This window comes from Buteo buteo, chromosome 5 (genome assembly GCF_964188355.1).
Source record: "Buteo buteo chromosome 5, bButBut1.hap1.1, whole genome shotgun sequence".
Taxonomy (NCBI): domain Eukaryota; kingdom Metazoa; phylum Chordata; class Aves; order Accipitriformes; family Accipitridae; genus Buteo; species Buteo buteo.
In genome coordinates, this window is record NC_134175.1 from 1,238,224 (window position 1) to 1,375,023 (window position 136,800).

Here is a 136,800-nt window from a genome sequence, read left to right on the forward strand (position 1 = left end):
GTTTAACTGGGAGACTTTATCCTTTTGAGAAAAAATGTCTTACTTGAATATTCCCATAGGTACATTCTTGCCACTTATTTCTGCGATTTAAATTGTTGCTCATGTTTTTTAAGGCCAGGATGAACGGACAAGCATTTTATCAGCTAAGTTGGATTGAGGAGCACAGGTAATATCCTCAAACCACTGAGACTTGTGGTATGGCTCTGCAATGAGCAAGAACATTAAAGGCTGCTATAAAGAAACAAGCTCCTGTGCCCTCAGCCGGACAGAATTATAAAAATCCCCACAGCGTCCTCAAAGCACTGAATTAACAGAAGAGAGAGCTGTAGTTTAATGTGATGGATAGAGCCCCTGGGCTCCATTGCAGCGGACGCTGCTGTCCCTCCTCCGGTGCAGACCGTCAGGGCATGCAGTACCTACAATTTCTCAAAACGGGCAAGCGTACTACCTCACCTCCCCCAGTAAAATAAGTGAAAATAATTACATACTTAAATCTAGGTGTCGGGCTGCTTTGCTACACAGAAATACATCTGCGATTGTCAGAGTCCTTGAAGTTAAAGAGGGATTTGAGTTACTGACATAATTTGTTCCCTGAGGGCTACGGAAACGAACAGAGAGGCACATCTGAATAATAACTCCACGACGGCACATCTTGTAACAGGAGCAAGCATTGCTCCAGAAGGCAGGCACGATGGGAAGCCAAAGATCTGAAACGTTTATAACCTACACAGCGATCAGGCAGGATTTGTTTGGGTTTTTTCCCCAGGCAGCAGCCCATCAGGGAGATCTGGAGGCAAGCTCTTCTGTTTTCACTTCGCTCAAGCTTATTTTAACGTAACGCTGCCTGTGGGCCAAGTCAGGGTCTGGGCCTTGCGGCAGGCCGAGGCGGCCTCCCCGCCCAGGCCCCGTCTCCCCCCACACCCAGCGGGGACGAGGCTTCCCTCCGCCCGATATTTCGGCCCGCAGGGGCCACCAGCTCACCCGGCACCCGGGGAGGACAGGTGCACAGCAAGGCCCGGCTGCCCCTGAGGCGAGAAGCTCCACAAGATGGCGAGCGCGGGCTCCGGCGCCCTCCCCAAGATGGCGGCGGGCGGTCCGGCGGCCGGAACGCGGGGCCGGGGCCGCTCGGAGAGTCGCGGCCCGGAGCTCCCAGGGCGGCGACAGCGGCGGCGGCGGCCTCCCGGGCGCTGTGCGAAGGGGTCTGTGGCGGCCGGGCGCCCGGCAACCGCCTCTGCTCAACCCGCGGGGGAAGCGCAGCCGGCAGCCCGCCGCCAGGAGCCGGGCGGCCCCCGGACGCCGAGCCTGGTAGGAGGGGACGGGGCCGGGCAGTTACAGTGTGAGGGGGGGTGCAGCCGGGCATCGCCGTGAGGGAACTACCTGGAGAATTTAAGTAAATTCTTCGCCTTTCCTGCCTTCTTGCCACTTTGTTAGGGGCCTGCGTGCAGACACACGGTGCAGGGGCAGATCTGTGTGCCGCAGGGCCAGCTTTCGGATTGCTGGCTGTTGGAAGGCCGGTGGTAGGCTGCTGGCCCGTGCGGCAAGCGGCGGGACGGTTTGCTGGCCCGGCTGATAGTCCGTTCTGCTACATTAATTGCCATCTACGGCATCCCTAAGAAAATAGGAGAATGGTGATTGGCCACGTACGGTGCTAGTTTATGCTTTCAGAGGTAGCTTTCCACTGGTGATGGACTGTACGTTGTGGTTTAGTGTAAGCTATCTGCTCCACTTTCCTCCTTCTCATGTGCACATTCTACTAATTATTTTTCTTAGTGATGCAGCTTTGGATCACGGTGCCGCTCGCTCGATGGAGCCCTTCGGTTCCACATCCAGCCTTGAACTAAAGAGATATGGTGATTTTATTTTTCTTTATTTCAAGTGAGATTTAGGATCCTATCTTTTTTTTTTCTAACAGTGTTCTTCACATAAAGCAGCTGGTGGACAACCCTCAAAGAGGCTCAAAAGTGAAAAAAACAGTCTAGTAAAATCAGAACTAGAAGGACTTACATGTGCAAGTGGAAACCTTGCTGCACTGGGGGAAGCGCCTAAAACATCTGATGGGGATCGACTTTCAGAAGATCCAGGAGACCGCAATATAATTCAACAGAAAAAGGGTGAAAGCATTCCGGAGGCTGACGAAGAGAAACAGGAAAAGGAGCATAATGTTTCTCTCGGGCCACATGCAGTGAAGTCAAGCAGTGCTCCATCAAAAATGGACAGTGATGGAAACCTGCACGACCACGTCTGCAGTGAAGAGGAAAGCAGCTGTGAGAGTGTACTGTCAGATGGGTCCAGCTTGGAGGATGCAGATGTCCCGAAGAAGCCGATACAGTTAGAGGGTAGTGCTTTCTTGGATGAAGACAGCAACCAGCCAATGCCAGTGGACCGGTTCTTTGGAGATGTCGAGTTTATCCAGGTAAGATGATGACAGTCTGTTCACTCTACAGATTCAGTTCTGTTCCACTTCAGTCTTTCATCTTCAGACAAAAGAAGGCTAGCCTCAAAATTGTAGGCAAGCATGACCAGTATCGGTAGACATCTGGAGTCATATATCCCTGTCCCCTAGATAGAATTATTTGTCTGAGATGCCTTGGCAATTAATTTCAGATGCGAAATCTTTCTTGTTTAGATTTTATTATTCCAATTCCATAAGATAGATATTTTTACTCATAGTGTTATTCTGTCAAAATAGTTTTTCACTGGTCATTGGTTCTAAATTGTGATTATTGTGATTCTTTTGAATGGAAGCTGCTTTCTGGCCACCTCTGCTTTTCGATCAGGGGCCAGAGCTTGAAAGTTGAATCCCAGGTCTGCCTCTAATACTGCATAACTTTGGGCAAGCGATGCCTTCATGTTTTAGGTGTTTCATGAGAATTGGTATTTAGCAGGGGTCATGGTTGGTATTTAGTGGGAGTAGTGAGGCTTTGTTTGTGGAGCACTTCACCCTCTGAATACTTCTCGAGCCTGCAGAAGGAGTGCCAGCCCTTGCTTTGACCATGAGCTATGACTGGTTCAGGCAAGCTCCCCTGAAAGCTCCTCAGCTTTAGCTATTGGTTTATGCCACTGCTTCCAAGTGAAGAGGTGTGTGTTGGTGCCTCATGTATCAGATGTGGAGTATGTGAACTGTTGGAGAGGTAGGAGGTCTGCCATTTGCCGCAACAGACCTTCCTGAATGATTTTATCCTTTTCTTAAAGGATCTCCCAGCAGTTGCGCTCCCAAGCACAACGATGAGCAGGCGAGAATTCAGGAAGCTACATTTCATTGCAAAGGAAGATGAGGAGGAGGAGGAAGAGGATGTTGTCTAACAACAAACTGTAAACAAATGAAACCTTTTTTTCTTTTCTTTGCAACCACGTAATGATGGCTGGCTGTGCCACTAACATAAGGTGTCTGTGTTTGCCTATTCTCAGAGACAGAACTGGTAGAGTTTGTTTTTCTGAAATTGGCAGATACAGAATTCTCCCACGGTTATCTGGGGCAAAGACTGACTGAATTTTCAGTGATTTGGAATTAAACTGTAATTTATCATTTTGCCACTAATTTAGGAAAAACCAGGGAAAATAGAAGTTCTTATTGCTTTTTTATAAATTTGAGCCGATATCTAGGGTGAACGTTTGGTCTCACTCCTTTTTTAAAAATAGCCAAGAAAACCATGTTAGAACAAGGTTCTTTTTCTTTTAATTCTGCGATGTCTAACATTGCGGCATCCAGTTAGTAATGCAGCCAGTTGACTACCCAGTAGAAAGAGGCACACCGGCCTCTGCTGTGTAAGTTGTATGACATTGTTGACATCTAAACCAGAACCAATTAAACCTCTAAAATGCAGTTCCGCTAGCAAAACTAAATGCATGGATATCAACGTGAGTTCAGTGGTGTTAATCTCTGGAAGTTAAGTACGTTTTTATTGCACATCAGTTCTCTGAACAACCACCACGTGAAGCTGACTGCTTCCCTCTTCCACCAGACCAGCCGTAAGCATTGCCTTTTCTAATAGTTGTGTAATGCAGCTCGTGCAGTATTTTCAGTTGACTTCCAAGGGTTACAAATAGGAATTTCGTAAACAAATATACTGGTGGTGACAAAGGAGGAATAAAATCTTTCAGTGGCAGACTTGGTAGACAAACCAGTATTGATTGCTAGGGATATCGGTTAGTCCACTGAATTTGTTATTTTGGCCTGCAGTTTTATACAACAGTGAGCAAGCTCAGATGATTTCAGGAACTGTTAACTCGCCCAACGTTTATGATAATACTCCTTTGAAAGTGTGATTATGCAATAAGCTTCCAGATCTTTATTGTTATAAATAGTTTCTTCTACATTTCTAAAAATATAGAGAAAATGTTATCAGCAGATGGTTTAAATAAATATTAATTTCTACAGCTATAGCCTGTTAAACATTCAAAAGTTGTAAGCCAAACAAATTGTATATGCATGACATGTTAATTTATTCACATTTCCACTCCAGCTGATGCATTGTTTCTGTCAACGATATTTCTTGGCTCCTTTTCCCTCTAATTCTGTAACACAGAAAAATCTAATTTTTTAATAGCATATTCATGGTTTTCAGCACAACTCCATCTTGAAGTAGCTCTCCCAGCTTTCCTTAAATGCCATATTTGCTGCCATCTCTTTATAGCAAATATGTCTTCACACGCAGACACTCACTTCGGTTTCAGCACTGTGTAAAATGGTGATTTTCAGTTTGTAGGAATTGTGCCATACAGACGACATTGTGTTTGTCATCAGAATCATAGCTGTGATACCTTCCCCAATCTCAACACAGTGTAGTGTGCATTTCCATCTTAGTTACCGATGGCGTATATTCAGTAAGGCAATCTGGAAGGATTAATTCAATGCATTGGTATTAGAAATCCTGTACTTAAAATGCCCCCAGCTTACTTTTTGTGTTGAAATGTTTGGGAGGGGGATTGAGTTTGTTGTTTAAAGTAAAACAATACTCTCTGTAGCAAAGCTCCTGCATTTCCAAGACCTAGTTATGGCTCACACAGCAATACTATCATCTTGTGTGGACTAGCTGGATTTGCCCAGGTAAGAAGAGGACCAGTGACATGGGGGACAACGGAGGTCTTCCCTAGAGATGAGTGATGATCTTTACATAGCGGTAAATAACTAGTGCTCCACTCATAAACACGTTTCCCTGCGCTCAGTCTTTCTAGTCTGTATTGGCCGTGCTATACTACACCTGATTAATCACTCCTGCACATCTGCCTCCACATACACACACAGAAGAATGGTAGTAATTTTTTTATTTAAAAAAAATTCACATCGTTTACACTGACAGCCCTTAAAAGTTCAGATGCTATCAGCTGGTGTTTAAAAAAAAATCAAGTAAAAATTGATCTATTTGTATTTTATCTGAGGTAGGAGGTGTTTTACAAAAGCAATATTCTCTTAAAGCAGCAGGTAAACATGATTATACAGTAAAATTGCTTGTATTGCTCCAAGCAAACTCAAGCTAAAAAGGTAGAAACTGAAAGGAGAGGGAAATCAATGGGAAAGATGACAAAGAACAAAGGTGGTAAAAGCAAAGATATGCCATGGCCTTGATCTTCCTTCTAGGAGATGTACATCTAAAGCAACAGCAAATGGCATGGTCGTGGATGAGTGCAGGTATTTTGGTACAGAAGAGCCAGCAGCTCTGTCACTGAATCGCCCTTTGGGTCTATGCTTGTCAGAGCAAGAAAGAGATTGTAGGGCATAATCAGTGTCACCCTCTGGCCTCATTTTTATACTCTGACTCACAGTTTTATTTTATTGCGCTTAACACAGTGCGATCTAAGGAAGGCTTGTAGTAAGTGAGAAGGCGGGAGAGTAGAATTAGGCATGATATGAATGTATGTGTTGTGAGATTGCAGTTGAATTACTTAGCAAGTCTCTTTTGCCAGGGACTCCTAAATAAGTTTTTGTTTAAGAAACTAGAGCTATTTAAAAATGATAGCATGTGACATGATTTTGTAAAAAAGCAAGTCCCTTCCAGAGATAGCACTATGAAATCTTGTGGTTTTGCTTCCTTTTCCTGTAAATTTTAGTTTTGTCACAGCTGAGATTGTGGTTGGTTTTCTTATGGCAAGCAATGTGTACAAGTTTTAAATTATCCACGGTAAACAGCAGCTGATAGAAGTATTCCCAGTTTACTTCTCTTCCATCTCGTGTTTTGACAGCTTCTGCCAGTTCTGGGACAACAGCACGTTTCTTCTCTATTCTTCAGTACACAAAAGAGAAAACAATATTGCCATCAAAAGTTTTTTCATAATAATCAAGTCTCCATCTTCCTTTTAGAGCCAGGCGGAATTTGAATTCTTTTACCATAACTAGGTTTATGATTTATTTTTTTTCCTGAGGAAATTAGTTTAGCAAATCCTGTTTGCTTCACAAGTGTACAATGCCTGAAAATGGGTCTGAGGGGTTTTGCCAGAGTTTTTTATCCTGTGCCAGTGGCTTTTTAGCCTTCAGAAAGGATAACGTGGTGAGGAAGGGTATGTTTTCATACAAAGAAAATCTGAACAGAAGCAAAGCAGCTAATGAGAGATGGCATTATAATCTGTCATCAGGATTTTATGTTATCAGAAACAGCTGCAGCATCCAAGCCTCTAGTCACATCCAATGCACTAGTCACAGCAGAGGTAACTGCACAGTGGCGGCGGGGGGGGGGGGGGGGGGGGCGGTGTAAAGACTTAATGGCTCTACCTTTCCTGCCTAAGATGAAGGGCATGAAACAGGTAAGCTTGGATTAATACTTTGTACATACATGTGATCGAGATTCCAGGTACTGAAGAGGATTCTGCTTTCCCTGTTACCGTAGGGGTTGATAGAATGCTTACATGGGCAGTCATCTCTGTCGAAAGGTCCCTGTAAAACAAGACGGCTACAATGAAAGGCGTACTGCTCGTCACCCCAGCGCTGTCCTTCCACTTGCTATAATGAACCAAAGATAGGTCACATGCTATGACAACATCACGCCGCTAAGCTTGATACTGCACTATGCGAGCATCCAAGTACCTGTTTCCTTCCTCTAATGTCATTGCAAGTCATGCCACTGCTTGTTGGAACCAAGGCTCTCTGCTTCAGAAAGGGCTGAACTTACCTGACAAGAGAACCATCCCTCTGCAGTGCACAGGCGGACTGCCTCCTCCTCTCTTCTGTCAAAGTAGCATCCGTTGTATTTCACAGATCTCAGTTTATCTGACATCAGGTCAATTATCCTCTTATACGCATCTCTTGCTGTAGGATGAACATTGGAAATAAAACTACTAACCTAGGGGCGGGGGAAAAACAAAACCCAGTCACTCCTTGGTGCCTGTAGCAGCCTGAGGCTCTGTTCTACAATGAGTATATTGCCCTGTAAAAGTGTTTTATATATATGTGGTCACAGAATTACTTTTACTAGCAGCTTGAAATTAAGTTACTTCAACAGAAACTGTTACCTCTTTCATGTAGCTTCGCATTCTGCTTTCACAACTGTATCGCATGTAGCTTGATTTGTTCTTAAAACGAGACTCTAGACCTAAAGGGAGTTAGATTATGTTGTAACTTAGTACTTCCAGTGCTGTGCTTCTGCCTAGCTGGGTGTTTATCCCTCCTTTTCCCAAACTCAGCGTGCACAGATTTTTTTCTTTCCCGATTTTATTTTACTGGTTCAAGACTACCCTGCTCTTAGTGCTCTAAAGGACCGCTCAGAGCATCTGCTGTGAGAGCAGTAGCTGATATTATAGTTGTTAAATGTTTCTCATTAATGCGTGCACACAGAGCACTAAGAGGCTGTGAAAAGAAAACTGAATTGTTGAGGAAGACCTGCAACAATGACTCGGGAATGGGAGAGGGAACTTGCAAAGAAAGTCTAGTTAGCTGGCTGATAGGTGCAAATTATCAATATACTATTAGCAAATCGTTAAAAGATTGTAAATGCAGACCTATATTGACAGGGAAAAGATGTATTCCAGAGCAATCCTGGGTGAAGCAATAGGGAACATTGGGGTTTTTTTACCATTTTCTGACAGTAAATATGCATCTCTTTTAGAGAAGCACAAAAACTCATGCTGATGTTGGTGGTAACTAATCCCTGGACTGGGTACCAAATCGCACCAGCCAGAAGGAGTCCCGAATTTTTGAACTACTTTTCTTTCCGAACAGTAAAACTGACAGGAGCAACTCCTTCGAGCAGCGTGAGCCCTGGTGCCCCTAAGCAGCTCCCTGCGGGCGACGGACGTACCTTCGAACCATTTCTTGTCGTCCTCCTTGTCCTCGGCCAGGCTGTTTTCGTTCAGGTTGTGGATCAGATCTGCCAGCAGCCTCTGCCTCCGAGGAGCCTGCTCGTCGGTGAGCAGCTGCCGCGCCGCCTCCACGACGGCATCTCTCTGGTTGTAGAAGGCGGCCAGGAACCCCTCGATGTCGCTGGCACCTGCGGCTTGCGCCGGGGAGACGGCACCGGCTCAGGGGCCGCGGCCGGGCCCGGGCGCTCCCCGCCGCCGCCGGTTGTCACCCCCCCACCCCGGACCCCCGACCCCCGCCGGACTCACAGCCCCGCCAGGTCTCTCCGGGGCCCAGCAGCACCAGCTCCGTCTGCGGCGGCAAGGCGCGGAAGTAGCTCTCGGTCACCTCCGTCCCGTCTTCGTAGAGGCAGAGGCGGCTGCCTGGCAAGGGAAGCTGCCCCCCGGGCGGGTGAGAGGCGGGGCTGACCCTAACCCCGGCCCCGCGCCTCGGACACCGGCCCGCACCTGCAGCAACCGGCAACCCTTCCGCAACAACCCGCGCAGGCTCCCGGCCGCCACCCCGAACTTCTGCGGGCTGCCGCACCCGCGCAGCCGGAAAGCCCGCAGCGGTTCCGCCATGCTCCCGCCCGCTCTCCCGCCGCCGCTGCCGCCGCTACCCGGGCGCGCATGCGCCGCCGCCGGGCGGCTCGGGCGGGCGCGCGTGCGCGGCGGCGGGCGCGGCGTTGCCATGAGACCCGGCGATGGGGCCGCAGTCAGGCAAGTGGGGGCCGGGCCCGGGCCCGGGCGCTTCTCCCTCTCCGCTCTGCCTTTCCTCTCCGGCCCTGGCGAGCCTTCCCCCCCCCCGGGCCGCCGCCGTGCGCTAGGCCGCCGCTTAGGGCGGTTTTGTCCCCCTCCGCGAGCCGGCGCCGTGACCCCTGCGGGGCCTGCGGGTTGCCGCCTCGGCCTGCCGCCTCGGCCTGCCGCCGCCTCCTGTGGTGAAGCGGCCGTGGGGGGGCGGGGGGGTGAAGGAGAGAGGGAGCTGAAATTAATGCCGTGATATCTCTACGGCACGGGGTGGGGGGTAGCGGTGGTCCTTGGCCCTTGTCGTGTCCGTGGTCTCCTGCCTTCTGCTGCCGCCCCTGTCAGCAGCCCAGGTGTGTGCGTAGCTGTGAAACGGCGCTAGCTAGCTAGCTTTTGGCTAAACTGACCCCGTTCTTTATTCTTTGCTTCTTCCCTTTGGCTCAAGCGGACAGAGGATGGTACAGGCCGCTCCCGTGCGCGTTTTGGAACGCAAGCGGTTTCAGGTTCCATCTCGGATTAGCAGATTTAATTGAGTTTATTAGCAATCTGCTATACGAGTTAGCTAAACCCTCGTTTCACTAAGTACTAATAAAATACTCAGGTGCAGTTTATGGCGCCAACATTAATTAAAGATAATCTAGATTTGTAGTCATCATCTACTGACTTGGTGGAGCACAGGATTTAATTCTTTGGCTGTAGTGTTTTAATGTTCTTTTATTGTCCTTCCAGGGATTAGTTTAAGCTTGAAACACCATTGCTTTGACTAGCTCGCTTCTGCAGGATGCCACAGAAGATCGGTTTTGTAGTTGTTAGCTCATCAGGACACGAAGATGGCTTCAGTGCAAAAGAGCTGATGGTTCATGCACCGACCGTGAATGGATGGCGATCACCCAGGTACTGGAAGCGGGAGGTGTGGAGTCCTGAAGCACTGAGTTTAAAATGAGTGGGAGGTGTACCTTGCATGGTCAGCGTAGTTTACAGCATCCCAGACCAAACTGATTATAAAACCAGAAAACTTACTTTAGTCCTGTGGAATCCTTATCCTGGGGGAAAAAAAGCACCTTGGTTACCACCTAAAGGCATCGCGTTGCATTTAAATAAAGTCTTTAAAAGGAAAAAAGGGAGCCGTTTTTGTTCTTGTCAGTCTTCTTGGAGTTTGCAGCCACTTTGGCTTAGTGTTAAAAATCCGGTCTTCTCACCACATCTTCTAGACATTTATGGGGTACTTTAACATATGCATGCATGCGATAAGGTGAAGAGTGTTTCTACTCTACTCTTTGGTTTGTTTTTACAATATCTGTAATGCTGACTTCAACTATAATAACTTTGGAAAGTTTCATAATTAAATGTTACTTGAGTTGGAAGTGAAGTCATCTTTAAAAAGGTGATTCAGAAATTGTGTATGTTTTCAGACTCTGTCAGTATCCACAGGAAATTGTTCTGCAGTTGGTGGAGAGGTGTCGAATACGAAAACTGCAGTTGCTTGCTCACCAGTACATGATTTCAAGCAAAATTGAGTTCTACATCAGTGAAAGCTTGCCTGAATACTTTGCACCTTATCAGTCAGAGAGATTTCACAGACTAGGGTAAGACAAAAAGCTCTAAATGGTTTTATTACTTTAATCAGAAAGGCTTCAGGAGGAAAGAATATTCATTATGCTTTGCATGCAATATTAATACACTGTGCTGTAAGCAGTAAAGAGATTCCGTACTCAGATCTGTAACAAAGCTGAAGATGTAGGTGTAAGAAGCATGATGTAGGTGAACAGTCTTGTCAGATGACAGCACACATTGTTTCAGTTATGAGAGCGCTTTAAACCATATCAAAGTACTAACCTGAGGAGCAGAAATACAGCTGTGTATTTGTACATTTCCTCTGCTAACTTGTTATATTTTCCTTCTCAGTTATGTCCCTCTCTCGGACAATGAAAAGACTGATTTCAAAGCACGAGAGTTAAAATCTGTGTATATGGATGCAGTTGGCCAGTACCTGAAGCTGATTTTCCATAAAAATTATGTCAATAAATACAACTTATACGGTCAGGTAAGTTGAGTTAAGAGTCCATACTTGGTAAGCTAGATGGCATTTCAGTAGTACAGAATGGGCATAGAAATCCACTCCCTTGGTTTGTAGAAGCTGATAATGTTGTTTGAAAGCTCCTGGGTTTATTTTTGGTTTCTTTTAAAATGGAAAATACAAATAAGAGGTTGTAAGTGACTTGGAATCATGACCAAGTGCATGCAACTTATCCAGAACAAACAAGTCAAGTGCATGTTCCATTACTGCCTTCCATTCTGAGTTTTAGACTGCACAGCAGGCTCTGTGCTGAAGACAAAATACTTTCTCTGAGAACAGCTTTGCAGTTGCTACAAAGCCACTCTTAGTCTTTAGGATCTGATGTGGCATTAAGTGGAGGTGTTGTGTAGCCATCCTGATACAGAAAAAAGCAAATATCTGCCTCAGTTCTGCAGTGACTCTTCTCACTTCCATTCCAGAGCAGTGCAGGAAGGGAACAACTGATGACTGTACACTGTGGTCTATAGATTTGGTAATAATTTTTTAATGAAGCATGAAGTACATTTAGCACTTAGTGCTTTTCTTTGCTTCCGTACCACCCTGGAGACCACAGGTCCTACTTTTTTTTGTTCAAATTTTTTCGGTTCAGTTTTCATAAGATATGGAAATGTAATAACCTTATGCATTTACATTTTCCTTAAATCTATCCCAGGTTGCCCTAGTAGCTATAAACATTATTGGAGATCCAGCAGACTACAGCAATGACAGCAATAATACTGTAAGTGCAAAGCATCCCTGTCTTTTTAATGTTGCTACACATGCTCGGTTACAGGGTTCTTGGGGTAATGGAATGCATCTTTCTTCTGCTAGTTTCTTGCTGTAGCAGAGCTGCCATGTATTGATTTATTTTTTTTTTGTTGTTATCTTGAAGCAAGAAAGTTCTCAAAAATTGAGCCTAATATGTGGATACAAAAAATAAAACACAATCAATTGGAACATTTCCGTTTTCAGCCTCTCCAAGATCTCTTGTTTCAATATGCCCCAAAACATAAGTGTTATAAGTAGTGTAGCTTATGTTGATTGTGGCAAGTCACAATTTCTGTCCTGAACACATACTTGATGTTGAATGTGCGTTAAGATTTTTTTCTTCCCCCCCTTACAAAGCCTTCCAGAGAGAAGCTGATAGACCACTACTTAGGAATTAAATCAGATGACCCTGCCTTAGATGGAACTTACCTTGGGTAAGGATGGTTTTTTGCGTATACCCTGGCAAAATGTCTACTCAGTCTAAAGTAGTTCTCGGTCTCTACATTTTGTTAGTTCCCTGCTAGTGAAAAGAGATGACATATGCTCAGACTGGTTTTTTTTGGATTAACTGAAAGGTTATTTTATCCATTTTATATCTTCAGGAAGCCTGACTCCATTTCACCTCTGGATGATTTGGCTTTTGACATGTACCAGGATCCAGAAGTTGCTCAGATAATACGTAGACTGGATGAGAAGAAGCGTGAAGCTGTCCATCATGAACGCTATGATTATGCCAAGAAGCTCAAACAAGCTATCGCAGACTTGCAAAAGGTATTGTTGAAAGACTGTTTATCTCTTAAGCCGAACAGTGTTCCCGTGGTCCATCGGGGACCCTAGTGTTCATGTGGAATCATAATGATTTCCAGTATATTTTCAAAACAGTAATTTTAAAATCAGATAGCTTGATTTAGTAGCTTGGCTGGAAATACTGAAATGTATACATATATATGGTAATGTGATTCCAAGCTAGCCTGTTATACCACCTTCTAGGTAGGGGAACGACTTGGTCGATATGAGGTAGAGAAGCGCTATGCTGTAGAGAAAGAGGATTATGATCTCGCTAAAAAGAAGAAACAGCAAATGGAGGCATACCGCCTGAAGGTGTATGAGCAACTGGAGCTCCACGACCTTCTGGATGCAGAGCTGATGGTGGGTACTGTTATTCCTAATTCAGGAGGCTTTATCCTGTGGGTGTTGTAAATAGAAATGGCAGAGCAACCAAAATAAATTCAGGGAAGAAGAGTTGTTACACAGATACTTTATGACAATTACGTAAGGATTTTAAGTTTTCTATTTGGATTGTGGATTTCCCTAACCAAAGGCTTGCATGTGTCATTTTATGAACATGCTTAGTTCTCCATAGATAACATTACATTAAACTGTTAAGGTCTCAAGCAAATGACATTAGAATCCTGAATGTTTTGCATAATTGCAAGGCTACCCACTGTAGATTCATAAGGTACTTTCTCGTATTTTGAACTGGTATAACAGTCTTATGCTGGCATCATGGCTAACCATAGAGAATTAATGTGATAAAATATAGTTTTATATTGTTCTCAGAATGGGAAGCTTTAAAATCTCTCCACACACGCATCTGCACAAAATTATTTTCCGATTGTTTCATAAAGCTGCATCCAGTGGTAATGATTACATGTCTGTGAGTGAGGTCTGATATTTACTTGAAAGCAGCAGAACCTTGTTGACTGTCAGAGTTGTAGCTGTGCTAACTGATTTTAGTACATTGTTAGCCTTGCTTTACAAAATCTCCTTCCTTTTCTCAGATTCAAAAACCACCTGAATTGCCTTTGGAGTCTATGATTTATACTGACAATCCTCAGCGCACAAAAGCTACAAATTCATCTCCTTGTGAGCACACAAAACTGCAAAAAGGAGAGCCATGGAGAGCAGAGCCTTTGCTGGAAGAGAAGTCAGCAGATCCCTCGTCTGCTGAGCCTGTTCCTCCCCATCAGTCCCCTCCTCCTCCTCAGACTCATCCTGCAACCGCCAGGGAAGTGTTTCCCAAAGAAAATGTGAGCAGCGTACCTCTGTTACTGCAGAAACCTGTCAGAGCAAATGATCTTGTATTCAACATTCCAAAACAACAAGGTCTTTTGTGGTTATTCTTGTGGCTTATATAGTATCTGAAATTGACTGTGTTGCTGAGCAGTGCCCATCTAATAATTGGCATTGGTCTTTCTCTTTCCTGAATTTCTTTGGAAGCCTTTACAAATGTTCATTGAGTCTGGGGCAAAAGGGGATTATACCTGGTTTCCAAATAGATGAATGGAAGCAAATAGACATTAAATGACTAATCAAGGGTCATACAGCCAATATAGCGGTAGCTGAATTCTGCTTGCTCCTTTAATGGCTTAATAAATCTCCTTCTCAGAGATCATGTTGGATTAATCTAGAGCAGCAAGGGAATTTGTTGGAATGTGGTTGTAGGGTAAGAGTCTTGGTGTCATGTCTAAAGAGAGGAAGAAAATCATAGTATCTAGTTGACCTGATCTTTAGGTTTTGCTGCTTCAGCTTTTGGCAAAGCTAAGGAAGACTTGTGTTGACTCTAGTAGCAGTAGTATTCGCTCTTAACAGGATGTTGACTTAAAATAATTTAACAAATAAGGCTTCATGACTTGCTGGCTTCCTGTCAACAGGTGATTTCTTCTGTAGATGCGTGCACTTCCACAAAAGGCATTTTGTGTGTGTTTTATTGTATTCTATAAACAAGAAATAAGTTTTATTCACAGGCACTGATTCCATTTTTTCATGATGTTATTATGGGAACTTCAACATCTGTACTTAAATGTAAAGCAATACTGCTTTGATGGGGGGAAAAAAATGCATTGAGGTGAATCCAAGTAGTGATGAAACAACTCCATATCTAAGTCATTTCTAGAATAGCCAATTTTGTCTTCTCTGTTAGGTTGAATTTTTACCTTATGATGAGAGACCTCTTCCAGCTATCTGCAAACAGCCTGATGAAGCAATTGCATACCTTGAGCCGGAGACGGCCGAAGGGGCTATCGATGATACTCGAAGAAGTGGCATTACTGGGGAACCAGAACTGTTAACTGAGAAGGCACTGAGGGAGGCCAGCCCTGCTATTGAAGTTTTTGGAGAAGCTTTGGTAAAAAACAACAAAATAAACACATAGATTATTGTGGTCTGTGTTGAGTTGATTTTATATGTGCTCTGTCAACAAAGATTTACTGATACGGTTTTTACATGTTCAGAGCTGTTACTTGAAAATCTGAGATTAGAATTTCACCTTGGATATGTGGGTGCCTGTTTTCAACACTTATATGATGCTATAGCTTTTATGATTGATTACTTGGTGAGCTATTAAGCAGATAGTATCTGGTAGACTGCTTTAGGGTATGGACCCTACCAGAATATCCATAACTTGCCACTGTCGTTTGCAGGGAGAGAAATCGTTGCTGTGCGCAAAATGGTTCCTTGACCCTGACCTGTTAATCCATTTTATTCATCGTTTTTCAAAAGTATGTGCTTTTAATAAAAGCCAAATTCCTGTAGGAAACACCTGGGGATTTCATGCTGAAGTTCATATGTTCTTTTGAGGCTGTTTCTATATATAGATATTGAAAGATCAGTGTTGACCTTTTAAGAGATAAACTTGTTCTGTGTTCAGGTTTCAGGAGCATATTCCAAAACTTGGTCGTATCGAGAAGACGCATTACTGTCTGTGTATAAGAAGCTGATGGAAATGTCAGTAAAGACTCCAAAGGACGATTTAAAGAACATGCTGAGGGCTGCCATTTTTCTTGTAAGGAGAGCCATCAAAGACATAGTGTCTTCAGTAAGTTGTGATGTGTTTGATAAGAAATGCTCCAGTGAAGAACTGACAGCAAAAATTGTAAAACTGTGTGGTTAAGGCACTTTAAATAATTTAAATGGTTTCTGAAACTACTGTTGAGTAAGTTAAAAAAAAAAAAACAAACAAAAAATGAAACAAAAACAACTGAAATGTCAGCTTTTAGTTAGGATCAAGGACTGAGCAAAGTCTGGCATTCAGCAGCATGGAAAATACTGTCCTGGGCTGAGTAATGAGCTTGAGAAACAACTGCTGATGCAGTAAATGTGTACTGTGGTTGAGCCTTTTTTTTTGGGGGGGGGGGGGGGTAAAGTTGAAATACATCAATGAAGTAACTTTTAGTTTCCAACTTGAGAGACTACAGGAGACTTAGGCTTCAAATAAGCCTTAAACAAGAAGAAAAGAAAAAAACCAAGAGCTGTGTTACTCTTTATAAAACAAATTCTGAAGCCTTTCACCTAAACCCTAGCGACATGTTTTCTGAAAGAGAGGTATCTGAATGAAGTAGCTTCCATTAAGAGTGTTACCATAATTCTAGATTCCTGTTGCTGCTGTTCTTCAGAACTACAGAAAAGATTTTAGCACATTGTCTGAAAACAGGGATCTGTGTGGTATTTTTGTTTGGTGTTTACTTTTTCTTTTTAACTTAGGTTTTTCAAACTTCCCTGAAACTCTTAAAAATGATCATTACCCAATATATACCAAAACATCAACTAGGAAAACTAGAAACTTCTCATTGTGTAGAAAAAACGCTTCCAAGTTTGCTTTCTAGAACAGGAGACTCTTCATCCCGTCTTCGCCTTGTGGCTTCTAACTTCATTCAGGTAGGTGTTTTTCTTCAAATTACGGTTTGACTGCATTAAGAATGTCACAGAGCTTACAGGTGGATAACATCTAATCAGACTTGACTTCAAGACCAGAGTTTGGTGCTGTAAAGGATTATGCCTTACATGGAAGGCAAAGTGGGAGCACCAACTTAGTATCTTTGCAGTGTTTTTTCTAGCCATGTATTGTCACCTTTGTTGTGGGGGACAGTGTGGGGAGATACCTGCTGCTGCACATGCAAGAAGGGTACGACTCTTGCATTCTTCTTAGTTGCAAGTGATCTACAGAGATGAGAGCAAGAAAGTACAACATACTGCTCAGGCTGTGTTGCAGTTTGATTGCATTTTTGACAGTCAACTTTTGAAAGTCAACTTAGCATAAAAAAGATGCCCATTTTAAAAGACACAGTCCATCCTTTGCTCAATTGTTGACAAAGAGCCACTGTGAACAGCTGCTAGAGGATTACAGGCTCTGTTTTCCAGTAGAATTTAGAAGAAAGAACAGTAGTTCTGTGTGAAAATCTGTTAATTCAGTCCTGGGAGTGGAGTGGAGTGAGTCACTGGCTCTGGGTTATTTATCCTTGCTTGCATCCACACATGGAGGGAAAAGACTTCTCTTTTGCTGTAGACGTAACTAAAATTTTAACAGGGTTAATTGTGTAAAGTGGTCTGGTGTGTCACTGGAACCCCAAAGGTGACAGGTTACTTTATTACTACTGCTTGGCTTGTTTAGAATAGATTTTGTAATTGAATGAGAACAGAAATGAGAAAATGGTTACAGATATATTTTTGTAGACAGGACATGGCCTGGAGAGAAGGAAAATGTGTTTGTTTTGTATCGCTGCTAATAGATGATACCCTGACTGAATAAGCAGTTCTCTAGGGAAGGTGCCACATATCTCTAGAAATAAGTATGTCCAAAACAGACCAGCCAACCTGGTGACAACTGCATCTGGTCCTCAGGAAGAGGGACTGCAGGACACCATCATCTGCTTGAGTGTCTGTCAGCTGACAGGAACTGGGAGGAGGGGTGCTTTGGGTTATTAAACATTCTGCTACCTGCAAAGAAATAAAACATTGAGCTTTGAATAACAGCAGAATTTAGCCCTTTGCGAAATAGAATGAGAAGTTGTACGATGGCATGTGTTTTCTGAAGCACTCTTGAAATCCATCTTGATGCAATGTCAAGACTTTGCATCCTTTGTGACACTTCTCATCTACCTTCTCCTCAGATAGTTTGGTGTAAGATGGCGTTCTTGAAATTCTTCTTACAGCCCAGTTCTATAACTCTTGCTCATCTGAGCATGACTAAGATTTTATTGAGTTCTCAGTAGCTTTCTCTCTGATGCCAAAAGCAAGACCAAACATCTGCGTAATCCTCTTTTTAAAACCTTTGCAAGTAACTTCTGGCTGCTAAAGTAAGAAATAAGCAGCTACTTCTTATGGAAGGCTTATTTTGTTTTACTTAACTTGTTATAAGTAACTTAGAATAACTCTACTTTGCGAAGACAGTTAATTTTCCTCATTTAGCATTCCTCCATGCACACTGACTCTCTGTATGTTTATAGGAAATGGCACTGTGTAGTGAAGTTAAATCTCTTCAGATTGTTCCAGTTCATTTGGTTCAACCATTAAAACCAAACTCCCCAACACATCTGGCGATGAGTCAAGTGGAATTAGTGGCGTGCCTCTTGAAAGACATGGGAACTCAAAACTCTGGGTTTACCATCAGCAATGTCATGAAGGTAGGAGTCTGAGTTTACAGCACATGAAGTATTTTCTGTTGCTGTTTTATTGGGGCTTATCTGTCTGCTTTGGAGTGCTTGGTGAATTACTGAAGAGAATTTGAGCCTCTTGGAGGTGACAACACACAACCATGTGAGGAGGCAAGATGCCAGTATGGGGAAAAAAGAATCGCTGGGTCAAAAAGTGTTTGGAAAAACCTTTCTGTATGAAGATTTCTCCCACTGCAGTGAAATAATTGTCTTAGACTAATAAGTCCTTAAAAAGAATGTGGGAAAAGAGAGGCTTTTTTTTTTTTTCCTCTTTTTTTTCTTTTCAGTTTGCAACGGGAGCTTTGGAACACAGAGTTTATGAAGTTCGTGATGTAGCATTGCGGATTATCTTTGATATGTACAGGCAGCACAAGGCTGCTATACTGGAATATCTTCCTCCAGATGATGCAAGCATTCGCAAGACTGTTCTCTATAAAACACTCTTTGATGGATTTACTAAAATAGATGGTAAACTTTCTGAAGCTGAAATTAGGGTATGTAATAAGATTGCAGAACACATGTAGCTACTTTAAACATTTCATTCAACTGAGCAATATACTGATTTCATAGTTATATTAGACATTGAATGACATGCATAGCAGAGTATCTTAAGGTGTGTTGTTAACATTATTTAGTGTAACAAGCTGGTGTTCAGTTTATTACATGTACTTAATCTTATGAATAAAGCCTACAAAGAATACAGAGATGGTACTTTTGAAATAATACACAATCATTTTGGAAAATACACATATACTATTTTATGCTGACTAGCCTTGGAAACAGTAAGCACAGGGGAAATGCTATGTGTTTCTTTCAGGCTAGTACAGAGGACGCTGGGGCAAGGGAGGTGTTCCTGTAACACACCAGTCATTTAACCAAGCAGGATGTTTCTTGTACTGCATTGACCATTTGTTCTATGCTGATGTGTTTTCCAATCTCTCCTATGTGACAGATGGTTCAAAAACTTGTAATTGAAAGAGTATTTCTTGGCAGGCACAGAGAAAGGCAGCAACAGAAGAAGCAGAGAAACAGAAGAAGGAAGAAATAAAAGTTCTGCAAGGTCAGCTGGCAGCTCTAAAGGAGATAGAAGCAGAAGTTCAAGCTGGAAAGGTTAGGGTGGTTTGGTTTTCATTTTTTTTTTTTTTTTTTAATCCTTTTCTCCTCAGATATTGCAGGCTTAGATAATTAACGTTACTGTTGTCTCATTATAAACAAAAAAAAAAAAAAGAAAGGCTCCATGACGTACTCCTCTTCAGCAGTCCAACTTAAAAACTGTGTGTTGTTTTCCCTAACATAGTATAAAATTTGGATTCTAACAGCTTTGTCTATTGTATGGTAAATTCAAGAGTCTTTCTACAAGTCTGAGTGTTTCTATACCAGCTAGAGTATAGGAATTGTACCGAGTGCATCAAGGCCCTCCAGAAGCATGCTGTACTGCACATCCATTAAGTTTTATATCTGAACCTTAGAAAGGTAGTCAGCTACCCCAATGCCAGGAAGTAGGACTGTTTTGCCCCCCTCAGAAGATTGCTGCCTTAATACCTGAGAGATCTGCTGTGGGACCAGAAGCACAAACATTGTAATGCACTGGCTCTGCTTCTAAGCTTTTAATTCCAGAGGAAAATCAGAATATAATCTGTTCTTTTTCTCCCTGGCAAGCATCACAGTCATTAAGCAAATTTCTGACTTAAATTTCTTTATTCAATAGGAGAAAGAATCTGATTTTCAGAAGCCAAAGAATCAAGGTAGGTAGTTTCAAATAGTATTAAGAAATGTAGAGATATTTCAGGATGTCTTTGAAATACTGTGGATGCTTAATAGATTATTGAATTATCTCAGTTAAAAGCATGCCAGAGTGCTTCAGATTGGCTGAGTCTCAACCTGCCATAGAGGTAACCATTAAGTTCACGAAAGAAAATTTACCATCAGCTAACGAGTTAATTTCTAATAAGAAATTAGTATGGCTTGGTTTGAAGCCATTTTGGGTTTCTTCTCAACCTGAGGCAGAACAGCTACTACATGTAAAAATAATCAGTGAAATATTTTACTGTTGTGGACCCCTAAAGAAATAGGTTCCCAGCTGCCTGCAGGTATCTTGTCTTGCAGTGCTTGTTTACCAGTATGGCAATGTTATGATTCTATTAGATTTTATTTTTTTTTTGCTGTTAAGATCCAGAGAAGCAGTATTTCTAGGCATGCACAAAAACTAATGAAAATGTGATCTTGGTTTTAATAGTTCTCTTTTTACAGGTTACCAGGTAAATGAAAGCCTACAGCCTGCAGCAGCAGAGATTCCAGATGATCATGCCTCTGTTGCAAATTACTTGGATAAGTAAGTTAGATGAGCAGCTTCTAATCACCTTAAGCACTTAGTATATAACCTGCAAGCTCATAATGTTAATAACATTTTTCCAGTAGATCAAAGCTAATACCTTCAGCGTTGAAACAATGAAAAAGTAAATCTCTTCTAACAGACTTGGAGTTATCGCTAGGCAATCCTAGATGTTGATTTCTTAAGTTCTTGGATAGCATGACCTTGAACTTGTTTTCTGAGTAGTTGTTTGTGGGACAAGAAATTGCCACAGTTTAACATTCAACTGCCAGTATAAAATAAGGCAAAGGTATATGGTAGTTTTCATGTGAATTGTAGCATAAAGGCATAGAGAAAGCATTTGAAAATTCTGGAGCCATGAAAGCCAGTTTCAGTGAGCTGTTCTCAGTGCTTTTGTAAAATTATGTCTTTCTATAGGAACAAATGCTTTATAGTTGTATTCCCCATAAATTATATAATAGTATCTGTTCATGTCCTAACCTAAAGGCCAGCATTATATGGGGAAAATGAGGTATACCAAGATGTTAGCTATTTTTCAGAATAGTTTCTAACAGAAGAAACAGGGTTCATTCATTTCACTCTGTGATGTTACCGATGTTTGTATTTTTTTTCCTAGCTTATGTATTTTTTGTGGTGAAAGGGACGAATCCTTCACAGAGGAAGGATTGGATCTCCATTACTGGAAACACTGCCCTATGTTAACCAGATGTGAGCACTGCAAACAGGTTAGGCATAAACTTTCTAGAGCTACTACAAGACATTAACCATTGTTATTCTGGTTTTAAGGTGCAATAAGATACTTAGCACTAAGGTAGATGAATTCTGAACACAGCTGTGTGATCTTGGGTAGTGCTTCTCTAAAAGAGCAGCATTATAAATTGTATTAATAACTGGACTAAAATTTCATTTTCCCTTTGTCATTTTGGAAAGTGAGATTTAACTTCCAAAAATTGCAGTTTTTAAAATACTATCCTTATTTACTCAGTGCAGTACAAATCTACAAATCTTTTTGGGTGCCTCTTGCTCTGTTGCAGGTGGTGGAAATAGCAAGCCTGACAGAGCACTTGTTGACTGATTGTGATAAAAAGGACAGCTTTGGGAAATGTCAACGATGCAGTGAGGCCCTTCCAAAAGTTGAGTTGCCCAAACATATTAAGAGCAAGACTTGCAATTGTGAGTAGTTTCAAACAGGAAGGTTGAACTTCAAAGGTCAAGTCAGTCAGACTTTCAAATACTGCAAATCTTTGGCAAGTCAGACCACTTCTGTTTAGGTACTGCACGGTGGATTTAGAAATCTAATTTAATAGAATAAATGCCTGAGTTTCCCAGTGCTTGAAATGCTTCGCTTTTATGAAGGTATGGGGGGAGGATGAGTGAGGAGAACAGAAAGCCTCTACCACATCCTTGCGGATTAAGCCCTATCACTCCTTTTGATCTTGTTTCAATGTAGATGATTAAACACGGGACTTCTTTGACAGCAGTCAATGGTAATAGGGTAGGAGCTGGTTTAGCCATAGGGGAGTTTTATGCTCTTTGTTATGCAGCTTCTCCTTTTGTATTTGAAATTAGCCTGTCTTTGCCATTCTTACGTTATTTTTCTAATCGTTTCAGCTGCCAAACCAGAAAATGTGGCAAACCATTGCCCATTGTGCCATCACAACTTTTCCCCAGGAGAGGAGGTAAGACTGCCTTCCAGACTGATCTGCTGTTGTTTATGTCAGTGGGAGTGAATTCCTGTCCTCTTCTAACACTGGCTTATACCTGCCAACTTAAGAACTTGCCTGGATTATTGCTGGGGTCTATAATGGCTACCTCATGCTCTGGGGACCATAGTTGAACCTGGGTCTTTCACCCTTAGAGGTGTATATGGGAACCACAGGGCTACAGGCTATTCAATGTTGGTCTTTCTCCTCCTGCAGAGGCAGCTATACACCTTACAGCTTTCCAAATTCCCAACTACTACAAGATTCTGTGAGTTCACTTGTCAGCCCTAGTGTTTGGAGTGACATTATGCAGCTTAAAATACTGCAACAGGACTGAGCGCATCCAACAGGGCATTCAGGATTAAGACTATGTTGATTTTGGTATAAGAAAAAATTGACATGAAGAAAGTAAGCAAGAACTGCTATAATTGCCAAGAGAGTTGAGGTGGCCTCTCTCTAATTTCTGCATGCTATTCCCTGTAACTGCCTAATGCTGTGAAATCTCTGACACGCCAGCTCCAATTGCTTTCTGCAATTGAAAATATGTATTGGTATTATATAAAAAGCAATTTGTCCAGAAAAGACTTAATATATCTGTTTGAGTCTTTTATATGAATCATCTAACACTACATTATGATCATATTTAAGTAGTTCTGTGTATGTTTTAGTTTTTGGAAAAAGGCTATCCAGGGAGCAGCTAACAGCACTATGCTGAGTATTAGATCCAGTTAAACGTCATTGGCTGATACGTAATCTATGTTACTTTCTTCCTTTCAATGGGACCATTGAGTAGTGCTTCTGTTCTCAACAACAAGTTTTTTCCAAATTTTTGCTTTGCCCAGCGTGAGGAGCTCAGAAAATACTGTAACCAAGTCTGAAGCGTTTGTTGAGAATGTATGTCTTGTTTGGATTTGTTTGGGTTTTGGTTGTTTCTTTTGTTTTTTTTTTTCTTCTGCCCAAATTATTCTTGTAAGTAAGAGGCTTCACATAGCCCTAGTTTGAAGAAGCTGTCATGTTCCTGTAATAGCAGTTCCTACTCCTTCGGGTTGCTGAATGCTTTAACTATTACCATAACCTTGTAGTTACGCCCATACCTTTTCGGTTTAAAATATGTGTAGAAGAAAAGATTTCCATGTTATTTGTGTATTGTTCTTTCCTGATATGAACTCAGCTGTTAGTTAAGAAAATTTTAAAAACAAAATGAATGTCACTTTTTTTTAATTTCGAGGATCTGTCTGTTTTTTTTTATTGTGATGTACCTTTTAAGTTATATTAAAAAATTGATATATTAATTTCTATTTCACTTAGTAAGTCATAAGGTGCTCATGCTTTTATGAGTAAGCAGATTTAAATGCTGCTGCCATAAAGACTGTATACAACCCTCATTTTCTCCATGTTTTAAAAAGTATATGTGCATACATAGTGACTAGATAAGAGATCGGCTAATTTTGCTGGTATTGTAATATCACTTCTTTTTAATTGACTTTAGGCCTGGAAGTCTCACCTAATGGGCAAAGATGGCTGTAAAATGAATCAACGGAGGTTATCCACAATAAATAAAACTCTTCTGTTGCAGCCTGGTAAGATATTATTTTATGATAATAATAATTATGCTTTTTACTGTGTTGCCTTTGCTTAAGAAAAGTATTTCATCCTCGAGAGCAAGCTGGCTCTTAATTAGTTGTTCAACACTTTTTTTGCATTTGTGTAACCTAACTGGTATTTCTCATGCTGGTATAGGCTACAGTATACTTAGGGAGCAAATTCTCAAGATCATTCAATAACAATAATTTCAAAATGAGGGCATTAGCTCAGTGGATTGGGGAAGCTGGCATATTTGATAATTTGATCAGTTCAGGGGTTTTCTCCGGCATAATAGTACGACCATGAATAGAACAATCAGCAGTGATACTAAACAGTTAACATTCTGGAAAGCTCCTGAACGCTGACACAGAGAACCGGGAGCCTGATTTAGCTTTTAATGTCCAATCAGAGGATGCTAATCTAATCGTAATTACAAGATGAATTGAATAGTTAGTGCTGTGTACTGCTTTTCCTTTTCAATTCAGACCCAGGAGCTAGGCAGAATTTATGATTGTGCAGCTTCTTCATCAACAAAGAGAAACTGATGCTGATGTCAGGTGTTGGGGTTTTTTTTAACAGTTGTCTTTACGAAGCACATGCAAAATCCTTTTATTTCCCGAACACAGAAGTTAAACAAGCGGTTTTCACTGCCTGCAGCACCAAAACTCTTTTGGCCAGTAGGATCCAAAACCTGTCCTCCTTCAGACTTTTTTCAGAGTTCTTTAGTCCACTGCATATTCAGGTTGTTGCTAGAGTTAACCTCCTCTGCCTGATACTTGGCTTTGCTCATATCTGCGTTTCACAACTACTGCAAGTTGTGAACTGTTGAATTGTCTCTTTTCGCTGTCACCAGTGAAATGCGGTTAAACTTGACAGTTTCAAGTCTTGAACTGGACCTACAATCATGTCTGTCTATCCGTCTTCAGCTTTGCTGTTTCTACTTGCTAATGAGAATGCTAGTTAGTTTACTGCTGCTTAGAATTTGGAGACATAGAAGGAACTTAAATCCTTCCTGGACAGAGCTAAAGCTCCAGAGCAATTTCCTAGACATAGGAAAGGAAACCTGACCATTTAGTCCTACCACTCCTGGTATGAGACAGACCTCACCCTGGATGCCTGCCAACTTTTAGTTGCTAGTATCAGTCATTCGGATTTAATATATCTTGAGAATCAAAATGGGGAGTTAAGATTCAAGTCTGGGACTAGATGTGCTCGCAATAATGATCTGTATTTTCTCTTCACAGGCAAAATAGGTGGCCACTATTTAAGGAAGCCAGGTCCTTCAGGAGCAAAAGCTCGACCTCCCTCTATAGGAAGCAAGATCCCAACCCCAAGAGGGGGCCCAAATAAAAGCACTGGCAAAACATACTCAAAGCGATGACAGGACAAGTATTTCTCCCTTTGTCTTAATAACTGGGCATGTAGTTGTTAATAGTTATTTAAAAATTGTGGGCAACTCATATAATCTTATTTGTTTGACTACATAGGACTGTTTACCAGCCTTGAGCAGTACTTGCCCAGTCTGGTAACTTTTGCATTAGCTGTCTGTGCAGCACTGTACTTTTCCTCCTAGAAATGCTCATGTCAGAAATACGCAAAATGTTCTGGGACAGACCTAGCCTGCCACGTTCCCTGTATGGCACAAGGAAGGCCATGCATTGGTCTTTGGTTCCTCATGTTAAAAAAACTCCCCAATGAGTATGGAGTTAACACGGCCACACTGTGTGGCTGCTGTCACAGTCAGCACAGAGGCTGTGCCCAGAGGTTATGCGATTCCTCTGGGACCGTGGTTCTAACAGGCTGGCTTTGAGATCCAGTAAGGAATTTCCTTAAGGTCCAAAAGCCACAGTCATTTCTGTTTTGGCTTTCTTTGGGGGAAGAGCAAGAAACTGACCAAGCAGAAATTGTACTAGATTTTCAGGACAGAGCTGAAAAGCATTTGTTCTTTTGATCTAAGAGTGACACTTGTTTGCAATTACACGTTCTGAAAGCTTGGCAAGTAATACCTGTATTAGCTGACTACCACCTGATCACTTCAGTGTAATAATGGCAGAATATATTGCTAATAGTTTTCTGCCAAAATCGACTTTATAACATGCTGGAAGTAATAGTGTCAATAATTTTTGTTTGTCTTGCCGTCAGACACTTGTGGTAGACAAATGGGTCGCAAGTTTAATTGCGTGCACTGGTTGGCTAGGAGATAAGCTGCCTGTGTGTATTTCTGCATTACATCAGTGCATTTACAGAGAATTCATCATCATTAAACTTGAGGAAACACCACTGAAAATAGGGATATACAATGAGCAAAACAGGCTTGTTGCAGTCACGCAGGTTCCTTTTGATGTGATGATGATGTTGATATCTTAGCGATGCCATTGTTCATCTGCTATGATGTGCAGCTGGCATAAGGTGAAATGAAAAATGCATGCACGTGTAGAAGGAAATACATGTCAGACTATACGAAATGTGTACCTCGGTTATCTGAAAGACGTGTATGATCCTATATAGATAAACTCTCGAACCATATGTGGTTCAAGAATTCCATAAGGCAAAATTCTTCCTCGTGTGTTTGCTAGAAGGAATAAAAAAAAAAAAAGGAGAAATTGCAATGTAGACAAGGAAAGCTATGGGGTTTGTTTTTTCCACTGCAAATCCTATAGTGTGGATTTATTTGCTTCACTTAGGGCATGTTTACAAGTAGGGCCAGGAATTGGAAAGCTTTTTCAGGCGTCCACTCCTCGGGTATAATGAAGTAAGTCAAAGAATCATGCCGTTCTTCGGTGATTAGTTTAGCCACTGCCAGGATCTAGTGTATTTTGATAGGAAGAAAGACAATATTAGTGTGTTTACAACAGCTGCCTTTTTCTTCCGTGTATTTGTCGTGATAAATTTTGTCAGTTAAAATGGGGCAAATTTATAGCCATTGTAAAAGCTTACAAGTCCATTTATTTGTGCTAGGCGGTAAAACTCTTGGTTCTTTCATTGGAAATGGAAACCGTTCTTTTTTTTTAAAACTGACTGGTATCCTTGAACACCTCGTAAGTCAGCTGAAAGCTCTAGTTGACCCTGCAAGGAAAGGAATTGGATCAGGGCCATTATAAAATGTTTCCACTCATTTTTAAAATGCTTAGAAACATTACTTTGACAGATAACTTTGCTTTCTTTTCTAATACTGGTTGGTGTCTGTAATTTTACAAGTTCAAGCATGTTAATAATGTCAAGTGAAATAGATGTCTCTTCCTTGGGTCTGCCGAGCCTCTAGGAGTAACACAAGCCATGCATGGTGGGAAGTGGTTTCACTGTGGAAGCCTGGCCTTTACATATATTTCAGGTTTAGAGTTTTAAAGGCAGCAGAGCAGTACCCAAAGTGCTACTCAACGCCAAGAATTAGCACCAAATAAAAAAGCTAAAGGGCTGGTTGGATATTGCCATATGACATGCCATTACGTAGGAAGTAACAAGAAATAGCTGTTCCGCGCTGCCTCTCTCGCTGTGCGCTAAGTGCCTTATTAGTCCACTTGACAAGAGGATTGAGCTAAACCGCAAGAGTCCCACTTGGTACATAATAAGAGTGTGTATTGATGGAGCTACTGTAAAAATTAAAGTTATGCTTTAAAATCTCACAGTTAATTCTGAAATTTATCACCAAGAAATGGTCCCTTAAAGAAAAGAAAAAAATCTTTGTGGGGCCCTGAAAAGCTTGAATTAATAAATTTAGACCTTTTTTCCTGCTTTTGTGTACTTTCTCGCAGCTCGCTTCTAAATCCAGCTCTGAGTTTGATTAAAATAAACATCCATAGACTACCGCATGTGACTGTTTAATAGCTTCAAAGAGAACAAATTCTACTGAGACACAATGTGTGAAGCTTTGTACCTAAAGCAACAATCCTAACACTTCTACTTGTAACACTTGGGCAAATGCTTTCCAGGACAGCATTAATCGGTCTCACATCTATGTCCACCACAGGTACAAGAATGAGTGATCACAGTAATAGAAGTTTTGGGGGTTGGGGTTTTTTGCTACCACTGAGTGAATCTGTGGTATTGTTTTGTATATACATATTTTATAATATGCGGTTTTTATAGTTGGCGTGCAGCCTATCTACAAGCTTATGAATTTTACAGGTAGATCAGTGCACTTGTATTTTGAAAGTCTTTATATAAATTGTTTCTTTAACTCTTCCAAATATATATAACAATAAATATACATACATTAGGAATATATATGTATTAACAAATATGTATGTATTTTTATTTCTACTTCAGTGACACAGGTTCCTACTTGAGCACCTGATCCCTTATGCAAGCAAAATAACCAGTGATTTTGCTCAGAGATTAGCACGTGCAATGGACCGCAGGCTCATGAGCTGCTGCCTAGAGCATTTTTTCCTTTTGGACATAAAACTGTGAGCTTTCCGTTGTGCAAGTTTAATGAAAAAACCCCATCTGCAAAGGTCCTCCATGTGTTCTGGATTGGCCACTATAGTATGTATACTGAATTGGTAAATACAGCTCTCCGTTACTCCTCAGCCATGGCTTTTTAACCCAGTCAAGCAAAGCGTAATTAAAATAATCTGTTAAATCCTGCATGTAGCAGGATGTGTGCTTTCTATGTTATAATATTATGGGACAACCTTTTTAAACTTCTTATTTAAAAAAAAAGAGGGGGGGGGAAGTAGTTAAATAAAAAAACAAACCAAAAAACCAAAACCAAGACCCCACAAACGTTACGAGTTTTAGTGAGGGTCATATTTCCCAGTGCTGACCGATCGGAATAGCCGAAAAGTTGGGAGCTATGGGAAGACACTTTTACAGACGTTCTCTTTGTAGGCATTTTCCCTTGGGTAGCACTTGCGTGTCACATTTGTGTATGAGGATGTTTTCCTGCTGTGCGCTCAGGCCGCCTGTCTCCCCCTATGGTTGTTGGGGCTCCAGAGCGAGTACCATAACTGCTTTTCTCTTTGCTCCATTGTAGAGCACAGTAATTATGCCTTTGGGACCTGTGCAATAACTCTGCAGCTTTTTCACTGCAAGAAGTTGTCATGTAGGAGATTCCTGCCTCTTCCCTGTCCTTGCTACCCAGCTTACTCACCTAAGGAGCAGAAATTAGGTATGCGCGAGGGAAGCGCATTTCAGAGCCTTTGTCAAACAGCTTTTAAAAGCCAAATGCATAGGCTTGGGCGCACCACGTTGCGTCTTAGGGCTTTGTAATTTTTTTTTTTTTTTTTTTTCAAATCCAGAGTTGCTCTTTAGCAACATTTAAAAGAAACCATTTCAACATTTGAGAGTGCATAACATTCACTGAGAATCCTGGGCACTTTTGGACTAAAAAAATGCACTTCTAAAGTGAGATATAAAGATAGTAACTACTCAATGGTAGGAACTGGAAACAGAAGTGATCAAACACAGATTATTTTTTTTAGGATGTGAGAGGACCTTCTCCGAGCACAGTAGTACCACCACTGTAATTTTTAAAGGATGATTTCACTGGGCTGCTTCCTTGCACTTAATAAACAACCTGTGTTTTCTGCAGTGGCAAAATAAACAGTGGTGTGAAAAACACAGTGAAGTTTGTTCCTGTGCCATGAAGTCTCGAGCAAAATATTCCAGAGCAAAAACGTTGCACGGGTGCAGGTCCGGCTAACGGAAAGGAGTTCTCCAGACTGTTGGACTGGAGAACTTACATCGGCAATGACGGTGCATCGTTATTAAAGAAAGAACGGACCGTGGTCCCCATCTCATGGGCTTTTTTCCGTATGCCCTCTTTCTCCGTGCTGTACCCGAACGTCAGCCACGGTGTTTTCATCATCCACCTAAGCTGCAGCGAGGACTCAAGAGCAGGCAGCGTCCCTGCGTGCAGCGACTCGTCTCGAGCGACGGCGTGAAGTTCCGCTGCCCCAAGAGAGCGATGCCCACCGATGACGCCCTGGCCAAGCAGATAAGGTATTTAAATCCTATAGGTTTTATCGCCGTCGTTCCACGTACGTCGGACGCGTGAGTTCTTTTTGTTGCGCTTGGTTAATAGATCTGTTTAGTTGGGACGGTAGCTCTGCGTTTTCACGCCGTCGCAACAGCGACCGGGGTGAAAGCGCGGCCGCGGAGCCCGCTCCCGCCGCCGATCGCGGCCTTTGCCGTTTAGGCGATCGCTGGCCGCACCGACGGGCAGAGCGCGGCCCGGGCCCGGAGGGAGAGCGGCGGCGGGGGGGGGGGGGGCCGCGTTGCGGGCTCCCGGCCCCGCCGGTGCCGGCCGGGCGCCTTCCGGGCGCCGAGTCCCCTCCCCGGGCAGGGCGGGCCTTGCCGGGGAGGAGGAGGAGGAGCGCGGCGCCATGGCGGCCGCCTGGCCGGAGCTGGAGGCGGCGGCTCGGGAGCGCCGGCGGGAGCTGGCGCTGGCCGGGCCGGCGGTGGCCGAGCGTGTGGCGGCGGGCGGCGGGCGGCTGCCGGCGGCGGTGCTGGCGCTGCCGCTGCTGCGGTCGCTGGAGCTGAGCGGGTGCCCGGCGCTGCGGGAGCTGGGCCCGGGGCTGGCCGCCGCCCTGCCCGCCCTCCACACGCTGGTGCTGCGCGGCAACGCGCTGGGCCCCGCCGGGCTGGGCGAGGGGCTGGGCGGGCCGCTGCCGGCCCTCCGCCTCCTCGACCTCTCCGGCAACGGGCTGGAGGCGCTGCCCGCAGCGCTGGGCGGAGCGGCGGGCGCCGAGCCGGCGGCGGAGCCGGCCTTCCCGCAGCTGCGCAGCCTCAACCTGAGCGGGAACCGGTTGCGGGAGCTGGGCCCGGGGCTGGCCGGCGCCGCGCCGCAGCTCCAGGCGCTGCTGCTCACCGGCAACCGGCTGCGGGTGCTGCCCGGCGGGCTGCTGCCCCCCGCCGGGGCCGTCCCCGGCGAGCCGTTCCCGCTCCTCAGCCGCCTGGAGGCGGCCGACAACGAGGTGGCGGAGCTGGGCGCCGACATCGCCGCCCTGCCGGCCCTCAAGGTGGGAGCGGACCCGCGGCCACCCCCCGCCCCGCCGCCGCCGGCCCGGGTCCCCACCGCCGACCGCCCTGTCTCTGTCTCTTCCAGAGCCTGGATGTGGCCAACAACCGGCTGCAGGAGCTGCCCGCCGCGCTGGCCGACTGCCCCCGGCTGAAGGAGGCCAACTTCAGGGGCAACCAGCTGAAGGATAAGCGGCTGGAGAAGATGGTCAACGGCTGCCAGACGAAGGCCATCCTGGAGTATCTGCGGGCCGGGGGCCGTGGGAAGGGGAAGGCCGAGAGCACCAGAGAGGAGGCCAGGAAGAAGAAGAGGGAGAAGCAGCAGCAGAAGAAGGACGGCGGGGACGGGGAGCAGGACGAGCTGGAGGAGGCGAGCAAGCTCATGGTGAAGGTTCTGCACGTCTCCGAAAACCCGGCGCCCTTGATTGTCAAAGCGAGCCCGGGCGTCAAAGACGTTCGACCCTTCATTGTGTGCTGCGTGCTGAAAGGAGCGAACTTAAAGCCAGGAAACGCTCTGAAGAGGTTCCTGTCCATGCAGGTAACTGCTGCGGTCTCGCGTTACTCGTTTGCAACGGGAACATTGCTAGCAGATTTGGAAGTAGGCTGTTCTAGACTCCTTCCAGCAGATAAGTTTCTGAAACTTAGGGTGAGCTCTTCACCTGGCAGGTGGTGAGGGTTTGGCAGGAGGGCCGTGCAGCATGGCCTCTGCCGGTGGCATGGCGTGCTGCCTAGTCAGTCCGTAATAAGCAAAACTGCTTTTCCTGCAGAACCTAGTAGGAGCTCAGCTATTACCATGAGAGGGCGATGAACGCACATGCATTTGCGTTGCCTCTATAACAATAGATTGTTAGTGTTGCGGAACCTGTCAAGAGCTAATAATAAACCTGCATCCGTGTTAGAAGCACCCTGGTTTGGCTCCAGGTTCCCTAATCTGTGCTAAAAGTGTCTTGCACGTCCAACTTTCTAAGGAAGGTATCGTAACCACAGACCTTCACCTGGTATACTGTTGGCCTGCCCATTAGATGGCAGGTGTTAGCTTCTTTAGGATAACGGGACTCATGTATTTGTGGTTGTTTTCTGATTTAAAACTATCTCCCAGCTGAGAAATGCGTCATGTGCTGTGCTTCGCTATCTTTACGTTTGGATTGTACTTCAGATGAAATAATTTCACAGGTGAAGAGACGGGCTCCGTTTAATGCAGAAGGGTTACTCAACCAGCTGATAATGCTACACACATTAAATACATAAGAATCACAGGAGGAATAAATCATGTTGATGTTTTGGATATATTTTGATGGCATTCTTTGTTTTAGACTAAACTGCACGAAGACATCTGTGAAAAGCGGACAGCGGCCACGATTGCCACCCATGACTTGCAGCTGATCAAAGGTCCTCTGAGATACGATGTTCAGCCTCCTGATGAATTGAAGGTAAGGCCAGTGGCATTGGTGGGCCTTTCCACTTTTTTCCTTTTGTTTTCTCGAACTGTACAGAATGGAAAGAATTCTTTTCTTGCCCCGTAGATCCTAGAAAACTATTAGAAGCTGTACTAATTTTCTTGCTGTCCTGCTGTAACAAAGCCTGCTTGAACAAGCCGCACAAAGCTACCTAGTATTACTCCAGGACCAGTTAAGAGCATATCTGCCCGAGGACTTAAAGTAATCAGGGAAAGCAGATGTAGACCTTTTTTTTTTTTCTTGTAAAAACATTCTGATCTTGCTTAATGTGTGCCCCTCCTTAGGGTGACTGAGGTGTCAGTGTTTCACTGTTGATCCTTTCTCCTGTGTTGTAGTGTTACCACCTTAATGTTCCCTGGAGGTCCCTATATGTTAGGATGTGCCTGGAGTGTCATGCAGCAAAGCAGGTGCTCATTTGTGTGAGTGCGCCTCGAATGGCAGCAGCCTTCAATGTAACCTAACTGAAATCGATTCAGGCTCTGCTGATTTACCCAGTCTGGGGTTATTTATGTTGCTGCTTTCAGAGAAGGTGGGGGGGGGAAGCTTGCAGTGCGTCTGTGTGATAAGCTCTTAGATGGAACTTGTAACTTCAATCCAGAATATAAAAATTCTATTTCAAATTCGTCATCCTTATTTACTGAGGCCTATTTCAGTGTGTCTGTTAACATCCTGCCTCCAGGACCCATCTCACTGGAGGACCGAACAGTCAGGATACTCTCTTTGGTGCTGACCCAAAGCTTTTGTTGCATTCTGGTCTCTTGACACCTTGTGTTTGTAACTGTTCTGTGCGTGTGGCCTGGTCCTCAGGAATGAATTCTTTGTTTTCCTGATGGCTTACAGAACCTTTTGTGCATGGCTTCTTTTACGAGACAGCAGGTTTTCACGTTATTCAGTAAGTAATGACAGTGAAGGAACTGGCTAAGATGACTGTCCACGCCTGGTTTAGTACAAGCGAATGAGCCTGTTTTTCAAGTGGGTGTTGTAGCTCACACGAAGGCTTAAAACTTAGTGTGATCATAGTAGTCAATGTTAAATAGCAAGCGTATTTCCATACTGAAAAAGGCATTAGGAACGATGGCATACAGAAGCATGGTTTTAATTATTGCCTTACTTACAGGAGAGTTTTAATAACCCCAGTGTCTGAGTCGCCCTTAAATTCAAATGTTTGTTTTCGTGTATGGTGTAGATAACGCCCCTGGGTCGAAAGGAGATCAAGGCAAAGGATCTTCTCCGTCAGCTGCAGTTAGAAGCTGAGGAGCAGAGGAAACAGAAGAAGCGTCAGAATGTTTCTGGATTGCACAAGTCAGTATGCTGATCTTTTGTGCTTGTCTTCATGTGAATTTTGGTAACTCACGCTCATATGGAAAAACAGCACTGAAGAAAACATGCTGGAAGGTATTATGAAGCATGTTCTGTAATGGTGATGGGGCTAACAAACCCAGCATGAGCTTTTAGGAGCCGAGATGAAAAACACTGAGCTGAATTTGTGCATACAGAGTAACCTGGAGTGAAACGAGGACAGTGAGTGCCTTCCGTTATTTCTAGCTGTGTCGAGTAAATTCTTGTCATATGAATTATTCTTAGAGGTGACAAATACGTTTAGAATAGCAAATAGAAGGGAAACACAGAGGAATGAAGTGTATGCCATGCACATTCAGTAAACTAAGCAAATCGGAGGTGTGGTAGATGTGCATGTAGTAACAGATGTGAACTACAAAGCGGAGCGTGGCACTGCCCTATTCTGTTTACTGCTCGTGCAGAGATCATCATCCGTATCCATCACTTGTACAGCTTGGGGAAATTTGCCAAGTACATGATGGGAGAACTGTATATCACCATGGTAAGTAAGAGGGAAAACTAATTAAGCTGTCTGGAAGAATCGGACAGTGGACTCTGATGGTCCTGTTTGAGTACTGGATCTCTGAAAGCACTACAGGCATGTCTGTCTGCTTTGACAGCGAGGATATTAAAATGTGAGTTCCTTTATGGTTCTAGCCCATCACTTCCTGCAGCTGGTGGCTTTCCTCAGCTGTATCACTATGATGCAGTTTTGCTGAATTTTAGTGCTCTGACTTCTGTTTCTGCTACGTGGTAGATCAGGAACACACTAGTTTGTTTTTGTCACTACTTTCTGCCATTGTGTCCAGCTGCTGTTTCAGTTGCTCACTTTTCGCTGCTTTGTTTTTCTTGGCAGGTATCTCCAGTTATTGGATGGCAAAGATAACTACCCATGTCTTGTGGATGCTGAAGGCAGCGTGATTTCTTTCCCACCGATAACCAATAGTGAGAAAACAAAGGTACTCTCCGTTAATGGAAATACATTAATCGAAATTAAACAGTGTTTCCTTCCACTGAGAGATACTTAACTCCAGATTCAGAGACATGCACAGTTCTATGAAACTTGTGATTGTATTCAAAATACAAATCTTCAAAGCCTGAATCTTGTCTGCTAGACTTTCAGATTGAGATGGATCTCGGAGTTACATCTTTAACTTTGTAAATCTGTCAAGCTTTGGCAAGCTGTTCCAAAGGCACCAGTCTGCCTTTGCAGAGACGGCTTTATTGAAGGGCAAGAATATGGTTTTTGACTTGTGAAGAAAGGCAGTACTTTGCCTCTGGTGGAATTGAATGAAAGCCTTTCATTCAGTTTGTGTATTGAAATGTTGCCAAGTGACTGTGGGTGACTATGGTCTGATGCCTTACTTGCTTTACCTGTGAAATTCTTACAGATTAGAAAAGACACCCGTGATCTATTTCTGGAAGTGACAAGCGATACCAGTTTACAGATATGCAAAGATGTCATGGACACACTAATTCTGGTAAGTAGTTTGGGAAAATAATCCCATCTGTTCTTGGTGTGCTCCTTGACAAAATATTTAATTGCTCACATGTATTGAGAAGACTACAGAAGTTGATTCTTATTTTAGTAGTAGTAGTAGTATTCCCTCCCCTTCGCTTACTCTTCCATTCTTGCTGTATCGCAAAAGGTGTTTGTATTCTTGTATCCTGACTAACTGGCAGACCTCAAAACTCACCAGGGTAAATAACGTGTTACCACAATTGGAAATTTATGGTTTGACTTTGAACCCCTTCACCTTGTTAGTGATCTTATGGCTTCCATTGCTGCCAATAAATTCTTTTAGGGAGATTTCTCACCTCAGCCTGCCTGACAATTAGCTTGCTTGGTCCTATCATTATTACAGAATTATCTTTCAGATACTGTATTAGCAGCAGGACAGTCTCATTAAATGCCATTCAACATGCTTTCTTTTAACTAAAGCTTTCTTACTGGAAAAGATAGAACTTGGTATATGGCAAGTACAGGATAGTATGCTGTTAGATATTTTGCAAGATAAACGTTTTTTTTTTTTCTTGTCCAGTTAACATAACCATTAGAACACTTTGGTGAAAGCTAAGTGATTTGTGTAGTTGACACAAGGTAGTAGCAGAGACAATTTCAAATGCAGCAAAAGCAAGCTTGTCGGTGGTGATCCTACAGGAGGCTCTTGTTGCTTAGAATCCAGTGCTTTGACAAAGCCCGAGTTCTGTGTTAAATGTAAAAAATGAAACTGTTCAGAGAAGTGGGCCCTCCTGGAGAGCACAGCAGTGATAACATCAAAAGCCCTTTCAGTTTCCTGAAAGATTCTAACCCACTGAAGAACCTTTTCATGCAGATACTCCTCCAGAGGCGGGCCAGATCCGCACCTTGGAAGCAACTTGGAGTTGCTGTGAGGCCTTAGCCACAGAATTAATCTTGTTTTCTGTATTTTGCTTTTAACAGAAAATTGCAGAACTGAACAGATTTACCTTGGAAAATAAGGAAGACTCGGGCTCAGATAATGAATCTGATGCTTTTTGCGGACCAGTGAATTTGAACCCTGGCCAAAACATACAGCCGGTGAATTTTCCATTGGTGTTGGAGCAGGTTCGAGTGGTGGACACAGATGGAAACTTGAAAGTACTTTACCCTTCAAAAACTGACCTAACCACAGTTTCCTCTCTTCTGACTGTAATACGTTAGCAGCTATCAAAGCTAAGGAAATGATTCAATTTTCTTTTTTGTTTCCCCCCTCCCCGTATTCAACAGTGCAACTTGTAGGCAGTGAGGTGGTTTGTTTTTTTAAAGAAAAGATGCAGTGCATCCTGCCTGGGTATGTGAAAACTTTAAAGTTTGATCAAGCTACAGCAAGGAGTATTGCCTTCTTTCAGCCTTAACAGAAAGTCACCAGTATTCCAACTAGGTAGAGAAAACAGCAACTTCACATGTGAACTTAAAGGCAGAGAAGGTACTAGAGGTCAGGCTGCATTAACTTTTAGAGAAAATCATTATGACATCATAGTGTTTATAAAATAAGTGCAGTCGTATTTTTCTGCAAGATCACCATTTCTTCCTGGTGTGTTTCGGCTGGATTATAATTTTGGCAGCTAAACTGGGAAATCCAGTAGGTGACAGCATTGAAACAAAGTCATGTGCTATATACCGATACTGAAGACAGAATGCAAAACTACTTTGCTAACATTCTGCCTAATTTTATTTTTGTATCTAGAGTAACTGTGAAAATTTAATTGCTGTCAGAGCTTGAGGAATCAGTTTTAAAGTGATGGTTTCTGTGTTCAGACATTAACATGGCTTTTGTTTTTAACTGAAGTCAGTCCAATTGACTGCAGGGGTCTGTGTGTCCCAGTGCATTTTAAAGCTATCATCCACCTTTGGAAATACCAGTTGTAGCGACCTTGTTGTGTACCTGCTGAGTTACTGTTGATCGAGCACTGAATTTATTCTTGCTTGTGAAGTTCTGTTCCGTTCAGAGGGCTAATGCTGCCTTACATTGACACTATGGAAGCTCCCCATCTCCCCAGAATACAAGCGCTCTTGCCCAAAGTGACCCTCCTGGAGCTTTCTGTCACAATCCCACATGAAGAGTGTTGGGGATACCTTCCAAAATACAGGTAGTTTGAGTGGTTCTGATTTTTGCAGTCTGTGGGTGGTTTTCACATCCAGGCTACTACCTGTATGAATGCAACCATGTCCATAAGTTAGGGTGACTGACAGATTGAACTTTTTCTGTTAAAAATGATACAGAGCTCTAACTGAACTTCTAGATACTGTGTCAAATACATCCACCTGTTGGGACTTGCATATTGAATGGAAAAATAAAACAGTTCTTGTAGTCATATGTCACTGTCACTTGTTTTGGCATTGGTGAATTTTCCAGTCGTGTAACTATACAAGCTTGCCAAAGCAGCTATTGTATACTTCAAAAAACGGTAACTAACCGCTTTCTAGCTACTTGTGGTCGTGCAGTCCTTAGTGTAGTGCTTCAGGCTTCCCTGTGAAGTCGAATGTTTCTACAGACCACTGATTTACAGTGAATTGTGCTCTGAGTCGGTTGAAAAAATTGAATTAGATACTCCTGCAGAACTTGATTTAGTAAAATGAGTTTAATTTCTTAGTAAGTCACCATCTCAAAACCAAGGAACGGGAGCCTGAAGTTGGTGACGTATTCTGACTTGGCTGTTAGGGCTGCTTTTCAGGTGTTAAAAGATGCTACCCTGCAGGACTCTTTCTCCTTCCCTTAGCACTGGTAGGCGATGGAAGTAGACGTGTTGATGCTGTAGAGCGACAGGACCTTGATGTCTTTCTGTTTCAGCATCTGATGGAACTCCATCCATTTGTTAATTATTTTATAAAAATGAGGGATGTGTAAAGAGGTGGGAAAGCATTAGGTGGAGAGCAGTACTGCAAAGTGTACCCTTATCTCATCAGTCCGTTCTAGCTGGCTGCTAGAAGCAGAGTTCAAAAGAGGCACGTACCTGCATTGCCTCTAGCACTCTTGTCTGTGACCTCAGCCTCAGGAGGCTTGCTGCTCACCATACTGAATGTAGCCTGAATTACTTCGCTTCGGTATCTTTCATTCAAACTTTTGATAAAAGAGGAAAGTAGGTGTGTTTAGGCTTTATATACAATTCTTTGGCATTTGCGTGGATTTACAGAGACTACACTGTCTGACTGAGGCAAAGTACTAGTGAATGATGAAACAGAAGGTCTGTTTATGGGAAATTATGGGCTGTTTGACTGGGCTTCACTGCAAGGACTGTGATAATGATGTGTTTCGGGGTGGGCCGAGTCCCTTACCCAGGTATCGGGCTCTGTGCTTGCTACCAGGCATGTATGCCTGCAGGAAATGGCTTTAAGGTGATAACCTGTTACTTTGAGTCCAGAAGGATATTAGAAATATGGTGATGTAACTGTTCTGAACTTGAGTTTCTCAAGGGCTTCTGGTATTTGCAGCCTGTTTGCTTTGTAAGTGACATGAGCCACATGCTAAAAAGCCGGAATGCATTTCCTGCTCCTCTGGCCCTGTGGCCACAAAGGGAGGCCAGGCTTTGAGAGCAAAGGACTGTAGTTCTCTGGTGCATCTCCCACTGTGCTTCTGCCCAAGAATGTCTAAGCTTTCAGATTCTCTGCTTGAAATGGTTGAAGTGTTTCCCAAGAGGGAGGCAGGAGTCTGAAGTGAAGGAGGCTACACTTACCCAGCTGGTGATGCATTTGAGTGCCACTCTAGTTTGCAGCTTGCTGTGCTGCAGTGTCTTAGCTTGGCTCTGGATTGCCTGTTGGGCCCGTTGCTGCTTGTGGATGTGGTATGGGCTGGTCAGAACCTCTGCCTGTAGCTGGCTGACCATACCCTGTAACTCACTGATCAGCTTGTTCTGCTCAGCTGGTTTGGATTCTTGTTCTGTAACAACCTGAGGAGATAGGTAAATCAAGCCATTATTGTGAGGAAGGAGGCGAGCAGGCTTGGCCACATCTTCCCAGTACCTGGTCCAAACACTTCTTGTATTTCCTGGGCAGAGTCTACAGACTAACAACCTTGCCAGTACTAGTAACTGTTATTACTTGGTGTTTTCTCTGAAACTACTGAATTGGGTAGGGTTTTTTTATGCGGCAAACTCCCCCAAGCCTAAAGCAAGCACCACTCTGCAGCTAATACAAGAATTTTCTATAGGGGCTTTGCACCAAGTTTACCTCTTGAAGACTGCAGTTCTCTATTGTCACCACCATTTCTTCGTGTTTCCATCCTTCTCTCAGACTGCAAAACTTAAGAGAACATAGTTTACGCTTCAGTTCTGCAGTGCACAGGTGCACCTCCTGTCTATGCGGAAAGCCCAAATTCCCCGCCGCCAGCTCTCCTAACAGCGATGGCCACCCTGCTCGCAGGGCAGTACCTTGGTAGACATAGCTTGTAGCTGATTTTCTGGCTGAGTTTCTTTTGGAGCACTTCCTTTTCAGATTTGGTTCTCCACAGCTGGGATTCTTGGATCTCCAGTTGCCTTTGCAAGGAAGAGAGGGCGCCTGTGAAGTAGGAGTACTACTGTAAGCAAACTGAATCCCTGGAAAAAGCTTCGTGCCTCCTCTTTTCAGGTAAGCGTAAGCAGAGCTGCTGTAGTAACCGTCTGAGTGTAGACCATGGGTGGAGTTAATGCTCCAGCCACAGCAACGCTGGCTGATAATGCGTTTTGTAGTTAATTTGCTGTGACACTTATTAAACTAACTAACCTCGCTGTGTGAGGACTGGTAGAGCCAGCAGCACAAGGACAGGTTTGCCAGCGTGCTGAAACACTGCGGGATGCCCCGGGGAGACTTCTTGGGGCTCTCCCTGCTGTTTTTTTTCTCATGCACTCCGCTTCTAAGGGGAGCGAGAAAGCGGTTTCTGTGCGCTTCCGAACATTTTTGTCTAGGTAAAAGGAGCGGGGCGGCAAGAAGGGATAACGGCCCCTTTTCTGGACGCTTTCCCCCGGTACCGGTGACCGGGCTGTAGCGCGGTTCCTGGCGCGGCTCTCGGTCGGACCTTCCGGGGTCTCGCTGAGCTCTGCCACCCGCGCCAGCTTCCACGGGGGACGCTTCTCCCGTGCCCCGTCCCTCCATCCCCGCGCTGGGCAGAGGGGCGAGGGCTCTCCCGTAGACGAGGTGGGGGGGATCGCGGCTGCGGGGGGGGCTGAAGAAAGTTCTCCCCGCTGCCCGGGAAGGCCGTTCGTCCCCCCTCCCGGCGTCGGGCACGGAGCGGGGCCTGTACCCCGCCATAGCTGCCTGCTACCCCCGCCGTAGCGGCCCGCTGCTAGGCAACGGCGGGGGGGCGGGGCGGGGGGCGCGCCTTCCGGTTCCGGTTCCGGTCGGGGTCGGCCGCCGCCATGGGTCGGAAGAAGAAGACGCTGCACGACTACGCGGCCGAGTTCTCGGAGCTGTCGGTGAAGCGGCACCTCCTGGAACGGGGCGGCGGGGAGGAGGAGGAGGCGGTGGTGGAGACGCTGTACTGCACCTCCTGCCAGCTGCCCATGCGGGTCCGCCGCGACCGCATCCTCGAGCACCTCTCCTCCGGCCGCCACTACCGCAACCGCCGCCTGCTCCGCCAGCACGGCCTGCGCGCCCCGCTGCTCCTGTGAGTGCCCGGCCCCCGCTGTCGGGACCGGCTCTGGGAAGCGGCCGGCCTCCGTCCCTCGCTCGGCGAGGGAGAGCCGGAGCCCCGGGCCCAAACCCTCCTCTGTCTCGCCCAGCTCTGCAGGTCCAGACGTCGGCGCCGGCCTCCCCCTGCAGCTCGACGCGCCCTCCCTGCTCTCCCAGCCGTCCTTCGTCCTCGCCACCGCCGCAGGCTCGGTCCCCTCTTCGCCCTCCTACCCTGAACCGCTGGCTGCCCACCGACCCGTCATCGCTGCTGCCCCCAGGGAAGACCCGACGCCTTCCACCTCGACCAGCCGCCCCCCGGCTCTCGCTGCCTTCCACCTGAAGATCGCCCCTGCCCCCTCGAAGCAGGCCGGCCAGCGAGGGGCTGCAGCCGAGGCCTCCGATGGCCCGGTGCCCATCTTGCAGCCCGGCAGCAGCGTCGGTCTCGCCCTCTTCGGCGTAGGGCTGGTTAACAAAGCTTTCTTCCAAAGCCTGATGGAGGAAAACGGCTGCTGCTTGCTTTATGTCGTGGAGGATCAGCTGGAGGAGGTGGAACGCGCCTTCGGTGCTGAGTTCCTGGCTGGCACCAGGGTGCTGCGGCAGCGGGACGCCGATGTTGCACTCAACGACCAGCGGTACCGTCCGCCACGGACTCCCGCACGCGCTTCTTCCCTGTCGCTGGGCTCAGGGCGCGTGTCTGGCGTCTCCTCTCTGGAAAATGCCACTGTGCCGTAGCGGACCCAGACCGTGCTTGTCTGACCCCACACAGGGGAGCAGAGGGAGACCCAGGGGCTGTTACAGGCTAAGCCTTATGTAGCATGTCATCTACCTGTAGGTGCTTCAGAAGTCTTCGAGAAGCTTAGCTTGACTGGCGTGCCCAGAACTGAGGGAAACTCGCAGTTTAGTTGCAGGCGGTTTTCTTAAGAAATACAGAAAACCCCCTTGTTTTCCTCCTTTCCCATAGAGCAATAAACGACAGGCTTTCCTGCTGCCTGCCAGTTTTTCTGCCGCGGAGCAGCTGGCTGACTTTGCTGGCTCTTTTGAAACTGTCTGAGATAAGCGAGGATTGCTGTAAGTAGGAAAGGTTGTGGCGTCTTGCTTTACAAGTAACATCTAGCGATGTGGTTACAGTCAGTTCTCAAATTGGTATTTTAAATCTCATTGCAAAAGTGAAAGGTGGAGCTTTTAAGGAAGGTGGATTTAATGCGAGAAGCTAAAGCATGGTAATAAGCTAAGATGTACCCATCGCTTGTTTGGCGGCTCTACCCCATAAAGACTTTTGATTTCACTGCATGTGTTAACTCTCAGCATTTAACCCGTTTTCAAAGGACACCTTTAAAAGACTTTATCCTTTAAGATGCAGGAAAAGCAATGCAATTCCACTGTGCCACTTGTAATTTTAACCTACATATGTCCAGCCGTATTTCATCCTCGCAAGCAGGTACCGAGTTCCTTTTATAATGTAACTTGCTCTTCCAGAGCAATGGGGTTTGATGTCTTTTTTTAACTCGTCCTCAAAAAGTTTAAGGCAGCTATCAGAAAAAAAACTGTAACTGAAAGGAGCTTTTGAGCGTTGTTCATACTAGTAAAAACCTTGTCTTCACTGAAGGTCTTTCTTTTGACTTCTGCAGAGTCTCTGGAGCCATTATTTGTTCACCCCCTGAAGAAGCCTCTGAGATTGTAATAGACGCTTTACGAGCGGGTAAGAGGAACAGCTGCAAATTCAGCTTTTATCTGTAGTCAGTAGCACACGTTGAGGCAGACCTTGTATGCTTGCTGAATGCTTTAAATGCAAATGCTTTCTTGTTTCAGCAGTGTCCCTTGAGTTGTGCAGACTATCTAATTGCATAATGAAAGAAAAATTAGTCTGCTGGTGACACCGATGTTAATGGCTTAACACCAGCAGAGTTTGTACTGTGCTGGTGCCAGTATGGCCATGCAGAGTGTCTAGTCCTAGAAATACTACTAGGACTCAAAGGAGAGCTGTCTATCAAAACAGTCATGCTTCTTGGGGTCTGTAACCAGCTAGTAAAGCCACAGCTGGAGGCCAAAAGGGAGTTGGTAGCATCAACAAATAAAAAGCCATGCTTCAGTTTCATCAAATGTACCTTCTAGAATGTAATGACATGTATATTTATTGCAAGATAAAAATATTTTGTGAAGACCGTGTCTTGCCTTCAATCCTGTGTCCTGTACCATTTTGCACAGGAAAAGGTGTGTTTTGTGAGAGGCTGCCCAGTTTTGACAGGCAGACGGCAGAAGCTTGTTTCGATGAAGCTGACAGATGTGGAAGACCACTGGTGTGTGGATTCTACAAGTAAGACCAGCATTTTTCTTCGAATTTATCCTTGAAAAGAAGTGTGTAAAAGTACTTAAAGTAGCATTGATTCCTCACGCTTTCCTGAATTTGTCCTCAAATAAACTTAGTTTCACTGCTGCTTGTTAACATTGTTCAGCTGGGAGTTAATTGGATTGGATTAATTCTTCATGTTTAATGGAGATAAAATCTAGCTGTCATGAGGTGAAAATAAATGTTCGCTTGAATGGATGCTAGTGGAACTCAAACGGTGAAGCTTTCAAAATGGGAAAGCTCTGGGGTTTGTTTTTGTTTTTTTTTTTTTAGAATGGCCCAAGGCAGTTGGGGTCTGCATCTCTGCAGTCCTTTCGAGGTTTTGCAAATGCCACAGCTAGTTGGAGCTTCAGAGAAGGAAATATTCTGACAGTGCTGTGCCGTTCTCTGAGGCAGTTTCTTGGTCTGTGGTTTTAGGACGTTTTTTGCTCATGGTTTTTTGCTCACATACAACCACCAAGTCAGGCAGATCTGTAATTTTATTAAGTGTGCAGCTACCAAGATTCGCTTTTCATTGCTCTGTTGTAAAGCGTTTAGTTTGCAACCCTGTTCAGTCTAGTAACGTCCTGTGACGTGCTCGTGGTTTAGGCTTCCGTACGGAACTTCTGCCCATACGTATTGCACTTTTTCTGGATCTGATGGTATCTATCCTTTTTTCCCTGTTTGACAGCTTTGTTGCAGTAAACTAGGAATAACATTGGAAGAAGGCAGAGAATTAGCTGTGTTCTTTAAAATAGCAGCGGAAAAGGCTGCTCTTTGAATATATTTTCATGGTACTGAAAACTCTTCCTTTTTTGTGACTTTTCACTGATTTCCTAATTATATTCTATACTTAGTAGATGATGTTGGTTCTGTGAAACGTAAGTACATGCGTTAGCAAATACTAGTGAAAGCATGGAATAACTCTTCAACAAAAGAATAATTGACCTTTTGAAGTTCCTTTTAGAGCACCATCTCTAGGGACACATTGAGCCCATCCACTACTTAACTTTCCACTCAAACTGAATTTCCAAACGCTGGGGTCTGCCTAGAGCTGTCATTTACCTCTGACTTCTTTCTAATGCCTTTGGAAGGGATGGTGCTTGAGGATTATTAATCTTGAGGGTTGCAAACTACGTGGCTGTGAAAATTCCGCTTGATGTTAGAATTACTGGCCAATCTGACGAGAATAGATTTATTAATCTTTATGAAGTGATATTTCCACTTGGGACCTTACATCTGGACCCTTACGATTAAATAATTGAAATGGAAGGAAAGTAGATTAATTTTCATTTGCTTCCGCTCTGTTCAACTTGCGGGGACTTGGGGAGCTCAGCTAAAAGCAAGAATGCTGCTTTAAACTTGTGCTCAGCATTTAACACGGGACGCCAAGTGGATGTGGGCTGTTAGTAAACACATGTGATCATTTTGTGCTCCTCTGCTGAGAAGAGTTAATTTCATTGCAAATAAAACTTACTTGGACACATATGTATGTATTTCATATACACTAGTAAGTAATTACACAAAATATCTGCCCTAACGTTTGCCTTTTCCTTTTGAGTGCTATATGTACAGGTCTGATCCCAGCCACAAGGTTGAACCTCAGCTGAGGTTTTGGTCAACACTCAACTGAATATAAACTTGTAGGCAGGGCTCTAAGAACTGTAGGTCATTTACTGGACCTTTAAATGCTTTTAGCCCCCATGGTTTTAATTTTTTCATTAAAGTTGTTAGTTTAAGTCCTCACAAGTGCAGATATTAGACTCGTTTGCAAGAAGCAAAATTCATACATACTAAGTGGCTGAACTTAGAAAGCTGCGTCTAACCCCATCTGTCCGCACGCTCGCCGCTGCCTGCCAGCGAGTCAGCCTCATGCAGTGCAGCGGTAACAGTGGCCCGGGTCACCTCCTCCTTTTCCAAATCCTGTACCGCATTCCTTGTTTCTCTTTGAAGGCGCTTTGACCCAGCGCTGCAGTTCTTGTACAAGAAAGTCCGTGACAGCCAGGCGCTGGGGAGGATCCACCGGATATCGACAATTAGCAGCATATATCCAGCAGCATCTCTGAGCTTCCTAAAAACATCAGGTACTGAGCAGCTTTCTTCTGAAAAGTTTGTTCGCAAAGGACTGGAAATGTATCTTGCCCCGTGTTCTGGTGGAAAGTCCCCTATGTTTGTGTAACTTTAAGACGCATGGGTTTTCTTTTGAGGAGCGTTTTTGTTACCCATCTTTGGTTTTGTTGCTTTTTTTGGTTTGCTTTTAGTATTAGTTTCTTCGATGTAGGGGGCTTTTTGTATCGATCTTGGTGCCGTTCAGAAACGTGTGTTGACTGTGGGTTTTAAATGTGGAGACCTTAATGCCCAGTTTTGCTTCTTCCAGGTGGAATTTTTTATAATGCTGCTGTGCATGATATAGATATTATCAGTTTGTTGTTGGGAGAGAGTGCACCAGATACAATATTTTCTCTGGGACATGCATTCTGTGCAGGTAAGAATAAATCTTTTGATAGTTTATTGTGTACCTCTGGACTTTAGTACTAAAACTGGGAAGAGAGTGTATGAGAGCACGGTAGCCATGACATACGTGTTCCATCATGGAACAGTTGAAAAAATAGCCTAGTGAAATACAAGGCAAGTTTCTCAAGCAGTTGTCATAGGGTATTTAGTGATGATTTCTGAATTCTGTCAATTCCCTGCTGATGTGAAGCGGTTTCTGTGGAGGTGTTGCTGAACTCCACTCTGTATGTGCTTACAAGAACGTCAACGCAGTCTTATTCAGTTCTTTGCTTTCTGTGATTTCTCTGGTGCTTTCCTGTGGATCTCAGCACAGTTAAAGATGAGAATTTACTCTGGATTGTGTCAAGCTGACGGGCACGCTCTGGGTTACCAGACTAATTTAAACTAACCATAAAACTGGAAGCTGCCATTTTTTAAATGGGAATGCAAAGTTTTAATTAAGGTAATTGCAGCTGCTGCCAACCTTGACTGGCTGTTGTTAGCAGGTTTAGGATGCAATGTTATAATCTATGGTAAAGCATTGAAATGCAACAAACAAAATGCCCCAGGGAGGATTTTGTACCATCCGCCTCGTTCTAGCTACATGCTGGAAGTTGCCTGATCTTGGTTGTAATAAGCTGCAAAGGAAAATGTGTTTGAAAGTAGAAGTGGAAGCCGCCTTTAGGGAGAGCCACAGGCTGGGAAGGTGGAGTTCAGGCCCAGGGGCTGTGTGTTTCTGCAGAGCTTGTTGTTCTCCATCAGAAGGGCCGATAAAGGTAAACCAGCTGGTGTACGTTGCAGAAAGTGCTTTGCTGTCGCCGTTGCTTCCTGTTTGAAGGTATTGTAGAGCCAGTGTTGCCTCGTAAAGGAAGAAGAGCACTTTGTAGTCATAGTACTTGCTGGTTTGCTGTTCCTGGTGTGAGCGAGTGCCTTTTTTGTCACTCAGATATGGCCTACTTGAAGGATGCAGACACTGTAGCGGTCAGCATGAAATTTCGTAGCGGAGCAATTGTTACTTTGGACGTCAGTCAGCACTGCACTAAAAGCTGTGATCAGAGACTAGAGGTGCGTTCTTACTTTTAAGTCAAGTCTGTCGTGACACCGCAGGCCAGCATGAGTTTTACCCTGTACGCATTCACATGGGGTAATACACGTTGTGCCCCGTGCACATCCCTGCAAGCACGTTTCACAAAACACCTCTGTACCTCGGCAGCAGTGGATTGCTTGCATTTGTTTAATCTACAATCCACTTTCTCTTTTGTTACCTGAATTTTGCCTCTGTTTACATGTATTCTGTTGGGGTTATAAGCTGCATGCAGTTGTAGTAGAGCAGGAATTGGTGTCAGCTCTCCTGAGGCAGAAATGTCGCACAGTTCATTTGTTGTCTTTCCAGGGTGTTTTTAGGTGTATAGCAAGCCAAGAGTTAAGGATATTAAAGGGGAAGAAAAGAGTAAACTCAGAGGCAAATTGTCTGTAAATTCCGAAGGTCATGATTTATAACAGATGCATGGGCTGGATTTGGGGAGTGGTATCTGTTAAAGACTTAAAAAAGGAGTGTCGCGGTTTAACCCCAGCCAGCAACTAAGCACCACGCAGCCGCTCACTCGCTTCCTCCCCACCCAGTGGGATGGGGGAGAGAATCGGGGGGAAAAAAACCTGAAACTAGTGGGTTGAGATAAGAACAGTTTAACAGAACAGAAAGAAAGAAAATAATAATGATGATAAATAATAAATAAATAAATAATAAAATGATAATAATAATTAAAAAAGGATTGAAATATACAAAACAAGTGATGCACAATGCAGTTGCTCACCACTTGCCAACCGATGCCCAATTAGTTCCCGAGCAGCGATCCCCCCCCCCAGTTTATATAGTGGGTGTGATGTCACATGGTATGGAATACCCCTTTGGCCAGTTTGGGTCAGGTGCCCTGGCTGTGTCCTCTCCAAACTACTTGTGCCCCTCCAGCCTTCTGCTGGCTGGGCATGAGAAGCTGAAAAATCCTTGACTTGGTATAAACACTACTCAGCAACAACTGAAAACATCAGTGTGTTATCAACATTTTTCTCATCCTAAATCCAAAACATAACACTATACCAGCTACTAGAAAGAAAATTAACCAGGACAAGGAGCTTTGCTCAGGTGAAAAGAAAAAAAAATAAAGGAGGTATCACATAAGCAGAAGCCACTGTCCTATAACATGTGCCTGGTATTTTCTGTCGTGTCTGATCCGTCCAAGAGGGTATGTCAGTTGTAACTCCTAATTTTAGAAGCTACATTTTTTTCTTGGTTGTACAAACCAGGGCTTCGATAGGCTAGCCAGGTGTTCAAGAGCAAAAGCACGATAACTTAAAAACTTTGTTTTCTTTCCTGTTTGCTGCCTTCCCTGCAGGTTCACGGTTCTCAAGGAACGTTGCGGGTAGATAATCAGAATCCCCTGGGGATTACGGAGCACGGGACTTCGGTATCCATATATTCACAGACCCAAGCTGATCGCTACAGAGATGCACACAGGGAGCTCTTCCGACACTTTCTGAGAACCCTGAAAGGTAGGACGAAGCTTCCATTGATGGCTAGTGTTGCTTTGGATTTGTTTTCAGCGAAAACTTCCCTTGGAAGCTGTTCCAATAGCAACTGCAATTTAGTGTTTGTGTCTGAAACCCCAAAAAGAAACGAGTAGGTGTGAAAACTCGGCGTGAGATTCATCATGGTTAAGTTTAAGCCAGTGTTGCGTCAGTGATGAGCAAGCTCCCTGTAAGCAAACATGGGGTTTCATGGGCTGGTCTGCCACCCTGACAAGCACTGGTGTTCTCAGCGGATGCGTGTTGAGCACGACAGTGCATGCAGCTCGGTAAAAACACGCGTGGAGTGGGTCAGCCTCCGAAGGAGCTGATAGCTCAGTGGACATGCAAACAACTAACCTTGTTTCAGTAAATGAAAGTGAACAGCGCAGCTTCGTTGGGGGATGTGCTGCTTTTCTCACTTTCGAGTCAGTGAGATGGGTGATGGATGGAGTGTTGATCTGAAACTGTGTTCTGAGAAGAAATGAAAATGGGGAGGGAAAATTGCGTTGGACCGTACTGTCATTTGTGAAGAAAGCAGCCATTTCTAACAGCAAGGACACCCTCGTCTAGAGTCCTGGCTGCCCAGAAGGAATAAAAATATTTCTGTTCTGCTGGCTGCATTGACAAAAATACAGGATTTTAGTCACAGGACAGGAAGGAGAAGGGGCTGAAACTCTCTTTCCAAAATCTGAGGCCCCAGCTCCAGGAGCTGAAGAGGGATGCTGTGGTGGGCGGCAATGTGCCAAAAGGCAGAGCAGGTGATAACATGGGTTTCATCCAGCGCTTCGTTCCTGTCCCTGCAGGCAAGGAACCCCCCGTGATAACCAAAGAGCAGTTTCTCTGGACGATTCAGGTCGCTGCAGCTGCTGAACAGTCCTGGAGAAATGGATCCGCTGTTGACTTGCGCAGCGAAGCAATAGATTCGTCTGTAATCAAGACTGAGATAATGTGACACAGGCTGCTGTGTTCCGAGGTGAAGGATAACCGTTAAGCTGTGCTACAGTGAGGTCTTTCCACCTAGTGATGTCTCTGCTGTAACCTTAAAATAAGACTTGTAGTTTCCCCTGGGAATGCCCAGAAGACAGAGGCACTTTTGAACGAGAAGCACTTGGTGCTGAGGCTGCAGGTGTTTCTTAGCATGTCAGCCAAAGCCCTCGAGAAATTCTGGGTGGTTTCATCCAGATGGCTTTTCCTTCTGGAGAGCTCTGCTGGCTACTGAGGTCTGTTTTCCTGGGAGAAGACTGACACTCCTCGGGCTGTGGTAAGGTGGCGTAGACCACCACCAGCCGTGATGGGAACAGTGCGAGCGAGTGGCTTTCCCGACAGCTTCACAAGCAAGACGACGTAATGCTCCAGAAAAATAGGGGAGCATCTGTCTGGTCCATGCTCATTTCCCTTCAGTATATGCAGGAATGTGACTTCTGTGCTGAACTCACCTCTGAGCCTCCTATTTATTGTTTCGGTGGTTGTTTTTACTGGGTTTTCTAAAAAAGAAGTTATGATCTAATTTTCTTGGGGGGTGGAGAGAAAAGATGAAAAAGCAGAGAGGGAGACTTCTGACCGTCCTGTTGTTACACAGACGAGAGGCTTCGTAGTAAGGCCATAAATTAAGGCTGTTCTGTAGAGGAGCAACGCACTTGGGCATTTCAGTAATAAACACTGCATTATTAAAGGGTTTCTCAGAACGCAGTCTGTGAATTTGCACAGCAGCCCTGTACGACGACTGTTACTGGGACATGCAGCTGCTGGGCAGGTTGTTCAGCACCGGGGCTGAGCGTTGTCTGGATTACTCGCTGCAGCAGCCGGGTAGCTGTCTGGAGGCCGGTGTTTTCCTTGCTTAAGTGCAAGTGTTGTATGTTAACATTTTAGTAGCAAAATTGAACTAATAATCACATTCTTTGAGTGTAGGAAGGGCATCTAATTGCGTATTTTAGAGGTGGGGTTGTTTTTGTTTTTTTACAGTCCAGCAGATTTGGATCACACACCACAGAAAAAGATAGTGCCTTCAACAACAGGCAAGCCTCCTTTTAAACCAGGTTCTTTGTACCTTTTTATTCTTGTGTTCAGTTTATTGCAGATGTATGGATTTGACTATTCTTGTCTGTTTCTCACACACCAGTTTTCAAGATCTTTTGAAAGCTTTTTTTATTGTATTAAAATAACGTTCTTGCCGTGAGTGTAAGTTTTTATAAATGACACTTCTTGCAAGATTCTTTAGTTCAATCAATTTCCAATTCCTATATATGGAATATATGTTACTAAAACTAGAAATAGCACTGACATTTATAACTAAAGACAATTCTCTCGTGGAAATTGGTTTTAGTGGTGTAATTTTTCAAACTCAGAAAAGCTATGTCTTAATGATAAAGATTGCTATCAATTTCATTCTCTAGTTTCTAGTCATCTATTGTAAAAAAAAAAAAAAGTTTTACCTATAAAGAAGTAGGCATTTGCCTCTCTGTAATCACTATGGCAATTTATTAATAGCAAGCGGGTTTCGTTGTGTTTTGGTAGGTTTCAAGGCTGGCTCCGTGCAGGCGTGACTTCTGCGGGATGTACGCTTCCTTCAGTGGAGCATTGGGACCAGAAAGCAGCACCGAGCTCTTTCAGGGCAGGGTAGGGCCGCTTGTGTACGGGGAGCAGACTGCTCTCGCATGCTCCCCGCAAATGGTAACCCCAGTTGTGGAGGAAAGCTTTCTGATCCCTCAGGCCGGCTGTCCTGATGTCTGTAAGGAGCAAAGGGCCTGTTAATGGCACTCGTGCTTTGGCAGCCGCTGCTGCTTCTGCGCAGAGCTGCGTCTCTTTGTAGCTTCGTGGTTGCTTGATGAAGCAAAGGAACTTCAGGCCCTTTGAGGCCTTACGCTTTAAGGCTTACGCTGGTATAGGAGGACGCTTTCTGTACATTGCAAGCAAGACTTTGGTTGCCAGATGTTGTAATTCCCACATGTGCTTTTATTGTCTTACAAAAAAAAAAAAAAAAGGAAGAGAAACCACAGCTATAAAAATAACACATTTTCCAAAGATAACATTACAAAAAATACCATTCATACCATGGTTGGAGTGTATCAGTTAATACTGCTGGAAGAAGCCTTAGTGAACATTGAAAACATGAATGATTGTTTCAAAACCTTTAAAGCATTAAAGTGCTTTAAGTCGCCGTTATCTTAGGCCACAGGTTCACATTTCAGCAACGCCAAAGGAGTCGGGTTCCTAATCGGGGTAGTGTAGAGGGGTGTAATGGCCTCCAGGACGGTACCCTCACACCCGCGGCTCACCCCGGGTGGCAGAGCAGAGCAGAGCCCGGCATGGGGGGGAGAGGAGGCCGCCTCCTGCGTGCCGAAGGCTTGGAGCTGCGGCTGGACACCAAGACAGAGGACCTGGGCTCCCGGGCTGCTGGTGTGGCATGTACAGGGTTCACACTCATTTTCCCTGTGATCTTCCCTTCGAGTGGGGACAGACCCTGGCCTGCAAGGAGGAGAAGGCGCAGCTCTGAGGGGAGCCCTGAACGTCGTAGGTAGGAGTCAAGCTCGCTCTTCTTTTGCTCTACTGGTCAGAGGGTCCAGGGGTTTGCGAAGGGTCTCCTAGCTCCGTCCTTCTGGAGGTCTCCATCGCAGAGGCTACGCAGGGAGGAGATGCAGCAGCGGGAACATGCCGGGCAGCGTCGCTTCTGCATGGATCCCTTGGGCTGCCCAAAATCTCGAGCACCCCAAGGTTGAGGGGGCAGATGAAGCAGCTCCCTGCCTCCCGCCCCCCCTCCTTCCATACAGCGGCAGCCTCTGTGCCATGCCTCTCCGAGACCTGTTGTGGGATGTCGCCTTTCAAAACGTGTAGTCGCTAGTAGGGGAGGGACAGAGGGAGGGAACATGCTTGTTTGCGTCCTTGCTTTCTGCTGAGGTTTTTTTCCAGCCTGAAGCAACAGACAAATTAAGCCTGGAAAAAAGGACCAGAAACAGAAAACAAAACTGGAAAGACCTCATATGGTCACCTAGTCCATCTCCTTGCTCCAAAGTCAGACCAAATTTACACCGCCCACGTTCATGCTCTCTGGGTCTAACCTGTCTGCAAAACTCCCCTGATGGAGCAGGGAGGGATTATCCAGACCTCTGACTTCCCAGGAGAATTCACTGGCTTGCCTCCTCCTCTGCAACTGTGTGAAAGATATTCAGAGGAGAAAAAAAGCTGAGTTTTGAATAGGTGAGGCTGGAGACATGATTTTCTGCATGTTTACGTGCTAGAACGTGAAATTAATTTACTTGACACTATAGTGTCTCAGGCGTAAGTATCAATTTTTATAGCTTACATGAAAATAAATCTTTTTTTCTCCTTACAGCACAATGAGTATACTGTATATACATTTGCTTCTGTTTATATACACAAATATTTAAGTACATGAACACATAGGGAACTGACAAACAGGTTCTTTTCTGCTCTGCAAAGAACTGGAGGACAAGGGGTACTTTTTGGCAGTCCGTCAGGAAAGCGGATTGTGGTTTTTTGCATCAGTCACGGGCAGGTATCTGTACGGAAACTGGAACAGGTAAGGGCTAAGTCCTTTTTACAGTGATAAAGACCTGTCAGGCTTGGACACCATGGAGAATACGGGGGGTAGGGAAGCTAGTAACGAAGGCTGGTCTCACGAAGAGAAAAACGTGCCGTCTTTACGCCACATCTGTTGGATGCGGGGATCCTCCAGTTTAACACGAAACGGCGTAAAGCACCGGCAGGTGCCTCCCCTGCTGCGGGCAGGCAGAAAATCCGCGCTCTGTTCGGCGAGCTGCCTCAGCCGCCCTCCTCTTCCCCTCTGCCGAAGCCACCGCGGTTTCCTCTCTGGAGCAGGAGCTTCCCGCGTGCCTCGGGGCCGTGCGTTCACACACGGCTGGCAGGTCCCCTCTGGACAACAAAATTACACTTTTCCAGACACCCAAGGCTGCAAATATTTGTCACGGGGGGTGGGGCTTTCATTCCCCGCCCTGGGTCTCTTGTCTGCGGCCCTCTCGGAGACCCTCAGTTGATCTCTCCCTCTGTGAATTCTTCCTTTATGGACTGTTTGCGAGATTTGCAGTCCGGGAGGTCGAACCCAAAGTCTGCCCACTCGTCGGCCCCGCCGCGGTTGGGGATGGTGATGGTGTGGCGCACGCGAAAGTGCACGGCCTCCATCACGCGCTGCCGCTGCAGCTCGCCCGAGCTGCCGATGGAGATGGTGGAAGCGTTGCTGCTGGAGCGGATGAGCTGCTGCGCCCCGTAGTCGTGGCTCTGTTTGAGCTCCTGCAAACCTCTCCAGATGATCATCCTGTACTGCTCCGGGATCTTCAGTGCTCCGAGATCCTGGAAGAACAACACCGCTGAGGCATAGCCGGTGGAGACACGACTGTACCGGTGGGAGCGAGCCCTGGGCTTTGGGGGGGGGCGGGGGGCACGTGGGCATGATGCCCGAGCACCCAGCGGTGGCAGGGCTGGACCTCCCCAGGGTCATGACGCCAAGCCCACGGGTGCATCCCCCACGGGCAATTTCTCATTTGTAACCAACAGCCAGTTGACCACTCAAACACAGCTTTGCAGGTTTGAAAAATTTTTTTTTTTTTTGGGGGGGGCGGGTGGGTTCACATCAAACTGATGTGAAACTGGGAGGGAAGGGACCTTTCCCCTTTGGGTCGCAGGGGCATCGTGCAAAGCGTCCTGCTGTCTGTCCACCTGGGAGAGGAGCCGTCAGCCAGGCTGGCTTCTCCTCCGGTCCTGGCCCAGGAGGCTGGAGCAGCGTTTGTCCCCGGGGGCCAGCATCATGTGCTAACGCGCCGACACGGGCGATAGCAGGCTGTTACGACGCTATGGGCTGTGGTGGTAAAGCCAAACGAGGTCAAAAACCTCAGGGCTGGGGGGGGCTGCACCAGAAGGAACACCGTCGTAGCGGAGAGCTGCCAGAGGGCCACGTTAATGCCAAACACAGAGACTCACGTGTTAACTAGAGAAGACAGCGAGTATGCAATTAGTAATTACAAATGCCGACTCGGACACACAGCTCAGCGATCTGATATGAGTTTTGGCCATACCGAAGGTTTCCTTTGACAGCTTACAGATGGCCACGGAGTTAGTTCAGAAAAATGGTCCAAAACCAGGCTAAGGTTACACAACTGGCCCCAGCTACCAATGAAAAATCATCCTGTCTCCAACAGCTGCGTCACCAAAGCGTGGTCGCGTGTTTTGTCGAGCTGCCGGGTGGACGACAGCTACTACAAACTGCCTGGGGGCAAAACGGGATCGGGGCGGGAGCTTTGGCTCGGCCAAAACACCAACTCTGGGATTTACAGGGCTTCCTATGGCTCAAAGCGTTTAGGATTTTTTAATTTTTTTTTTCTCTCCCTTTTTCTCGTTACCCTGACAGGCTGGAGGAGCCCCTGCTTCGGTGCCACCCTCGCTATCGTCACCAAGAGACTGCTCTTTAACTGAGAACGGCAGCGGCGGAGGGCTGACGCTCTGTGCAACCTCAGGTACTTCCAGCATCCCCTACACTGTCTTTCAGGCCAGCTTTTGCCTGACCTGGGCTGTTTCCTGCCAGGGTTCCCTTAATACAAATGCCCCCGGGCTTGACTCCTTTATTTCAGCCTCTTTTGTCTTAAAGATTCACAGGGGAAGACATAAGATCAGGTTTAAAACTCGCTGAACCGCGGTGGAGGTGTTCCCGCTGGCTCTGTGGGTTTTGGGTTACTTTGCTGAGCACCTCAGCTGTTTTTTCTGTGTTTGCTAGGTGGAAAATCTACCTGCGGCCCGCTCTGGGGATCTTTTTAGCTCTTTTGTTTCCGACAGTCTGGAAGAACTGACTGAGGCTATCGTGGTTGCTACCGATGACTGAGCTACGGCTAAATTGGAAGGACCAGAGAGGATGTGTAAATGGAAGGCATAAATCCTGGGGAGCATATATTCTGTGTGACAGGTGGGTGCACAGTTTTCCCTTTCCGTTTAAAACGGTTTTGTCCTTGCTTTTCAGATCAACAGCTGACAGAAACAAGTGGTAAGAACAGATCTTCCCAAAGCATTTACCTCTATGGATAGGTTCTGCAGGTGGTAAATATTCTGTAACCCTTGTGAGGTGAAATAGTCGATGCAGTTTGGACACCCCAATCCTGTTAAAAAACTGCAGAAAAAATTTGGAAAATACAGTGCCATTAACTTCTCACGAATAAAAGCTGTGCTCGCAAGCATCGCTGTAGTGGCAAACCGTGTTTCAGGCCACCGAAAAGGCTGCGGTGGGGGGTCCTGCTGCCTCCGGCCTCGGCAAAGCCCCCGCAGCCCAGAGGACCGTGGCAGGCACGAGGGTGGGCGAGAGCTCGTGCCGGGGGGCTCCGACTGCTCCGTCAGCCTTTCTGCCTGTGGCCGTCGCCCTCCCGAGCATGACCGCCGTTGCCACTAATGACAAAGTGAAGCACTTTGGGACTATGCTCGTTCCTAAGACTATGGGTTTTGGTGTTTTGGTTTTTTTTCCTCCTGATCGTCAGAGGTTTCAGCTCGGTAACTTTCTGGGAATAACCCACGGGAGCTCGAGCTGCCCCGGGAGGGAGACAGGGAGCATGCTTCGGTCTGGGCAGTGGTCTCCGCAATGTGCAGGCTGGTGGTGCCGGGGGTGTTTTGCACATCGCGCTGGGCTGCAGCTATGCACCTCTAGCGAGGCTGCACGTACAGCCTCCCTGACGTCGGTAGGGTCTCTGTTGAAACGCCTGCGGTCTTTTTGAAGACTGAAATGTTAAGAAGTGGCTGCAGACCTGTTAATGCGTTCCTGATGGAAATAAGCCACGTGGACCCGTTTTGGGGCATTGCTGGTGAGGAAGGGGAAGGGGGCAGTTCGCAAAGCTACGTGCCGGTTTGACATGCAGGAAAAGACTCTCGCTGGGATGCATTTAACTGCTAATTAGGCAGGGATGGATTACCCAGGTAGAGGTATATGAGGGCAATAGAGGCTTCTAACTGGTGGGTAGCTGGGCTTCGGGTTCTGAGATGGGAGGAATGGCCTATGTGATTTCGTGAGCAGTGATTTCTCAGTTGGGGCCAGTGGCCAGTTGACCAGTTGCTAGACAGATCTGAAGGTTAGAGTGAGGGACAACAGCGAGAAACGTCAGAGGACAAGACAGACAGGGCATCGGACGCCTTCCCTACCTGACAAGGCTGGGATCGGGGTTGTAGGGCGGAGGGGGGGTGCAGTGTGATCCGGAGACCATGGACTGGGACGAGTGGCCCCCATTCATTTCTCCGTTGGGTTGCATGGGGTGACTGTTTAGCATTCCGGGTCCTAGGCGGCGGCCATGCCAACGCAACAAACAGATCCGTTAGACGTCACCCCGACCCCGATAACCACCCGCTCCCTCGGCGGGGAGCCCACGGTCTGACGGGCAGGGAGCGCTCGGCACCCGGCGAGGCGAGGACCTTACCCATCGGCCCCAGGCTGGGCGTGGAGCCGGAGCTGTGCTGCGCTGGCTGCCCTACCAGCTGGTTGACGGAGGGCAGCTTGTTGAGTCCTCCGCCGTGAACTTTGTTCATGGGTGAAAGGACGGGACCGTAGGAGGAAGGCGTCTGCAGCTGACTCCTGCTCGGGGAAACCAAGCGGACGGTCAGCCTGCAGCGGGTGGGATGGAGATGCCCCCGCTCCGTCCCACCAGAATTCCCTGCGGAGGCTTCGGGCAGCCGCACCGACGCGGGCTGCGGCACGGAGAAGCCGCTGCACGCCCGTTGCGGCTCTGTAGCGGTTGCAGCCCTTGCCACGTACCAGGCGTTCGGCAGACGTGCTGTGAGCCAGCGGGCCAGCCCCAGATTGGGGCTGCTCGCGGGCTCCCCTGCCTCTCCCCGCTGCCGGCTTTCGGGGGGCTGCGGCGGTACTTACTGCCTCTGCAGGAGCTGCTGCTGCTGCTGCCGGTAGGAGTCAACCAGCTGCTGCGGGACCAGCTCCACCAGCTCCAGGCTCTCCTTTATCTTCATCAGGATCTCGAAGTTCTCCCGGCCTCGCACCTGGAGGAAGGGAGAACAAGAAGCCCAGGGCTTCGCTTCGTTCCCGTCCCACCTGGCCACCTTCCTCGTGGCCCCTTTTTTTCCACCCAGCCACACAAGGTGCGCTGTCTCTGTGGCCAGGGCTGCCTTGGACACGTGCATCCACAGATGCTTTTGCTCCTGTTCTCAAGGTCTCTGCTCAGCCCCCGTGCCCGCCGCCCTGCAGCAGACCGTGCGGCCCCGTCCTGCCCACCATCGCCTCCCCAAAGCGTTTCTCGCAGAGGGCACGATGCCACCGCCGTCCCGAGCCCAGCTCTCAACCAGTGCACCTCACCAACACTTACAGGCACGTAATACATCTCCTCTTCCCCATGCCTCCGTTTCTTAATGCCGGTCCCCAGTGCTGGGATGCCCTGGGGGCTCTGCTTGAATGCTGGGAAGGAGAGAGGAGGAGGGTCAGCATGCCATCCTCAGGAAGGGAGCACCTTGGCTCCTTGCAGGATTTAAGCTCAAGCCACGCAGGATGCTACCTGTTCCCCTGGGCTCTGGCATTGGTGATGTCCCTTTATTGGTAATAACAACAAAGACTAAATATATCTGGACACTAAAGCCCTGCTCAAATAGCTTTGTGCTCTGGCGGGAAAAGGAGCAGATCATGTTTGTGAGACTTTAGATTTAGTCAAAGCGTCATGCCTGGATGGGGATTTGAGCCCGACCTTCTGGAGCGCAGCGATTTCGGGTGCGATGGCAAAGGGGCTGAGGCAGAAGCATCCGCACGGCTTTGAGGGGCAAGGGGGGGGCAGGCGGTGGCCGGGAGCTGGGGGCTGCGGCGGAGCAGTGCCCTGAGCCCCCCTCCCTCTCCCGGCCAGGGGACTCACTGCGTTTGTTGGCGTTGCCGTTTTTAGCCGCGCTCTCGTTCAGGGCTTGTTGCTCTCGGTAATGGTCTTCATCAGCTTTGCGGTCTCTGCCGGGACAGGCACAGATCCGTCCCTCGAATGATCTCCTTCCCAGGACTTGGCCGCTGGGAGGAGAGAGAAACCGGTGACCCTATTTCTGCTTGGGAAGTGCATTGCGGCTCGGTCCAGCGCAGAAACCAGACCAGCCGAGTGCCTTCCCGTCCCTCCGTACGCGTGGATTGCTTGGGAAGTGATTGAGCCCCCAAGGTACGGAGTGCAGGGACCCCCTCAGCAGTGGTCTCCCAGGGGAAGAGGAGCTCCTGGGGCAGAGGAAGGCTCCAGCTGCAGGGGTGCAAAGCCAACACTGGGCTGGATCCCCGGTCCCTCCGTGCCCACTCTTTTCCTAGCTGGCTGACAAAGCCACGGGCTGGGGCTGTGGGGGGCTGCCACGTCCCCTTCCCCCGGGGGGAGCTCCCTGCAGGGGAGGATTCCTTCCCGAGGGTCCCCAGCCCTCCCGCAGCGGGGAGCGATGCCCGTCCCTGCTCCGACAGCCACTCACTCTCTCGTCTCCAGGGTGATGATGATGAGGATGGGCCTCCTGTTCATTCCTCCCACGCAGCTGCTGTTGCACATGAAGTTGTACAGGATGGTGGTGAACTCGGTCCCCACCTGCCCGGGAGGGGAGAGCAGGCACTGAGCGGGAATCATGGCAGGGGGAAGGCAGGCTGGGCCCCCCCGGGGAGTGAAGAGGAGGGGAGGCAGGCTGGGCTGGCGCCTTGGCAGGGTGAGCAGGGGAGCACCAGGGAAGGGTGGCGTGGGGACGATCCCAGCTGGGAAGAGGGGTCTGCACGAGGACTGCGGGGGCCCTGGGGTTCCCCCAGGGCAGGACCAGAGGGGATCTCCCGTTGCATCCCGCTTCCCAGGAACGGGATGTTCTGGGATGCTTCACAGGGCTGGGATGCAGCTGCCACCGGTGCGGGGAGCGAGCAGGGGGTGGCCTCGGATGTGCCAGGGCGAGCAGGATGCTCCTGCCCTTTGTCTCCTACCAAGCAACCCTCCCAGCACCAGCGGGTTCACCCTCAGCACCAGTGGAAACCTGGCTAGAGGCAGGGGGCTGGTCCTGCCTCTCCCCCCCCACCAGCCCCGGGACCAGCCGGGTACCTGCGGGGGCTCGTAGGGCACCATCACGCTCTGCCTTCCCGTCACGGGGTCGTCCACGTACTGGGAGAGGTTGTTGCCTTCCACCCGGATGAGGTGGCTGGCTGGGGCTGACTGGCCTGCGAGGCAAAACCGCCGCGTTAGAGGACGGGGCCGTCCGGGATGCTCGTCCCACGCACGGGGCGGGGGGTGCGCGGAGAGCAGCGCTCACCATCGTTGAAGTCGCGGCCGAGCTCGTGGTTGGGGCAGCGTTTCACCACTTCGGTGACGTGCTCTGCCTTCTTGTAGACGGGCATGGCCCGGATGATGGTGCCCGGGGGCGGGGGGGTGGACACCTTGATCTGGATGGGACATGTTTTTGCGATCTGGCAGTAGAGTTTCTTCAGCAGGGGGGAGTACTGGAAAAGAAGAGACGCCCAGCGGGTGAATGTCACTGGGCCCGATGGGGCGGCGGATGCTCCCCTGCTCGCCCTCGGCTTCCTCCGCTCCTGCGGTGTAAAAGCGGCGTTTCCTTCCCTAAAAGCCCCGGCCGACGCTCCCGCCTGCGCCGAAACAAGCGTTTCTGTTCCCTCGGCTCCTCTCGTCCACCCACCTGCTGCTTTCTCACTGCTCCAAGCGAAAGGCAAACGCGGCAGTAAAGCAGCAAATTAAAATAATGGCTCGTTATAAAACCAATTACCGCCTATCGTGTCGCAGCCACCCTGGAGGGACTACGCCAGCGCAAAGCGGCTCCGTGTACCGGCAGAGCGAATCGCCCCAGCGGCGCCCGGGCTCCGCGGCTGCTCCGAGACGGATCGTGGCGTTGCGAACTGCTATCGCGCGTTCCCAGTGCGTTGCGGGGGACGGCGACCGGAGGAAATGCAGCCTGTCTTTGCGGTAACTGTTTATTCTCTAGGCTCGGTATTTGTTTTTCCCCTGGAAATATTTAAATATGACCAAATTCGCCCACGCTACCTCGTATCCGCTTTCCACGTAAACCAGATACAACCACCTACTGGGTCCAGGGCCGGGCGCTGTAGGAAGGGTTTCCCAGCTAGCCTAAGTGCTCTGGCAAAGCGGGAGCACCCACTACATGGTGACTTAGAGGAAATCTTGCTGAAAAATCAGTGTAAACCCTCATTCGTACATCACTTGGCCCATTTGGGAAGTGTTACCATCCTGTACCTGTTATCGCACGCAGCTCCTGGCAGAGCCGAGGGCTGGGAGCACCGAGGGCACCGATGCACCACAGCCTAAGGAAGTCGTGCTTAACATCGTGGACGGAATCACAGCTAATTACGCAAGACCTCAGAGTTTAATTCTGACTAGCGCGTGCGACACAGAGCAGGTTTGTCCCGACCACAACTCGATCCTTTGCAGCTGCTCGCAGCAAAAGTGGTGGCTCACAGAGGGGACGTTGCGGGGACCAGGCTGGCCGTGGGAGGAGGATGCTCTGCGGGCAGCTGGAGGTGGCTCCCGGAGTCGCTTGTTAATAGAAAATGGTTCAGGACCACTAAAATGCTCCCTGGGATGGCCCAACGGGATTCGCTCGGTTAGGAACGAGAGGCAAAAATCCCCTCGTGAGCACGGCAGACCTGCTCAGCACGGGGGAAGCTCCTGGTGGCACCTGAAAGCGGGAAGGCAACGGCAGCCCGGAGAAAGCGGCGTGCCTGCGAGCCAGCCCCGCTCGCAGCGCGGCAGAGCCCCTCGGCCACGGCGTCCGGGCATCTCTGCTCAGGGCCGGGAGCCAGCGCCGGGGCCGGGTCCAGCCCGACCACGAGCAACCGTCTGGAGCAAGGCAGGGGCTGGAGGAGGCTGCACGCCGCTTCCAGGAGAGGGGTGGGGAAGGCAGAGCCTGTCCTTCGCCTTCCAGTAAACGCGTGTCTCGGCTCCCAGGTGCGGGGATGTGCAATTCCCTTCCACCTCAGCAGTGCCATGCTGTTTTCCATCTCGCAAAGAATGTGTTTGCTATACAAGAGCCCACCCCTGCCGCACAGAGAGGAGCCAGTCCCTGCATGGCGGGGCATGTTCCTGCTCAAAGTATTTTATCTCATCCCCACAAACACCGCGCCTGATGCCAAAACAATACCACCGTGCCGGGTACTCGTGGGGATGTTAAAGCTTGTCCTGAGCCATCCAAATACAGGTGTGCTGGGGGTAGCGAGGCTCCCGCCGCCGCTCTGCTTTCCCGGTGGCGGGGCTGTTTCTGAGCCAGGGCTTCCCGAAGCAGGCGGGCAGCAGGGCTGGGCAGCAAGCCAGCCGCTCATACAGGACTGGTAAGGCATTTAGGGGGCTGACGGGGATGGCTCAGCCCTCGTCTTCCTGCTGCCGTCAGCCCGGTCCGGTGCACCCCACGCATCAGGCGGGTTTGCAGAAGGGATCTGTGCTTCCCCATCCCACTGCCCTTTCTGCAGGTGAGCCAGCCCCCCCCCAGCCCACGGACTGCTAAAGGGGCAAACGAGACAAACCACTTTCAGGTGGTATTTCTAGGGAAGTTCGGGGGAGATATACAGGGAAGGGGCTTCTGCCAAGGCAAACTGCAGCAGCTCTGGTGTTGTGAGGATGCCTTGGACCGATGCTCGGCCGGCAGCAGGTACCAGCTCCCAGAGAGGGAAGCCAGCAAGCTGGCACTGGATGTGTCCCGGGGGCTTCGGGCTAGAGAGAGAAGGAAGATGCTTTGGTCATTAGAGGGTGTGATCGGGAGGTGTAACATGAAGCTGAATCTGGCAGAAGAATTAATTCGCAGTATCGGAGGCACGTGGACTTGCCCGGAGAGAGAGGATGCTCAGGAACGCCACCTTCCACTGCAGTCCCCCAGTTTTGCACCGGTCCCTGCTGACACCAACTGCGCCTCGACTCTACGGCCAGGTTAGCTTCTTGGGTGCAATCCTGCACCTCCCACACAGCAGGGATCGTGCCTAAGCTGGAAGCACAGGCTCCGCTTGGAACGCACTTACTCCCCTCTGCCCGGCTGGAGGAGGAAGCTCTCGTGCGGCCGTGGCCCACGTAACCTGCTCGCCCACAGCGCGATGGGGGTTTAACGCCCTCGTTTTGAGGAGACAACGTGGCAAAACAAGGGTTATTTGGAGGGGGGCTCTTCCTTGCCAGGTGTTAAAATACTGACAACTCCTGTCAAAGGATCCTTTCATGTAGACATTCCCGGGCAGTCCTCAACATGCCTGGGAAATATAACTGCTCTGGAAGAGCAGAGGTGCATTATATGGCAAGTTCTTTGGTAACAAATTCTCTCATTATACCATGTTATGACATGGATAAATCTCTCTTAAATAGCAGAGCGATTGCCCTGCAGGGAGAAAGGCTGCCGCTCAGCACAGGCATGCCTCCACTGATAACCTTATCGTGTCTTAACAGCTCCAGGATTGCCTTCAAAGATCCTTCCACAATAACAAACTATTCTTTTAAGGAACTCCGTGCTGATAACTCTGGGCAAGAAAAGTCAGGGCTGTGCCCTGTGCGGCCGCGCTCCCAGCTCCTCGCAGCGTACGGCTGTCCTGCAGCCACATCGCCAGCCGCTGCTGGGGCAAAGCGCTCCTGGTCTCGCAGACCCAGCCTGTTCACGGCCACGGGGTGAAGGAGCACTACGTTTTTAGGATCCCAGGAGGCTCTACAGCCCCAGCCATGTTTTCAGCCAAGAAGAGCCCTCGGCGATGTACGGTCTCCATAGGGGACAGCAAAATGCACGTCTCGCTCAGGTGCCAAGCAGAGTGCCAAGCAGAATAGGTGCCGCTGCTGCTACGTGGTTCTCTGTATTTGCTAATAACCTGCCACGTGTGCAGGGCTGTGCCACATACTCTGATTTACTTAACAACCCACAGCTGAAGTGTGCACACGCAGCTCACAGAGAGCACAAAGGCACCGTGCTTTCCTCAAGTGCAAGACAAGCCGGTTGCAAAGTGGAACCCGGGCGTTCAAAATGCCAGTACTTAATCGCACAGGTTAGCGCAGCCGCCCCACGGCTTGGTACTCTTCTTTTGCCATAGCCCCATTTCTGTCACCTGTACTGGGGATGAACCTTGGGCTGCTGGCTCGTATCCTTCCCAGTCCGCAGCATTTGGACAAGCTGACCTCTTAAAACCGGCCACACGTGGCAGCTGGGTCACAGCAAAAGCTCACGTTGCTCACCCAGGCGCGGGAACAGCATCTCAGGACACCCGAACACTTTCCCGGCGCTGGTGTGTCAGCTCGTCCAGAGCTCAGCCCCCAGATTTCTTTCACACCTACAGAAGACCTCAGGTACGTTCTGCCCCAGGCACCTCCTGCCTTTGTTTTTCGTTCCTGCTCTACCCTTTGGACAATTAGCATCTGCCTCCCCGGTTACGTTATTACTAAGGCCATCTCTGTTCACAGAGAATGTCAGAGTGGGTCTGTTATTGTGCGTTTGCAGAGCACAACAGGTTCACGTGCCAGTGTGGCTTGTGGGTGCTGGTACGGTATAAACAGCAAACAGCAGTAATAGCACTGAGCAATCTACCTGAAGCTTACGTAAACCCGCAGAACCCATATTCCTCTGGATTTTTTCTGTAGTTGTGCAGCTTTTGATGTCAGCCCTCATCTGCTGGGCTGACAGTATAATGCCACCTCCATCGCTGTCCCTCCCCTGTTACGGTCACCTGTCCTGCAGTGCGAGTGCAGAGCACTAGGAATAACTGGAAAAGCCAAATTATTTAAGCACTAGCAGTACATCAGCATCAACCTCAGGTTCCCTAGGGACTTGGTACCCCAAAGCGCCTTTAGATGGGGTTTCTTTCACCTCTGCGTTTGAAACGCAGCTACTTCTTGGTCTAGATGGAGACTATGCTGCAGCGACGCCGAACATGATGGGAAGGAAGCCCGGCAGAGCCCCGTGGTGCAATCGGCCCCGGCGAGGGTTTGCCAAGATTGTCCTGGTGCTGCTGCCCGCTGTATCCAAGGAAATGTTTTACACGCCACGAGATCCAAAGGAGCTAACGCCCCACAACGATTCATGGCGACTGATAGGGCTGCAGCTGCGAAGCAGCATTGAAATGAAATCTCAGCAGCCGCCGCTGCTCACCCTGAGCAAGTACCCAGGACCCGCTCTGGAAGAGGCCACCACGCCGCTCAGGCCCGTAAGTTACTTCTCCTGCGCCGGAGGCGAGAGCGGGGAGAGGTGTTTTTCCCCATGGAAGCCGACAGCCTCGCACAAAAAATAACCTGAGGCTTCCGTGTGGAAAGACCTACCGGCCAAGTCCATCTTCCCCCCAGCCCTCCCTGGGCAGCAGAACCGCTAGGAGGATGTGTCCCAACAGATTCGGAGCTGATAAAATCTTATTTATCTTCAACTGTTCACACTGAAGCGTCTAGACTTGCCTGCTTCGGGAGGGCTGCAGCCAAGTCCTCCCTTCTCTCTTGAAGGAAATGATTTGCTCAACAATTACTTTTTCCACAAATCCTCCCCCCTCCTCCCTACCAGCCGCCTCCTCCTCCTCCTCCTCTTCTACATTCCAGTCTCCTCATTAGCTCTACTCAAGACGTGTCCAGGACTGCAGTCAATGGATCCCAATAAAGCCACTAGCCTGGCAAGAGAGAGAGAAGAAAAGTGCTGCCTCCGGCTGCTAATTTCCTTGCGCTCCCCAGCAAGCAGCTGCGGAGCTGCATCCTGGGACAGGTTCAGACAGATCGCAGCGGAGAGGTGATAATAATGTGTCTGTCATCTTACTCAGACATGTAGCATCTTGCAAACCGCAAATACCGTTAACCGGCTCGGACGAATCTGTTACGACAGATCCTGGAAGACGTGCCGACTACAGAGCTAATTTTTTCTTTCTAATTTTTTTAATAACCGTTTTTTAATCACCGGCCTATATAACTTCTCACCGGGCTGGAAATTCCGCCCAAAGCTACTTTGTTGTACTATGAGCTGGGTTCAAATATGTCCAGCGCGTCACCGATGCCCGAGAGGAGAGCGTCCACCGGTGCCCGAGGCACACGGGTGGGCTGGGCAGCAGAGATGCTGCCCGGGGACGGCTGTACGGGATGCCCCAACATCTGCCTCCCTGTGTCCACCATCCCTGCACCATGGTGGTGAGGCATCGGGGTGATGGCCAGGGCCACCGCTGGCCGTGCCTGGGATGGGGGGTTCTCAAGGCACCTGGTAGAGACCCTCTGCTCCCCTCCTGGCCATCAGCATCTGCAGGGGACCCCCGTCACCTGCAGGTCCCCCCAACCCCGCTCCCGCGAGCCCTGGACCGCTGGCGCTGCCTCGGGGCAGCAGACCGGCATGGAGAGGCTGTGTCGGCTCCAGCCTGCGTTCTTCTACTTTCATTATCGTGCTGCTGCTGCTGATTAGAACCCCTTGGTTCCCCCACAAAGGAGTCCTCTCCCTTCCTTCCCTGGTGTGCACATCCTTAAAATAACTGCCAACCAGGATCACAGCCATTCTTAGTCACTGCTCAACCAGCCAGCGCTGGCACGCTCAGGGGTTGTTTTAATCTTTTCTAGTAAGTCTGACTCCTTCTGTGTGTCTGGACACTCGGGTCCCCCGACCAAGCCAGCGCTGGGGTTCCCCCTCATCCAAAAAGGAAGCCAAAAATCCAGCGAGGCAGTTATTTCATGCTGCATTATCCAGACTGGATACAGGGAGCAAGCTGGGAGGGGAGGGAAGAAAAGGCTGAGTTGGGCTTGGGATTCACTGCTGGAAACGAAACGCAAAAAACCAGAGCAGCAAGACCTGGACTCGGGAGGTGGGGGGAGACCCCTGAGTGGGCACAGCCAGAGAACCTGGTTTATTTACCGAGGGCCTACCCAGCATCTCTCTCTCCCCCTCTCCTTTAGGCGCTGGAGGTCAGGGCTCCCAGGAAGGCTTTCAGCCACGCTTCTCGTGGTGTGGGATGCGGCCCCGCGTGGTAAAACCTTCTGCTGCCAGCGGTGCAGAGGATTTGGCCGGGGCGGCGAGCGCTGCTGGCCGCCGCACTGGGATGCAGCCGCCGCAATCCCTGGGGCTCTGCGGGAGCCGCTGCCCGAGGCAACCGCTGGGCCAGAGCACGGACGTGCGTTTCTTTCTGCAGCCTATTTATTATCTCCGTCCCTCCAGCGGGTCCCTCAGTCCCCACCTCCCCTGTGTGTGTTTCAGATCCCAGTGCAGAGGAGCTGGCCAGAGCAACCTCATTTCCCCGGCGCGTCCTCTCCCACCTCCGCAGCAGTCCCTGCAGCAGAGCGGTGCCTTCCCGCTGGAGCAGCCGTTGCCAGTAAGTCGTTCCCTTGACCTGTGCATACCATACACGTTCGAGATAGTGGAGCTGATAGTGGGATCGTGTTGGAACATTGCACACCGAATTCCTTTGCCTTTTTTCTTAATTCCATTGTGTCTGGAGCTCCCGGAGCCTCATCCACACCCTGCGAAAGCTGGTGGAAAGCCTCCGGTGGGCCGGCTTCAATGGGCTTTGGAGAGGGCTGACGCTGAGGCTGCTTTCCTACTTCTGGCATGCCAAAATATCCATGCTCTTCTGCCCAGCTACTTGGATAAAAACAAAGATGTTTGCGGCTCAGAGGTAGAGTGTACCAAGCCGTGCCTGCCCCTGCTCAGCTGCAGGCTGCTGCTGTTGGACAGGTACCTCCCTAAAATATGGTAAGGTGCCAGGGAGAGTGTAAGAGGGGGCTTGTTTTCTATAGATGCTCCAGAAGGTTTTTCCCTCCTCTTTACAACTGCCTCTACCCCAACAAGCTTCAGAGAGCCACCAGCAAGGGAGAACCTACCTCCTGCCACACCAATTATTTCTATCCTCCTCATCCAGTTAGCATCAGGCAAACCATTTCAGCTCCCCCAGTGCCCACACTCCAGCTGCAAGATCTACGGAGCGACTGGAACCAGTTCAGCACGGCAGCGTCCCACTGGCCGAGCGCTGGGGCGCAGACCGCGTTGCTGTGGGTGACCTGCTGGACAGCCCTCCACTGCAGCACGAGCATCTCACCTCGGCTTTGAACCTCTCCAGCCTTTCCACGGCAGGCTGTTTGCTCCCGAAAGCAGGAAGCAAGACCCTGGATGTGGCCCGGACCCCCCCCTGTGCCCGTGCCCGGGTTAGGGGACCCCCCCGCCTGCTTAGCTCGGGGGTTTGCCCGTCTCCCCCCAGCTCCAGGGGCTCTGCACGAGCCCGGGCAGCTGCCCCACACCGGGGGGGCTCAAGCCCCCACGTCCTTTTGCAACCAGGCCGTGGGAGGCCAAAGACCCTATTAACGCTTCTGCTGGCTCTGGCACACGTGGTAGCGTTTTAGAGGGGAGGGAGCACTGATGCGCCGCAAACCCGACTTGAGAAAAATACTAATTATCCATCAGTTACCAGCTGGCCGGCGTGGCGTGGGGCCGCCTGTGAGAAAACAGCCGAGATCAGCTCACGGCTCTAGCGTGTATGGGCAGCTCCGGGGAACCGAGAGTCCTGATAGCTTCCAACAAACAGGCAGGCTGCCGACATGCCCCGTCTTGCAGCGCCGCAGCTCCCGGTCCTCCTCCCAGCCCCGTCGAAGCAGCCTACCAGAGGGGGGCTTTGAACCTACAGGGAAAACCTTATTTTCAGCATCTGGCCATTGCTCTCTGCTGATAAGAAGGCCATTAAAAATGGAAAGGGAGGCGGCAGCAGCCCGGAGGTTTTCCCGCAGCACAGACCAGCGCGGACGCTGCGCTTCAGAGTTTGTGGCGACGTGCGGTGCTCAGAGTCCAGCCCAGGTCAGGATATCCAACATCACCCGCCCGCTGCCCGGCATCCTTCTGCAGGGACAGACCTGGTTTTGGTAACGTGAGCCCCAAACCCACGTCCCACATCCTCGCCACTTCTCCGTTCACCCATTTCCTAAATTTAGAAATCCAGCATTTTACAGCTAGAGGGAACAGATGATGATGATCCTCTGGTTGGGTTTCCAACACTACTGGCCTAAGACCCCCTGCCTACTCATTCTGCATTGAGCCAACAGTGTCTGCTTGAAGTACAGCTTATCTTTTGAAAGATATGCAGACTCTTCATTTGAATACTTCAGGAGTTGGAGAATCCGATGCATTCCTTGGTAAATTGTTCCTACGGTTAATTATCCTCACTGTTAAAAAATTTCCACCTTGTTTCTAGTCTGAATTTGCCTGGCTTCAGCTTCCAAGCACTGGATCTCATTATGTCTTTCTCTATTAGATTAAAGAGCTGTCTGCTATCAGCAACCATCTCCTATGCAGACTGCGATCAAGCCACCCTTACTCTTCCCATGGAGACCTTTCATTGCAGAACGCTTCTCTGGTATCACCCCACAAGGCATCTGTTCCGCATCTTTCACCTTCTTTGGCTCTCCCTCCCAAACCTTCTCTAGTTTGCCAAGGGAGGGTTTGAAGCGTGGACACGAGAACTGCACGTGCGCAGGAGGGCAGTGGGCTCGGTGATACCTCGCTGCCCCTGCCCAGGTGATGCTCGCCTGCCCAGCCCTGTAGAGCCAGCCAGCCCACCGCGCAGACACCTCATCTCCAAACGGTCCTGGGCCATGAGCCCCAGGCCCCTTAGGAGCTTCCTTTCCTAAGCGCGGGAGAACGGATAACACCACCTCTCCCGGAGGAATAGCGAGGGGGACTCACTCAAAACCCTTCAAAACTAGGAGTCTACTGGGCCACACACTCCCATCAACCAAAGCTTATGATTGCATCGGAAGACTACGCCAAATCGTTTGACAAGGCGACTCGCATCGAAGTATTTGGTTTGGTGCTGCCGGGGTGCCAGCTGTCAGTTCCTCCTCGGCCGGGTGCTCCGTGATGCGACCCCAGGTTGCTGCCGGTCTGGCAGAGCCGTCCCCCCGGGGCAGAGGGCTCCCCGCTGCTCCGAAACACTGCCTGGCAAGGCGGCTCCGCCAAATTTGTGGTCAACGCTTGCAACGGTCCTGCTGTCAATTGTTTGGTGCAGTTAATCAAATATTCAAAAGCCACCAGGCCTCCTAGCTACGGGTGAAATAGGCAGTGGTGTTTCTTTCAAAGGGCTGAATCAAACCGTGTATGTCCTTTAGTGCACCGAGATGGTTAATTCAGCCGAGCGGTCAGATGTCACTGTCCCCAGCCCTACTGACTCTACTTTTAACTTTCCCTCCCAAGTGCCCACATTCCTTAGTAGCTTTCCCAGCCTTACTTGTATGCCGCTACAAACGCTTTCGCCGCTTATGTAGAGAACCGCGCTGTGTACATACATCATTATTTGTATACTGACTGACTGGCAACATACAGCCTGTGGTTTTTTGCTGAATTCCTTTCCCCGTTTAACCAGGACAGACTTTCAAGTGCGGCAGTGGCAATGCAGAGCGCCAGGCGAGTGGGAGGAAGGCAGCGGCTTCGTCTTCCAGCACAAAACGTGCAGCTGCGTGGCTGCGACAGCCATCAGCCGGGAGGACATGGAGGGAATGTGGCTGTCGCCGCAGCGGGACCGTTCTTCGCGTGGCAACCTTGGTGAGCCGCACAGTCTGCACCCAGTCGGTGGTCCTGCGGAAATTACTATTTCAAATGAAACATGCCCCGCGCTCTCTGGGGTGCAAGACGCTGCTGACCCGCTTCTGTTCTCTGCCAGGCTCGGCTTCATCGCGGTGAAATGCGGGCTGGTCGGCGCTAGCCCTGCAGCCAGCCTGCTTCTGGGGGATGCACGATCATCCCAGCATCGCGGGGATGTCACCGACTGCCTTGCCAAGTATTAAAGCCAGTTCAGGCATTTAACTCCTCCGCTCTGGACCGCTTGCCAGCAGCCCCCCCTTGCAGCCACACGCCTGGCAGCCTCAGCTCCCGGCCCTGGCTGGTGGGCGCATCCTCTGTGGCACGCTCGCCGGGCATCTCTCGAGTCCAAGCTGCTCTCCCGAGGCTAGGAGGGCTGTCACAGCATCCATGTGGCACTGGCTGCTCCAACGTACAAGGGAGATCTTAACACAAAGGCTTGAGAAAAAAAGCAGTCCTGTCCTGATTAGCACAGCTCCCAGTAGGACATGACAGCTATGGGGGCACGGTCGGCACGGGCTGATGCTGAAACAGTCTGGGCTCTGTTTTGTTGGAGTTGTGGAAAGATCTCAGGTGGCTGGGATGGCTCCAGCGAGGGAAGGGGGCTGTGATGGGCTCCCTGGCCACGTGGGACCACCTCGGGGAGCCTCTTGCTGCTCCCTCTGCTCTGCTGGGGACAACCGGCCAAAAAGACCTTAGTGGCTTTTTCGATTTACTCCCGGCAGCTGCAACGTGCATCGTCTGGGATGAGGGAAGGGTATTTCCTTACTGCTAATTAAAGCGAGCACTGAGTGTATCTTTAGTAGATGCTCTCTCCGTCTCTGGGCTCGCATGAATACACCCTGCCCACAGCGCTGTCCCAGGGTGTCCTGCAGCACCCAGCCCGGCTCCAGCGGCGGCTGTGTCCCCTCCATCCCAAAGCCATCCCCGGGGCACTGCTAGCTGGGGACAGTGGCGAGCAACCGTCAGATACTTCCCAGATCTCCGTGCCGGGACAGCTGGGACAAGACACCCGGCATCAGTGTGAGTTTGGTTTCGTTCGGATGCTTTTGTGGCACGGGAATGCCTCCTTTCCCTGCGCACGTCCTGTGCAGCTTTACTTTTAAGTGATGTGAGCTATCCCCCAATGGGGACAGGAGCGGGCTGGAGTCACCTCCTACCCCGAGGACCTTCAGTTTATTCAACACCTAATGAAACGCATCCTTTAGCAACATCTTGCAAGGAAAGACAGTGGAAAAGAGCGAAGGCTTAACTGCTCCTACAAGGGCAAGTTGTATCTAATCGCGGGGCTGGTCCCAAGCCCCTGCTCAGTGCGACTCGGCAGCGAAGCCGGGACGCTCCGGTGACGGGACACAGGGAAGCCGCTCGGCTGCCCCAGCCGTGAATTTGGCTGCATTCGAACGCCAGCTCGCTGCCGGCGCTGCGGCAGCTGCCGTAGCCGGTCCCCTCTCACCACGACACGCCGGGAGCAGCCCGCCGTGCCGCACCAGCAGCAGCAGCGAGCGGACCAGCACCGGCCGGCCACGGCCCGGGGTCTGCCTGCACGGAAGCATCCGAGGATGCTTTCTGTCTACCGTGGGAAGGGCTGTCTTGGGAATTAAACACATCAGCCTCCAAAAATAAAAGTCGTTATCGCACCTCGGGCTGATACATCGCTCCTGGTCTGCTCTGCCCATTTCATGATAATGTCAAACCGCAGCCCCGGAGGGAGCCCCGTCGCTCCCTCGTTGTGTCAGTTGTCTCGTCCCAGCCTTTCTGCTCTGCTAACACTTCCCGGAGGAGAAAGCCAGCCTGCCTGAAGCGTGCCGGTGGTGAGCAGCTCCCCCAGGCACTCAGGGAGGCATCTGCTGCAGAAATGCCTCCGATACTGGCCGCAAGTGCAGTTTTTTCTTAAAAATAGGGACAGTGCCACACTAAGCCAGGAGCCGGGGTGCGAACTGAGGACCTTTTGCCACAAAAAGCAAAGCAGCCCTTGTACACTCTGCCCGGTTCCTGGGTCCCTGATCTGCAGAGGACTCCTCTGCCGGGCTGCAGGCGCGCGGTCAGACCGGCAGCGGAGCAAACCTGCATCCCCGCTCCGCAGGAGCAGGCTGCTGCGCCCACGCCGCGGACGGCACGGTGCCGTGCAGCCGTCCCGCCGCGATTAAAAACCGACTCTGTTATTTTGCTTTGACTTCTAGGGGTGAAGCCGCTTTTCTGACACGAGATGAAAAAGGACTGTAAATGACAAGCAAGAGTTTACAGTGAAGCCGAGAATGGCCCCAGCAGATGCGAGCAAAGGTCCATCTCGTCCACTGCCCCACCTCTGACAGCGGTCACTGGCAAACGCATAGGAAAGCACCACGAGAACAAGGCAGGTACTTCCCCGGGACGTTTCTCCAGCTTTGCGATTTTCGGGGACCTTTACCCGCAGTTTAGGGAATCGCTGCAAGAGAAGCTACATTCGAACCGCTGTGCTTAACAGCCCTTTTGGAGAAAATCCCTGAAAAGACGCTCGGGGGGTTTGCGGCCATCCAGCCGAAAACACCGTCGGCGGTAGCAAGCATCTGTCTAGCGAAGGCAAGAAGATATGCAACTTACTGTCCAGGTGGCTGACTTGGCGGTGCTGGATTGCTGGAAGGTCACCTCAAAGTGGTGGGGACCGGGGTAGTCAGTGTTGGAGGGGATGACGGGAGCTGGGGACATGGCGTCGAAGGTAGAGCTGGGCTGCGAGTAGGGCGAATGCGTTGGGACATTGGAGGTGTGCTCGGAGCTGTAGGGGCTGGTGGAGGCTGCTCTGCTGCCGATGCTCTGATCCATGCTGTTGTTCAGCAAATTGAACTGGGACTGGAGGAAGGGAAAAGGGGAGGAGGGAAAAAAGAAAACACCAGCCAGTTTAGAGACATGGAAAGCCCAGCCACACTTCTTCAGGGCTCCAGGTGTCCTGTTACAGCCTCCTTAAAGGGCCAGCGTGCGGGAAAGCCAGCCAAAAGAGCTGGTTTGGGTCGCTCGGGTTTTTGAACAGGTCACCACTTGTGCAAGGGATAAACCCAGCAGGCTGAAATCACCCCCTTCCATCCGCTCCATCCTCCCCAGAGGCAGCGAGGTGCCGAGATCCCTGGATTTCTAGCGCACCTGCCTATGCAAAGCCACGCTTTTGCCAGCGGGAAACCGGGCAGGGATTTTCCGGGGTTTGCTCAGGAGCGGGAGAAGTCCCGCTGACGGGACGGGGAGCGACGGCCCCGTCCCGCGCACAGGGCTCTGCTCGACGGTGGTCTTTCCAGCGGCCAGAGCATCGAGGCTCGGGGAAGCTGCCCTGGCGAGCAGCACCAGCACAAGGCGACCGACCACCAACGCCCCGACGAAGGGCATCGCTCCCATCGCCACCGCATCGCTCAACGTCCGACCTGTTTTCCGGGCATCTCCCGCCTGCGTTCGCTCGTCGCGAACGTACACGCACACGCCGCTTCTGGAAGCGTTTCTCTAAGAAGAGCCCGCTCTGAATGGTGGTTTGTGTAATTCGTTTCCTAGCCGGGATGTTTGCTTTCAGTGGCTTTCGCTGATGCAGGTCTAATTTGGGGAAAACCTCAAACCTGCAAAGCGTGTAGCTGTGATGCGGCACCCTGCAGTAAGGTCACAGAGCAAACGTACCTATTTATGCATGTACCGGCTCTTACTCCAGACACGCTGGACCAAATCCTGACTTTTTAAAGTTTTTTTTTCTTATTCCTCTTCCGAACAATTACTGTCAGATACTTGCAGTACAAGCTGGCAGCTCTTTTACCTGCAGGCATAGCCTAAGCAAAGCAATGTTCTCAAAAGCCGCAGGCTAAAGCGGCCTTAATCTTTTGTCTGCAAATCAGGCCCCCCCCAAAATCATTTTTTCTCTGGTAGAGAAATAAACTGTTGTTTAAAAAAACAGATCCCAAATGGAACTGTTTCTCCGAGCGAGCGGGATGTTTTTCCCCCTACGTCTGCAGTTCCCGAGATGCTCAAGGGTTGCTCCCCCGGCATTTGCAAGCCAGCAGCACGCTGGCAGTCCCAGGGGTGAGCCTGAGCTCCGCCGGTGACCGTCCACAGCGGCCGCCTCATCGCTGCTCGTCGTCCCGACTCCCCGCATCGCCCTGCGTCCTGCATCACCCGCCTGCGCTCCCCCCTTCGCCCAGCTCCCCCCTGCCTCCCAGCAGGGACTGTCCCTCCAGCCACCAGCACCACCTGGGGCATCTCTGGGAAACTGGGAGCTACTGGGAGGCGGCCGTCACCGTCCCTCAGCCCAGCAGGCTCAGCCGTCTGCCTTCGCCTCCGAAGGGCTGCAAGGCTCACAGCTTAGGAATCAAGAGACGTGTTTTAACTTGGGATCCCAACCTCACCCAAATGTCTACGATGTATAATGGTTTAAAGGCAATCACCCTTCTCCAGGGAAGTTCTCCTGTTGTCTGCATCTCTCGCAAGGTCGTTGGAGCCTGTGACTAACTGGAGGAATGCTGAACAAGATCTGGCTTGCTTTTACACATACAGCCATTTTCTCCCCTAAAATATGTGCGTAAACCCCTCTATTCCTTCTCGCCGCTCTATAAATAGCCCTGCCAAGGACCAAGCACCACCATCCAAGCTTTCCACAATCCCCGGCTTCGCCCGGAGAAAAAGTTACAAGAAACTTCAGCAAAACAGGCCTTAAAAATGCGCATGGAAAGCCCTTGCCCTCCAGCTGGGAAGCTGGTGGCAGGTGACACAAGTCACCCTTGAAAAGCAAAGCTCAGGCATCGACCAGGAGGAGAGCAGCAAGGGGAAAAGGGATTGCTGCTTGTCGGGGCTGATCCCCGGGCCAAATAATCTGGGAGAATCACGACTGAGCTGGTTTGTTCTCCCGGGACAACGGAAGGGCCCAGCCATGTGCCTTTTTTAGGGATGAATGGCGTGTAAATGCTCCATGCTTGATGAGCAAACAAGGCGATTCCGGCACTACCCTTGCACACGAATGTGCATACTCGGGAAAATCAGGCTACGGCCGCAGCGCCCGGCAGAGCACGGCGCGTGTGCTGCCGCGGTGGCTCATCTCCTGCTGAAATGGGAAATATGGGAAGTAACCGGGAAGCCTTTCGCCTCCCTGCTGCTTGGGAGCTGCTCGGGAGCAGCTGAAGCCTGCGGCTGTAAAGCTTAATGGGTGGGTAAATCGGCACTGATCCACTGAGATCCACATCCCAACCTCCGCACAGGAGGGAGCCTTCCCTTGGGAAAAACGGTGACCTCTTCGCACATGAGGGAGATACGAGACCCAGAGCATCACGTCTGCAAGCTGGGCTGGCCACCCCATGCCAGCATCCCCTGCCAGCACAAAGCAACAGGCAGCGCCCCGAGGAGCGGGGCTTTGCAAATCCGCTGGCAGAGATACCCGAAGTCAGGTGCAGGGGGATAAATGACCAACTTGTTTTTTAAAACTGACTAAATTTTGGAAACATTCCCTTAAAAGACAAATATAAGGTTTGAGTGTTTGTGTGTGTATGTTTGTGTCAACAAACCCAACACAGCCCTTGTGTCTGTGTTTCTGTAAATATATACATACACACACACGTTTATCCACACACAGATATAAATATTCACAGGACTGCAGCAACGACCTCCCAAGTAACAGCACTAGAGTACAAAACGAACCCGGTACATACATGCTTTGTACCAACACACCTAAGACAAAAAAGAGGACTGAAGTAATTTCTGGTCGGGAAGCTCAGCACCGCACCTTTCTATCCCCCTCTAACGGCGTCGATGCCCGTACCTAACTTTTGCCAGAGAGCAGACACAAAACACTTTTGACTATGAAATCAACCGCAGCGCTTGAGGTCGGGGCTGGAAATGTATCGCCTGCAGCGCAGGTCCCGTTTCATCTGCTCTGCCCTCCCAGAGACTTTAAACCGGGGAAGGAAAGCCTGCCTGGGGCCGTGGGTGCCTGCCACCAGCTCGGCTGAGGAGGTCCCCAGTGGACGACAAACTGGTGCCGGTGGTGCTCAGCACCACGGGGCGTTCCTCGGACGGATGCTCCAGCTAAGACCCATCCCGTCCGCACGGACACGGGAGAGGGAGCCTGCACCCCTTTGCACCAAAGGTTTAAATCGCATCCCGCTTGCCGGATCTGGCAAAGCGGGAGAGGAATGCCGACCGAGCCGCCGAGGCTGCAGCATCCCACGCTGACACAGCTTATCGGATGGGGAAAGGCTTGCACCGGGACAAGCCCCTGGCACGTCCCAGGCAGCGGCGGGAGCACGCACCCGGCTCCTGCCTCGGCGGCGGCAGATGATTTCAAATAAAAGCAGCGAGGCAAACCCCATTAAGAACAAGTAGCACCTACCGTGGTATAATGCTGCATCGGGTCGCTAATGTACAGCATTTTAGTTGTCTCGGGATTCACGGAGTGCTGGGAAGCGTCCTGCCACGGGACTCATGGGGTCGGGGCGGCGGCGGGGACGGCCGGGGTAGGAAGGCGGGTGGGAAGAGGGAGCGCGGGAGCAGGGCCGGGGCGGGCAGCGCCAGGGATGCTGCGCTGGCCACCCGTGTGCCGCCGTGTGTTGGCTTTTTTGCTTTTTTCATCTCCCTTAGTTCTGTCAACTAGCTGCATCCAACAACAAAACGGGGCCCACCCCTTCTGTCCCTCATGACTATTCATTAAAGCACAGGGCAGGCCCCAGCTTGCCCAGTGATGGACTGGGCGATACCAACCATTCCCACCGCAGGGAGAGCGGGGGTCCAGCTCCATCATCAAACCCGGCGGGATTCTACCCCAGAAAGCTGCTTGCGGCCGCGCTGGGCTGGAAACCCACTTGGCCGGCACCCTTCGCCAGCAGACCGAGGTGGCTGCGCTTGCATTGACCAGGCGATGCAGGGACTCTGGGACAGCTCCTTATCTCAGAGATACGGAGTTATCCCTGTCTAGATGGATAGATACGGATAGGTGTGGATAGGCGGATATCTAGATGGCCACACAGGGATAGATGGCTAGCCAGTCATCTAGATGGACAGATATGGATAAATAGATACCTGGAGCAACCAGGCAGATTTCCTTCCACCTCGAGGCGGATGGGGGAACGGTGTTCCCTACGGCCAGACCCCACGGTGGAAGCTGCACACTGAAGCAGATAAGCAGTTCAAAGAGCGTCGTGGCGTGTTTTGAAAGGTGGAACCAGCCTGCGTCGCCCACCTCCCCACACCGGTGCGCACACAGATCCACGCACAAGTAGGTTAGCGGCAGTGGCGCACGTAAAGCCTTAAGCACCGCGCGAACAACCAGTCCTGAAGCTGTCATCTCTCAGCAAAAAGGGTGGCTGAGGAATTGCTTACATCTTTAATCACAGCAACCCCTCCCACAGGACCCCGAGACGGGGTTTAGGAGCAGTGCCCATGCAATGCTGAGAGGGAGCATCTCGCCCGACGGTGGGCAGGTCGCAGAGCGTTTCGGTGCCCTGCTCGCATCCACCGAGCATCAGCGCCGGCGCTGGGTACCACAGCACCCGCTGCTTCCCGCACGTCCGCTCCGGCCCCGCTGAGCACCACAATCAGCAGCATCACAGCACGGACCGAGCGGCCCCTCCGCTGCCGCTCCCGTGTCTCCTGCCTTTCTTTCGGGCCGGTGCCATCACGTTATCTGTGCATTTATTTTCGTGCGCGTCAGCCTGCCACGCGTTTCGGTGACGCCAGCCGGCGAGAGCTGGCCGCGGCTCACCGGGAGCTGAGCAGCGCAGCGCTCGGTTGCACCATCGGGCCAATGTAAATATTTACTACCGGCTCATTATCCCGAGCAAGGGCCGGGAGCCGGCTTTGCCCTGCCTGCGCGCAGCCGCTGCGCTCAGAGCCCTGCAAGGCCCTGGCAGCACCGAATCCCGCCGGGCTCGGCTTCGGTTACAGCGGGAACAACAAGCGAGGCGACGGCAAGCTCAGCGAGGGGCAGCTCCCCAATTAGCACCCGCCGCCCCCGCCGGATCCCTCTGCCAGGCTCCTGCCTGCTGCAGACAAAGGCTGGGGAAGGGAGGGAAAGCAAGCGAAAAGCGAGGGAGAAGGGGGCTGGGGGGGGGGAACACAAGCTGGTGAGGAGGGAAACGGTGGCTTTCCGGAGGGAGATGCTGCCAATGGCCGGGGCTGCTTCAGGGATGCTCCCGGGAGGCCACCCTGCTCGGGGCACTGAATGTGCACAAGCGACCCGGACGTCTCGCAGGACCACTACGCTTTTCAAACCCGCTCTCCGCCTTAGACACAGGCGCACCAGCTTCTTGGAGGGCAAGGCGATGGCACGGACCCTCGGAGACCGTGGCGGGAGCAGAGCTGGGCACTGGGAGCGCGACGTGCCCCTCCAGCAGCTCTGCCTCGTCAGCAGCTTACAAACGGCTTTGACCACCCAGCGTGTTTATACCGGAGCGAACGACACTCTCCTCCTGCCGGGGTGCTCGAGCTCCGCCGCCGTTGCAGCACAGAGCCCCTGCGGCTGCGTGCAGCGATGTTATCTGTTAATAAGGAGCCACTCTTTTACTGACCGCTGTACCATCCGGCTGCAATCCTGCACTGCAGTCATCAGTTACAGGTTATCGGACCCTGCACAAATGACAGCAGCGCTGCACCCGTAGTGTTTGTGTTCGGTTTATGAACCAGCAAGCATCCCGCTGCCCACCCCAGAGCCCCCAACCCGCTACGGGGAAGCCAAGTTTGTGTCTGGTGGGGCTCCCACTGGTGCAGCCTGAGCACACTCACCATGACCGAGTCATTCATGCTTCTCATCTGGAAGACGTCCATCGTGACCTCTGTGCGGTTGGAGACCTCATTGCTGCCTGTGTGGTTGGATGGAGGGAGGTCGAAGTAGGTGCTGTCTGGCTCCCTGCGGAAAAGGCGACGGCAGGCAGTCAGCCTCCCGGCTCTCCATCGCAGCCCGCACCACCACCGCCCAGCAACCTGCGATTCCCTTGAACCTTGTCCCCTTCTCCACTTCTCCCTCCATCCTCTGCTTTGATTTTCACATGGCAGAGCAGGCTTTGCCTGGTGGGTAAGGCAAGCAGAGGTGGGACGGTTTTCACCCCCTCAGCTGCTCTAGTGTATCTGTCACCTCAGGATGTCTTTTAACTGAGAGGATACCAAGGAAGAAAGGATGGAGTGAAGCACAGACCTTCCTCCTTGCTTGATTAGAGCGTGAGGCTCAAAGGCCAGAAGACTTGCAAAAGTCTTGGTGTGACCGGAAGATGTTTAATTTTAGAAAATACCCATTTTAATTAGGCAGCCACCAAGCCTCACGACCTCATGAGTGGCAACCGACAAGTAAGAGCGCATCCTCCCAGGCTCGGTCCCAGCATCCCCTGCCCACCCCGGGCAAGGGTCCCAGCCGAAAGGCACCGTCTCCGTGCGGCCCTCCCCGTACGTGGGACAGAGGGTCTCACGTACCAACGCCAGGCTCTAAGGGCCGCGGTTCAGGGAAACCGGCCAGCTGTGCCGGTACTCGGCCGCGTGAGCAGCCCTGATGTGCCCACGGGGATGCGGGCAGGGGTCCCAGGGTGCTGCAGCAGGCAGGGCACGCAGGATGAGGCCCGGCGGCTCTCCTCGGCACGAGAATGACTCAGTCTCCCCTTCCCAGCTGCTGCTGCGGCATTGCTGGTCCCCAAACACCTTCGCTTCCTCGAGCTGACCTCCGACGTGCACGGGGGCAGCCGTGCTGTGGGAGCGCCGCGCCTTTGCGCGTACCGTGCACGTCGGAAACGCAGAAACAGCGTCCGATACCTGGAAACAAGGTTTGTGGGGCTCTGCTTCCAGCGTTTGCACACTCCACAGCCTTGGAACCACCTAGTGTCGCAAGGGCAAAGGCGTTTGGCGAGAGAAAAGGTCTGAGGCGAGTGATTGGAGTCTGGGAGCAAAATTCTCAATGTGGGAAATGGAATATGTGAAAACTGGCACAGGCAAAAGAAACTTGCCTCCCTTCGGGCCACAGCAATGACACGTGCTAATGCAGGTTACAGAGCAAAGGGCCACTTCTGCCTCAGAATACACCTCAAGGCAAATGATCAACCACCACTTACAGCGTGCTCCAGAGGTGCTCAAACGTCGTGCCTTCATCAGCTGGAGATGATTGAGACATCTTCGCAGAAGGGGAGTCTGACAAAGGATAAATCACTCTAGGGGCAAAGAAAAACAGCAACGTTAGGATTGCTGGAGTGCCATCTCACGTCAGCAAAGCGGCCGGCAAAGGGCAGGAGTTTCCCACCTCGCTCCCAGCAGCACGGCAGGGACCGGAGCCCCAAAGGGCCCATCGTGGGGAGGCGATGCCCCCCATCCCCGCAGTGGGCTGCAGGCAAGGAACGGCGTGGGTGACCCAAGCTTAGCCTGCCCCGGAGTCTGCTGCCCCGAAAGACAGCTTGCACAGGACAGGAGGCGACTGGCAACCCCTTCGCTGCAGACCAGGACTGCAGATAACAAAATAAAACCGCCAGGCTTTCCCATAGGGGCTGGCATTTCTGGTGATGCCATCGCGGGCCAGCATTCTTACAAATATGTAGGTGTTTTGGGAAGGGCCAAAGTGGCAGGGCGTTGGGTTGTCAGCCCATTTCTGCTAAGCACTGATCCCGTGGCTCAAGGCTCTCGTTTCAGATATTTACGCTGTGCTTCAGCGTGGCTACGAACAGCTCCCCCAGCCCTGGGGAGGCTTTGCACAACTGTTCTTAGTAATCGCTTTGGACCAGCTTCATTCAGCAAAGGGTTTAGATGCGCCGGTTAGACGCAGCAATACCAAAATTCTGAGTATCGGCTCTCCGAATCAAACCGAAACCCCAAGCTAGGTGGCAAAAAAACCCCTTGCAGCAAGAATCAGAGCCAAAGGCAGCCTTGCTGCAGCCGCAGTCCGGGCTGCTGGCCTGCACGGTGTGGTCCCTGCTCCCCTGAGAGCAGCCCCTGTGCCTGGCTGCTCCGGGGTCGGGACCAGCCGAGGGGTGAGGAAATCCTACTCCGCGGATCTGGGGAATACAGGAGAGACGTTCCTCTCTCTGAATCACAGCAGTGCCACACATTCAGGCTGCGGGCGGTAGCCTGTAGGCTGGTATATGAGATATGCTCAGCTGCCACCAGCTCGGGGCAAGGTGTGCCAGGGAGGTGGGATTGCAGAGCTCTGAGCCCTGGCAGGAGCTCAGGCATCCCCCGTAGCCAGCGGACACTTAAACCGCTTCAAAATAAGTCTGCCTGTTTTGATGTAGCCCTTCAGCCCTGATCCTGGTTCGTCTGTTTTAGGCACGGGGCAGCTTTTAGACTGGGAACATGTTTTTTCAACAGGCTAACATATTTTTCTCAGGAAGCTCTAGCTGCAAATGCCCGCAAATCCGGAAAGGCATAAAGACAGGAAAGACACCCAGATGCATAGTCCAAGTTTACGGAGAAGCCATGATGCAGATATGCTACATCTTATTTGTTCAGACGTTAAAATGACCTTCCCATGTCTAAGCAGCTTGCAAACATTATTGAATGGACTATTATGCCCCCCAAGCCACGCGAGGCAGGAATGTTGCCTCTGCTTTGCAGATGGGGAAGCGTTACTGGAGAAAGCACACCCTTTACCCAGGACCGTGTACGGGAAGTCTGGGGGAAAGCCAGTTTTTCAGCCAAAGCCTTCCGAAGGCGACTGCATAGGCATAACCAGAGCCATCCTTAGTCCGGTCTGTTCCTCTTGCCCCCGGACAACATCTCGTGGCCTCTTTCAAGTGCGGAAGGAAGCACGCAGCGTACCTCGGCTCTCCCTTTGTGCCCAGCACCTCTCCGGCCCCAGCCGCCGGAGCGGCAGATTTTGCGGAGCCATCTTGAGCCCCACGCCGCCTTCCTCTGCTGGCAACCCCGCCGTGCCGTCATCCTCCTCCTCCTCGCTAACCCGCTCCCTGGAAGCGGTGGGACCTCTTCCCTGCCCTGGCTGACATGGACGTGCCCCAGGCACCATCTGGCTACGCCTTTTACCCACGCCAGTGTTAGCATCTCGTTTCAACTCGGTACTGACATCTAATAGTGAAAGCCTGAAAACTTCCTGCTTTTGGGGCTCGAGCCGCCGAGCACGAGGGTAGCGGCTTTCTAACAGAGTGAAGCTCGGGGTCACCGGGGCCCCTCTGAGTCAGCTGGGGAGCGGGGAGCTGCAGGGACCGGGCATTAAAACGAAAGCAGGGCGGTATGCCCCGCTTTCCGCACCATCCGCGAGAGACGGCATCCGCGGACGCTCTTCCAGGAGGGTTCGGTAGAGCGGAGGAGGGCTCCTTCCCCGCGGGTCTATGGCGGAATAGCTAGCAGTGAGAGTCTGGTGTCCTCCCATCCCTCCTCGTCCCACGTGTGACACGCAGAGAAACGAAAAGGACCTACGGGGGCAGCTTTGGGAAAAGGAAAAGCCTAGAGCTGAGGCAGGCGACTGCTGGTGGCCTTACCCTGCTTCCATGCTGCTTTCCCTGGCCCAGGGCAGCGGCAGCTTCAGGAAGGAGCCAGGCCTTTCCCTTCGGCAGAGAAAGCACCTCCGCACCGCCCCGGCTGCGTGGTCATGATGGGTGACACCAGCTCTAACCACGTGGCTGCACTCGTCTTCAAAAGGAAAAAAACCTGAATATTTTAAGGGCGTTTTGGAAGTTCCCTTTCTCTTTCAAAGCACAACCGGTGTTTGCAAAGCCAGGCCAGTATCTTCCTCACCTTTGAGCTCTAAACTCCATGGTACAAAGGGAAGCTCGGGCTGTCAGCATTGTTAGTGCACATCCCTGCTGCAGTGGTCACTGCACATCTTGGGAAAGCATCTCTGCAGCAAGAACGACAGCCAGGCATCTAAGACCATCAAGAATCACGAAAGACTTTGCAAACAGGGTTCCCCAAGGTCAGCAGCGGTGCCGACGACAGTGTAGTTTACTCTAAAAGGAGGTGCCACTCAGAGTCCCCTTATGCAGTGAGGGGGGGAGGCTTTCACGTTCCGGGAAGTTGGGACAGCGCTCTGACGGTGAGGTCCAGCAGGAGGAAAGGACACCCCATCGGAAGCAGTGGAGGCCCTGTGGCACAGCAAAATTCGAGGTGAACTAGGAAGAGCCGTAGAGACTAATTCCACATTGCTAGAGAAGCATTCCTAAACGGCTTGGATGTAATTACCTTCCCAGTGCCTATAGGCTATGTAAATGGCACTGGGAGGTGACTAACCTGGGGCTAAACACGTCGGCAGTGGCAGAGCTCAAGATCGGCCACGGCCCAGGTTCGGCTCCTCTGCCACTTCCAGCCCCCCGCGTCGGTTCGGAGGCTATTTCGCCTCCGCTGTAACTGTGTCAGCTCCCTGATGTCACCAGCTTCCCACCACCAAAAGGAAGACGTGAGGTATCACCCTGACTTCTACCAGAAAGCGTTCTCTAGCCAAACCCCCACCTGGAGGATTGAACACCTCCAGAGACCCAAAACTGTTTATTAAACTGAAGATCTCTTTGCCCAGGGACGGGTGCGGCAAGGGGACCGCCGTCCCTTCTGCCTCGACGCAGCAGGGAGGCGATGGGGGATGCTTGGCGCGGCAGGACGTGCGCCGGATTTATTGCAGGCTTCTAGAGGAAGAAAGGATTTATTGCAGGCTTCTAGAGGAAGAAAGACCGAAACGTGCAAACCAGGGGGGGTGGTGCTGGGCGCCGAGGCTGCTGGCGGGATTTGCCTGTTCTCACTTGGGAGAGCTGCTCTCCGCGTGCTTCCCCAAGCCGGCTCCATCGTTCGCTGGATTGCTGCTTCCCTCTGTTGCTAGTCAGGGCATTGCAGGGAAACTCCACTCGGGGGGAAAAAAAAGGCCAGGAGTACGGAGACAAAGCCTGCGAAGAGGTGATCCGCCACCTTCGCTTGCGTTGGGGCTTGGCTGCCACCCCCGCTGGGGCTGCGGGAGCAGGCTGGGGCGCTCCGGGGGCTGGTTCCTTCTGTCCACGTACCTTCCCTGTGAATTGCCACCGAAGTGCTTTCCAAAGGGTTGGTATGGAAAGCAGTCTTTTCCCCGCTGCCGTGACTTTGGCTGTATCCGAAAGGCCATGTCAGCCCCTGCTCTGCTGAAGCAGCCGTTTTCCCCCCAGCCCCAGGGACACAAGGAGGATGAAAAGCACGCACCGAGGTCCACTACAGCCCTCCCGAGGTGGGAGAACAGCTCTCTGGAGAAGCAGAGCGGATGAACTGGCATATATTCAACCGTGCTTCGTTCAGCCCACGGTTGGTGTTTTGACCACGGTCTGAATATATTCTTTGAATTATAAATTGAACTTCCTTCTTTCATTAATGTAAGGAAAGGGAAGGGTACCGTGAGCGTAATGAGGGGCTGAAGCCTTGCTGAGAGTGATGCCGGGCAGCTGAGCTTCTGTGCTCTCTCGAAGGAGCATCTTTGATCTCACCATTAACTTTAAGCCTCAGCTTTAGGCACTTAGACATGTCTGTCGCTATTTCGCCTGGGAATAACGTATTTGCTGCTATCCTGCCGCTCTAACAGCCCAGAATGAAATGTGACAGCATTTTGCAGTCAGCTTAAAGGAAGATAAATGCACAAAACCTGTGTAACAGGGCTGTTCCTAATTCCTAAAGACTCTTGGCCCATCCTGAGAGAGGAAGACTGCTGAAAGCCATTTCCAACTCTCACACTGAGCTGCTGTGTATTGCTTGACGGCTTGTGAACCGGCCCCTGGATCGTCTCTCCTCCTCGCCTCTGCGCAACGAGAACCATCAGGCTCATCCGGCCCGCAGCAAATAATGTTTGCAAAATGCTGATGGATCCCCAAGTGCCAACGCTACCCTGTGCTATTGCTCATTTGTCCCAGATTATTAAATTCACACCTGCGAAACGAGCCTTGTAAAAGCAACCGAGAGCCAGGGAGCTTTCCTGCAGCACACTTGGCTCTCAGGAGCCCTCCTTGGGGTCCAGCAGCTTACTAACACTTTTCTTTCCAGGGAGCAGGCACGTTCGACAGAAACGCTCTCCGACAGATAGAGTCATCGATAGGCAGCTCGTGAGGGCAGGAGGCTAAACCAGCCAACTCTCCCTCCCTCCCTGGCAGCCCGAGCGTCAGCCCTGCCTCAGGACCCGGCGGCGGGCAGCCAGCCTCAGCATCCTGCCGGTGCCCAGCCCCACCTCTGCTTTTCCCAGTCAAGGCTTGGCCGGTTTTTCCTCCGCAAGTGCTTGACCTCCGGATCTAAGGCACTTGGGAGCAAACTTTCCAAGACGCTTTAATATTGTGTAACTAGCCTACAAAGCAAAGCGGCCGCAAATCATCTTCCAGCTGCGTTATCGAGCACTCGAGAGAGGGTCGTGCTGAGTAACTCACACACACAAAGAGCAAGGGGTTTCCTTTTGTCAGTTTTTTCCTCCTACCTGCTCTGGCTCCCCAAGCGTTTCGAGTTCCCCCGGAGGTCTCCCGCGGACAGGAGCGGCCTGGGATTGAGGATCTATGTTATTTACTGCACTACAATCAAGTAGCGTCCCGGTCGCCTAGGCAATGACATTGGAGCTGTTGAAAGCTATGTGAAAAGTGAGGCAAAAGCTTGTGCGCTCCTTCCTGGAATAGGAGGCAGTTGCAAGGGGGTGGGGAATGCTCAGCCAAGCGTGCCGGGGAATTAAGCTGGTCACCACCGCCAAAGTGACTCGGGGGCAAGCTGGCTCTCGGGGCTCCGGCAGCGGCAGCCACCCACCAGTGCTGCCCCCCGGGGCGGCTGCTGGGGGTTAATCGTGATGGAGCGGGTAAGGAGACCCGATGGGGACCGCTGCACTGAAGGAGGCTCTTCTCCCGACCAGGCTGATGGGCTGAGTTGGTTTTGTGCTCGCCTTGGTCAAAATGACCAGCTCGTCTCTCTTGGGGGTTGGAGGACCGGGGCAGCCTGCCCGGGGACCAGCAAGGGCCAGTGTTTCGCCCCGCTGCTCCCCCTCTGTGGGCAGAATGGCTTGCCGAGACACATGTAGAGTGGCAGCGGATGAAGAGGGAATATTTCTGGTTAAAAACCGTCAGCCATGAGACTCTGATTATCTGTGTTGTGTGGACTCACTAATACACCTTCTTACTGACACCCGTGTTCAAAAGCTACCGTTTTGCTGGTCGCTTGCCCTTTAGCCTGCGCGTGGGGACTTGGGGGGAACGGCGAGCGGCGTTCATTGCTGCTAAATCATCGGCCGCGCTTTTAAGCCTCTCCATTCGGAGACCAACAGCCCGGCTCTGCCCGCCCGCACCCGCTCTTCGCTTTCCGGGGCAGATGGTGACAGCGGAGCAGCTGTCACGTTCTGTCCCGTCGTTACGGGCAGGGCCAGAAAACAGATGCATTTGCCAGCCCCTAAGCACATCGGAGCCACTGTAACCAGTTTGGGGGGGCGAAATACCTAACCCATACTGAAACCAGGCCTCGAGCGTTTGCTCTGATCCCGAGGTTTATTTTTCAAATGACGGTGATTGCATTCCCGGGACAAGGAGGTGGGCTCCCGCCCGGAGCGCCGCTCTGGTGGGCACGGGAGCCGGGCTCGCTGCCCACCCACGCATGCAGGGGGGCATGGGTTTGCAGGACCGAAGGAGGAAGGCCTGCGTACCCCCGCTGCTGCTGGGGGGGGGGTCAGCGGGGAAGGGACACGGAGCCCGCTGGTGCCCAAAGGACCCGACCGGTTTTAGGACACAGACCTCCCCATCACGGTAGTGGCAGGGGGCTGTTTCCCAAAGGAATACGTGCCCTGGCAGGGGTCAGCCGGGCGGCTCCCCTCAACTGGCGACCCTTGGCTCCTTCTCCTCCCCAAACTTTATTATTTATTATTATTTATTATTACTTATTCTACGCCAACTGGCATCCTGTTCACCGCTGTGGTTCTATTGCAATTTGCAGTCCCTCTGTCCTAGCTAGGGAGCCTTGCCGGACGCCCCGGCTGCTCTCCCGTTGCTGGGGTAATTAGCCCGGGGCGGTAATTAGCCCGGGCAGTAATTAGCCCGGGCGCGGGACGCTGCCCGCGGAAAGTGCCCACGTTAGGGGAAGGGGGGGGCTCGCCGGCGACGGGGAGGAGCCGGGCGGCGGGGGAGGCAGGCTGTGGAAGGGCCATCTGGCCACGCGCCTCTCGTTACAGGGCTCATTTGCATAACAATTCCTTTCACGGGGCGGCTTCCCGCCGGCTTCCCGCCGCCGCGCGGCGCGCACAGCCCGGCCCCGGGGACTACAGCTCCCGGCATGCCGCGGGGCGGCGCCCCGCCCCCGGCCCTCCCCAGCTCCGATTGGCCACCCCGGCCAACCCGCTCCCGCCCTTTCCGCCCGCTTCCGCCCCCGGGGCGAGGGCCGGGGCGGCGGGCGGAGCGGGCGGGTTTGAATCGGCGGCGCGGCCGCTCTTCTCCCCGGTCCCCCGCTCCGCCATGAACTTCTCGGAGCTATTTAAGCTCTCCGGCCTCCTCGGCAGGTTCTCCCCGGACGGCAAGTGCCTGGTGAGTACTAGGCCGGTGCCGCCCGGGGCGGGGGGGGGTGTCGTGCGTAACCGGGGCCGTTCCCGCCCGTCCGCCTGAGGAGACCGTCGGGTGAAGCGGGGCCCCGCGGCTGGGGGCCGGGCGAGGGCCCAGCACCGGCTCCTCCTCCTTCTCCTCCTCCTCCTCCACCGCGGCAGCGGCCGGTGGAGCCAGCCCGGAGCCCCCGGGAACCCCCCCCGGTGCGGCCGGGCCTTGGGTCCCCCCGAGGCGGGCGCTGAAGAAGCGGCGGTCGGGCTGGTGGTCCTGGAAAAACCGAACGGCGGCTGTGGGGCGGCTTGCTGGCGAAGAGGCTTTTAGTCGGGGGAGGGGGTGTGTGTGTGTGTGTGTTTCTTTGGAGCAGAGGCCTGGCTAAGGTTGAGTAATTAATAGTTACGAGAGGAAGAATAATTCTTTTTAAGAGTGGGATTAGTCAACCAGCAGCGCTAGCATGAGCGAGGACTCATTCTGTTAACGTAACCCCCCTTTCCTCCCGGTTTAACCGTTTTACTGTAGTTTGTAGTAGGGCACGGCGCACGCCAAGCCTCCGAAAGCAAAAATCCTCGTTTTGTCTAAAGCGCGTCGGGAGAGCGGCAGCGCGGCGTCCTGCCACGGCACCCTACAAGTCGTGCTTCGAGCCCGGCGTTGGCGTGCCAGCTCAGCTTTGGTCTTGTTCTTGTTCAGGCTTCGTGCGTGCAGTACCGTTTGGTGGTTCGGGACGTGAATACCCTCCAGATCCTCCAGCTGTACACTTGCCTGGATCAGATCCAGTATATAGAATGGTCGTCTGATTCTCTGTTCATATTATGTGCCATGTACAAGCGCGGGATTGTTCAGGTAAGGACAAAAGCAGGACAGGGTGTGTTTCCTACTGGGGGTTGTGTGGGGTGTGCGTGGAGAGCTTCTTAACAGCAAGCACTAGTTCAATGCTTTTGCTAAAGTAACCGACATTGTTATCGATAACGCATGGTTTAAGGATAACCCAGCATGCCATTATTTTTAAAACCAGGACAAACGTCTTGGTTTGGAGGAAAAAAAAAAAAAACAAACCAAATTTGGAATGAAAATATTTATCAAAGCAAATCAAAGCCGTAAATTATCTTACAGTTTCTCAGTTCAGTAGAAAATAAATACATGCAAACTTGCTAAACGGACTAAAACTTTTTTTTTAAGTGCTGGGTGTTCAGAATATTTGTCTCAGACTCCCCCCCCCCCCCTTACTTCACGATTTGTATTAGCACACAAAGGTGTGGAGCTTACTTTTGTAGAGGGATCCAGCGCCAGTCCTTCATGGCCACGGGCTTTCAGAGGTTTTCTGACCTCTCTGGTATGTGATGCAGGAACCTTTTCTCAGCTGTAGCGTACTCTCATAAGCAGAGGTTTTGAGGAGCTGTTTGTTTGCTGCACTGTCTGTTTGGTTTCCTCTCTGACCTAGGTCTGGTCCTTGGAGCAGCCAGACTGGCACTGTAAGATAGACGAGGGGTCAGCAGGGTTGGTGGCTTCATGCTGGAGTCCGGATGGTCGTCACATTCTCAATACAACTGAGTTCCATGTAAGTGTGAAGTCATGATTACTCTCCATGGTATCAGATGTTACTGTCTGCCCTTTGCCTCTTAAAATAACCTAAAGCTCTTAAAGCTGTAGTGGTGGTAAAGAATGCGGATGTAGTTCTCTCTTCATATATGCAATCTAGGTTAATTCCAGTTTAGATGTTAGTTCTGTTAACATTTTATCCTCTTGCTTCTGATGATAAGATAGAAAATGGACAGTTAGCTTTGAAGGTAAGATTTTGGTTTGAGAAAAGTGTAGGGATGACTGGCATTCATTGAAGCAATTTTAGAAATCAGATGTGGTGTTTGTAGCTCAGGGAAGGCTTAGGGTTTTCAGCAAAAAAAAACCCCACACCATAAACATTGAGGAGTGGCTAGGGAATTAAAAAATGTGGTCTTAGGTTTATTGACCTATGAAATGAAATTTAGAACCAGATCCTGGAAATACTTTCATAAGTGTTTGATTTGACACACAGGAGTCAGACTGCTGTTGATAGAACCACTTGCAAAATTGAAGTTAAAACACCTGTAAGGGCTTATTGATTAAGAGCTGTATTCTGGAATCCACACTAAGGTAGAATCCAAATCAGTTTGTGGATGCTGGGCACTAGGCTTGTTGGAAGGTACATGGAAGTCTGACTCTCTACCTTTATAGTCTTTGGATTAGAGCTGATGATTCATGTAATTCAGTACAATGGTGGATGGTCAGAAAATAGCTAAGAACTACATGCAAGACGCTTTTTCTCTTTGCTGTGTTTACTCCTACCAAAACTGTAGGTGGGTTTTAGGTGACATGTTATTGTGTCATAACCCTCGCTAGCACTGAATTCAAGTGTTATGCTGCAAGATTTTTCCTTTTTTCATGCAAATCCCAATGTCAGTGGAATGTAGATGAGGGATTTTGTCATCTGTGTGTGCAGACTGGAGTTAGTGCAAACGCTGGTGCTCTCCAGGGAACCTGTGGAGAAACTTGCATGCAGCTACGGTGTAATTCCTGATGCACACATGGTGGAGTTCTCTGGAAAGGATGCTTAGTGCTGGCTGGGGTAGAGACTTTCTGGCTATAAAGCAGTCTCTTCCTGTTCCCCTACCCCTTTAGATAGTGGGTTATGAGGAGTGATGAATTTACACCTTAGTTTTCCTGGGAATGAATCACCCTGATGGCAATTAAAATAATAATAAAAAAATGAGTCCAGGGTTTCAACCTGAGGTCAGTAAAGACATGCCTGCCAGTCAGGCAGAAGTGTTGTAGTCAGTAACCCAAACTGAAGGCTGGTGCTATGTGCTACAAGTGAGTATCTCATGGCATGTGTGTGTGGGGGTGGACTAGCAAGTATTTATTGCCTCCCAACAGAACTTGGTTTGACCTTAGAGGATTTCATTAAGCCTTTGCCAAGTTGGCATCTGTGTTGGGATAAGTTTTCTTTCCAGCTGTAAACAGGTTGCTAAATTAGCTTTCGTCAGACAGCTGCCTGGGTTATGCCGATGTCTGAGTTGTGTTTACTCTCTCTCTGCTAAATCCATAGTCTGGTGGGACAGACGTGAGTAGCGCTTGAGGCACAAACTGTCAGGATACTTAATATCGGTGTATTATGTATGTTATCAAATTCAGCGATTGCTTGGAGAGCTGGCAACCAGTGCAGCTTGGCTTTGGTGGCCTGACATTTTCAAACAGCACCAACTAATTACTCATACTTGTAATTCTTCAGGTCAACATGTGAGCTCCACTGTAAGATCACAAATAACTGCCTTATTCCTAGAATTTTTTTTGAAGGATATGGTTGTGCTAATTTATTTCTAGCAATCCATACTTACCTAGTGCCTCAGAAAAATTATTCATCAACTAACTTGCAGTCGAGTTCTCTTTGTGGTCAGCATTATAGTGAATAACATTGTGGGTTTTTTGATGTGACTGGTGTGCAGTTCCTAGCTCGAGATGAGTGCAGCAGAATTCTGACACACATTTCCAAAATCTGTTTTGACTCTGTTCAGTCTTTTGAGACAGGCAGTGATACTCTGTATGCACTTAATATTAACATATCATTTTGCATTTGCAGAGTTTTGATTGGAGATGAATCTGTAATAATATGCAGGTTTTTTGGGTCCCAGAATTGTTACACAAGGTAATGTTGAATGATGCAGGTACCTGTCTAATCGCTACACAGTTACTGCAGTAAACAGCATGATATACAAGGCAACTAAATGGTGCAGTCTTATTGGAGGAAGTACATCAAGACTCTGTCCTTTCACTTGATAGTGGATTGTTTTTCACAGTAATGGATTAGTGGCAGATGCAGAGGACTTCACTGTGTTTAATTACAGAAGTGGGTCTAGTACCTAGTTACTCGCCTCATAATTTTGAAAATGTCTTTGTGCTCTATGTTAGCTTAAGTGTTAAGCGTGGAGAGGTCATTTTGTCAGCATCTAGGATGGAAGTCCTGCTGACATGTAGAAAAGATGTAGGTTTGTTCCTTAAACTCTTGCGATGTTGGAACTGGAGGAACTGGCAAACTGCAAGGTAACGTACAGACTTGCTAGGTTTTATCAGGCAAAAACTAGTTTTACTGGGCAGCTGGATACATTCAAAGGTACTTCCAAACTTGGAAGTCTTTTTTTTTTTCTTTAATCGTCTGCTTGTATCTTAAAGGTGCATGTGAGAAGTGGTCAGAATAGTTGCAACTTGATTTTTCATCACCTTGTTGTTTATACCAACCTAGAATACAGTTCTGTTAGGAAAAGCAGGTTTTGGGAGTGGGGATGGGGAAAGGAGGTACTTTTTTTCTCATTTGATTAATCAAGAGCAAATCTAAATTATTTGGAGAAACAACTTCTGAAAGCCTACTATGCAAAGTCTATCTGGAATCTGAAAAAGTTGGAAGACCGTGTTAATTATATTGATTCATGCAGTGCACTAGAAAGCAGCTTGTTGACCCATAGCTATTGTTTGCTACTTATTTTGTAGCAGGTGCTTCCTCTCCTGCTGAAATCTACTCCATTTTGTGAGGCAGTTCTGTATGCCCTCAGTGTGTAACACAGCAAGCTGATTGCTAGAAGATTCCACATAATCAGTTTGTCCTGTGGAAGGTATTGTGCCAGGTATCTCTCCTCTTACAGTGCTGCTGTTCACCCAAATTCATAGGCACTTGTAGAGCTGAGACAAGAGCTGCAGGTGAAAGATACGGAGAAGGCAAATGGATCCTCTGCTTCCTCCTGACTTTCATGTTTTGTGATAGTTTGAAGATCAGCAGCATTGTTCTTGAGTGTTTCTTTTAAGAGCCATACCTATAAACTACATAGGTTGTGCTTTCTCTAGTTCCATGTTAGGTACTGAAGCATTAAGGAGCTTCTTTCGAACTACAGCAGCAGGGGAAGAAAGCGTGTGTTTCTGTGTATATTGGAGCTAATCCTTAGTAACTGTAAATGGCTACATTGGTTGAAAAATGCTTTCTGTCGAGGAATGTGCTCTGAATAAGCTTCTGAAATCCGGTGCTGACAGACACTGCTATGTAAGGAGGCCTTGTGACCCAGTCAAGTCTGGGACAAAAGTTGACAGTCATTTGAGATGCAAGGTTGTTTAAAAGTGTGTTTTTATCTATTGAAAATCACCAGTCTTACACCTGCCTATAGCTGTCAACATTGGGACGTAGTCCTGAACCCAGCACTGGAGACTGTTTATCACGTTACCATCTAAATACTTTTTATTTCTCAGCTGTTTTTAGGCTATTTTAAAAATGCTTCTGCTTTTGGTTTGTTTTTCCACTGCAAAACAACAGCTGAAAACTTCTCAGACACCATTATCATTAGGATTCGAGTTTGACAACTCCACTTAATCGAGTCATCTGTGCTAAAGAGAAAGTACCCCTCAAAATAATCAGTGAAGTGCTTGCTGCAGGTTTAATTGACCACGATCTGTTCTCCTGCTGTAAAAGCAATTGTCTCTTCCCCGCAGAGTCTCTGAGAAAAGCAAGCAAGTGCAATGCAATTTATTGTAATTTTTGAAGTGTTTGGCTTTCTCTTTTCACCCTCTGTGCAGTTTATGTTTCTGTCTCTCATAGTCATATCTGCTAGCTGTGAAATAACCTTTCTCGGGCTAGTTTACGGTGGCAGCTTGGGCAAGATTGTGAATAATGTTTCAGTTCCAGTTGGGAATATTGTTTGTCACAATTTAATTGTAAACATACTGTTAATCCATGTAAGATAGGTGTGAAGTCCATACATTAAGCACATAATGTAACTTTCTCAGTTTATACAAATGTTTGAGTGTACACAAATAGAACAACTGAAAAGAATCCTGATTTCAGGAATCAAAATGGTGTGCTTTTACATATTTGTAACACTAGGCCAAAGACTTCAGGTTATGTGTTTGTGTGATGTGGGCAAGAGGTTGTAATGAAGTTACAGCATAACATAGACATAGTCTCTGACTTGTGGTTGTATGCTTCCCTTACTAGCTTGCAGCCTTTTCAGGAGAGAGATACTGAAGTTGAATAGAGGATCTTATTAGTTGTTATGGGTGTGTTGTGACTGATTTAGACCAAGTCGGAAGATGAAGTGCTTTGGTTATCTATCGAAGGGTAGTAGGCATCCAGTATAATAATAGGTCTTTGTTTTCAAAGGTGTATTTTTGTGGGTTTTTTGTCGACTGGGTGTAAACATCCCATGAGTGTGTGTTGGTTGTGTTCTGTAGTGTCTCCCCAGTACTGCGATGGCATTACTGCGATTTATGCCATACGTGCTAGAAATGATGCGCTGGGGAGATATATGGGGCAATACAGCGCTGCTCCAATAATATCAATGTTTAATGTTACTGAAACTTTTGAAGTCGGTGAAGTGCAGGCTCAGCAGTTAAGTGCAACATGACAAGAATGAACAGGGAAACCATTATTACTGTCTTCTCTGGGGAGTTGAAAAGCTTTACCCTTTTAGAGAAGGTTCTGTCTGAACAGCAAACAGTACTGCACTCAAGGATGAAGTGGAGATGGATGCAGAAAGACTTTTTAAAATGAAAGGTGTACGTGCCTTTTCACTTCTGCAGTGGAGCCTCAGGCAAGGCAGAGGTGACACTAAGAGCTCTGCACGTGATGTACTGTTTCTCACCTCTAAAGATTTTCCTCTCCTGCGCGCTTGAGCTGGGTGTGAGCAGTAAGGTTTTGCCTTGTTCTGAGGCTCTGAGCCAGCCGATGTGGTCCAGGATAGAAGTGTGTTTGATGCACAGCAGGCCAGGTGAGTTGATTGTGAGGCCGAGTAGCAGCACAAGCGTAAACTTGGAAGCCTTTGTCAGGAAAAATTACGATCCGGACCTCAGCATTTAAAGCTTGCAGCTGCTAAGCTTGTATTAAGTGGCTGTAGAATGTGTGTTGTGTATGCTGCATGTTTTGGTCAAGGGAGGAACAGCAGCAAGTACATTTAACACTGCAATTAATAGGAGCAAGCAGCATATCACTATTGCAGTTGCTATAGAAGAATGTGAGTAGGCATTGTGTTGGTATTTTTAAAGTAAATCTTGCATGAAGAGCAGACTAACAATGCTGTATTTTTGTATGTCCGGAAGCAAGCAGTTGCAGTGATAAAACTTGATTAATGTTGTTCATCTAGTGGATTCCTCTAGGACCTGCTAAACTTCACGGTGGTACTATTGATGTCTAGTTGCACTTTCATACCTGTAAAATGAAGGAAGAGAATAATAAACACCATATTAAATAGTGGTGCAATAGCTTTTCTAACTTTGGATAGAAGTGGAATGGAATCCGATCTGGTTGCGCTCTTTCCTGTAATAAATTAAAAAAAAATTGATTTCTGTGTTGTCTCTTCAAGTCTCAGAAGTTTCTTCTGTATATAAAAAGCAGTAGGGAGAACAGCTAATACTGCTCTTTTGCTTTGGGACTCTGCCTATCTCTGGAGGGAGGCAGAATTTATTAGGATTCTGTAACTTGGTTTGAACACCATGTTGATTACTCAAGTCATGCCTTCTAGCAAAAAGGATAGCGTCAGCAATGAAAAAACCTGCAAGTTCTGTTGCAGCGCACAGTCTATAGCATTACCAGGTAGAACAGATTCATAGGATGCTACCTTGGAGTCCTTTGTCACCATTGAATAGTACCATTGACTTCAGGGAAGGAAAATGCGTGTTGAGAGCAAACATGCAAAAACTGTAGCAGAAACTTCCTCCCAAGACTGCTGGTGATGCTGATGGTCTGCATCTGATGCAGGAGGATGATGAAATGGTGGACAGTGCTGAAGTTTTACTTATTTAATGAATCAGAACTAGTTTTGTTGTTCAGTAGTTCTGGGAAAGATGGCTTTATGACTGTGGTGCTTTATTGCAAAAATTGTTTTACCTGCATCTCTTGTAGAATCTCTTACCTTGGTGCAATAAAATGTAGGAAAACACAAGGAAAAAATTACACTGGAAACATTCCTTGCTCCAGATATAAATGCAAAGGTTCACATGACATACTGATTAATGCACATATGTCTGGTGTGGCTGCTGTTGCTAAGGGAGCATAAGTATTTGTTTTTAATTGAATAATCTGCAGATGGCAACGCAGAGCTTCCAGAATGCAGGCTGTGACCTTGAAGAGCTGTGGAGAGGCTTGTTTTGCAGCTGACTGCCTTCTCTGCAGTTTTTGTGTTTTATGGATGCACAAGCCTCCAGAAATACCCCAAACGTGATGTTTAATGCCTTGCTTTGCATAGTGGATTTTGGTTCTTTTCTAATTCTTTCAGTAATTATGTAATGTTGCTGCCTTGTGGGTGGCTGAGGAGGGAAGAACAAAATGCAAATTAGCTGTCAAAACTGAGTCTGTCTAGAAGTTGAAAAATACAGCTAAATTTTCATACTTAGTAGCCTTTTCCCAAGAGACAGAATGTTCTGAGGTTGCTGTAACTTCTCATCCATTCATCAATGCAAGAAACTTCTCATCTCTCTTCCAGATTCCGTGATGGAACTGTGTTTTTCCAACTAAAAAGTGTCTATGTATGATACACCGGCAATCATGTAGCTAGATTCATGCTAGTGTCGGTAACTTCAGTGTTAATGAAGAGCTTTCCTCCATATTGGTGTTCTGCATCTTATATACCCCTCTAGAGTATTCAGTGTGCCTGTGATAATAATTTGGAATAAGTAACCTTGCTAACTGAAGGGAGTTGGGAGACAATTCCTTGCAGTTGCTTCTCAGGGCTTTGTGTTTGAGCTATGTAGAATAGCTGCAAAGTTTAATTAACTACAGAATGTATGTTGATCTACTTTGTGTTGCTGAATTAGGTTTATGGGTTTCTATTTACTTAATTTTTTTTTAATCTATACTAAACCAATACTTCCCTGTCTCTTTCTCTTTGTGACAGCTGCGGATAACTGTGTGGTCCTTGTGTACAAAATCTGTATCTTACATCAAGTATCCCAAAGCTTGTCAGCAGGGTAAGTGCCACAAATCTAACACTGGAATGGTATTTTTTAATATGGCAGAAAGGGAGAATGAATTTGGTGTGTAATGATGCAACACATGTTTCAGAACAGGCTCTGGCACCCTCCCTGCTGAGGGGTTAGCTTGCCCTCAGGGATGCAGGTCTGAGATCAGTCCCTGTGTGCCACCTGCTGCAATGCACTAAGATGTGCTCTGGGGTTGTCATATTCTCGCTGCGAATGAAGGATTACATCTGATCTGTGTGCCTGTTCTTCAAATGTGCAGCTTTGTTGTGTTTGCCTCTGAAGGATCCTTTAAGATGTTAAATTAAGCTGGATGCTTTGGTGATGAAAAACACTAATCCAAAGTGGCTTTTGTTGTCTTTTACACATGAAGAGACTTGAAAGGGAAGCTCATGTCAGGACTGTCTAGCTGCATGGCTGTGGTTAGCAGTTTCCTGCCTGAGGCTTGTATATAGTGATATCCCATACATGACAAAGACAATTAAGTATTGCATATAAAGTAAGAGTAGGTGGGGAACCAATGCCTGGAAGTTGGTGGAGTACCAATGGTTGTATAACTAAGCCATTTAGATGGACTAAATGAACTGTTTATTTGAAGTCTGTGGTTTTTATATAACCACTGTCTTGGTAATCAAATGTGGTTTTTTGAAGCATGCTGAAGTTCTGTGATAGCTGTGAAGCTGCATCCTTAGAAATAGTATATTCAAAGTTTAAGAACTGCTGGCACAAGCCAATTGGTAACACTATACATTGCCTCGATTAATATGACCTTGTGTGAAGATATTTTTCCTTGTCTTTTTATGTCTTTGAATTGGGAGTAACTGCTCTTCATTGAAGAATTGTCAGCTATTGTCTTGCTTCCTCTCTCTTTTTTTTATTAACTTTGTGTCGTGTGCAGGGATAGCTTTCACTAAGGATGGCCGCTATATGGCAGTAGCAGAAAGACGTGACTGCAAAGACTTCATTAGCATCTTTGTATGCAGCGACTGGCAGCTACTGAGAGTAAGATATGTCCTTGCATTCCACTGCTTCTGCATGGACTACAAGCATATGTTGCAGGCTGCTTTAGAATCGGTCACTTCCGTAGTCTGGTTTTAGACTTACTGATGCATTTTCTGTCCAGCATCTGGCTCTTCCACTGGCCTGCAGACATAATTCCGTAGCAGTATTCTGTTCAGGAGGCCAATATATACTATATGTGCATATAGGATTTCTGATGGAATGCAGAAGTTCGACCTTTAAATTCTTGCATGAGCTTCTTCACAATAAACTGTGCTACAGTTTACAATAAACTGTGAAGGATGCACACTAGCATGTCATAGAGGACTGGGTGGATCTGAGAAATTAAAACCCATTAAGAACTAGTCTGTACATAGCATCACTTCTGGTTCAGGAATTCAGAGTCTCATTAGAAGCTGATAGCCAAATTTGGGAAGTACCACTAAATGCTTGTCATGTTCCCAAGCTCTTCCCTAATGATCCTGTACCAGTCTTTCTGAGGCAAGGAATTAGGCTAGCTAGATTTCTTGACTGATTCAGTGTAACTACTTTTATTTTCTTATGAAATGCTGTTCATTTTAAGGTATAGCAACTTTTTGCCCTTTCTGTAAAGGGAAACCAAAGAAACAGTGAATGCAGCACACTAATACAAAAGAAAATATTTCTGTTTCTACGCTAGCATATAAAAGGCTCTTTTGCATTTGTGGTAGCACTTAAAAGGATAAAACTGAGGATTATGTTAGGTTAGATGCAACAGTATTTGTTAGTGTAGTATTTCAAATGGTTTTGTTTTTTCTCTTTTGGGGGCAGCATTTTGACACTGAAACGCAAGATCTGTTTGGGATTGAATGGGCTCCTAATGGCTGTGTTCTGGCAGTGTGGGATACGTGTCTGGAGGTATGAGGAAAAAGCAGATTATTTTCTTGGAGAGTTCAAGGTGGTTTTTAGCTGCCATGTGTAAAGCAGTAACTAAAATAACTAGTGTTACATTTTTTTCTTTTAAACCTAACAGCTGAACTCAAACCATTTTAAATATTATACTTGTATTGGTAATGGATATCCTTACAAGTGTATGCCAAACCGTTATGTAAAACTTTAATGGCAGCAAATTATCTTAGTAGCTTTCTTTCTAATTTATCTTGGGGAAAAAAAAAATTGTAAACATTGCGGAAGCCACTGTTGAAATAATGAAAGAATAATGAAAGAATTCTTCTGTAAGACTATTCTACCATTTTACTTTACATTGCATTGCACTGTAATTTTACAGTTAAGTAAAAGTACTTATCCAAAAAGTTAGCAAGGAATATATAAATTGCTGTCCTCTCTCATCTGAGTATGTGAACTTCTAGGTATGGAAAAGTGTCTTCCTGTGGCCATAAGGTTATGGGCAGCATGATCAAAACAGATAGCCCTGGGAATGGGCAGGGTTGTAACATCCCTAGTCAGATGGCTTGCAGAAGCTGAAGGAGCATGAGTCTTCTATAATGGCATCTGCTACTGATGTTGTTGAAGAGTGTTGGGCTGGATGGGCCATTGTTCAGGCCCAGTGGGGCATTTGTGCTCTTGGGGATGGGGTGGACGTGTTCTGTGAGTGCCAGAAGAGCCAAACTGGAAGCCTAGAGCCTCTTGTCTGTCTCAAGTCACAGATAAGAGACCACACCCTTTGTATTTAACTTGTTACATTTTAAGCAGGGAGAGTTTGGAAGGAATAATTTCGCCTGTCTGTGGCTTTTAGCAATATTGTTAGTCTTAAGAATGAATCTATTTATGTTTCAGTATAAAGTATTGCTGTATTCCCTCGATGGCAGACTGCTATCCACGTATCGGGCTTACGAATGGTCACTAGGCGTAAAATCAATCGCCTGGAGTCCCAGCAGTCAATTCTTGGCAATTGGCAGCTATGATGAAAAGGTCAGAAATAGGTTTATTTTCTCTCTTATCTAAACCATTTGTTGAACGTTGTCATAACAGTTTTGTCTTGCAATGCTTTCTTGAATTAGGTGCGTATCTTGAACCATGTAACTTGGAAGAAGATCACAGAGTTTGAGCATCCAGCAACCATTGCTAATACCAAGACTGTAAGTACGGATCCAAAATCCATTGAATCATTAGCAGCACTTTGATGCTGCTATTTGTATCCAAAAGATGCTAGTAAATACATCTCATTTTGGAGGCCTTGCTTTTTCCCCTCCTAATGTGTAAACGGAGCTTGCGAAATTGCAGGAAAAAATGGGGATGTAAGAAAAACAGAGGAATCCTTTCAAGTGCGATGGAATACGTGCGTATGATCCTCTCAGCTTTAGCACTAATAGATGCCCAGATGACTTCTGTCACATGCCAGTGTATTTTGATGTATGTGGTGATTGCATACAGATTTGGGTATGCGGGTGATGCGACCTGGGAGACTTAACAGGAGAGATTTGTCTCGGCTTTATACGATTTGTCACTCTAAACAGTGTTGGAACTGGATTGTGATTAGATTTACATCTTGTACATACAAGCTCATCCAGCTCACCTAAAGAGCATTTCCTGTAAACATCTGTCATCATTTATTTTTATCCTTGCGTACGTGTATATGCAAGGCCCAACAGATTCTGGGTAGCTGGCAGCAGGTGGAGAGCTGTAGCTTTTGTTCCAAAAATCACAAGCTGTTCTCATCCGTCAAGGTAAAAAGAACACACAGTGTTAGTAGTGCTGCATGCCACTGCAGAGGAAGGGCTAGTCTTGCATCTGCACAGACCCTGTAAGAGTTGACGTGTAGACTGCAAGTCTGCAATATTCACGTGACTCTGTTGATGTCTCTTAACCAGAAGCAAGGCATGATCCATTGAATGCACCTCAGCAAAACTCCTCACGACTGAAAAATGCCCTTACTTCCAGTTAGGTGTAAAATATGTAATGGAAATAGCTCTGTTAATCTCTCCTACAGAGAGAGGAAGTGCAGTTGGTGCATTTTATCCTGGTGCTTGCATTTGGGAATAATATGTTGTAGGCACACTATTAAAATATTTTTGCTATTTTCTTCTGCAGTGTTGCACTTTGCTTGCATTTATTTATGATAGTATTTGATTAAAGATTCTTTGTTGCAAAAATGAAATCTATGTTCCCATTGTAATGAAGATGATTTATTGTACTGCCAGATTTAGCTCTTGGGAATAATGAATGAGGTGTGCTCTGGCAGACTCGTTCTTTGTAGTCTTCAGTTTATTTGTCACAGGAGTGTTTTCTTGATCATGGTTCCAAACAGTAAATGATTCATTGAGAATGCTGGATTTGATATTTGCCTACTGAAGCCCTCTCCTCTGCTGATGAACTAGGGGATACTGAGATACAATACACTTGAAAATGAGTTAGTGGGATGTGGATGATTTGGTAAAAGCCCATGTTCAAATTCTCTCCGAGGCCCTTCTGTAGAACTCTCACTTGTTTCTTTGTAGATTGTGTATAAAGAAGTGGAGAAATCCCCATCTGTTGAAACAGAGAGACTTTCTTTCCCTCCAACAAGAGCATTGGCTAGTTCTCTCTTCAGCACAGAAAGTAAATGTAAGCCAAAGTTTACTAAAATGAGACACTTGAGTTTGCCATGTGAAGTCTTTCTATAAATAAACATTACAGGCGAACTCTGCCTCTTTGATATTGGAATGGATCCTCTGGATGCTCTGCTCAAGGCTCCCAAGTTAACTGAAGATCTCCAAAGGCAGTAAGCATCCTGCTAGGGGGGATGCTGTCTGCATGGTGGTTTGAAGGCAGGTTAAAGATTAGTGGGATATTGTAGAAAAGAACTGTAATTGCTTGGGCGTAGAAATAGCAGCCAGATCTCAGTCCTGGAGTCACTTGCAAAAGTTGTCTTAACCTTGTGTGGATTTTTTTCTGATTTGTTCAATCTATGCAATGTTATTTCATGACTTAGTTTAACTGTTGCAGATTACTAGAATCAGATGAATTATTGCAATTAAAAATCTTTATCCTAGTGTGTGGCAGCTCCAATAATTTAAAAAAAAAAACCAAAAACCTAATCAGAAGGTGTTACAGTCTTGGTGTCTGTTTTAGAATAGTAATTAATCCCTTAGGTATGAGGTTATCTAAAAAAGCAGACCATGAAAAAGGACATTTGGCTTTTGTCTAAGAAGCTGTAGGTTGTAGCAATGCTCTAAATTTGCCTCCAGACAACTGGCTTTGAAATACTAGAGATGGCAGACAAAGTATGATTGGGGTTTTTTCTTTTCTTTTTTTCCTTTTTTATTTTTTTTACTGTCTCATTGTGGTACTGTAAATCACCTTTGTTTTGCTCTGGTGTTTGTTTGAAATACTAGTTAAAAGGTAGCAAAAAGTTTGACCTCTTTTTTTTTTTTTTCATAGTTTAACCTCAGACTTGCCTGGATTTCCAGCCTTTCTTTTTTTGTAGAAGGGCAAGAATAGTAAGGTGTTTATATGAAGACAGAGTATCTTGAAACAGTTGAAGTTTTTGATTGGAACATCTTGGAGAAGAGTAAAATATGGTCCTATCACTTCAGAGATGAGGGGGTTTTTAACAGTTGGAATTTAAATATTTTGTCCATTCGGGCTTGCTTAGTAAAGTACTTTTATTTCAAATTCCAGATGACATTTCCCAGGTGCCAGTTTCTTTACAGTATATCAAACCAGTTGCTGACAGGGCCAATCCCAAAATGGGAATTGGGATGTTGGCATTCAGTCCAGATAACTGTTTCCTGGCAACCAAAAATGGTAAGTTTGTACCGCCCTATATAGAAGGGGAAACCTACTCATTGTATCTGGTGTGTTTTCATAAAAGAAATGAGGACAGTAATTGGGTCAGTTATCTGGCACTATGAGAAGACTCGTGGCCCTACTTAAAATCTGGTCTCTGTTGTGCAAACATGTAACTACAGAGGAAATTCAGCCTATGTCTTCTAGTGTATGTAAAGTATTGAGAGCTGCCAGAACTGCTTGTCAGTGCATTAACTCGGTCTTGGCTTTGTATTTAATGAAAATAGTATGCTTTTTGTATTTCTTCAAATGTATGTGAGCTCACTGTATTGGAAAAGGAAATAGACAAGTCTTTCCACCTCCATTTACAGCAAGTGTCTCTTGAAAGGCAGAATTCATCACAACCTGTAGTAGGGGGGCTTCTGATTACCTCAAATAGTGAAAGTCATGGAATTAACATTTAATCTTTCCCTTTGATGGTCCTGGAGGGCTGTTTATGTCTGGATGCAAAATCTGTGGTTCAGATGCAAAAGCTGTCAACAGCGGCGTAACGGTGAATAATTTGATAAAAGCCAGTGAAAGACTGGAAGACAAACTAAGTTGCTTTTATCCTTTTTGCAATATTTCCAGGGCAAAATTGAAGGCACTGCTAGGCAGCGCTCTAGTGATGTTAAACCTGTGGTGTACCTAAATGGATTGTGTTGTGTTAGACCTCAATTAATGCCATTTCTTTAAAAAAGAAAAAGTGTGATCTTTTTATCCTTCAGGTATTTACATGATTACCTCTTCCCTTTCTGACAGATAACATTCCTAACGCTGTCTGGATTTGGGACATTCAAAAGCTGAAACTGTTTGTAGTCTTAGAGCAGCTGTGTGCGATCCAATCTTTCCAGTGGGATCCACGACAACCTCGACTTGCTGTATGTACAGGAAACAGCAAAGTCTACTTATGGTCCCCAGCTGGCTGTGTGTCAGTGCAGGTTCCAATGGAAGGTAAGGCTGCCTGTGGTAGCTTCCACAGGCCATCATCAGCTTCTTATTTGCAAAATCGTTTTCCACTTACAAATGGGTCCAAGTGTTATCATGTGTCAATGGCTCAGATGTGGGTTTGGAGCTTTTTAGAAATGGGTATTTCTCTCTTCAAAAAAGAGGAGCTTGTAAGGAGACATAGCAAACTTGATAAAATACATTGACAGAGCAGAGGGGCTAATGATTTAATTGTTGCTTCAATTGTATGGTGTGTCAAATTCTTTCTCAAGATTTATATTTGTATCAGTTTGTTTACATAGAAACTGTAGTTGTGCAGAATGCCAAAGTGTTGAAATAGACTCTGAAATGCCAATAATGTTTTGGGGTATTCTGAAAACTACACTACAACAAAACACCAATGGGGAAAAACTTGCATGGTAAATTCGATGTGGAGAGATAGAAGAACATACGTGAACCTGAACTCTGAGTCGGCCCCAGTGATGATAAGTTTTATGGTTGGCAGTAAGTGATACAAGGCTGTTAGCTAGATCATGTAAATGCCATTCTGCATATTAAATGGAAAAGAAATCACAAAGATTCAACTTCTTCCTTTCTACACAAGGAGCGGCAATATCATGGGGGTACGCAGCTCTGCACCGGTGAGCAATCTTGTGGCATCTATTGGCACTAAAATGACGAGTCTACAAAATCTATGCTTGTACATGGGGTACAAAGTAACTGTAGGTTTGGGGGGAAGAGAGTCAGTAACACAGCTTATGTGTGCTGTTGTGTTGGAGAACGGATTGGCTCTGCTGCAGCAGTAACAAAATGGAACGCCCTGTTAAGGCTTGCAATGTGGGGAGGGTATTTTTTGCTATGTGTGTGACTTACCCCAGCTACCTTTTCCTAGAGTAAGAGTACGGACTGTCAGCTTCTTGCTGACAAACTCTGATCTGTTTCTGCAGGTGACTTCCAGATTGTGTCTCTCTCCTGGCATTCTAGTGGAGACTCTATGGCGCTTCTGAGCAAGGACAACTTTTGTTTGTGTTACTTAGAAAGAGAAGAGGTGAAATAACAATCATTTGCATTAAAAATGCTTGCAAGGTTGAGGAGGAATGAAGAAAGGGGTCAAACCCTGTTGCCCAATCTGAAGTTTATGTATTTATAAAATATTTATTTGAAGGAGTGTACCCAAACTCCAGTGTGTAAAGTACTGTGATTGCATTTGAATGAAGTGAGGTAGCAACTGAAATGTAGAGAACGAGGTCTGGATTTCAAGAAAACTTTAGTATTGATGTAGTTGAACTTTCTCTTCAACTTTGAACTATGAAATCTTACTCTCTAAAATTGTAGCTGTGTGTATATAATGTATAGCTATTATTTAAATTTTGTAATTTTCAATAAATATTTTGATAGTTACAAACTTGGTATGACTCTAACTATAAACCTGCCTGTCTCCATTCTGAAGTCTGTTTCTATATTATCAGTGATGCCATTATGTAGCTATTTATCCCAGCACAAGGAAACAGTTACCTGCCTGCAACAGTGTATGGTTTATATCTACTCTTGTAAGGCAACAGATTTTTCTGGTGTATTAGAATTAAATATTGTAGCTGAAGCAGATACATCAGTAAGATGCTTTCTAGCAAATCACTTACTGTTAAAGCAAACAATTTGCTTTCTGAACAAAGAACTTGAAGTCATCTGTAATAGTTTTTGCTTTTTCACCTGTTAACATCTTAGTCTCATGGTAATTGTGCCTGGTCTACTGTAGATTTATACTGAATCTTTACAAGAAGGATCATAACTGATACTTTAGAATCATGTATGACAGGCAACTGAAATGGGAGCTTTTAGTACTAGATAGTCGGGTCAAACTGGAGCAGACAGTTCAGCGGGGAAAGAGCAATTGGACTATCCTTTATCTTTAATTGGAGTAGCCAACCACTGTATTCTTCAAAGGAAGGGAGCCTGTTTAGGAATTTATTGGATGTTTTTTCTTGTGCTACTTAATTTCCCAGCCTCAGTCTCCACAAAATGAAGAACAAAGAACACAGTGAGTTGAAATTTCAACTTTACTGCTAAATTAATGAAAATGAAATAGATAGCTTAGGCAATGCATTGAGAGGGGCATGCAACTTGTTGCATTCCATCATGACTTCAGCCTTACATAAGTTTCATCAACACACATCTACTTTAAGTAAGTTCACGGCAGCACAGCATTTCTTCAGCATTGTAGTTGCACAGATAAATGCTCTGATAAAATAGCATGCATAGAAGGTCATACACAATGAAAAAGCTTGTTAGAGCAACCTCGTGGGCAGTTTCAGTTGTGGCATCTCTTATGCTGCTTCTGAATTTCATTTGTATGTGTAAATCAAGATTGATGGACAGTGCTTAAAGTTTTATCTGTCTCCATTAAGAAGTCCTGTACTGCTGCTGTCCCAAAGTAGAGTAGATTTAAAAAAAAAAAAGCTAAGAATATAAATCTAATGAAAATATAATTCCTTTTCAGTTTTATAAATTATAGCTTTGAAGGCAAATGTGTTTGTGAGGCTTTTGGCAATATTCTCTCAGAAGAGTCTTTATGCTGTGGCTGCAGCAAGAAAACATACATAAGAAACTAGGAAGTTAGACTCAGTTCTCAGAGGGAGGTATTTTTACGAAAAGCTAATAAACACATATTCAGCCATATACTTCAGTTGACAAAGTAATAGTTCACATACACTGCTTCTGAGCAGATGTAGCAGTACAGCTTTAACAAAATTTGCTGACTCTGTTTTGCAAAAGAATGACTGACACAGCTTTCAAAATTCTTAACAGGCATTAATCAAAATGCTAAGATTAGTGTAATTGTGACCACTAATGCCTCTTTAAACAATACAAATCAATCCCAAGCACACTACATGATTTGACACCATATGTAGGGACACAACTGTAATACGGCAGGAACATTTGACTGCACCTTGGCTATTTGTGTGGAGTGTTTGTGGCAGATATCAATCGCACTTAATTAACAGGGAAGAACATGTAGTTAGGAATGGAAAATACAAGAATGACACTACCTTGCATCTGTTTCAGATGAATCTGACCTGACCATAACAACCAGGGCCTCCTGTGAACAGTCAGATCCACAACCACTGCCTTTCGTTCCCCTAAACTTTTTCACTTTGATTATCGGGTATTCTGCCACACAGCGTGCTCTCCCCGGGAGACTACTATCAAATCGCTTTCCCTTGAAAAGATTAAATGCAATGAATTTTAAAAGGCAACGAATTTTAAAATCCAATTTTGCCTCTTGTCATAGAGTAGCCAAGTTTGGCCTCATTGTTGATGAAGGACATCAATCCCAGGTAAGTCTCGATCAGAAGAGGACGCTCCAGCACTAGCACGCCGTTAGCCCTTCCTGGCAATGGGCACTCCTTATGGGCTTTCTTCACAGCTTGAATAAGCTGAGCTTTAAAGTGTTCCAACTGAAAGAAAAAAAAACCAGCTTAATGGTTTTCTCTTATTTTAAAAATTGTTAGGCAAACCGCTGCTGATGTTGAATTGTAAAGGACTAACACGAAAGCTGTAGTTGTCGTGGATCTCGTGTGCCATGATAAACTTTACGTTCTGACATTTAACCTTAATGATAGAGGTAACACCATACCAGGATGCTATGTACAAGTAACTTAAACACATGGCCTGGATGCATAAAGATTCATCAGTGAGTAATATTGTTTATGTCTGATTGTAGTTCTGCTGCCTTTATCACTGATGTGTTGAACTTAAATTACCATAGTGTTCTATTTTTAAGGAAACCTTCAGAGGAAAATGACTTGCAAGAAAAACTGAGAACCACCTAAGTGAAGGTTTACAGTTACCAATTAAACTATTTGTTGAATTAGCTGACAGTCCTAGAGGAAAAGTCAGCTATTGGCCTGTCAAGTAAGCAAGAGCAGGAGTAGCACCAAGATCGATTTTCTTTTGGGTTTTACAGGACACTACACCTTTGAAAGTTTCAGCTTCCTTCTTGTATAAACCATTTGTGGGTAGCTGGCAAAAACTGGCAGTTGGGCTGCCCTGCAAGTCAAAATTTGGAGAATGGGGAAATGTAGCTTACAGCTCTAAGTTCTGTTTCTTTGATTTAACTACTCCTATTTGATTTAACTGCTATATCTTTTCAAAGCAATCCAAGTCGTATCCAGCCTATGAGATCAATAAGCCAACTAGAATAGGAGAGGTGACGTCCTTACTAGGCAAAGGGATGCAATCTTCTCATCAGCATCTGCCATGGGATGTTCGGTGAAGGTGACATATGGGATGTTTGTGGACCACGGGTTCCATCTGTTTATGAAGGAGGCACGACTTTGCTTGTCCCACTGAATTCGAATACCGACACCTTCTCGCCTGATTGAAGACGGCAGAATTTATATGGTAAGACTTTTGAGTCTCTGAGGCAAGTTTAATTAGAAAAGTACTGTCTGAAAGAGACCTGCTTAAAACTGGAAGCTGAAATACAGGTTTGACAGTAAGTTTTTCCTCTAGAACAGCAATAGAAGAATTCAGCCCCTAAAATATGCCAAGGTACATTCTTATAAGCTGAGTGCCAAAAGGTTAACCTCAGTAGACACCTAGGCTACAACGCGTGAACTGTATTGCCCGTGGTAGCCTGCGTTTATGTACGACCTGACACACGCGGCTTTCTAGTAATGCTGACGCGGCGCTACTTTGGCTGCTACTTACTGCATTACATAATGGTGATGACCTTCTGCTCCCAAATCTATTCATCTCATCTTGAAAGTCCTTCAGCAACTCGCTTTTAATGTAACTACTAACTGTCCCAGCAGAACAGCGGCTGCTCTGAGGTGGTCTCACGAAGCTTTGGTAATTGTTTACAAAGTCACGTGAGCAAAAGGAAGCATTCTCAAACCTGTCCGATGGTCAGTGACAAAGGCTGACAGCTCAAACTATTTACAGTAATGATACAAGAACTACAGTGATGTTACGGTATTACTATGTCAACTTACCTGTTCAGAGATTTGGGTGGGAACTCAAACTCTCCTACAGAGATGGTATCAACTGCACTGAGGCCTATCCTTGTCACGTGCTGGCACTGCAGGCTGATGAAGTTGTATTTGCAGATGAGGAGGGACCAATCCGTGATAAGAACGAGACGCTCCTTCTCGTTGTTCCAGTGATCAATTCTGGTAAGACAACACCGCTCAACTTTAGCAGTTTTAATTGCTGTCTAGAAACACTTAATGGCTTGACGGCTAGAACAGTTGCTAAGGACAACAAATTAGTAATGCTGTATTTTCCATTATGGCCTTTGCTTTGAATCAGCAAGGCTGATAAGAGGTTGGATGTCACAACATAGTCATGTTACAACATAGGAAAATACTGAGAAAATCAGAGGAAGCCTGAAGATCGTGAGAGCGCGCTCTAGTGCTATCTCTTGTTATGTGAGACCGCATGCTACTGAATGGGGCAGGCGAGTCTCCAACAACTCTTCCAGTAAGCGTTTAGTGCCGTGCTGTTAGCGTGTTGACACATTTGCTATATTAACTGCATTGGTACATGTTTGGGGAGAGAAATAGTTTTCTTTAACTGTGTGGTCTGACTTAGTCTCTTCCTCTGTAAGAACAGTCTGTACATTCAAAACTTGTCAGTTTCTTCAAATTTCATGAATAAGAGATCTGAGCTTTCCCTGAGCGTTTTGCCACACTACATTGTTGTATGACCATCACAGCTATACTGTTTCATCCTTAGGGCAACCTAAGAGTAGGTTGTGTTTTCACTCTAAGGTTAATGAGCTCAGCTTTGAAACTAGCACCTTTGAAATCTGCTACAGCTTGCTTTTAGTGTTACTGATTTAATTGTCTCTCCTTACAAGAATTAAAAGTCGTCTATTGTTTCAAGAGGAGCACGGCCGTAAAGCCGGCGAGACCAAAGCTATCCTCGTTGTGTAAAGGTAAACGCAAACAGTGGGACCAGGCAATAGGCCAGGGCGTTTCCACGTGCCGTGACCCTTTTTTCTCTGCCTCTCCCTGCAGCTCAGGCTTGTGCCGTGGTGAAAGGACCCGAAACCGCCCCTGCCTCTCCTGCTCGCCCCAAAGAGCGCTCGGGGCTCGCAAACCTGGCCAAGCGCTGTTCCGAAGAAGCAGGCATACCTGGCTCGCGCTTTGCTCCTCAGCCCTAGTCCAGGTACGCGGCCGACTCTCGGCCTCCGTTTATGTTTGCTGGCAAATTCGAGGGCTAACAGCCCGTAACGCGGTGCGCGGGGATGGCTTCCCATGCAGTAGCCGACCGGAGCCCCGTTATCGGTTTTAGCGGACGAGCGCATCCCGTGTTCGTACTGGCCCTCGTCGCGAGTACCGCCGCTTCGGGGCCTCGACGGCCGGTTGGTGAGCGCCGCGACGGCACCGAACGCCGCCGGGCCGGGCCGGGGGCCAGCCTCGAGCTTCCTCCACCCACCCCGGCGCGGCGGCCCGTTCCCGGCCGGCGGCACTTACTCGGTGAGCAGCCAGACGCTCTGCACCTCCCCGTCCTCGGCGGGCAGCGCGACGGCGCGCAGCTCGTTCACCGCCTGCTCTATCGTGCCGGGCTAAACCGGGAGGGGGGGGAGACACAAGGAAGAGGTTAAGGGGGGCTCGGGGGGGACGACGGAGACCCCCCCCAGCCCGGGGCCGTACCCGGAACACGAAGTACTCCCGCAGGCGGCCGGCGCGGCCGGCGGTTCGCACGCTGAGCGGCCGCAGCGTCTGGCGAGGCGGGGGCCCGGCGGCGGGGGAGCCGCGCCCGGCGGCCTTTTCCAAGGCCGGCTCGGTCTCTCTCGGCACTAGAAGCGTCGCCGTCCCTTCGGGGGAACCGGGGCTACCGGCCGGGCCGCCCTCCACCGCGTCCCGGAGCTGCAGCATCGCGGCGGGGCCGAGCCGGGCCGGGCCGGGCCGCTCCGCCGCCTTCCGGGGCGGGGGCAAGGCCGGCGGCCGAGCCCGCCCTCTCGGCGGCGGGAGGCGGGCAGCGCCGGGGCCGCACCTGGAGGGAGGGCCCGGCCGCGGGGCGGGGAAGGGGCGGCTGCGGGGGTCGGCACAAGTGAGCGGCTGCTCTGCCCCGGGGCGGGGGGGGGACGACGCGAAGTCCGGTGCAGCCGCAAAGCACTAAACCGTGTGCCGGAGCACCCCGTCTGCTCGCTTTTTGGGCACCCCCAGGGATGGGGACTCAACCGCTTCCCTGGGCAGCCTGGTCCGATGCCTGACAACCCTCTCAGTAAAGAAATTTTTCCTCATATCCAACCTAGATCTCCCCTGCTGCAACTTGAGGCCATTTCCTCTTGTCCCGTCTCCAGCCACCTGACAGGAGAGCCCAGCACCCACCTCGCTACAGCCCCCCTTCAGGTAGTTGTAGAGAGCGATCAGGTCTCCCCTCAGCCTCCTTTTCTCCAGGCTGAACAGCCCCAGCTCCCTCATCAGACTTGTGCTCCAGGCCCCTCACCAGCTCGGTTGCCCTTCTCTGGACACGCTCCAGCACCTCAATTTCTTTCCTGTAGTGAGGGGCCCAAAACCGAACCCAGGACTCGAGGTGTCACCTCACCGGTGCCGAGTACAGGGGAACAACCACCTCCCTGCTCCTGCTGGCCACACCATTTCTGATACAGGCCAGGATGCCGTTGGCCACCTTGGCCACCTGGGCACACTGCTGGCTCCTATTCAGCCGGCTGTCAACCAACACCCCCAGGTCCTTTTCCACCAGGCAGCTTTCCAGCCACTCCTCCCCAAGCCTGTAGCGTTGCATGGGGTTGTTGTGACCCAAGTGCAGGACTCAGCACTGAGCCTTGTTGAACCTCGTGGAGTTGGCCTCAGCCCATGGATCCAGCCTGTCCAGATCTCTCTGTAGAGCCTTCCTACCCTCAAGCAGATCGACCCTGCCTCCCAACTTGGTGTCATCTGCAAACTTGCTGAGGGTGCCCTCGATCCCCTCGTCCAAATCATCAATAACGATATTAAACCGAATGGGGCCCAACACCGAGCCCTGGGGAACACCACGTGTGACCATCCAACAACCGGATTTAACCTTCCAGTTCAGGGGGCGGAGTACCCTGAGGATAACTGGTCTCCCTATTAAAGACTGAGGCAAAGAAGGCATTAAGTGCCTCAGCCTTTTCCTCATCTCTGGTGGCTACGTTCCCTTCTGTATCCATTAAAGGATAGATATTCTCCTTGGGATTCTTTTTACTGTTAACATATTTGTAAAAACATTTTTGGTTGTCCCTTACAATAGTGGCCAGATTTAGTTCTAGCTGAGATTTTGCCTTTCTAATTTTCTCTCTGTATGATCTAACAAGATCCCTGTACTCCTCCCAAGTTGCCTGCCCTTTCCTCCAGAGATGATAAACTCTCCTTTTTTTTTTGACTCCTAGCAAAAGCTCCCTGTTCAGCCAGGCTGGTCATTTTCCTCGGCGGTTCAACTTGTGGCACATGGGAATAGCCTGGTCCTGAGCCATTAAGATTTCCTTCTTAAAGAATGTCCATCCCTCCTGGACCGTCTCCCAAGGGACTCTCTCAACCAGTGCCTTGAAGAGGCCAAAGTTTGCCCTCCAGAAGTCCATAGCGGTGGTTTTGCTAACCCCCTTCCTTGCCTCTCCAAGAATTGAGAATTCTATCATTTCACAGTCTCTAAGCCCAAGACGGCCTCCGACCATCACACCTCCCACCAGTCCTTCCCTGTTGGTAAACAACAGATCCAGCACGGCTCCTCCCCTGGTTGGCTCACCGGCCAGCTGTGTCAGGAAGTTCTCTTCCACACACTGCAGGAACCTCCTAGATTGTTTACTCTCTGCTGTGTTGTATTTCCAGCAGACGTCTGGAAAGTTGAAGTCCCCCCTGAGAACAAGGGCACATGATGCTGAGACTACTGCCAGCCGCTTGTAGAATGATTCATCTGTCTCTTCAACCTGGTCAGCTCATCTCTGGTGCACCTAGTTTTATCCCTTAACCCCTTCAAACCTAGTTTAGAGCCCTCTCTATGAGCCCCGCCATCTCACGAGGGAGGATTCTTTTACCCCTTTGAGATAGATGGGTACCATCTGTTGCCAGCAAGCCCAGTGCCGTATAAACCTCCCTGTGAACAAAAAAAACCCAAATTCCACTGATGGCACCAGCCTCTGAGCCATGTATTAACCAGGTGTGTTTTCCTGTTCCTTTCAGTATATTTCCCTGCCACTGACGGGATTGAGGATAACACTACCTGTGCTCCCGATCCTTCCACTAATCGTGCCCTGAAGTCCCTTTTGATTGCCTTTGGATTTCTCTCTGCAATCTCATCACTGCTGAGCTGCACAACCAGCAATGGGTAATAATCAGAGGTCCGAACCAGACCCGGGAGTTCCCTGGTAATGTCTTTTACCCAGACCCCAGGGAGGCAGCAGACTTCCCTGTGGGGTGGGTCAGGTCTGCGTATTGGGCCCTCTGTCCCCCTCAGAAGGGATTCGCCTACCACAATTACCCTCCTTTTTCTTTTTTCAGAGGCTGTGAGGATGAGTGGGGCTGCCCAACTGAGCCTAGGCACCTCTCTAGCTAGGGCTTCATCTACACTTTGATCTTCACTGGCCTGGTCCTCAAGTTCCAGAGCCCCAAACCTGTTGTGTAGGGGCAACTGGGAAGGTGAGGGAGACCGGGAGGGGACTCGCCTGCCTCCCCGAGCAGGGACCTGTATCCATTCCCCTCCATCTCTTAAGTCCCCTCCTGCCTGGTGGCAAGGGGGTATGGGAACCTCCGCTTCTTGTGGGAACTCCATCTGCCTCAGGGATGGTAGGGTGTGGGTCCACCGATCTCTCTCCCTCTCACGCTCCCTGATACTCCTCAACCTTTCCAGTTCTTCCTTCGGCTCTGCCACCAGGCTGAGCAGATCCTCCACCCGGTCACACCTCACACGAGAGGTGTCCCCGCTGCCCTCCATCATCAGTGACAGGCTCAGGCACTCCCCGCAGCCAGAGACCTGGACAGCCGCACGGTGCGTGGCCACGTTTTTCCTAACAATGGCCCCTGCCAACGCGCACGCCGCCTCCAGAGTCTCTCTCGCGAGAGCCGCCGGCCCCCACCGAGTCCCTCCGCTCTTCCCCAGGACTCGGGAAGCAAACAGCGGGTTTGTGTTTCTGTTTCTGTCATCTCTGGCGGTAGTGCAGGTATTATCATCGTGATTTATGGAACTGTATGGTACCTGGGACCGCTTTCCAGGGCCGTTTTACCCTGAGCCAGAGAACTACATTTTCAGCAGGTGGTCATGCTGGGAAATGGTGCAAGATTGAAAACTTATAAAATTGACTTCACAGGCGGTACTGGCTTTTCAGATACCCTTCTTTCCCACGTGTACTCTTTGCAACCCTTGCTCACATGAGCTGGTTTAAGCGGAAAGCCTCGTTGCTTCCTTTAAGGCGTCTTACAATAGAATTGCAGAGTTGGCTTTACGCCGGGGAACTTCGCGCGCCGCACTCAAAGCACATTTTTTTTCCGTCAGAGCTTCCTCTTCTCTCATCCGATGGCCTACCAGGGGTGGCCAGAGAGGCTGGCCACACTGCTGTCGCTGCCTCCCGCAGCCAGACCTGGATCCTTTTCGTAAGTGGTCTCATAGTAGCCGGCACCATCGCCCGAGATGCGGCTTGGGAGCTGTGGCTGGCCCAGGAGGAATCCCACTCCCTGGATGCGGAGCGGTGTCCTGGAGAGGGAGCCACACTCCAGTCCCTGCCCGCTCCCAGCCTGCTGGGCTGGAGAGCAGGATCCCTTTTACCTTTCCCACCGCCCTGCCAGCGGGCATTTGGCCAGGGCCGGGAGCGACTGGTGCCTCGCCAGGTCCCGAGGTTTCATCTGGATGTCTTGGAAGTCCAGGGACCGCATAGCCAGCACTGTGTCTGCCACAGCTGGACCCAAACAGAGGGTGAGCTAAGTGTAGAGAAAGCTTCTGGGTAGCGGTAGTAAGTTAGTGCCGAAAGACTTAACTGGAAGCAGTCTTAGGGTTTCCTACTGAAAGAAGAGTCCTAACTTTTGAACTCCTGACAGGAAAACGGAGGCCTGAATTTATCCTGGAGCTCGCTCCATCATTATAAAACATCTTTATGTAGTTGCCTTGCTTCTCTAGGAAGAATGAAAGATGTTGTCTTCCCACCTGTTAGGCTTGGCAGATATTTACTTCGAAGGGGAAACGTTAGCTCTTCTTACCTGCTCTTTTCGCTGACCTAAATGATTTATGCGATGGCTGTCACTTTGGAAGGGTTAAGGTGTGAAAAGCAGCTGCCTCAGTTTCTTCTAGAAGCTACCGACTTCTGGGCATGGCTCATTGCTGACTTTAGTCTCAATGCAATGGTTGTCTTCCAGGGGCAAAACATGTGCATGGCGTGGGTGCTGAGACCACCCAAACCTTCTTTACCTTGCTTCCCTCACAGAAATCAGTATTTGCCAAAGGTTGGGTCTGCCAGCTGTTGCTTTGATTCCTCCTCGCCCTTGGTGAGAGAGTTTGCCAGCAGGTTCTTGAGGCAAGAGAGTTTTGGTGCAGCATCCCTGCTCCGCTCTCCTCTTGCCCATCCTGCTGCGCCGGCTGCCCTGTGCCCATCCTTCCAGGAGGGGAGGCAGGAGACAGCTCAGCCCTCTGTAAGCCCCTCGGTCCTCACTGTTGCTGCTGTGATGGGTAATAACAACTGGTGATACTCGTGGCAGTTTTTTGGAAGAGGAAACTCAGCAGCGAACCATCTGAGAATTAGGCTTGGGCACTTCTCTCTCCATGTTCTCATTTCACAGGGGCTGGCGGGCTGTCACCCGGCTGCAGCAAAATTCTTGTCAACGGCTCTTTTTGTGCTGATGGCCTATATAGTGGGGAGTTTGGTGGGAAAAGGCAGATAGCAGTTTAATCTTGTTCCCCAACTCCCTCTTTGCCCAGTGTATTCCCCCGCCGCGCCGGGAACAGGTCATTTAACAGCGCTCTAGCAGCTGAGCGCAGGTCGGATGTGACCCTGTCTGTTTTACATCCACAGCAGAATTTCCTTGGGAAGTGATCAATTTTGTTATCTGTTAGAGGACGTAGGGAAGATTCAATCTCTGTGGGATATTTCTAGAGCTGCTGGGAAGGGGATTTTGAGTGGTGTGTACGGAGCTGGCCTTGGGTAGTGCAAAAGAGCTGTCTTTCGAGAAACAAACCCGAATCATTTCTGCTACTGTTCTGCAGGGTTTCCCCCCTCCTCTCGTCGGGGTTGGCCACAGCTGGTGGGAGGGATTTCTGACTGTCAGCAAGAAAAGAAACAAGAGAGCATGTGAGGGGAAGGAGCTAGACCTGGGAAAGGCAGGAGGAAAATTTTGTTGCTCCCTTGAAATGCAGGGGAGCTGCTCTTAGTGTGCGTGCGCACGCAGGAGTTACTGGAGCCCGACTCTGGAGGAAGGTGGGGAGCTGTAGCAGGAGGATGGCTTCACCTATGCAGATGGGGTAAACGAGCCCCATCTGCCTGCTTTTGGAAAAGCCCTCAGGGAGGTGGGCTTCTCGGAGCGCAGGAGAGCACCCCTTCTTTTTCCTTTCCCTTGCTGAGTGCTGGTTTTTATATTGCCTTGCGAAGCGGATCACAACTCCGAATCGGCTAAACCCACATGGGGCTTCATTGCTGGGCAGAACCCAGGTCTTGTGAGCCACCAGCTCTTTGGGCTTTGTCAAGAAGCAAATGCCAGAAGGAAAAATCACTTCAGTACGCTTCATTACGAGGAAATGAGCATAAGAAGCCAGGTTTGGTTTTGGGAAAAACCCAGCGACAATCTGCACTATAATCATTTTCCATGGACTGAAGAAACTTGCTGAACTGAACCCATATGGGAGGAAGCATCTAGGAATGATAAATCTGCTCTCCCTGTGCAAGAATTCCCGTGTGCTCCGATAGCATTGTCCTTTGCAAGAAAGAGAGACGCCGGCAAGAGGGGAGCAGAAGCCAGCCAGGAGTGTCCTCCTTTGAGGAACAGGGACTCGCAAGTCGTGCTTGAGAAGGCTGTGAGATTCTCCGGCACCACTGGAAGCGACTTGCGGGGGGAGAGAGGAGCTGTTGCGATGGAATTTCATGCGGTGGCACTGTCATTCATCCTGGCATTGCGAATATCTTCTCTTGCTTCTGGGAACAAACTTCAGCCCCATATGTAAGTAGCAAGAAAAGAATACCGGAGTGTTTTTTATAGGGGAGGGAACTGTACAGCAGAAGCTAAATACAGTATTTTAAAATCAAGGGTGAAGGGAGGAACAGAGAGAGTGAAGGGGAGGGAGGGCTGGTCTGTGTTTCTTTATCTAGTACCAGATGTATGTCAAGGGGAATAGAAATTTGAAAAACTGGATGGTCTTTGCTTGTAGGAGGTAACTCACTGTTTTTAACTGAAATGGTGCTATTGTGTGCGTGCAAGAGGCGATTGCTGTGTAAAGAGTTTGACCTTTCTTCGCAGACCTGCTATTTTTATTGCACTTCATGTATCTCTTACTGCATGTTTCATTCCCCCTTTGGCTGTTACTCTAGCAGCATGATGTAGTTCTTTCTTTTTAATTAAATTTTACAGTTACAGTTTGGTGTTAATCGTTTGGCTTCCTTGGGAAACTTCCTTGCAAATTTGGTCTCCTGCCAGAAGATGATCTCTCCATGCAGGGGATTGCTCTGATTCTTTTTTGTAAATGAGCCCAGTGTTGCATGGTGTGTGAACGCCAAGCTACTCTCCCCGATGTTTTTAACTTTTCGGTTGAAAAGGGGTCCTTTTCAGCAGACAAAGGTTTTGGAAGAAGATGCCTTTTCTCCCTGTGTCAGAGATTTTGTGCTCCTGCCTTGACAAGCACTTTTAGGACTTCTTGGATGAGACACTAGAGATGAGATGTGTGCCAAAGTGTCAGAGAAAAGAAGACGCCAGCGCCTGGGCAGTGCTGTCACTTCCCAGAGGGCATTGCTGACGGTGCCCGTTACACACACCACCGCTCTCTGGGGCACGCAAGAACCTTTCTTCGCTGTAATAAATGACACCAAAACGGTGCCGCTGCCAACCTCGTCCTCGGGGTTCCTTTCAGTTCTGTTTCTGGCCGCGCAGACAGCTCGGAGGTGAGGCGCCTGCAGGCTAAGAGCAGAGGAGGTCCGGGGGTAGGGAAACACCGCTCTCCGCATCAGCTTGCAGCTCGCTCTGTACGGAGACACTCACGGAATAAAAGAGCTGCTCTGGCAGTCTCCATTAGCGCCGGGGACTGTTGTATTGGTGAAGCGATGTGTGCGGAGCTTTGCAAGCCAAACAGCTCGGCGGTCGCCACATGTGGGGACGACGAGAGGGGATTTTAGAGCAAAGCTAGAGGGGGAAGGAAACAAGCCATTAATCCCAAAGGCATTGCCAGGCTTGCTGTAACAGCGGTGTAATTGAACGTCTTGGAGCAGTCAGATGCCAGCTGCGATCTCTATGCTTCACCACGTCCAAATGATTTAGTTTAACTTGTTTTATAGAAAGTACCTTTGTGAAAACTCTCGGTCCCTTTTGAAGAATTGCAAGCAACAGAAGCAGTTCCAAATAACAAATGGCTCATAACTTATTAAGTCAGGGCCAAATGTTTCCCTCTTCATTTTTAATTAAAACTACGTATTTGGTGAAGGAGAGGTAGGATTAGAAAAGAAAGTAAGTACAAATGGTATTTTCCTTATTTTCTGACTCACTGATTTATATGTTTTCACTTTACTTACTGGAATTAGTCTTGCAGCCCTTAGCTCTGAATGAGTGAGAAAGCATCTAAGACAGCAAATTGAATTCTGATTTAAAGCAGTATTAATAAAATGATGTATCATTTCTAGTAGCAGAATAATTTTTCTTCCCAAACGCTGTCAGAAGATGCAGCTATCATTGGTGCTTGCAATGACAATAGTCAGGAAAAATGGGCCCCTAGGTGCAAAGAAAGCATATGCTTCCTTTGTTAACTGAGAACAGACAGAATGGACAGACAGCAATTATTGTACTACCACGTCGTGTAGGCTGCTGCCTCTTTTCTGATCCATCCTCTCTGTTTTAAGGCTGAAACTTAGCCTAAACGTATCAGTGGAAAAGCACTGCTGCAATTTTCAAGTGGACTGTAGAGCGACCCAGGACCTAGAGGTACGAAATGTCAGCAGCTTCCCTATCTCGCTGAAGTTTGCTACGTTGCAATGTTATAAAACCATATCGCTGTAGATTTCTGCTACTGTTTCTGAGCCTCGTCGCCGGCCGCGGGTCTGGAAGTTTGTGAAGGGGGTTCAGAGTGGAGCAGGCTTCCCGTGTCTGCCACTGACTCATGGCGCGGGATTACTCAACGTGTCCCCTCTCTCTGTGGCAATTTTCCATCTATGAATATGGGTTTGTGATGGTCACCTTGTAGTTTCCAATGTTTAACTGATTCACGAAGACCTAATGACATGCTTCTGAGAAACACAGATGATACGATTATACTGTATGTTTTGTTGCTGCCAGTGCCACGCTGTTAACGTGCTATCTGCTCCCAAGAGCATCACATCCAAGAGTTTTTGGGGGAGGTGGATAGGCTGCACTTGACAACTGCTTGTGGCTGCCTGACCTGGCAGATTTCTTTTCCGTGTGCTGATTTCATTAAATGAGAGGCAAACGCTGTATATGCATAAGATCTTCCTGCTTTTTCAGTAAGGAAATGAAGTTGCCCGTAGCAGGCGCCCGTTTAAGCGGTGGAGGCGCTGCGCCCTTCTCGCAGCAGCGTGCAGACCCCTTTACACCTCTGTTTCTCTGTGCCAGGCCAAACGTCTGCGCGGAGCAGGAGCTGGCGATCGTGGGGCACCGGCAGCCATGCGCCCAGGCTTTTACCCGCACCGTCAAAGTGTGGAAGCAGGACTGCGGAGGACAGCGGTGGTGCACGGGCTACGAGCGGAGGTACGTCTTCTTCCTTCGAGCTTGCTTTGCTCCTTTGCGTGATGGAAGTTGATTCCTTCTCGCCAGCAGCAGCGGGGAAGGGAGCTTGTCGCTCACTTTTGCTTCTGCAAAGGGGAGACCCCACCGTGCCGGCGGTGGCCACGCAGCCGGCAGGGTCTGGGCACAGGAGGTGAGGGCTGGGAAGAGCCGCGCGTGTGTGCCCATCCTGCTGCCCGGGCTGTAGTCTGGCACGGGAAACGGGCTCGATAACTGCTTGGTACCCTCCGAGGAGTCCTGGTGACCAGACAACACGGCTGTGGATCTCCTCAATCCCCGGCAGCTCTCCAGGGAGAGAGGAGAAAGTACCCAGCACTTGGTACCTGGCCTTCAGTGGGTCTGGCGTTAGGGTAATAAAGCAGTTCGTTTAGGGGTCCATGTAACTGGAGAGCTGCGTGCAGAGAGAGACATGGCTCTGAACCCACAAATTAGCTGTAAATAATAGAGCTATTTTATTAGATATTTTTCTTGGCTAAAACCAGGAGACTACGAGAGATTTTGTAAACTCTATGTGCATCTAACTGGAGGGGTTTCTGACCCTACCTGGCATCTTTGTGACGCTAAGAGTTTTTCAGCTGTTAAGGAATTCCTGATGGGAAGATGTATTGCTTTTGTTCGAAAGAAGCTTTGTCATTGTGGTTAGATGTTTCTAGTCTTCTGACAATGTACTACATCTGTTTCCTATGATCGTGCCATGCTAATGAAATGACTTAATCACACCGCATGCATTATTCTTGTATCTTTAGATGTCCCGGCTTCAAAGCAGAGGTATCTCAATGCCTCTGTAGTCTTACACAGCTGAAGGCAGTAGCTGGGTCCAAGTGAGGTTTATTGTGCAAGGTCTAAAAAAAAATAATGAATGTGGCCACCGTGCAAACGATGCTCCGTGAGGATGGGTGACTGCTGACCTGGTGGTGTTTAGCTGGCTTTCCTGCGGGGTCATCGGCTTCCCTTCACACCGTGAGCAGGACAGTGCTCAGGTCCACCTCAGAAGAGCGTACAGCTCAGCAGAGTTAGGCTTGCATGGGCAAGAAAGGAGTTCGAATGTACTCCGAGCACAAAACTTGATGTGGTCGTTCAGCTAATCGTTGTATCCCTTGAGTCACCGACTGGCCTTTACTGGGAGCTGGGAGACCAAGCAAGGAGGGGTTGCAGAGGGCGGGCTATGAACATGTGCAGCAGTGCAAATAATGAATGCACTTTTCTTACCTACACAGCAGCCAAACTGCAACGTGCCCAGTCTTCTTCTGTACTCCACCTGCTTTTCCGGCCTCATTAGGCAGTTACAAGCCTTTACAAAATAATAATGATAGTAGTAGTTTCAAAGAAGCATCTTGGACTAGAGACAGCTTTTAAGTCTTGACTTTAGGAATTCCTCCTAACCTGTAATTGCCAGTAATTATCTTGGTGATGATATCTGTGTAGTGGTAATAAAGGAGCAAACAGAGTCCGTCTTATGACCATGTTTTAAGAGAGGACTTTGAAATGATAGGTGCCCTGTCTGCTTCTACTTCAAAGGCTGGGAACTCTTCAGACCCAGCTGTCCCTTTCGTTCTTTAATGTGTGTTTTTGACATTGTAAATCAAGGAACCGAAAAGAAAAAACTTACTGTCACACTTCGTTATAAATATTGGAACAGCCGAGTGCTAAAACTCCGTTCCTGATGAAAATACAGAGGTGAAGCCTAGAGGTCCTGCGAGGGATTTCACCCAAGGAATTTTAAAAGCTGGACAGTAAAAGGACTATCAGCAGAACTTTCCTCAGGCACGATTTTGTCCTGTAACCCCTCACTCTAAACTTCTTTTGGGAGTTCCCATCGCAGCAAGCTTATTCCGATAGATGGAAGATCTCCTGCCAAGCTCCCTTGTGCTGAGCAATTGAGGGCAGCGAAGCGTGCAGTTTCGGCATTCACGGGGATGCTACGCAGCCTCTGTCTCACCCGCTGGAGCTGCTCCAGTTGGACCCAGCTCCGGCAGCACGGGGCTCAGGAAGCATATGAACAGCTTCAGGATCTGGCACTCGCAGGGCTGGCCTGAAATTGGCCTTGGTGCCTTTGAGGTCATGGACGCAACTAGGAAAATCCAGCGTGTGCTCTTCCTTGCCCCGGTGCTCAGTGTTTGCTGCCTGGCGAGGAGCAGCGGTGTGCGGGGGCTGAAGCACGAGCCGCTGATGTGCGGGGTTCGTAAGCGTTAGAGCTATCTTCCTAACACTCCTGGGCACGCTTGGAGCACTGCGGGCACTGCTGCAGTCCTGTTGCTCTGCCTAAACTGTAAGCGGAGTTTAGGGGAGGTGGGCAGAGGAGGGAGGATGGCCTGGGGCAGGTAGGGTCGGGGGGCGGCCGAAGGGGGTGCCTGTCTGCTGAGTTTGTGCTTTCCAAAACCAGTAGCATTTGTTTTTGTAGGACTTGTATCTGCACCTAGAGTGCTGGATTGCAACGTTTCCTAAAAATAATAACAAACCTTGCTCCACACCCCCAGGACACGAGCGCTGCTCATTCAGGGAACCAGTGTCTGCTCCTCCGCGGAGGAGCTGAGTGTCCTCAGGGCTGCGCTTGTTGCTGTTCCTGGTAACGTGCTGGTTTTGCTACTGGTTGTGTAACTTTCCCGAATTAGGTAACGACAGAAGGTAGCTTTGCTCAGCCCTCAGTAACGACACTTGGAGGAGTGACGGCCCTGTCCCAGAGGGGCTGGCAGTAGATTTTCAGCAGCAGGACACAGCAGGATTGTAAAGCCTGGGTTCCATTAGTTCTGGCTTATTCAACATTTTCTGTGCCAGGGACTCCTTAAAACACAAAAGAAAACAGAAACGTTGAAGATAAAGTATCTCCTATGCGGTTCTTTCCAGTCTGCGGCATCCAGATATCCGCAGGCAACAGAGGCTGTCAAAATATTTGCATCTCCTTTAGACCCCACTTGGGCTGACTTAAGGGTGTGAAGTGTCCGGTCAAGCTCACCAAGGCTCGTGGAGATGAGGGTGTGCAGGGTTGGGGCTGTTGGGGGCAGAAAGGTGGCCAGGATTAGTCCTGAGCCCTCCTACATTACTATTTCCCAGAATACCTTTTCCTCCTCGTTCCTGAGCTTACGCAGGGCAGAAGGAGAAGGCTGCTTGCTGCCGTGCAGTCTTTCTCACTTTGGATGAAAAGGACGGTGTTTTCCAGACCGGCCCACGCAGCGAACGCTTGTTGCGTTAGCACCAGCCCGCACCCCTCGTGTCCTCTTGCGCTCCCTAATGCACCCTGCCCATCGCGTTAAAGCCCTGGGCTGGGCTGGGGGATAGCCCTTGGTACCAAGGGGATCCAGATGGATGTGTGCCTGATCGCTGGCTCTTCTGGTGCCTGAGAGACTGTAAATTGCTTTCTCAGCTGCTTCTGGAACACGAGTATTTCCTTCATCATTTGTTAACAGCTCGTACAAAAAAATTGGTATCTGCTTTTATTTTTCTCAGCTGTGCTTCCATATGCTGGTTGGCACCAAAAAGGAGCTGAAGGTTTCCTTCATGGGAATAAATGGTTCACCATTATTTAGGGTTTTTGTAGAAACACTCAGATGAAATCAAACAACTAGACTGAGTTAGGATAAATATTTTCGGTGGACATGTACAACACATCTGCTGTGCCAAATATTTGTTGTCATTTGTCTGATTTGCTTTGGTGGAGTAGTTTCATGTTCTGCCAAAGGAGCTTTTTAAAAATCGGCTTCAGAAGTTTTATCCGTGTTTCGATTTTCACATATACACAACATCACATTTCCAGGAAAGAAGTGTCGCTTTTATTTATTTATGCTTCAGATCAATCCCTGCTTTAGTACCCCAACTCCCACCCTGGAAGTAACAGGTAGGAGTTGTTAACGGGACCTTCAGCTTCTGCCTGAGCGCAGCATCGTCTGCCAAACCTGCACTGGCTCTGCCGAGCGTGGGGCTGCGGCCGCTGCTTCTGGCGAAGCGGCTGCGCCGTCGCATCCTGGTACCGTGCTGGGCTGGAGAGGGCTTCCAGCTTTTTCTGGAAGATGGGAGAGATGTGGTCACGCGTGTGGCGCGGCCGGTGTGGTGCTGGCTGCAGCGCTGGGCTCGTCGATGTTTAGCTGAGGGTTATTGCAGGGTGCAGTGGTAGGAGAACCGAGGAGGCGAAAGCCCTTTCCATCAGAGAGTCAGTTCTGTCAGCCTTAACCAGCCTTGCTACGTAAAACACAACTGCACGGAGAGCTTTTTGAGTAGCTTGATATTCCTGTTGGGATTCTGATGATTTTTTAGCTCACCAGCCCCTTGAAGAGACCTGCTCATGCTCACTAAAGCTGGACTGAAATACCTGTTGCTCTTAAAATTTTAATTTCCTTTGTTAACAAGTAGTTTAGGAGAGGAGCTCAGAGCTGTGAAATACTTTAGAAAAGGAGAAAGGAGCCAGTGGTGTTATGAGGACCTGGACACTCCAGTCTCTCGTGTTCCCGATTAAAGTAAATTAAGAAGCATTTGCTTAGCATCAGCGATCATTGCTAGCCCGGGTGGAAAAAAATGTCAGCAATTTTGAAAACCAAATTCCTCATTTTATTTACATCCACAGTTAGAGTTACAACTTCTTTCCAGTTTCCTCGTTCTGCAGGAATTAACGTTGCCTGGGTGGTGTCTCGTTTCGTTGTGTTTCAGAACTGCGTATTACACGGGCTACAGGCAGGTGTACAAGGTGAAATACCAGACCGCATACAGGTGTTGCCCAGGATGGTCCCAGCTCGGAGGGGATGCCGGCTGTCTCTACCGTAAGTATTGCGCTGTTCGGATGAGATTCTTTGTTTGCTGCTGTCAGTATTGGTTTGTTGGCTGAGGGTGCTCATTTCAAGTCCTGTGCCTGCAGTAAATGCTATAAATATGCCTTTAAAAAGAACTGGGGGTTTTTTTGTTGTTTGCTTCTGGGTTTTTATTTTTATTTATTTTAGCTGTGTGTCAGAAAGATTCTTCTCTGGCTTCCCAGGAAGCGCTGTGTGTTGCTTTCTGTCTTTGGAGAATTTCCTCATCACAGCATGAAAGGGTTTTCAGTCACATTCATTTATCTGGTTGCCAAATGCTACTAAACATTTAAAATCAAGCCCAAACTGGTGTTTCAGAGGGTGCCATTGGCAGAAGCTCTGGAGAGCTGTAATCCAAGCCCTGAGTGGACTTTTCATTCTAAAAGCCAGTAATTGCTGTCTGTGTGATTGAACGTGCCGGTGATGGCTAATTTGCCGGCTAGTTGGTCTTACTCAGCGTTCGTGAGAGCTGCTTCCTTGGAAGAGGCGGCCTTTGACTAATTGCACCCAGGCTGAGAAATTGGGCTTCGGTGCTGTGCTCCAGCAGGCAGTGAATTTTGCCTGGCAGCGCGCGGTCCCTGGTTGGAATGTGCTCCCTGGCCATTCCCTGCTCCTCACCCCGAACCGCAGCCGAGCGCGGGATTCCTTCAGCAGCTCACTTGTAAAGGGGCGCGACTCCTCAACTCCTTTGGAAAGGTGTGTGTGTCAGGTACTAGTTCTGTTATTTCTAAGACTCCCTGCACTTGAGATACCCCTGCCAGAGGTTAGAGATCTCTGCAGTCCTCCCCTTCGTCTGCTCCCTCGTTCAGCCAAAGGGTGAGCATTCGGGTTCAGGACCGGTGGGATCCCACAAGGGATGTCGCAGCATCAGCCTCAGAGGAGAAAGCAAAGTGCCAGCACAGGTAAAGTGATGGCACTTAGAAGGTTTGAAGCGGAGAGCCAGAACTTGAGACTTTCGGATTCTGTGGCTGGCTTTCCTCCTCTCTTGTGTTTGCTCTAGTGTAATTCTCTGCAAAACAGGCATGAGAGGATCTACTTCCCAGCTGTGCAGGGAAGCTGCAATATGTATTCAGATTTGCGCCTAAGTCAGGCTAGGGATGTGCAAATGTTAGTATATAAGATGATTTTATGCTCTTATTGCAGAAGACAGAGGCAGCATTATCCTCGTGGGCCCCATATTCCCACCTCCCCCTCCAGGCTGCACTGCTTGACATGGGAGGCGGATGCTGCGTAGCTCCCGGCTCCTTCCCCTAAACACAGCGGCCACATCCAGCTGGGGAAATATTTAACTTTAAACATTGCTTTTGACATGTTGAGACCAAAGTAGAATCTTCTCTTGAATCAAACAAAGGTTTATCTGAGCGTATGTGTAGAAATAAATGTCACCATCAAGGCAGAATCGCAGACGCTCCCCGTGATATATTATTAATTCTCGGCCCAGTTGCATAGAGGAGCTCTGATCTTTTCTGAATTAGGCTTTGGAGGTGCGCTCCTACCCTCACCATAGAAAAGCAGCTTTCGTTTTAAGTAATAGGCAGGCGAACCAGCAAAGCGTTTGGGGTCTGACCTGCCTTGCCGTCAAGGGAATGAAAGCTAGCCATGTCCAACTCCATTGTAAAGGCGCTTTTGATTGTAATTGACCTACAATATAGGAAAATGTCTCCCACAGCTAGTCATCTTTTGTTCTGTAAAGAGGCTGCGTATACCTTCCTTGCGCTTTGATGCTTGAAGCAAAGGTTTTTAAAAAAAAAAAAAAAGTGTGTCTACCAACCAATCTTTATTCTTCCTATTCAAAAGCCTGCAACACAGGAGAGCAACCCCACTGTGCCAGAGGAAACTCTGTGGATGCCTAATAACCCACTGTCAGCGAGCAGATAATAACCTCAGATGAACTCAGAAAAGTGCGTCCTGTAATGATTTTTCCTGCCGAGGAAGTGAGTAATTCCATCCAGGAAGGAAGCAGAGAAAAGGAAATAAGGCTGCTCAGGGCACGCTCTTAAATCATCATCCTCATCACCGGGACCAGCACTCAGAGGCTGGGCAATGGTCTTTGCCCAACTGCTCACTGCAGAGTCGGTCTGGAATAAAAAAGAGAGGGAGGTCCGGTGGCTTAAAACCTCTTCACTAGAAATTTTGGCATGGCAGGAGGGAGAAAGTAGAAAGTAAGAGCGTCACTGGTGTGATAGCGTGGAACTGGTGTTTATGGCAGAGAGGGTTCAGGTTCCAGGGTCAGAGGTTGCCTTGATCATACGTGGCATAAGCTCACAAGGAAAGCGTGTGTTGGATTTCCAAGTGCCTTTCTGGAGCTCGCGTTCTAACATCTTTATTTTGGTATTTAATTTCTTGTAAGTCTTTTTAATACTCTTGTGATGCTGAAAATATAAATGTTCCCCCTTCTGTGTTACACATTCACCAGGAGACACGTGTGTTTCTGATGCGTGGGGCTTTGTCTCCCTTCAGCCAGTCAGACCCGGTTGAATACCATTAACTTTAAAACCAGGACCGGGCTGTGACATTATGTTTCTGGGACGGAAAAAATGGGTATTCCTATAGCTCAAGTGCAACGTGCACGACAGGGACCTCATCTCTGTGGGCCCTCTGCACAGTCAGGGGCAATTCCCGAAGGTTGTTCAGGGCAGAAACTCGAGTTACATCGCTCTGTGAATCATCTTCTGCATCCCCTGAGAGCAGCAGAAGACCGGACACCCGGTTAGGTGGCTGAAGTGGGGCCGTGGGGCTCTTGCTCCCCGTTTCCAGACCCCCCCACGCAGCCGGTGCTGGTCTAGCAGCAGCTGGATGAGCATCCCGCAGGCTGGACTGAGGCAAATCCTGCGGGATGAGCCAGGAGTTTCTCCCCTGATCTGCAGGCTGTCCTGGGGAACGCTTCTGGTTTCTCTGTAACTCAATCCTCGTCCTGAGGGGCTCCCAGCTTTTGGTTTGCAGGGGTGTGATGACTTTTCCTGCTGGTGGCCTTGACCTTAGTACGAGCGTGTTCTTCTGGACCAGAAGAGAGTGTAGGAAGGGCTGGCAGGGGAAATGAGTCAGTAAATATTAGTGAACTGCTGAGGCAGGGAAACATAGCCAGGGCACTAAGTACCTTAGAGGATTTTCTATTTTGTGTATAGCAATCGCGAGTCAGCCTGCATTCACTGGCATAGCTCTGCTGAACGCAACAAAGCTGTGCCAAAATATGTCAACGGGATTTGTGGCCCTTCCTATCTGTCTTCAGAGATCACTGATCATGTTCCAGGAGTACAAAGGTGGGGAAGGCCATCGCTGTTGACAGCTTAATTAGAGCTGTTGGACACGGTGTGGTGGAATCTCTCCAGTAAGGACACCTTATCTCGCTTTCCCTTGGAGCCTGGCATCTCTTCACTGCAGGGCTCTCTTTGCTCCATATGCTGGACTGTTCATCACTTTTCCTTAAAAATGAAAAAACCCAACGCATATGATGTTTTAGTAGGGGAAATTTTCACCACCGTAGACTTGCATGTAATCAGCCAAAGCCTGCTGCTTTCTTCTTGTTTGAACGTGACGTACAGTCTGACACGTGATGGTGATGTTAAACAGCATTATGAACTGGGAGGTCCCAGCACTGTTGTGGGTAGCGGTTCAGTCGAGTTCTTTGGGCTCACAGAGCCTGCGCTGGTGCCTGGAAGGAGAGAGCTTGTCCCGTTGCAGCCACCGTGCCGAGCGTACTCATTGTTTGCCTGGGTTGGTGGCTGTCTGTAGCAAAAGAAGGGTTGTGCTCCTTTTCCCAAAACGCAGGTTTGTGTCTCTAAGCACTTACAGGTGAGAAAATGGCCAATATGGAGCTGCGAGGACAGTACGCAGTGACTTGGAGTGCGTGGGCTCTGCTGGGAGCAAATAAATTGGAAAGAGATGGAAAATTTCATAGAAACACCCTGTAAAATGGCGCCGAAGCCAAGCGATCTGAAGACTAATGGCTCCACACAGACCTCACGGGTCTCAGAGAATTTTTGATGTCTTTGTTCCTCTCCTACTGTGACATTTGAAATCATGACAGCTGTGCTTGCTCGTAACACCCCCTGAAACTGTCGGATCTCACCTTGTAAAGGCAGGGCGCCCGGTTCCCTTGCAGTCTGCCTGCTTTTTGTCCTGTCCCTTCTGCTGGTGGAGGAAGTGTGAGGGCTTATTGCGTTTCCATTGCCCTCTGTCTTGGAGCATTCATCCGCTCAGTCCCATTTGGGAAGGAAAAAGGTCAGAAGTCAAGACACCCTTTGCATTTTTAGCATGGCATCAGGTCCTTTCCCTGCCTGATTACTGATAGATTGACTTTCAGACTAAGCTTCTCCATTTCAAGTGGCCTCTGAGATGCTACTTAAATTCCACGTGGGTTCAATAACACAGTTAAAGCCCTCGCTGGTTGGGACGAGGAGCCTGCCTGTCTGGTAATGCCCATGATCTCTACTTCCAGTGGAAGATGTTGAAAAGCTGAGTCCCACCAAGTCCATAGCTCTGGATCTGCATGGAGGAGCTGGCATTTGGCCGCAGACAACAGACCTGTGCTCTTGGGCCAGCCCCTGCCACATCCAGAAATGACGCCGTGAGGCAGAAGCGCACTGAGCAGAGCGATAACTATGGCAGAGGCTAAAGAGGAGGCTGTTACTGATTTAGTACTGGTGACCTTGTCACAGTCGCAGTGTTGCCTGTGAACTGGGCAGGAGGTGCCAATGCCAGCTCTGCCTTAACCGCACGCTCCTGCGGAAAACACGGGCTCTTCGCTCGGGCTGGCACAGCGGCGAGACCAGGGAACCTGCGTCCCGGCTGGGACTGCTGCTGCGGAGAGAGCATGGCTCTGCTGCCGAGCGGGATGGAAATACCCGAGTCGAGTTTTCATGAGCTAGCTCAAGGAAATGGAATAGCCTAAGTGAGCGCAGCCTGGCCAAGAAGGGGTTTAGCCAGCTCTGGCCGTCATGCAGCCGGAGAGTTTTGGCTGCTGGGGCTCACGCGGCTCACGCTGCCTGGCACCCTGCACCACAGTGCGGTTTGCTGTTCGGATACCTCCGGGGAGCTACTGGGGGAGCTCGGCTTGAGCTGCTGGTCTAACGCTTCGGCTACCGTCCCGAGTTGTCTTTGTCTTGAGTTTTTATCCAGCCCTCGCTAGGATCACGCTTTGCTCTGATTTTTAGCTCAGGCAGAGGTAGAGCCTGGCCCTAGGTAAAGAGGGAGAATTAACGTTCATTTGGTGAGGAGGTGGGAGACACGCTGAAAACCCCTCCGAGCATTCCCAGGGGTTGAGTAGAAAGCAGTTGAATTTTAATCGCCTCATTAAAAGAGAAACTTTTATGAGTCGCAAATGGCCTATTAAAAGGCTCCAGAGCGAGTTACCCTGCGCTGAACCGCGTTTCTTCCTGCCAACTCCGCTTAGCTTTAGCCTATCATCCGGCGAGCAGGGAAAGAGCACTCCGCAGGCACGGCCGAGCCCGGCTCGCTGCAGAACCCCGGGAGCCCGGCCGCGCAGGCAAGCGTGCACAGGCACGCAGGAGCCGGCTGAGCCGGCGTCGGGGGGGGAGCAGCTCCATTATTTGCCGTACAGGTTGGAAGGCTCGGCAGGAAATGTGTTCGGTTAACAATTTAATTTCCCTATTAGGCTGGCTTTCCTTTGTACATCACCTCTTGGCTCCTGGAGGCCCATTGTTTTGTCAGCTGAAAGGCTTTGACTGAACTTCTGAACCTTTTGCCTGGGATCGAGCTCAGTACCGGTTAAACTTCTAACGTATGCTCCCCTGGGAGACCATCTTTGTCCACGCAGAGGATGGCCGTGTTGTACTTCGGTGAGCCCATCCCTTGTAGGAGAAATGTTCTTCTCCGCCACTCTTCCTTTTAAATCAGTCTCTTGTCTCTGACCTCCCGAGAATCCCGCCTTGCTAAATCCTCGCAAAAGCCATTGGTGGGCCTTTCAGGCAGAAGGAGGTGATGCTTTCCGTAATTTATCCTTTCTTTCCTGTTTCCCAGAACAGTGTTGTTACCCTTTTCCCAAATTTCATTGCATTAAATTCTGTCGCTCTGAATTAGGAGCTAGTTTGCAGAAGGCTTGGAAGGCGTAGGGGAGGGAGACCCGCGGGCCCCTCAGCCCCACTGGGCTGGGAAGTAGGTTATTATGATTTCCACTCTGTATGTGCCAGCCTGAAGCACAGAGCAGGGAATTGTCCAGCTCATTCAGAAATCTGGGGCACAGCCAAGAATAACACCCGTATCTTCTAATCCCCGATTTGTGTCGCTGCAATTGCTTCTAATATTTTCCATTGTTGTGCTTTGGGTCTCGCCAAACTGCCTCTGAGGGCTGAGCACTGCTGGCAAATAGGGCATCGTGGAGCCAGGCTGAGCTTTACTGCGACCCTGTCTAAAGTCTGTTTTTTAGGTGATTAAGGTGAAGGACTCAGGAAAAACCAAACCACCTTACTATGCAATTTGGCCACCCAGTCAATTCTATCTAACCGCGTTGAGGCCTGAAGGAAAGGAAAAAAGCAGAAGATGGCCCTTCTCGCAAGACCGGAGCTAGAAAAAATTAGGCTGCAGCCCTAGAAAATCTTGGCGCTTGCCTGGAGATGGGAAGTTGCAATGAAACGCTCCTTCTGCCTTGCCACGTGGGAGGATGCGCCCGGGGAATTGTTTGCCATCACAGGCGTCGCACGGCGTGGCTCAGCTGAGCGGGCTGCTGGTGAAAGAGTTTCCCAAGTTCCAGTGTTCTGCACCAGCAGGCCAGCACGGGATTGATACGGGATCGCCGTGGTCCCCCAGGATACGTGGCTATGAAAAGTGACTAAAACGTTAGATGAGAAGATAACTGGATTTCTGAAACTACATTTCATCACTGCTTCATTAGTTTGGGTAGATGAGAATTTGGACTTCAATGCTACCTTTGTATTACTAAATGCTCTTTTTTTTGGAGGGGGGATTTGAAAAATCATCAGGTCCTTCAAAGAGCCAACACTGAGGCTCAAGTATTTCAGCTCTAGTGCATTTAAGGTGCAATGCTGGGGGAGTTTGGATATCAGTGAGAATGAGACTTGGAACGAGCTGAAGTTACTGCTCAGGCTGGTGAGCTGGAGCTGGGTCAGCTGCAAGGGAGCGCCTGCGTCTAACAGCCGTGCCTAAACCCAGGGTGCTCTGGCAGTCGCATTGTAAGAGAAGTGACAGAGCAAACATCCTTAAAGTAGGTACGTAGCTTTGTCTAGTAAGAGTGTGTGTTTTGACAGCAAACGTGCACGTTTGTAGAATGTCATATTCACCTAAACCTGCACAAAACCTTCTTAATCACCGCAGACTAGGCGGAAAGCGTTGTGTAAGTCAGTATCGAGATCTAGCACAGAGGAGAAACTAGGTAGTAAGTTGTGATTCTGTAGGAAAAAACAGAGCCAGTATTTGATACGTGGAGGATTCAGTGGTAGGAAGAGAATAGCGGGCAACTTAGTAATGTGGTTATTAGATTTCCATGTAGAGTAGGTTGTAACTGATTGCGTTATGATAAGTTATGTAAATACCCGATGGAATAGCACCCAGGGGTTGGCCATCACCAGGGTTTGACCCAGTGATTTGACTTTCACTGAGCCCCAAAACAAAGTGCTGATTTGTCTCTCTCCCCACTATCGTCAGGAGGCAGAGTACTTCAGGCAGCTTCACGCGAGCCGTCGATGAGCTTTGCGCAGCTGATGAAACCTTTCAGCATTTAGGAGTTTTGAGGACGTGAATCTGCACTGCACTAACTACATCACCATCGTTATTTAGCGGAGAGGAGGCTGGAGGTGAGGGTGGGGAGAGAAAAGGGACCTGCCTTTACTGCCCGCATAATCTCTTTGTGTGACAGGGGATGCTAATACTGCCAAAACATGATTCCCACTTGTGCAACTGCTAGCGCACTGCTAATCAGGAGGGAAGGAGGTTTTTCAGATGTGGCAAACTGACACCCACAAGTTTTGTGTTTCTTTTGTGCTTGTAGTACCTGCTCTTTCCCATCTCTGATTTAATGTGTATGTCTTAAAGTTCCAAATGATCTTTGAAAATGCGTTGGTAAGGTTGCAAATGTATCTTCCTGTGTGCACAAAGCGTCCTGCCAACGTGCCCCAAAAATGCAAACACTTCCTTGCACTGTTTCCATCTGTGATTCCTTTTTCTTCTGAATCCACAATTGGTGTTTTGGAGCAGACACGGAATATTTTGTGCCAAGTATTTGGAGCCATTTTTGAAGGCTGCACGGGGTGCCTTTCCTCCCCAGTTATAATGACACAAAATGAAATGTGTAATCACAGACCTGTTCTTTCTGTTACTAATTAGTTACAGCTTTAGCTGGAATGGGAAGAGAAACCAGGGGGGCTCCCAACTTGCAAAGAAGAGGGAAAAGTTATGGACAGCCTGCGTGTGGAAACCTCAGTCCAGTGAGCACTGTTATAATTGTTTCCAGGTGGCCCCGTATCATACGTAGGTTTGTAATTTAATCGTGGGCTTTGTTCGTTCAGTCGGTAACTGCAAAGGTGCTGTTTCATTGCCGGCCTTGAGCAGGGTCCAGAGTTTTCTGGATGGGGACTTCTCCACCAGCCTGTGCCCAGCACCGCACTGCCCTCCACGCCGACCAGTTCTGCTGGTGGCTCTTGGGGAGCTCACTGAACACGCTTGAGGAGCTGACATTCAGTTCCCAGGCTGTACCTGCTGGAGGTGTATTTAATTCTCCAGCTTTTTCCTTAAGGCAGAAGGGACATGCAGAACTGGCAGCCTTGCAGCTTTAGAGAAGAAAAAATGGTTTTTCCAGGCTTTTTTTTTAATTGATTTATCCATTCATTCATTTATGTAGCCTGTCTGCACTCTTGAGCCCAGGTAACATTAACGCCGGAGATGCTGCTGTGTTGTTTTCCCATGTGATGTGAATTTAGCGTGAGGAGTGGCAGATGTGTCACGAGAGTGGCCAGGAGCACGCGGGACTCTGCAGTCGTTCTGAAGTGTCTCAGGCTCTTTCTTTACAAAGCAAAATCCTTGAAAACGCTCTTTACCCTGACCCCCGCAGTCCAGTTTTTTAAAAGGAAGCGTGACTGCTGAAGTTTTGAGGAGAGGCCAGTTCTGATATTATTCGGGAAGGTGTTTTTCTCAAGTCCGACGAATTGCTGCGTGTACGTGTGCTGCATCGGGAAAGCCAGCTGCACCTAGCTGGGGCAAATCCTGACCGTGGGTCTGGAGTGGGGGTCACTAGCTGCCTGTGACCACCTTACACTAACCAGCGACTCCGCTACCCCTGTGTGTGCCTTGGGATTGGAAGAACCCCTAACTCTCCTAGCAGGAGAAAAACATTGCACTCCTTTTTTCCCCCTATTGTTTCCACTAAAGCAAAGCCAAAGACAAATCTCTTCGTTGCTTCAGCAGAGGAGGCTTGGCATCTTCCTAGGATGCAGTATATGTCTGCAGGTTGATGGTTCACTTATTCTGTTGGCAAGTCGCTCCGGTCGGCGCCCGTGCCGGGCAGCAGCCTGTTTCAGCCAGCACACGGCCACAGTAAATCACAAGCATAAGCTGCGCTGGGGTCCGTCAGCGTTTGTCTGCTCGCCTGTGTTCCATGCTCTTTCTAGTAAGCGTGTGTTTCTGAGCCAACAGGTTTTGGATTGCCGGGTCCGTCTTTTTGTAATTTCAGCTACTTGAAATAATTACGTTCTCTGGATCCATCGACTGTATCAACAGGACATGAGGGGCCCTAACACAGGTGATTGTGCCACAGTTGGCAGTCGCAGTGCATTCCTTCCCGGGGTGCATAAGCTGTTACACGTGGGTCCCGTTGCTGCTCTTGGCCCAGGGCTGTCCACAATCCGGCCTGGGCTGAGCAGGATCTCGGGGTAGGCGAGTGGGAACTGCGGGACCGGGTGCTACCACGACATCTCTCGCACCATGGAGAGAGGTGAAGCTCTTTTGGCTCCCTTTACCTGGTTCCCCACGGCTTTTGTGAAGCGTATTCCTACCCAATCCCATTGTTCTTGGATTTTGTTACAGTTTGTTCGATGAAAGTGAAAAGGGAAAGAAAAAGAGGAGGTGCAGGAAAAAGAAAGGAGAAATTGGCCGTCAACACAGCTATGTCCAGATCAGTGAATAGAGAGAAAATTTCATTGTCTGAATCTTTAAATGGACTGAAAAAGGAAGATAGGCGCTTGTTCTGCGTCCTTACACTTTGACAAAGCACAGCACGCATGACAGCGTCACTCATTGACGTTTCTCCTTTTGAGATGAGCATTTTCTACTGGGAAATATAAAATATTGGCTGCATTTCATGAGTTACGAGAAATATACGTTTCACTTGAAAAACATACCCTTGTTTGTGGTTTTACGTAGATGATTTGAAAAGGTGAATTTCAGAAGCCTAATTGAGCATTTGCTGTCTCTGTGTACATTTTACACTTCACTTGGTGAGAACAGAGAAATGTGGCTGCTCAGGCTTACTTACAGTTTAGCTCTATTTCATCCTCTCGTCCATTCAGAAGGTGACGCCACATTTGGGTAGCCAGCTCACCCGGGAAGCTCAGCGCAGAGGTGGAAAGCAGCTCCTAGTGGTTTGTTCCTGAGAGGTGCCTCCAGCTGCAAAATAACTGACTTACCCTTGTTGCCACAAGGTCTGATATGATTCTGCACGAGTAATTTTCCACCTATTTTACCACTTATGGGCTGGAAAAGCATCATTTCGTCAACAACCCTGCAGCTCTGCTGCCATTTTCCTGTGAATTCTCACTTAGCCACACTTTAAGACAAGCCCTTAGACATTGCCTAAGGTACTTCACCTCCTGGCCTAAATTTTGAGAGACTTTGTGTACTGTTTGAGTATCGCGTTGTCAACCAAAAAAGAGTCGCCTTTCAAAAATGGTTCAACGATATTTTTTATAACTATTCACATTTGCTACAGGGCTGCAGGAACTTAATCGGTGAACGGGTATTTATTAGTGCATGTATGCTTCTGATTGTGATCTCAGGAATTATCCTCTCCCGCCTCCTTGCAGCTGTCTGCAGTTACGGGGTTTGTTTCAACGGTGGAAACTGCATCGAGGGATCTTCGCAGCTCTGTCACTGCTCCTCTGGTTTCCAAGGACCTCGCTGTCAGTACGGTAAGCAGGCTTTTCAAATTCTTCCTTTAATTTTGAGTCGGAAGTGGAGAGGATAAAGAGTGAGGGATGCCCCGATATTTTTTTTACCCTAGCCCCTGTTTTATCTGCAAAACTCCAATAATCTGCTCTCTACTTTTTTTGGCCACTGTTTGTAATGCTTGGGGAACTTGGACGTTGGGAAAGGAAATGCTTATCATGGCTTGCTGTGAAACACAGCTCCGTACTGTACAATAGCCTTTATTCCTGGCTGCCATCAGCAGAGGGATTTGCTGGAATTGGAGAAGGAAGCTGATTAAAGTTGGGTCAAACAAAGAAACCCTGGGGTCATGGCCTGTGGAGTGAAGCTCAGCCTGGGGGAGCGTGGCAATGGGCTGCCACATCAGAAAGGAAAATAGTTAAGCTCTGACTAGCTGGATCAGTTGTATCTTTGGCTCGGCTTTATTTTGGGGCTGCTAAGCTTTATTTAGTTAACCTTCGTGCAATATACAAATTCTCTCTTGAAGGTTATTGAGTTTCCCGTGTTTGGTAATTCAGAGATGTTCTGATTTGGTAACATGATAGTCTATGGCAAGCAACTGCTAAAAACTGGAATAGTTCTCCATGCCTCATATTTGGTAAGAGAAAATGTGCCTCGTACTGTTGTAGAGAGAAATGGCTCTCCCTTTCTTCCCTCTAACTGCCGAGTCTGCAAGGTACAGGGCAGTCACGGTTACTCAAACTGTCTTTAGACGATACTGATTTGTAACAGCAAATTAAATAATGAGACTTCTTTTTTTTTTTAACCATCTGTAAGTGTATAACTCTTCCTTCAAAGACATGTGGTTCCTTGCTCTCTCCGAAAAGGAGGTGGGTGTATGGAGGTAGGGGAGCTGACATTAGAATAGCCCTCAGCAGGAGCTGGTCTCTTCCCACCAAAAGGGCTGTTGACTTTAGGCTCTATTTGTTCCTTGCTCTTTCTTTAATATGTATTGATAACTGGAGTTAGAACTGTGTCCGTTACAGTCGGAGGCTTTCCTTGCACTCGGCTGGGACACTGCCTCGTGTGTGACAGTTACGAGTCCCCTGCCTCTGTTCCAGTGGTCCACAAGTTCTCAGTTAGGCAATGAAGCGATTTCCTTGGTGAGAAGAATTAAAAAGAAGCGCCCGGAGCCCGGGTGTACAGATCGTGAGCCTGGGTGCTGCTCTCTCGCTGCAGGGCACCCAAACCGGAGCTACTTGCAGAAACGCCGGCTCCGTTTGGCAGCAGCCGGCCCCTCGGCCAGGCTGGTGTGGTTTCGGTGCAGCCTGGGCTTTGTCAAGCACCGAGATGGCACGGACCTCTCTGACACAAATCACAAACCCCTCCTGGAGCATGTCTGAGACATGTCTGTCAGGGCGGTGGGTCTGCCGCATCTCTGCTCCAGCCTCCTGCTACCAGCAAGCTTTATCTCTGGGCACAGCGAGGTGGGACATCTCTCCCAGGCTGGCTGTCCTTTTCTCCACGGCATTTGCAACGGTGTCATCCGTTGTTAACACCACCCGCTAGAAATACAGGGCGCTCTGTCCCGTGTTAAAAGCGGACTGGTGCTGGGGGACGGTGTGACTTTCTGCTTCTCTTAAGCAACACGATGCGAGCAGTTTGCAGCCCGCCGCGGGGACTGCCGTGCCCTGCCCAGATGCAGCAGGGTGCGAGTTTCCCCGGGATGAGCTCCATGCTGCCGGAGTCAGGTCTAGCACTGTGGAGCCTTGCCTGGCCCCAGCTGCCGCGGGAAGCAGAGTGATGCCCAGAAAATGAAACAATCCGGCTTTAATCCACCGCTTGCTCAAAGCTCTGTGGCTGTTTTAAGGCTAACGGGTTACATCCTACATTTTAAGTAAGGTGAAGAGGATGCTGCTTAGTATAAATACAATTTGCAGCTTGTTTTGCTTTTTTGCTTCAGGTTTCTACAATAGTCACGCTGCAGACCCAACAGTAACGTGAGTCCAAATTATTTATCCTCCCAGTGACACTCTCCTAACTGCGGTCTAAACACGTTACCTAGAATACTGCTTCCCTCTCATCCTTTGATCCCCGAAGGATTGGAGCTTGGCTAGTTCTTGGAGGTGTACATGATCCTGCACTGCTGCATAGGTTCATGTTTGCACATCTTATGGGGTTTTCTAGGAAATAAGGAGTCCTTAAATTGTCCCTGCAATTTTTTCATCATAGCTTCTCTCGTACAAATTAATAAAATAAACATTGGGCTTTTTCCTGCACAGAACCTGAAAGGTAAGAAACATTTTCACATTTGGAAATGTTTAGCAATTCCCACAATTACAATTGGTTCCAGTTTTGAAGGTAAAGCACACGTTTCTGAGACCCCCACCAAGTAT

At 48.6% G+C, this 136,800-nt stretch overlaps 9 protein-coding genes across 25 annotated transcripts in view; 6 read left to right on the top strand and 3 right to left on the bottom strand.

The window, feature by feature from the left end:
* The first annotated feature begins 1,032 nt into the window (after positions 1–1,032).
* C5H1orf174 (chromosome 5 C1orf174 homolog) lies at positions 1,033–4,467 on the top strand. Its single transcript, XM_075027132.1, has 3 exons — positions 1,033–1,305; positions 1,913–2,413; positions 3,193–4,467. The coding sequence occupies exons 1-3, from the start codon at positions 1,048–1,050 to the stop codon at positions 3,301–3,303; spliced, it is 870 nt and encodes a 289-aa protein (XP_074883233.1). The 5' UTR covers positions 1,033–1,047; the 3' UTR covers positions 3,304–4,467.
* On the bottom strand, positions 4,464–8,958 carry DFFB (DNA fragmentation factor subunit beta). 2 transcript variants are annotated; one of them, XM_075027131.1, is made up of 7 exons: positions 8,734–8,958; positions 8,536–8,662; positions 8,229–8,417; positions 7,444–7,523; positions 7,104–7,274; positions 6,768–6,868; positions 4,464–6,221 (listed from the first exon to the last, which is right to left on the bottom strand). In XM_075027131.1, the coding sequence occupies exons 1-7, from the start codon at positions 8,956–8,958 to the stop codon at positions 6,005–6,007; spliced, it is 1,110 nt and encodes a 369-aa protein (XP_074883232.1). In that variant the 3' UTR covers positions 4,464–6,004. The 2 variants fall into 2 exon arrangements, with proteins under 2 accessions (XP_074883232.1, XP_074883231.1); XM_075027130.1 differs by having other exon boundaries at positions 8,229–8,423.
* Positions 8,930–29,820, top strand: CEP104 (centrosomal protein 104). 9 transcript variants are annotated; one of them, XR_012650297.1, is made up of 23 exons: positions 8,930–8,985; positions 9,739–9,903; positions 10,422–10,595; positions 10,915–11,053; positions 11,739–11,804; positions 12,191–12,267; positions 12,436–12,604; positions 12,824–12,982; positions 13,615–13,863; positions 14,757–14,960; positions 15,483–15,650; positions 16,316–16,489; positions 18,058–18,234; positions 18,552–18,758; positions 19,258–19,374; positions 19,973–20,009; positions 20,515–20,596; positions 21,213–21,321; positions 21,631–21,769; positions 22,208–22,275; positions 23,789–23,879; positions 25,128–27,850; positions 28,150–29,820. XR_012650297.1 is itself a non-coding variant. In XM_075027120.1 (22 exons), exons 1-21 carry the CDS (start codon positions 9,791–9,793, stop codon positions 25,262–25,264), a joined length of 2,856 nt encoding a protein of 951 aa, XP_074883221.1. In that variant the 5' UTR covers positions 9,264–9,790; the 3' UTR covers positions 25,265–25,272; positions 28,150–29,820. The 9 variants fall into 9 exon arrangements, 2 of the variants coding, with proteins under 2 accessions (XP_074883221.1, XP_074883220.1); XR_012650300.1 differs by lacking the exon at positions 8,930–8,985 and having other exon boundaries at positions 9,264–9,903; positions 28,150–28,385; positions 29,417–29,820; XR_012650298.1 differs by lacking the exon at positions 8,930–8,985 and having other exon boundaries at positions 9,264–9,903; positions 28,150–28,368; positions 29,307–29,820.
* Positions 29,821–30,196: 376 nt separating this feature from the next.
* Positions 30,197–37,471, top strand: LRRC47 (leucine rich repeat containing 47). Its single transcript, XM_075027121.1, has 7 exons — positions 30,197–30,845; positions 30,932–31,381; positions 32,157–32,273; positions 33,487–33,602; positions 34,495–34,597; positions 35,030–35,119; positions 36,082–37,471. The coding sequence occupies exons 1-7, from the start codon at positions 30,210–30,212 to the stop codon at positions 36,319–36,321; spliced, it is 1,752 nt and encodes a 583-aa protein (XP_074883222.1). The 5' UTR covers positions 30,197–30,209; the 3' UTR covers positions 36,322–37,471.
* Positions 37,472–37,592: 121 nt separating this feature from the next.
* Positions 37,593–50,892, top strand: LOC142030795 (myo-inositol 2-dehydrogenase-like). Of its 3 annotated transcripts, XR_012650304.1 has the most exons (10): positions 37,593–40,738; positions 40,854–41,375; positions 42,372–42,442; positions 42,949–43,057; positions 45,023–45,153; positions 45,447–45,554; positions 46,509–46,627; positions 47,956–48,112; positions 48,931–50,142; positions 50,642–50,892. XR_012650304.1 is itself a non-coding variant. In XM_075027126.1 (9 exons), the coding sequence occupies exons 1-9, from the start codon at positions 40,491–40,493 to the stop codon at positions 49,077–49,079; spliced, it is 1,614 nt and encodes a 537-aa protein (XP_074883227.1). In that variant the 5' UTR covers positions 37,593–40,490; the 3' UTR covers positions 49,080–50,613. The 3 variants fall into 3 exon arrangements, 1 of the variants encoding a protein (XP_074883227.1); XM_075027126.1 differs by lacking the exon at positions 50,642–50,892 and having other exon boundaries at positions 48,931–50,613; XR_012650305.1 differs by lacking the exons at positions 46,509–46,627; positions 50,642–50,892 and having other exon boundaries at positions 48,931–50,613.
* Positions 50,889–73,085, bottom strand: TP73 (tumor protein p73). Of its 4 annotated transcripts, XR_012650303.1 has the most exons (13): positions 72,991–73,085; positions 72,185–72,430; positions 59,363–59,549; positions 59,155–59,270; positions 58,553–58,662; positions 57,976–58,118; positions 57,442–57,530; positions 56,994–57,118; positions 56,545–56,699; positions 56,273–56,405; positions 55,163–55,256; positions 52,183–53,452; positions 50,889–52,057 (listed from the first exon to the last, which is right to left on the bottom strand). XR_012650303.1 is itself a non-coding variant. In XM_075027123.1 (12 exons), exons 1-12 carry the CDS (start codon positions 73,003–73,005, stop codon positions 53,132–53,134), a joined length of 1,734 nt encoding a protein of 577 aa, XP_074883224.1. In that variant the 5' UTR covers positions 73,006–73,085; the 3' UTR covers positions 50,889–53,131. The 4 variants fall into 4 exon arrangements, 3 of the variants coding, with proteins under 3 accessions (XP_074883224.1, XP_074883225.1, XP_074883226.1); XM_075027123.1 differs by having other exon boundaries at positions 50,889–53,452; XM_075027124.1 differs by lacking the exons at positions 56,273–56,405; positions 56,545–56,699; positions 72,991–73,085 and having other exon boundaries at positions 50,889–53,452.
* A 13,745-nt stretch (positions 73,086–86,830) lies between these two features.
* On the top strand, positions 86,831–104,101 carry WRAP73 (WD repeat containing, antisense to TP73). Of its 3 annotated transcripts, XM_075027128.1 has the most exons (13): positions 86,831–86,991; positions 87,691–87,843; positions 88,442–88,558; positions 95,901–95,973; positions 96,881–96,984; positions 97,792–97,878; positions 98,758–98,892; positions 98,982–99,059; positions 100,419–100,524; positions 101,581–101,706; positions 102,490–102,681; positions 103,280–103,316; positions 103,623–104,101. In XM_075027128.1, the coding sequence occupies exons 1-13, from the start codon at positions 86,923–86,925 to the stop codon at positions 103,624–103,626; spliced, it is 1,281 nt and encodes a 426-aa protein (XP_074883229.1). In that variant the 5' UTR covers positions 86,831–86,922; the 3' UTR covers positions 103,627–104,101. The 3 variants fall into 3 exon arrangements, with proteins under 3 accessions (XP_074883229.1, XP_074883228.1, XP_074883230.1); XM_075027127.1 differs by lacking the exon at positions 103,280–103,316 and having other exon boundaries at positions 103,623–104,096; XM_075027129.1 differs by lacking the exons at positions 88,442–88,558; positions 103,280–103,316 and having other exon boundaries at positions 103,623–104,097.
* Positions 104,102–104,714: 613 nt separating this feature from the next.
* Positions 104,715–109,624, bottom strand: TPRG1L (tumor protein p63 regulated 1 like). Its single transcript, XM_075027133.1, has 5 exons — positions 109,335–109,624; positions 109,155–109,246; positions 107,670–107,846; positions 106,896–107,049; positions 104,715–106,130 (listed from the first exon to the last, which is right to left on the bottom strand). Exons 1-5 carry the CDS (start codon positions 109,557–109,559, stop codon positions 105,936–105,938), a joined length of 843 nt encoding a protein of 280 aa, XP_074883234.1. The 5' UTR covers positions 109,560–109,624; the 3' UTR covers positions 104,715–105,935.
* Positions 109,625–115,639: 6,015 nt separating this feature from the next.
* MEGF6 (multiple EGF like domains 6) overlaps positions 115,640–136,800 on the top strand; it is a 128,864-nt gene continuing 107,703 nt past the window's right edge. Inside the window, exons 1-4 of the mRNA XM_075027135.1 lie at positions 115,640–115,799; positions 118,410–118,544; positions 123,219–123,328; positions 134,344–134,448. Of these exons, the coding sequence (XP_074883236.1) occupies positions 115,714–115,799; positions 118,410–118,544; positions 123,219–123,328; positions 134,344–134,448 (436 nt within the window). The 5' untranslated portion in view covers positions 115,640–115,713. The remainder of the gene's footprint in view (positions 115,800–118,409; positions 118,545–123,218; positions 123,329–134,343; positions 134,449–136,800) is intronic.

Excerpts from the sequence above, each read along its gene's own strand:
- C5H1orf174 (XM_075027132.1), top strand. The coding sequence starts at position 1,048 with ATGGCGAGCGCGGGCTCCGGCGCCCTCCCCAAGATGGCGGCGGGCGGT. Across the intron at positions 1,306-1,912 it reads GCCCCCGGACGCCGAGCCTG|TGTTCTTCACATAAAGCAGC; the intron begins GTAGGAGGGGAC and ends TTTTTCTAACAG. Across the intron at positions 2,414-3,192 it reads GAGATGTCGAGTTTATCCAG|GATCTCCCAGCAGTTGCGCT; the intron begins GTAAGATGATGA and ends CTTTTCTTAAAG.
- DFFB (XM_075027130.1), bottom strand. The coding sequence starts at position 8,958 with ATGGCAACGCCGCGCCCGCCGCCGCGCACGCGCGCCCGCCCGAGCCGC. Across the intron at positions 8,424-8,535 it reads CGGAGAGACCTGGCGGGGCT|CCGCAGGTGCCAGCGACATC; the intron begins GTGAGTCCGGCG and ends CCCCGGCGCAAG. Across the intron at positions 7,524-8,228 it reads CGACAAGAAATGGTTCGAAG|GTCTAGAGTCTCGTTTTAAG; the intron begins GTACGTCCGTCG and ends AACTCCCTTTAG.
- CEP104 (XM_075027120.1), top strand. The coding sequence starts at position 9,791 with ATGCCACAGAAGATCGGTTTTGTAGTTGTTAGCTCATCAGGACACGAA. Across the intron at positions 13,864-14,756 it reads AAGTGTTTCCCAAAGAAAAT|GTTGAATTTTTACCTTATGA; the intron begins GTGAGCAGCGTA and ends CTTCTCTGTTAG. Across the intron at positions 22,276-23,788 it reads ACTTTTCCCCAGGAGAGGAG|GCCTGGAAGTCTCACCTAAT; the intron begins GTAAGACTGCCT and ends AATTGACTTTAG.
- LRRC47 (XM_075027121.1), top strand. The coding sequence starts at position 30,210 with ATGGCGGCCGCCTGGCCGGAGCTGGAGGCGGCGGCTCGGGAGCGCCGG. Across the intron at positions 30,846-30,931 it reads CCGCCCTGCCGGCCCTCAAG|AGCCTGGATGTGGCCAACAA; the intron begins GTGGGAGCGGAC and ends TGTCTCTTCCAG. Across the intron at positions 35,120-36,081 it reads TCATGGACACACTAATTCTG|AAAATTGCAGAACTGAACAG; the intron begins GTAAGTAGTTTG and ends TGCTTTTAACAG.
- LOC142030795 (XM_075027126.1), top strand. The coding sequence starts at position 40,491 with ATGGGTCGGAAGAAGAAGACGCTGCACGACTACGCGGCCGAGTTCTCG. Across the intron at positions 43,058-45,022 it reads CTGGTGTGTGGATTCTACAA|GCGCTTTGACCCAGCGCTGC; the intron begins GTAAGACCAGCA and ends TTCTCTTTGAAG. Across the intron at positions 48,113-48,930 it reads CTTTCTGAGAACCCTGAAAG|GCAAGGAACCCCCCGTGATA; the intron begins GTAGGACGAAGC and ends CTGTCCCTGCAG.
- TP73 (XM_075027123.1), bottom strand. Across the intron at positions 56,406-56,544 it reads GCCCAGCCTGGGGCCGATGG|GACCCGGAATGCTAAACAGT; the intron begins GTAAGGTCCTCG and ends GCCGCCGCCTAG. Across the intron at positions 53,453-55,162 it reads TGCAGAACCTATCCATAGAG|GATCTCGGAGCACTGAAGAT; the intron begins GTAAATGCTTTG and ends TTGTTCTTCCAG.
- WRAP73 (XM_075027127.1), top strand. The coding sequence starts at position 86,923 with ATGAACTTCTCGGAGCTATTTAAGCTCTCCGGCCTCCTCGGCAGGTTC. Across the intron at positions 86,992-87,690 it reads CCCCGGACGGCAAGTGCCTG|GCTTCGTGCGTGCAGTACCG; the intron begins GTGAGTACTAGG and ends GTTCTTGTTCAG. Across the intron at positions 98,893-98,981 it reads TTGGCAGCTATGATGAAAAG|GTGCGTATCTTGAACCATGT; the intron begins GTCAGAAATAGG and ends TTCTTGAATTAG.
- TPRG1L (XM_075027133.1), bottom strand. The coding sequence starts at position 109,559 with ATGCTGCAGCTCCGGGACGCGGTGGAGGGCGGCCCGGCCGGTAGCCCC. Across the intron at positions 107,847-109,154 it reads AGCGTCTGGCTGCTCACCGA|AATTGATCACTGGAACAACG; the intron begins GTAAGTGCCGCC and ends TTGTCTTACCAG. Across the intron at positions 106,131-106,895 it reads AGATTGCATCCCTTTGCCTA|TTGGAACACTTTAAAGCTCA; the intron begins GTAAGGACGTCA and ends TTTTTCTTTCAG.